The sequence below is a fragment of the Copadichromis virginalis genome, linkage group LG3 (genome assembly GCF_057382275.1).
Source record: "Copadichromis virginalis isolate Kocher_CV1m ecotype Utaka linkage group LG3, C_Virginalis_male_GT1.1, whole genome shotgun sequence".
NCBI lineage: Eukaryota > Metazoa > Chordata > Actinopteri > Cichliformes > Cichlidae > Copadichromis > Copadichromis virginalis.
The window spans coordinates 17,686,594-17,829,298 of NC_140620.1; the positions used below are offsets into that span (position 1 = coordinate 17,686,594).

The 142,705-nt window shown below is 40.3% G+C and overlaps 11 protein-coding genes, 2 long non-coding RNA genes and 2 pseudogenes across 17 annotated transcripts; 8 read left to right on the forward strand and 7 right to left on the reverse strand.

The window, feature by feature from the left end:
* Window positions 1-86: 86 nt before the first annotated feature.
* On the reverse strand, window positions 87-11,948 carry LOC146713140 (uncharacterized; annotated as a pseudogene). Its single transcript, XR_014919083.1, has 6 exons — window positions 11,768-11,948; window positions 11,425-11,601; window positions 11,143-11,235; window positions 4,032-4,078; window positions 849-1,018; window positions 87-685 (listed from the first exon to the last, which is right to left on the reverse strand). The product of XR_014919083.1 is annotated as an uncharacterized LOC146713140 (transcript).
* Window positions 7,325-10,915, reverse strand: LOC146713141 (uncharacterized). 4 transcript variants are annotated; one of them, XR_014919100.1, is made up of 6 exons: window positions 10,873-10,915; window positions 10,610-10,676; window positions 9,807-9,875; window positions 7,720-7,790; window positions 7,564-7,601; window positions 7,325-7,481 (listed from the first exon to the last, which is right to left on the reverse strand). It is a non-coding gene; the product is annotated as an uncharacterized LOC146713141 (long non-coding RNA). The 4 variants fall into 4 exon arrangements; XR_014919099.1 differs by having other exon boundaries at window positions 10,610-10,689; XR_014919098.1 differs by having other exon boundaries at window positions 10,610-10,909.
* Window positions 11,949-12,522: 574 nt separating the features above from the next.
* Window positions 12,523-16,520, forward strand: LOC146713142 (coiled-coil domain-containing protein 106-like). Its single transcript, XM_085437567.1, has 4 exons — window positions 12,523-12,665; window positions 13,064-13,118; window positions 13,258-13,361; window positions 15,911-16,520. The coding sequence occupies exons 1-4, from the start codon at window positions 12,575-12,577 to the stop codon at window positions 16,231-16,233; spliced, it is 573 nt and encodes a 190-aa protein (XP_085293693.1). The 5' UTR covers window positions 12,523-12,574; the 3' UTR covers window positions 16,234-16,520.
* An 11,871-nt stretch (window positions 16,521-28,391) lies between these two features.
* LOC146713143 (interferon-induced protein 44-like) lies at window positions 28,392-32,948 on the reverse strand. The gene is made up of 6 exons (XM_085437574.1): window positions 32,945-32,948; window positions 32,615-32,835; window positions 31,854-32,009; window positions 31,554-31,725; window positions 29,060-29,160; window positions 28,392-28,959 (listed from the first exon to the last, which is right to left on the reverse strand). Exons 1-6 carry the CDS (start codon window positions 32,946-32,948, stop codon window positions 28,783-28,785), a joined length of 831 nt encoding a protein of 276 aa, XP_085293700.1. The 3' UTR covers window positions 28,392-28,782.
* Window positions 32,949-37,195: 4,247 nt separating this feature from the next.
* On the reverse strand, window positions 37,196-38,992 carry LOC146713144 (uncharacterized). Its single transcript, XM_085452317.1, has 3 exons — window positions 38,793-38,992; window positions 38,375-38,648; window positions 37,196-38,247 (listed from the first exon to the last, which is right to left on the reverse strand). The coding sequence occupies exons 1-3, from the start codon at window positions 38,882-38,884 to the stop codon at window positions 37,576-37,578; spliced, it is 1,038 nt and encodes a 345-aa protein (XP_085308443.1). The 5' UTR covers window positions 38,885-38,992; the 3' UTR covers window positions 37,196-37,575.
* Window positions 38,993-56,606: 17,614 nt separating this feature from the next.
* Window positions 56,607-58,208, forward strand: LOC146713145 (nuclear factor 7, ovary-like). The gene has a single exon (XM_085452306.1). It carries the CDS (start codon window positions 56,618-56,620, stop codon window positions 58,007-58,009), a length of 1,392 nt encoding a protein of 463 aa, XP_085308432.1. The 5' UTR covers window positions 56,607-56,617; the 3' UTR covers window positions 58,010-58,208.
* Window positions 58,209-61,032: 2,824 nt separating this feature from the next.
* Window positions 61,033-63,172, forward strand: LOC146713146 (uncharacterized; annotated as a pseudogene).
* Window positions 63,173-64,930: 1,758 nt separating this feature from the next.
* LOC146713147 (uncharacterized) lies at window positions 64,931-71,877 on the reverse strand. The gene is made up of 8 exons (XM_085452324.1): window positions 71,830-71,877; window positions 71,110-71,145; window positions 70,566-70,829; window positions 70,241-70,486; window positions 69,978-70,154; window positions 69,769-69,855; window positions 66,620-66,706; window positions 64,931-65,259 (listed from the first exon to the last, which is right to left on the reverse strand). The coding sequence occupies exons 1-8, from the start codon at window positions 71,858-71,860 to the stop codon at window positions 65,219-65,221; spliced, it is 969 nt and encodes a 322-aa protein (XP_085308450.1). The 5' UTR covers window positions 71,861-71,877; the 3' UTR covers window positions 64,931-65,218.
* A 2,793-nt stretch (window positions 71,878-74,670) lies between these two features.
* LOC146713148 (uncharacterized) lies at window positions 74,671-78,042 on the forward strand. The gene is made up of 3 exons (XM_085452457.1): window positions 74,671-74,749; window positions 75,712-76,068; window positions 76,211-78,042. Exons 1-3 carry the CDS (start codon window positions 74,677-74,679, stop codon window positions 76,396-76,398), a joined length of 618 nt encoding a protein of 205 aa, XP_085308583.1. The 5' UTR covers window positions 74,671-74,676; the 3' UTR covers window positions 76,399-78,042.
* A 2,651-nt stretch (window positions 78,043-80,693) lies between these two features.
* On the forward strand, window positions 80,694-85,192 carry LOC146713149 (uncharacterized). The gene is made up of 3 exons (XM_085452382.1): window positions 80,694-80,766; window positions 81,492-81,848; window positions 82,234-85,192. The coding sequence occupies exons 1-3, from the start codon at window positions 80,694-80,696 to the stop codon at window positions 82,461-82,463; spliced, it is 660 nt and encodes a 219-aa protein (XP_085308508.1). The 3' UTR covers window positions 82,464-85,192.
* A 6,131-nt stretch (window positions 85,193-91,323) lies between these two features.
* On the reverse strand, window positions 91,324-93,297 carry LOC146713150 (uncharacterized). The gene is made up of 3 exons (XM_085452362.1): window positions 93,204-93,297; window positions 92,090-92,425; window positions 91,324-91,851 (listed from the first exon to the last, which is right to left on the reverse strand). Exons 1-3 carry the CDS (start codon window positions 93,265-93,267, stop codon window positions 91,523-91,525), a joined length of 729 nt encoding a protein of 242 aa, XP_085308488.1. The 5' UTR covers window positions 93,268-93,297; the 3' UTR covers window positions 91,324-91,522.
* Window positions 93,298-96,617: 3,320 nt separating this feature from the next.
* On the forward strand, window positions 96,618-98,829 carry LOC146713151 (uncharacterized). The gene has a single exon (XM_085437590.1). The coding sequence runs from the start codon at window positions 96,664-96,666 to the stop codon at window positions 98,827-98,829; it is 2,166 nt and encodes a 721-aa protein (XP_085293716.1). The 5' UTR covers window positions 96,618-96,663.
* Window positions 98,830-105,427: 6,598 nt separating this feature from the next.
* Window positions 105,428-107,425, forward strand: LOC146713152 (uncharacterized). Its single transcript, XR_014919115.1, has 2 exons — window positions 105,428-105,473; window positions 106,901-107,425. It is a non-coding gene; the product is annotated as an uncharacterized LOC146713152 (long non-coding RNA).
* A 10,458-nt stretch (window positions 107,426-117,883) lies between these two features.
* On the reverse strand, window positions 117,884-121,735 carry LOC146713153 (heat shock 70 kDa protein 12A-like). Its single transcript, XM_085452446.1, has 4 exons — window positions 121,454-121,735; window positions 120,396-120,620; window positions 120,154-120,325; window positions 117,884-119,169 (listed from the first exon to the last, which is right to left on the reverse strand). Exons 1-4 carry the CDS (start codon window positions 121,733-121,735, stop codon window positions 118,100-118,102), a joined length of 1,749 nt encoding a protein of 582 aa, XP_085308572.1. The 3' UTR covers window positions 117,884-118,099.
* Window positions 121,736-122,803: 1,068 nt separating this feature from the next.
* Window positions 122,804-138,350, forward strand: LOC146713154 (uncharacterized). The gene is made up of 12 exons (XM_085452335.1): window positions 122,804-122,844; window positions 130,738-130,773; window positions 130,901-130,948; window positions 131,070-131,114; window positions 131,975-132,022; window positions 132,271-132,318; window positions 136,418-136,465; window positions 136,547-136,724; window positions 136,808-136,906; window positions 136,992-137,069; window positions 137,280-137,560; window positions 137,978-138,350. The coding sequence occupies exons 2-11, from the start codon at window positions 130,748-130,750 to the stop codon at window positions 137,547-137,549; spliced, it is 888 nt and encodes a 295-aa protein (XP_085308461.1). The 5' UTR covers window positions 122,804-122,844; window positions 130,738-130,747; the 3' UTR covers window positions 137,550-137,560; window positions 137,978-138,350.
* Window positions 138,351-142,705: the final 4,355 nt, after the last annotated feature.

Here is a 142,705-nt window from a genome sequence, read left to right on the forward strand (position 1 = left end):
TCAGAGCCGCAGACCTGGCCAAGGTAACACACATGTTGTTGTTGGCTTTCCCGATACAGTGGTTAAAGAACACTGTGTGATGGCCACAACATGAAGCGATTTTATTGTTGAATTATCAGTGATACTTTCATGTGTTTTTGTTGAGAAATGTTAACGATGTCATTAAAAGAAAGCATTAAATTAGGGAGAAAAACCCGTTCGCGGAGAGGGTCCCCGGTTCTCCAGTTAGATTGTGCTTCACGACGTCATGTTTCGCCGTGACGGGGTTATTATTGGAGTAAATGGATGGCTGGAGCCTCTGCTCGAAGCGTCTCTGATCGCCGCGAGCGGGTTCATATTGGAATGAACTGACAACCCACAGCGTCGCATAAAAACGTGGAAGGGTACCTTAGGCGTCAGCATGAGAAGTTAAGGGACGTGACAAATCGTCATTATTTTACGCGTCGGGAGTGAGAACGGGTTGCAGTACCCTATGTTTGTCAAAACATTCTTGTAGGCTCTCCACTCATCACTGATAATGGCACTACCCAACTTAACATGCTGTCTGATCAGAGGAACAAGGTGGCGCCTTGATCGTTTTTTCAACAAGTTTTAACACGAGCCTTCGCCTTTTGTCTTTAATTTCAATCATTCCAAATACCCATTTCTTCCTTTTCCATGCATTTCCAAAGCATCCACGTGCATACTGAAAACAAAAAGAATAAAATTAAACAGAATATCTACAAAGAAACATTCAAAGAGATGGTTGCTTCTACTAATTTTTTTTACTTATGGTAAAGGTTTCCATGTTTAGAGGACACATTCAGATCTGCATTCATTCTAACAAACCTGTCTGAGAGTTTACCAACCTTTCGCTGATGACGGAGACAGCTTTCATCTATAACCACAAATTCTCTGTCACCACCAAGACGGTGTCCATTGTTTATTCTGTGTCTTTTAATTGCACGTATACAAACATGTCGAATGTGTCTTGCCATGCTACTTAGTGTTCTGGAGCTGCCAGCCACTTCATCATCGATCATAGATCATGAGAAGCATGAACAGAGACTTTGCCTCCTCCTGTGTCTTATGTTTTACGGAGTCGTGGCTCAGTGAGAACATCCCAGACTGCGCGCTCAAACTGGAGGGCTTCCATCTGCTGCGCGCGGACCGGCAGGCCGCTCTCTCCGGTAAGTCCAAAGGTGGAGGTCTCTGCTTCTACATCAATAGTGGCTGGTGCACAGATGTGACAGTTATTGCTCAGCACTGCTCTTCCTCTCTGGAATATCTTTTTATCCACTGCAAACCGTTTTATTCTCCACGGGAGTTTGCTTCATTCATCCTGGCCGCTGTTTACATCCCGCCAGACGCAGATGCGCAGGCAGCTCAGTGCGCACTCGCGGAGCAGATTCTCCACACGGAGCGGACATTCCCGGACTCTCTCATCATTGCTCTTGGGGACTTTAACAAAGCCAATCTGAGCCATGAGCTTCCAAAATACAAGCAGTATATTAAATGCCCGACCAGAGAGGAGAGGACATTGGACCACTGCTACAGCACGATCAGCGGGGCCTATCGCGCGGTGCCCCGCGCTTCACTCGGACTTTCTGACCACGTCATGATCCACCTAATCCCCGCGTACAGACAGAGGCTGAAGCTCTCCAAACCTGTCGTGAGGACTAAAAAACTGTGGAGCAACGAGGCTGTGGAGGAGCTTCGCACGTGTTTGGAGTCTACGGACTGGGACACAATGAAGGCTGCTTCTAACAGCTTGGACGAGTTTACAGACACTGTCACCTCCTATATCCACTTCTGTGAGGACAGCATTGTGCCATCACGCACCAGGGTGAGTTATAACAATGACAAACCCTGGTTTACTCCTAAACTCAAAAAGCTGTGGCTGGAAAAGAGAAAGGCGTTCAGAAGCGGAGACAGGGACTGCTACAGAGAGGCCAAGTACAGGTTCACTAAAGAAGTGGACATTGCTAAACATCAGCACTCTGAGAAGATGCAGCAGCAGATCTCAGAGAATGACTCGGCCTCTGTGTGGAAAGGTTTTAGGAATATCACAAACTACAAGCCTAAAACCCCCCACTCCACTGATGACTTGCTCTTGGCCAACACCCTTAACGACTTCTACTGTCGTTTTGACGAGCCATCAGGCAGCCTTCACACCTCCAACTGCCCCAACAATAGAGACACTTTGGACACTAATTCCCCCACCTCTCCCCCCTCCATAGAGCCATCACTACCTTCAAACCGTTCACCTACAACACCCCCCTCCTCACCCCACACAAAAGAGGATTTCACACCACCTCCTCCCACCACAACTCTTCATATTCATGAAGCAGATGTGAGGAAGCAGTTTAGGAGTCTGAATGCTCGGAAAGCTCCCGGCCCAGACGGCGTGTCTCCTGCCACCCTCAGACACTGTGCAAACGAGCTGGCCCCAGTGTTTTCTGGCATTTTCAACTCCTCACTGCAGGCATGTCATGTGCCTGCCTGCTTCAAGTCCTCCACCATAATCCCTGTCCCCAAGAAACCTAGGATCACTGGACTAAATGACTACAGACCCGTGGCTCTGACATCTGTGGTCATGAAGTCCTTTGAGCGCCTAGTTCTCTCCCATCTCAGGACCCTCACGGCCCCCCTCCTGGACCCCCTGCAGTTTGCATATAGAGCCAACAGGTCTGTAGACGACGCCATCAACATGGCCCTACACTTCATCCTGCAGCATCTGGACTCCCCAGGAACCTACGCCAGGATCCTGTTTGTGGACTTCAGCTCTGCCTTCAACACCATCCTTCCAGACCATCTCCGAGGCAAGCTTTCCCAGATGAATGTGCCTGATCCCATCTGCCGGTGGATCACTGACTTCCTGACGGACAGGAAGCAGCATGTGAGGCTGGGAAAGAATGTCTCGGACTCCCGGACCATCAGCACCGGCTCCCCTCAGGGCTGTGTTCTTTTTCCTCTGCTCTTCTCCCTGTACACCAACTGCTGCACCTCCACCCACCAGTCTGTCAAGCTAATCAAGTTTGCAGATGACACCACCGTTATTGGACTCATCTCGGACGGGGACGAGTCTGCCTACAGGAGGGAGGTTGAACGTCTGGTGTCCTGGTGCAGCCACAACAACCTGGTGCTGAATGCCCAGAAGACAGTGGAGATTATTGTGGACTTCAGGAAGCACACAGCCCCACTCCCCCCCATCATCCTGACTGACACCCCCATCACCTCTGTGGACTCATTCCGCTTCCTGGGTACCACCATCACCCAGGACCTGAAGTGGGAGCCCACCATCACCTCCGTCATCAAGAAAGCCCAGCAGAGGATGTACTTCCTGAGGCAGCTGAAGAAATTCAACCTGCCAACACGGACGATGATGCAGTTCTACACTGCAATCATCGAGTCCATCCTCACCTCCTCCATCACTGTGTGGTACGCTGGAGCCACTATCAGGGACAAACAGAGACTGCAGCACGTTGTGCGCTCTGCTGAGAAGGTGATTGGCTGCAGACTCCCATCTTTGCAGGACCTGTACACCTCCAGGACATTGCGGCGTGCAGCTCGGATCTCAGCTGACCCTTCTCACCCTGGACACAGTCTGTTTGAGCTGCTCCCCTCAGGCAGGAGGCTCCGGTCCATCCACACCAGAACCTCTCGCCATAAGAACAGTTTCTTCCCCTCTGCTGTTGGACACATGAACAATAACCATATGACTGTCCCCGCCACTAACACATGACCCTACGCTGTGTTCACTGTATCATTCCATGTTTGGCACTGATCACCACCTGCACTCATGTATATATCTTTCAACGTAGCACTCTTAATTCTTACTCTCATGTATATATCTCATGTATATCTCATGCACATATCTTTCCATGTAGCACTTTTAATTCTTATCCCTACTTTTATTTTTTCCATGTCTATTTAAGTGTTATTTATGACACCATGTTTGCACTGAAGCACCGCAGCAATTTCCTAATGTTGTAAACCTGCTCAACATTTGGCAATAAACCCCATTCTGATTCTGATATCTATTTGTCTGAGCCTGAGCCCTTGTGAAAATCTGTGATAGAAATTGAGGCAATTATTACTTACTGAGGCCCTAATTTTATTTCACAAGTCTTGTATTGGTGTTCAATTATGAAAGGTGCATTGCTATTTGATAGGTTTGTAGCTTGAACCTATTCGCTGGAACGTTGAAGACAATATAATTACATAGCAAAGCAAGACACGAAGTAGGCAAAGTTCTTCATGTTTCTCGTGCACGGGAGAGAACCGGACAAACGCTGTTCCTTCGCTTGACCCCAGTTGCTCTCGACCGCTCCCCCGTAACACTGCTCTTTTATTGAGGTTACATGAATATGCATAGGTTCATTAACATACGACGTCTACATACAAACAAAGAGTACCATGTGTGTGTGTGTGTGGGGTCAGAGTGTGACCCCATAAATGACTTCCCTAAACCTGCTGGTCTGGAAGTCCAGCAGTTCATCTAAACAAAAGGCACTTAGCCTAAAACAGATATAGCCACACTGTAAAACCTGACAAGTTAAGTTAACTCAAATGATTTGGGGAAACCGATTGCACCAATTGATTCAAGTTTTATAACTTAAACAGTTTGGGGTTATTTAAGTACTTTATTAGAGTCCCAAGAACCCAAAGCAAATATGATAATGTAACTCAAATGCATTATGTTTATTTACTCATTGTATTTAGTATGTTTCAACTTAAACCATTAAATTTCTTGTACTAAGATGCTGTATTTATTCAAACTTATTTAAAGTGTTACATGCTCATATTCAAATTAAGTTAAATTAACTTAAATAGTTGTATTTAAACAACTTAATCCAATTGGGGAAACCGATTGCACCAAATGGTTCAAGTACTATTAACGCAAAACCAAGCTATTATTCTTTCCATTCAGTTTTTATTAACTTTAACTGCAGAGAAAATACAGAATGAATACAACCATACTTTCAGTCATAACCTATGACTGCTAAAGCCATTATCAAATAACAAATAATTAGGCATTTTAAAACTTGCACTTTTAGGGAATTTTGAATGTTTTTTGTAGCATTTTGAAAATCGATTAAATGTACAAAACACAAATTTAGTCATGTAGACCTGATACATAGGTGTACATCATAAAAAAACAATAGTCTAGAGGCAATTAGAGCCATAACAATCACAATTTTAAGTAACATTTAGTATAATAATGAAATCACATGCACTACAGCAATGCAACTATAGAAAACAGCTGAACTAAGGATGTCACTAACAAAAAGTATTCTCAAAGGTATTTGTGGCTTCGCAACAGTTTTGCCCAGACCTCGAGTGAACTGGCACTCATCACACAATTAAAAAATAAAGCATGAAAGTATACTGTACATATTGACTAATTATCAGTTATCTCGCAAAAGATTTCCATGTAACTAAAATATGTTTTTAGAAATAAGCTTAAGATTACACACTATGTGAAGATTTTTTTCAATCACAAACAAAACGTCAAATATGGATTTTCTCCTTATTCTTAGCTTTCTCCACATTGCCTTTTAGAAAGCTAATTACCCAGAACAAATAAAACTATTGAAGCCATTCACAGATAACTGAAAAAGCACGAATATAGTGACCAGTGAAAAACAAACATCATCTGCACAAGCTCATTTTTTAGTGTCTACAATTTTGGTTTTAGTTGCTTTCTCTCATCGTCTAGCTTCAGCAACACTACTTGAATGAACTCAAAAAAGCCAGTATACTTCATAGGATAGCTCAGATGCAGAGCATAGATTAGCCCAAACAAAGACACCAGGGCATCAGTCCATGAGTGATGAGTCATAACAAACTGATCTTCAAGTTCTATGAACACTTGGCGTGGTGAGAAAGGAACTCCTCCAGGCACCTCCTCTTCATCGACATCAGCAACCAGAGCAATTCTATGGCTTCATAGAACTCAATTTCACCCTAAGATATAATACAGAGTGCACAATTATTCATCTGTAATATCTCTGTTAAAAGCATAAATACAAATGTTCAGGCACCTTTCTTCAGTTTTTCAAATTCTATATATCATAACATGTTTTAAGTTGACAGTGAAGGTTCATTTTTCATTCATCCAGGTAGTCAAATCAAGGATGAAAGAAGTTTATAAGTCATTCAACTTCACGTCTTCAACTTTCAACCCAAGTCCAGATGACTTATAAACTCCTTTCAACCTTTTTTAAATTCAAATGTGCAAATTATTGTAATACCAAAGTACCTTGCATGTTTTGAAAATCTCTGAGGTACATTGGTAGGCCGGCCAGAACTGCTGTTCTAGTTGCATAGATATATTAGGGCTGCCACGATTAGTCGACTAGTCACGATTACGTCGACTATCAAAATCGTCGACGACTGATTTAATAGTCGACGCGTCATTTGAAGCTTTGTAAGATCCCAAAAGCAGGAATAAGTAGCAGGATTTAAGAGTGTAATAACGGACTGAAACAGAAGATGGCAGTACTGCATGTACAAGGATGCCAGCTGCCGTTAAACCCCGAAGAAGAAGAAACTGTGTCCCAGAATTCATAGCGCGGCCCAGCGCAGTTGTCAACAATGGCGGCAGCTAGTTAGTTTTAATATTACTCTTATTATTCTTTCTGGGTCACAAAAGAAACGTTTAACATATTTTCAGGCGAGAATGTAGCTGTGTAAACCTCAAATATCTGCTCAGTTTATCAAGACACCACATATTTTCAAAAGCGCTCCGACGTTTTCGGAGGCGTCTGTTACCCACTAGCTCGATAGCTAGCCGGGGGCCATGAGAGCACCGGACTCCCGGCAGATCGTTTTCAAACCCACCGCCCTACTCAGGTTAAACATATACAAGTCACTTAGATAACTTAAAAATGTTATTGTTTGGCTTTTTTCAGTATTTTATTTGTTCCTGAGTAAATCGGCTGAGTTTATTAAACTCCACCGAAACAATCTGCACATTTAATTAGAATTCAATTAACTATCATCTTGTCTTTATTTTTAGTTAGCACAGACCTTAAACACTTAAAGCTGTAAGCTAATGATAGTTATATAAGAGCAGATGCTGCTGGTGCAATAAGCTGTACTTTTACGTTCAGTGGATGATGATCTGATTAGTCGACTAATCGCAAAAATAATCGGTGACTAGTCGACTATCAAAATAATCGTTTGTGGCAGCCCTAATATATATATATATATATATATATATATATATATATATATATATATATATATATATATATATATATATATAAATAAACAAACACATAACAATGGCAACTGCCAAGCAAGCAGAATAATAATTAGTATCTTTTAAATACCTGTTTTCCATATGCTGACAAAAGCTGCTCCATCCTTTCACCGACCCGTCCAGTTTTCCTCTTTTTGTAAAGTCCAGTCAGCTGAGGAGCATAATCATCCAGCGCAGCATAAAACACATGTGGCAGATTCTGATTGGTGATCCGATGAAATTCAAAGTAGAGCTGAAGAGAATTCCAAAAATATTATAAGCAAAACACAGCATACTATATGAGCAGCAAATGTTATATACATAGTTGTACTTACCTGTGTCTCATGAAAGAGTGCTGGCCATGGTCCCTCGCCTGGCAAAATTTGAGGTTATTGGATGAGGGCGATTAACTTTGTCAGAATGTTGGTATGGAAAGTGCAGAATTGCTCTGTTTAAGTCTTCTAAGTTAAAATATCTCTTAGAAATCAAACCTTTAAACAATGTGCCAACTCCACTGAAATGACACCTTCAAACAGGTCGTGTAGGAAGTCAGGTGGGAAGCCTGTGACAGGATGAAAGAAAGAGAGATGGTCAGAAGGAACACAGGTGTTTTTAACACCATAGTTTTCCTTAATGTCATCATTCTGAAGCTCTTGCACAATAATTATCATGAGCATCTTTTGTTCTCATTACATAATTCCCTGTAACAGCATTTTCTGTTTGCATTTCTGTTTGGGTGGCATGACAAAACCTACAGAAATATGTAGACCTGAAACTCTCATTGAAACCAGCAAGTCCATGGGCAGAAGGTTGTCTGCCACAACAGAGTAGACAGTGCCTTTAAGACATTCACCAAGAGTCTCAATGTAGGCACCTACTTCTTCAAGAGTTTTCAGATCATTTAAGAGTGGTGACAGCATTTCCTTACACCCAAACTGGCGTACATCATTGGAATTGCACAGCAGAGCAAGCTGGGTGCAGTGTAGAGCAGAACAAGATTTAACTGGAAAGTTTTCCAGTGTCCAATAAACTCCAAAGACTTTATGTATTTTCTTTGAGGTACCAAGTGGGTTTGTGATCAAAATCATCCACATAAAGTATCATTGACAATTTCTGTCCCTCTTGTGACAGTAGAACATTTTCCTGGTAGTAGGATCCATCACAAAATGACATGAAATGTCCAGGAATCTGTGTGGGTGCTTGTTTAATTTCTTCAAGCACATCATTTTTTTTCAGCAACAATTGCAAAGATGTGAGAATAGGCACATACATATAAGTGTGCTTTGACGATTCAATTAAATACTCCACAGGTTTGACATATGGAAAATTTTCTTCATAATATGATTTCCTCCTCTTTGCTGTAGATAGTGGTCCTTCAGATGTGACACATTTATGTAAAACATTACTATCAGAAACTGCCTGACAAATCTCATCCACCAGTTTGTCCGTATATGTACAGTTGTGCTTTTTCAGTATATCTACAACTGATTTTCTAACCAAAGGTTGTGATAACAAAAACAACTGATCAATATGCTCAATAATCTCCTGTGTTGCTCTCTGGGACACATGGAGAAGGGTCTGCATTTTCAAGAAAAATCCAGCCAGATTGTATTGCAACTGCTCTTCTAAACCCTCAATTCCACTGATTTCACTGGTGGATGCCACTTGATTGTCATCTGATGACTCTATTGAATCAAGCTGCATGTCATCTTTTTGTTCTACATTTATAACACTTTGCACAATGCCTTCATCGTAACTTGTTGAATTTTGGTGGTCTCTGCATTTGTGGGCATTGAAGGTTGAGTAGACATTGGTTTTAAAATTGCAGTTCTTGAAAGGACATGGAACAGTTTCTTTTCGTTTTAAATGCCCCCTCAGATGGATAAACATTTGGCTTTCAATAAATGGCTTTTTAAAATTACACATAGAGCAACAAAATCCATAATTATTCAAATCAAATCAAATCAAATCAAATCACTTTTATTGTCACATCACATGTGCAGGCACACTGGCACAGCACATGCGAGTGAAATTCTTGTGTGCGAGCCCCACAAGCAACAGAGATGTGCAAACACAACAACACAAACGAGCAAAATACAAGAATGGCCAACCTGAAACTAATAAATATATGTACAATATATAATAGTGTATGCATTTCTGGATGTGTATACTAAATATTTTCCTACGTGTGTGTGTGTGTGTGGTGTGTGTATGCACATTTTTACAAATTAAATAGTTAAAAAAAAAAATTAATAATAATAATAATAATAATAATAATAATAATAATAATAATAATAATAATAATAATAATAATCTATAATAATAATAAATCTGGATAAGAACCGTCTTTTCTTTGCGTGGGAGTGTGCATTGTTGACATGTGTATCTTTAATGAATTAAATGTATTAAATGTACACATGCATGTGTTGTAGAGACAGGGTATGGGTGAAATTGTGGAGTACTGACCATGGTTGAGCCGATAATGCTTCAACAACATGACTTTTATGGCAGTAGAAAAACTAGACAAACTACACAACTTGCAATTCCACATTTTGATACCAAATCGTTTTAAAATCACCTTTACTGGTTGTCTTTAGTGCAGTGCTGGATGATCTCTCGGCATGCTACTGCTCCTTCAATCGTCAGACTGTAATAACACAAAAGCCATGAGAACAGAAAGCTAGCAGAACAGTTTTTACTTTTACTTCACTTAAAAACAGTCAATCTGAATAACACAAGCTTGGAAAACAGTAAGATTTATTCTTGCACTACAGTTCATTTTCAATTCAGGTTGGTCAACTACTCTATACGTTATAAAATAATAAAGCAATTTTACACAAGTGAAGTACACAATAGGCTAACCCTTGGAAAGTACAGAGTCAGAAACGTTTAGGTTTGGTGCAGTGCAGCTTTGAAAAGGTAAATTATTTCGCGACTAAAATGCCACTAACCATCATATTCAAAATTTGTGAAGGCGAACTTGTCTGTTAAACTCTTAAAATTAACACTAAATAAATTTTCTACTATTTTCACTGTGCAAAAGTAGGCTACATTTGAACTTGATAAAGGTCAGAGTCAGAAAAGCGTAAACACTGATTTTACCAAAGGTTTTGTGGCATGCAGTTTGCAAAAATCAGACTACTTACCAACTATTGATTGAAACAAGCCACCAACCGTTAATTTTTTACATTGTGAAGGCAGACTCCATACAGCGCTAGGCGGGAATTGTGTGCTGGCAAGCTAAGTTACGAGCTACTACAGCAAAGTAGTCTGATAAATTACAACGAAGTACAACTAAAACAAAGCAGTCTGATAAATGTACGTTTTGTATGCTAGAAGTAAGCATTAACAAAAAAACATAAAAATAACTTTATCTTGTACTTTCCACTCTCTTGACCAGGATCCTGTCTCATGGCCGACAAGTCCAGGCAAAACACTGGGGGCGGGGCTGTGGATGATGACTAATACAAATGAATTAGCACAACTTAAACTGTTTAAAGCAACAGTACTTAAAACGTTACAAAAACATAATGTGTACTTATTACAATAAAGTTATTATATCATATGTATACTTTTGGGTCTACCTAACACACTTCATGAAAGTTACTTTAACTATTTTTCAGAACTGAGTAAGAACAACTTACTTCTTTTAGTAAGATGCACTGTTGGGTTTTACAGTGCACATTTATCCTACCATAAAACAATAAGACAAGGTACGACCTCTCTCATGCTCCCAGGATGTAGGTGTGCATTCCAGTGTGGAATACACACCAAGCCTTTACAGCCTGCTAAAGATCACACATCCTATCACTACACAATTGATTATACACCTCTAAGCATATATGGTTAAATATTTCTAAGCATAAATGACAATCAACAATACAAAACCTAACACTATTAATGTCTACATCTACTTCCAACTGAAAAGAGATGTTTTTGATTTCTCAAAGAGGGAGCCAGTTCTAATTGTTCTGGAAACTTTCCTATGACTTGCTCTTTTGCAGCACCTGAGAACATACCAATGAGTTAAGTAAAGAAATGGACCCTTAAACAAGAGCATTAATTGAAAAGATAATCACAAAATTAAGTATGAAGAAAATAATAATGAAAAGAGGTTAATGCTCCCTCTTGCATTGATAACCGAAATATTTTGCTATATTCACTACATGCACTACGTTATCATGCATTATACATACCACATATATTGGTCTTTCTTCACCACGGAAATCATTTTCATCTTATGGTGACAAACAGGACATCTAAGCTTCTTTTTTAACAGGTGTTTCTTCTGCAGTCATTTAATGAACCTTAGTGCCTTATATTTAGTTTGTTTTCCTTCTATTCTGGCGCGCAATCTCATTCCCAGAGACATTCTGGTGGAAAAAAATGAGTAATTTATTTTATTATCACCTCGAAACACCGTAAAATACTCTATGGGAGTCTAGTGCAAATCGGTTCAGAGTTAAAGAACTTCACATGCTATATAAAACAAGCCCTATAATCAAAAATAGTCCCACGCAAAAAAGAGGATTGTCTCACCTGTTATAATGTATCTCCGACTTTGTTATGTAGATCTAACCCGCTGGATTCATGCTAAAAAAATATGTTCTGCTGCCAAAGGGAGGGAAAACAAATTTAATTTAAACGCAGAGGAGCTTATACAACCATCCAATCACAGTTAACTTTATTAAGGAATGCCCCTCCTATCAGAGCGCGACAGGCAGTGGAGCGCTCTGGAAGGTGTTAGATTATAATATTATTTTATGCCATGTTATACCCCTAATTAAAGATTGTGAATTATTATGTAGTTTTAGTTTTCATTATTCTCCTGAATTAGAAGAAGCTGATAACTATTGCATTAGTTAAACTGATTTGCATTACATTAAACTGCTGACTTGTTGTGAATGAATGATATTGTTTTATGATGCATTATACTGCTGAGTTATAAGAAATCTAATTTGTCTGAGTAGAAGAGAACAGAGTGTGCTGGAGTTTTCTGCCCCATTTCAGCAGGAGCAGATAAACAGGGAGCCAAGGTCGTAGCTTAGGCGCTGTGTGAGAGAAAGCATGTGAATGTTTAGGCTTTGTATGATAAGGTGGAGGCACCAGAGGCTATAAAAGTTTGAGCAATGCTCCACCATTTTGAGATTTTGAGGCTGTCTGCATCAGTGTCCATCTCCCACGTGTGTGATCATTAAATCATCGTTTGACTCAACCCGACCGGACCAGTGTTGTTATTGTGGTTTTTCTCCTGTCTCCATCCCCAATATTTTTGAACCATAACAAAGGTCAAGCCAAAGGGGCACGAACAGACACACTGAAGGCGCTCGTTCAAGTTGCTGCGCCATGGTTGGAGCAGAAGATAAAAATTTGTGTGCGTCTGCGACTTACACAGTTAGCACACGTTCGAAGAGATACAAAAAGCAGAGACAACGACGTCAGCAGTTAGACATGAAGGTGAGTATAATGCTAGCTAGCTACCGAGCCATTTGCCTGCTAGCTACAGTGGCTAACTAACATCGCATAACATGTGAATAGCTCTATTACTATTGGTTATTCCAAACTATTGATATCACTTAGTTGTATATTTTTAGTTTTGTTTATGTGCATCATTAAATTTATATTAAACACCCCGGTAAGGCAGTACACATAAGAATTATTTGCCTTGTTTTAGAAATGTCTGAACCACCACAGGTGTATATAACATAATTTTTACAAAGTGGCTTTTTATAAATTCAAGTTGTAACCGTTTTTAATCAGTATTTTATTTGAGTTTCCCAAGTTTAGATTATAAATTATTTTAGTATTGTAATTTAATAATTGTTTGTTCTTTAGATTCTTCTTCTAATCCTGCCCCTACTGCAACTGCCCTTCTTAACAAGGAGCGAGAGAAACTGACTTTTCTTTTTTTTTTTTTTTTTTTGCCTGTCCCGTTTGGCTCTTTTGCCATCAGAATTATTGTCTAAAGGCAAAGAAAGATGCCCAATGGATTTACTTTACCAAATTGACCATCCCAGCCTTGCCGTAATGAAACTGACTTTTCTGAAGGAGAAACTGGAGTGGCAAAAGAAGAGAATTGAAGAACTGGAAGGAGAGAGAGATTTTTTCCGAAGTCAGCTATCATCCCTTACAAGTATGAAACTAGACTTGTTCCATGAACGTTGTTTTTATTTTACAGTCTTCAAATAAACATTAGATAATTTATCAATCCCAGTGAAGTTCCCTTATTGTCATTGTGTTGATTAACCCTCCTCTCGTGTTAGGGTCGGCACCGACCCATTTTAAATTTCAAATGCATAAAAAAACCACATAGATTTGTTTATTGTATCAAGGCTTTTTGACTTTGTCAGGAACCTCTATTTCTACAAAATAAAACCAAAAAAAAAATATTTTCACTAAATTATAAAATGCCCTAGTTAAAATTATGACCTTTGTGTTGTTAGGGTCGGTTTCGACCCAGGTATAATATTATGAGTATAAAGCAATAATTAAAGCCAAAACTGAAATCATAAGTGCACTGTCAGCTAAAACACTTACAGCAAGCACCTCTCCTAATCATATGAGCTTTAGGGGATTCTTATTTTGCATGTTTTTTGCAGTATACCTGCACAAAAACAAAACAAAATAAACACGGGCATGTGAGGTGAATTCACTATTTGAGTGGCCATTTGACTTCCAGAGTGCACATTTACAATTTGCAGCATACAAAAAATGAGAAGAAGATTCACAGTGAGCCAAGTTCAGGATCATATTTTTGGTGAAAATGAAGGAGAGGACACAGAGCAGCATAGCGATTCAGATGGGCAGGTTTCTAAGGAGGAAGACAATGTGGACTATCATCCAGAAGACACAGACACATCTGATCAGAGGTGGAGGTCGCTAGTGCTGAAGCTACTCCTGCTGAAAGATTCAAGTCCAAAAATGGTAAGATCTTTTGGAGCTCAGTACCTCATGATGTACATGGCAGGGCAGCTGCTGCAAATGTCATCAAAATGACCCCTGGAATCACAAGGTTTGCTCTGACCAAAGTCAGTGACATCAAGAGATGTTTTGAGATATTTATGCCATTGTCACTAGAAAGAATCATCATTACTATGATAAACCTTGAAGGAAAAAAAAGTCCATGGCGACATGATGAGGAATACCTGGATGCTTTCATTGTTCTTGCTGGAGTGTACAGATGCTGCAATGAGGCCACTGATCGTCTATGGGATGCATCGACAGGCAGAAACATTTTCTGGGCAACGATGTCACTTCACACATTTGATATCATTTTGATTCAAGAGTCCTCAGATTTGACAACAGAGAGATCAGACCGAGGTCTGACAAGCTTGCTCCCATCAGGGATGTCTGGGAGAGATGGGTGCAGTTTCTTCCACTGATGTTCATCCCAGGGCCAGTGACAGTGGATGAACGTCTTGTCCACTTTTTGAGGAAAATGCCCCTTCCGGCAATATATACCCAGTAAGCCAGGGAAAAACGGCAGAAAAATCTGGGAAGCCTGTGATGCAAAAACCAACTATGCCTGGAATGTACAGATTTTCACAGTCAAAGCTGCGAGTGGCACTCCTGAGAAGAAACAATGAAAATGTGTGGTCCTCCATATGACCACTGGACTGCAGGATCAGCTGTGATATTTTATTTTATTTTATTTTTTACCAGATATGACCACGGACAAGAACTTCACAAACTGAGGTGAAGCTGTATCATTGGGAAGTGATAAAAAGCCCACAATTACCCACGGCTATAACCAAAACAAAGGAGGAGTGGACTTTTTCTTTTTTTCAGTTTATATTAAAGGTCTACTGCTAAAAAAACAAACTTTTTTTGTCTTTTCTTGATGTAAATGTCTATGGGTCGAAATTGACCCGTAACACCATAGATGTCATTTTAGTTATTAATCTTAAAATGAAAAAAATCAATAAAACAGATTTATTTAAGAGATGTGTCCTATACCCCTCAGTAATACTCAGGTAACACAGAAACCTTTTATTTATTAATATGATTCTCTTGAGGTTAATTTTACAATTTTTTTAAAATTGAAATCGAGGGGTACAGTGACAAAAAAAGACCCAGAGGCCCACGCCAAAAGTATTAAAACCAACATTTTCATGGATAAGGAAGCCTAACAAGGTAACCAAGAGATGAGAAACAAATTGGATGATAACTTATTGTTTTTAGTATATTTTATAGCTGATTTAATTCACGGGTCAAAACCGACCCGCTAACATAAGAGATGATAACAGAAAGCTAACATGAGAGGAAGGTTAAAAGATTTTAGTCAGTTAACTTTAAGTGTTGTGCTAGTTCATTCCTAAAGAGATCTGGTTCCAAATTCAGTTCAGCCAGGTCTAACTTGATTGATTCAATTTCATAGTTCATAAGATCATAACTCCAACTTGAACTAGTAATGTAACAGCCTTACAATCAGAATTAATATAGGTTTTACATATATATACATATATATGTGTATATATGTATATATATATGTGTGTGTATATATATATATATATACATATATATATATATATATATATATATATATATATATATATATATATATATATATATATATATATATATATATATACCATTATACCATTCAATGATCCATATATATGTATAGATTAGTATGCTTTGAGCATTTGCTTTTCTAATTATTTGCTTTGTTTTCATTTTCAGTTCAAACGCCAAATGACATTGTGCAGCGATACAAATCCCTCCTCAAGACATTTCCAAAGACGAAGACCATGACCAAAGCTTTTCAGAAGCATGGGCTCGACAGGAACACTGTTGTGTCCACTTCATCAGTTGGGGAGCTTGCTATGGCGGTCCCCAATGTGTACCAGGAGCTACTGTCCAACAGGCCTAGTGGAGAGACGGTACTAGCTTTTGCTAAGCGATGTGAGGCTGCAATTCAAGGCAGTGATGAAGTAAAAAACAAAATAGAAAGCATGAAGGCCGCTGGTACTTTGCTTCCAATTCGAAGAGGGAAATCTGTCTGAAACCCTAATTTGTTCTAAGTGGTTTTGTTTTTTTGAGCATATTGAACTGAAGAAAAGATCTGCAAAACCAATCATTTTTCAAAGATCTGTTCACATATGTGTTGAGTTTCCACACAACTAAGAGATTTACCTGTTAGTTTATTTTATTGTTTTCTTTTAATGTTTTGATTTGTATAAATGTGTGTAGAGTAAATAATACAGCTGTGCAGTTTCAGTTAAGGTATAATAATTTATTATATTATAATTATTATAATTTTCCTTTGTTTTATGCCAGTGGTGAATTTAGGGATGGGATTTGTTTCCCTAATATAGTTTTAGCTATCTTTAAAAGGCTTGTATATAAGTTTAGCAATGCTAAATAACTGTTGGTGCTTTATACTTTTTATCTTAATGCCCAGTAATACTTAGAAATGTTTGTTGATCATAAATAAATGTTGACATGTTTTAAACTTTACAACGAGGCTCTCTTTTGTCATTTATAAATGTTTAGTAGTCATAAATAAATGGTGTCATGCTTTACACTTTACAATAAGGCTCCCATTTGGCATTTATAAATGTTTATTTGTCATTAATAAATGGTGTTATGCTTTACACTTTACAACAAAACTCCAATTGATAGTTGTGGATATTTATAATGCATTTCTGAAGTACAATTTTATATGATAAAAAATATGTTTACAAATGCTGATTGTGCTTACAGGACAGTAACTGAGTCTGAAATGTTTAATATAGCAACTCTAGATGAAATATATAGGTGAACACATTTGGCTCACTATTTGGCAAGAAACCGGTCAGTTTTTTTCTCTTTCTCACCCTTAACTAATGCATAATAAACCATTAATAATGGTTTATAAAGCATTTACAGATTAATTAATAATATAGCTATAAACTATTTATTACCATCTATAAGGGGAGTCTTATTGTAAAGTGGTACCGACTTTTCTTAAGGCTGGCACCACTCAGCCATTCCTCCTGTGTGTTGGAGAAAGAAAGAACATCATCCAGAGTTTCTAAATTGTCCTAGATCAAAAGGTCATTCCCTGTGTGACGCAGACAGGAGTGGCAGCTTTTGATGAGCTTTTCAAGGCACATTTTGTATTTGCTGTGTCCTATGACGAGGCATTGCACAACTTCTCCAGACCACTGTGTATGGCATTGATGTTGGCAGCGTGAAGGAGAGTCCTCGGGTCAGGGAAATCAGAGCAAGAATTCTTCACAGTACAGTCTAAAGACATCAACTAGAGGGAAGCGAGCCGGCGCACTCGTGCGTTTGAGGAGACGCGGACTGCGAACTGCTCTTCCTGGGATCTTCCTTTCTAATGTACGCTCACTCGGGAATAAGATTGACGAACTGGCCCTGATGAGAAGCATGAACAGAGACTTTGCCTCCTCCTGTGTCTTATGTTTTACGGAGTCGTGGCTCAGTGAGGACATCCCGGACTGCGCGCTCAAGCTGGAGGGCTTTCATCTGCTGCGCGCGGACCGGCAGGCCGCTCTCTCCGGTAAGTCCAAAGGTGGAGGCGTCTGCTTCTACATCAATAGTGGCTGGTGCACAGATGTGACAGTGATTGCTCAGCACTGCTCTTCCTCTCTGGAATATCTTTTTATCCACTGCAAACCGTTTTATTCTCCGCGGGAGTTTGCTTCATTCATCCTGGCCGCTGTTTACATCCCGCCAGACGCAGATGCGCAGGCAGCTCAGTGCGCACTCGCGGAGCAGATTCTCCACATGGAGCGGACATTCCCGGACTCTCTCATCATTGCTCTTGGGGACTTTAACAAAGCCAATCTGAGCCATGAGCTTCCGAAATATAAGCAGTATATTAAATGCCCGACCAGAGAGGAGAGGACATTAGACCACTGCTACAGCACGATCAGCGGGGCCTATCGCGCGGTGCCCCGCGCTTCACTCGGACTTTCTGACCACGTCATGATCCACCTGATCCCCGCATACAGACAGAGGCTGAAGCTCTCCAAACCTGTAGTGAGGACTAAAAAACGGTGGAGCAACGAGGCTGTGGAGGAGCTTCGCACGTGTTTGGAGACCACAGACTGGGACACATTGAAGGCTGCTTCTAACAGCTTGGACGAGTTTACGGACACTGTCACCTCCTATATCCACTTCTGTGAGGACAGCATTGTGCCATCACGCACCAGGGTGAGTTATAACAATAACAAACCCTGGTTTACTCCTAAACTCAAAAAGCTGTGGCTGGAAAAGAGAAAGGCGTTCAGAAGCGGAGACAGGGACTGCTACAGAGAGGCCAAGTACAGGTTCACTAAAGAAGTGGACATTGCTAAACATCAGCACTCTGAGAAGATGCAGCAGCAGATCTCAGAGAATGACTCGGCCTCTGTGTGGAAAGGTTTTAGGAATATCACCAACTACAAGCCTAAAACCCCCCACTCCACTGATGACTTGCTCTTAGCCAACACCCTTAACGACTTCTACTGCCGTTTTGACGAGCCATCAGGCAGCCTTCACACCTCCAACGGCCCCAACAATAGAGGCACTTTGGACACTAATTCCCCCACCTCTCCCCCCTCCATAGAGCCATCACCACCTTCAAACTGTTCACCTACAACACCCCACACAAAAGAGGATTTCACACCACCTCCTCCCACCACAACTCTTCATATTCATGAAGCAGATGTGAGGAAGCAGTTTAGGAGTCTGAATGCTCGGAAAGCTCCCGGCCCAGACGGCGTGTCTCCTGCCACCCTCAGACACTGTGCAAACGAGCTGGCCCCAGTGTTTTCTGGCATTTTCAACTCCTCACTGCAGGCATGTCATGTGCCTGCCTGCTTCAAGTCCTCTACCATAATCCCTGTCCCCAAGAAACCTAGGATCACTGGACTAAATGACTACAGACCCGTGGCTCTGACATCTGTGGTCATGAAGTCATTTGAGCGCCTAGTTCTCTCCCATCTCAAGACCCTCACGGCCCCCCTCCTGGACCCCCTGCAGTTTGCATATAGAGCCAACAGGTCTGTAGACGACGCCATCAACATGGCCCTACACTTCATCCTGCAGCATCTGGACTCCCCAGGAACCTACGCCAGGATCCTGTTTGTGGACTTCAGCTCTGCCTTCAACACCATCCTTCCAGACCATCTCCGAGGCAAGCTTTCCCAGATGAATGTGCCTGATCCCATCTGTCGGTGGATCACTGACTTCCTGACGGACAGGAAGCAGCATGTGAGGCTGGGAAAGAATGTCTCGGACTCCCGGACCATCAGCACCGGCTCCCCTCAGGGCTGTGTTCTTTCTCCTCTGCTCTTCTCCCTGTACACCAACTGCTGCACCTCCACCCACCAGTCTGTCAAGCTAATCAAGTTTGCAGATGACACCACCGTTATTGGGCTCATCTCGGACGAGGATGAGTCTGCCTACAGGAGGGAGGTTGAACGTCTGGTGTCCTGGTGCAGCCACAACAACCTGGTGCCGAATGCCCAGAAGACAGTGGAGATTATTGTGGACTTCAGGAAGCACACAGCCCCACTCCCCCCCATCATCCTGACTGACACCCCCATCACCTCTGTGGACTCATTCCGCTTCCTGGGTACCACCATCACCCAGGACCTGAAGTGGGAGCCCACCATCACCTCCGTCATCAAGAAAGCCCAGCAGAGGATGTACTTCCTGAGGCAGCTGAAGAAATTCAACCTGCCAACATGGACGATGATGCAATTCTACACTGCAATCATCGAGTCCATCCTCACCTCCTCCATCACCGTGTGGTACGCTGGAGCCACTATCAGGGACAAACAGAGACTGCAGCGTGTTGTGCGCTCTGCTGAGAAGGTGATTGGCTGCAGACTCCCATCTCTGCAGGACCTGTACACCTCCAGGACATTGCGGCGTGCAGCTCGGATCTCAGCTGACCCTTCTCACCCTGGACACAGTCTATTTGACCTGCTCCCCTCAGGCAGGAGGCTCCGGTCCATTCGCACCAGAACCTCTCGCCATAAGAACAGTTTCTTCCCCTCTGCTGTTGGACACATGAACAATAACCATATGACTGTCCCCGCCACTAACACATGACCCTACGCTGTGTCACTGCATCATTCCATGTTTGGCACTGATCACCACCTGCACTCATGTATATATCTTTCCACGTAGCACTCTTAATTCTTATTCTCATGTATATATCTCATGTATATCTCATGCACATATCTTTCTACGTAGCACTTTTAATTCTTATTCCTACTTTTATTTTTTCATGTCTATTTAAGTGCTATTTATGACACTATGTTTTGCACTGAAGCACCGCAGCAATTTCCTAATGTTGTAAACCTGCTCAACATTTGGCAATAAACCCCATTCTGATTCTGATTCTATGACCGAAAAGGACCGGAAATGTTCATCTGTTACTTTTGCAAGATACACCACACAAGTTGCTCAGTGTTATTTAGACATGTCAAGTTCCAGCATGGTTTGTACGCAGGGAAGTTTTTACGTTTGACCTGTGTAGAGCCTAGATGTTCATCTCTTTGACAAGCAGCACCTCTCCCAAGCTCATGGAGACTTTGTTGACTCAGAGGTCATCAGTAATTTTTATTTTGAGCCTGCACCTTATGATGGAACCTCTGTTTCACAGCCTGTAAATGTAGCTAATCTCAAGACAGGCAAATACTAGACATGTACAGGACTGTTATTTCTCAACTACAATCCTCAGGAGTTCTCTAAGTCCTTAAAGCTGTATTAACAACACAATAATATAATAAATCAAATACAATGAATTATTTTAAAATATTAACTTCAGCTCTCAAAAACAAAACAACAAAAAGCATAAAATAAACAATACATCACTGAAAAATCATCAAAGACAACATAAGAACAATAAACAAAAATAATTTGAAAATAAATAAACAATCAGACAAACAAATACAACTTGAAAACCAGGACCCAACATTTTGGTTGAACATAATTCAAATGTAAAACTCAAACACAAGTACATACAATACTGTACCACAAAGGCAATCCCAGCAAAAGCACATCCCCAAAACATAAAAAACAAAAACAAAAAACATCTCCATACCTGCAACACATAGAAATAAAGGCCTGTGATCTGTTCGTGTCTCGTGCCTGCAAGGAAGCAGAGTGAAGTGACCTTTCTCCTGACAAAAGAAAACAGTGCATGCTGTTAAAAAAATACTACAGATTCCTTTCACCTGCCGCTAGCAACCAGGCTAAATCGGCATGCTAACGTTACAGCTGTGTCCTCGGGCTAAAGCTCATTAAAAAACTTAAATTAGGAAACTCCGCCCTCTACCAAACTTATCCTGAACGACTCAGTTAACAACAGACAAAAACGCGGCGGTTCAGCTATATTCAAATTGCAGCTTGTAGCCTTAGTAAACTTTTATTAGCTTAGCGCAACATGACAGTGACCAGTGTTGGGGAGTAACGGAATACATGTACCGCCGTTACGTATTTAGAATACAAAATATGAGTAACTGTATTCCGTTACAGTTACCGTTTAAAGAGGTGGTATTCAGAATACAGTTACTTTGTTGAAATAAACGGATTACACTGCGGTACTTTCCTGTTTCATATTGTCGCGACTCGCGGGTCAGGACTGTTTGGGTTTTGTTTGACAGCTACGTTCTGTTGTTCCAGGCGGCAGCGTTACGGTTGCCATGGTTACAGGGCGACGCTCTTTCTCTTTTTCTGCGACTGTGTGTTTCCTGGGTGAGAGAGCGCCTTTTCGTTGTTGTTGTTGTTGTGCTAAGCTAACAGGCAGAATGCTACAAGCATAGCTCTAAAGAATGTAGCATCATGGGCAGTGTAGTCCGTGTTGCAGGGAGAATGGACTGCCATACATGTTATGGGTCTGTAAGCGCGAGGAGGGAGAAAAAGGGGAGTGGAAAGGTACGAGTTATCGTCGAGGAAAAACGGGAGCTGGAAGCATGTAAATATAATAATAACCACTGCAGCCATGAAGAGTCCCTGACGAGCCCAGTTGTAGGCAAGCTATTAAGACTCGACTGTACACCGTGTTCGTGTTTTCCTCCGAAAACAATAAGTTCCGTTGGAGCAGGCTTTCAACGCCTCTCTCTGTCTCTCGCAAGAAAAGTTGACCCACACAACAAAGTAAAGCTATTTTTTGGCTACGAGCCGACAGGGACCCCGTCGTATTAGTCAGAGGTCCCTTTACTACAGTTCGGAGTTGCGGACCTTCAGTAATAGTAATAAATCACACAGCAACAGTACATTCACGTTGTTGTAAAAAGCATGATAATATATTAAGTAATCCAAAGTATTCAGAATACGTTACTCTCATTGAGTAACGTAACGGAATACGTTACAGAATACATTTTGGGGCATGTATTCTGAATACATTTTAAAAGTAACCTTCCCAACACTGACAGTGACTTACCTCCAGCCATGCTGAAAGGAGCTGTATTTTGCAAAACAAAAATTGAGTAAAAAGCCAACAGTTGAGCTAAAATGCTGCAGCAAGAGTACTGATGGGCATTAGAAGAGAGAACATATTTATCCTGTATTGGCTTCTCTTCATTGGCAAATTGTTATATCTAGCCTTAAATTCAAAATCCTTCTCTTCACATACATGTTGGATAATCAGGCCATCTTATTCTAAAGACCTCTACCATATCACCCCAATACAGCACTTCACTGTCAGAGTGCTGGTTTCTTTGTTGTTCCTAGAGTATTTGAAAGCAGAATGGGAGGCAGAGCCTTCAGTTTTCAGGCCCCTCTTCTTTGGAACCAGCTTTCAGTTTAGATTTGGTGGACAGACACTATCTCTACTTTGAAAATTAAAGGTCCAATTTTATTTTTTGACAAAAAGCTTATATTTAGGGCTGGTGACTTTGGGCTTTCCAAGATGGCAACACTGTGTTCGGCAGGCCGTCTTCACCTCCGTTTTCACCTCCATCTCTACCTCCGCCATATGGGTTTTTTTTGGGTTTTTTTTAAAAAAAAATCTTTTTGCTTATATGCTATCCAGGTGGCTCTGCATTAATTACCTATGACCGGTTTTCTCTTTTAAGTCTTCGCCCACTCCCTATTTACTAGTGATCAGTGTTGGTCAAGTTACTTGAAAAAAGTAATCAGTAACTAATTACTGATTACTTCCCAAAAAAGTAATCCCGTTACTTTACTGATTACTTATTTTCAAAAGTAATTAATTACTTAGTTACTTAGTTACTTTTTAAAAACACGATTTACAACCTGAAGAGGTGATAAAGCTATAGATCTTTCAGCCCAATTCTACTTTTTCTACATAATCCATCATATAAAATGTAATCAAATGGAAAAGTCTCTTTTTTTTAACTTGTTTTATCAGTTTTAATCTTTATGCATCAAGCAAAAATTTAATTATATGCAACATTCTGACTTGAATAAATTAGTTTAACATTGAAACCTATTTTCTACACATTCCAGCACATAAAATAAAATATTTTTTGTGTTTACACTCAGTCTTTCAAATAGATGCAAGTAAAACACAGCAGAAAATAAATAAAGTCAAAGACTCAGCGGTCCTGTTGCTCTATTTTCACCTGTAAAGCAGGACTGGGGTAGGCGGAGGTTTACCCTGGAGCAGGTGTGCCGCGGTCAGTTGAAGAATCCGCGAGTTTCTCTGTGAATTTCCCATTATGTCGTTGCACACGGTGCTTGCTTGGAAGTTTAGGGGTTTTTTTCCGCTGTAAAAAGAAGTTTTCTTCCCACGCACGATGGACGCTAATGTTTTTGTCACTTTTTATGGAATCAAACTCAAAGTAAGGTCAGTACTTCCACGCTTTAAACGCTGCACGCTCATACTCTCTCCCGCACTCGATATGTGATCCGTTGTTGATCTGCACACAGCTGTTGTCACTAACGGCGCACTCGCTTACGTCACTGTCGTGAGACATTCTCGCAAAAAATCACGGTTTTAGTAACGCAGTAACGCAGCGTTCCTACGGGAAAGTAACGGTAATCTAATTACCGTTTTTGCAATAGTAATCCCTTACTTTACTCGTTACTTGAAAAAAGTAATCAGATTACAGTAACGCGTTACAAGTAATGCGTTACTGCCCATCTCTGCTAGTGATGTGTCGGCCTGGTCTTTGATGTGAATGACCCGAGCTGGCTCCTTATTACGAGCTGTGTTTTCTTTTTCTTTCTCTCACCCTCTCTCTCTCTCTCTGACTTTCTTTTCACTTCACTCCACACGTGAGCCTTGTGTTTGCGCTGAGCAGAGGGGGGAGTAGCAGTAGTTACACTCGCAGTAGCACTAATCTAGCTTTTAGCATAGTCCCTTTAATCTAGCTAAGTGTAAACAGCAGTAAATACTAAATAGGACTGACAGTGCACATTGTGCTTTGAAATAGCAGCCAATAAAGGTGTAGTTTATGTCTATGAACAGTGAACACCCGTGTGCACACCTGTGTGGATCAGTGCTTGTATTCAAAAGGTTTCCCCATGTAATGGTCTGCTAGAGGATGTAGGGAGCCATAGCCCTGTCCCCCAAGGCATGAAGCAGGCATGGAGGAGATCCAGGCCGCAGACATCCAGAGGCTCCAGAGTGCGGGAGCCCAAGGAGGACCACCGGAGGGGCATCCGTGTCACCCTCCTGGGAAGAGCTGAGGAGACCCCCAGATGAGGGGTCACCCAGTAGCCACGGAGCAGAAGCCAGAGGGGGCTGCAGTGGCGTGCCCACCGGCTCTGCCGGCAGCCAGCTGTGCCAGAGTGAACCAAGCCACAGGCCCATCACCTCCTCTGCAACAGGATGTCCAGCGCCCTCAAGAGGAAAATGAGTCTGCTGTGAAGGTGCAATAAAACTTGGCCCCACTTATGATCACATTCCACATGCATACAAACTAGTGACAGAAGCTTCTCGGATGAGAGGTGAAACGTCTTCAAGCAACTTAAAGAAGTCCAGCCGCTTTTTAACTCATTCAAACGTAGAAAGCTGTTTGAGGTTGAAGGTGTTGTTGTAGAAGATGAAAAAAAAATGGATTGAAAAACTCTGTGATGTTGTCATTGTACAAACCAGACCTACATCATACAGGGATCCTAGAACTGTGCTCATCATCTGTGAGACCATCAAACAAGCAAAGATGATAGATCATGAGCTAGGAGACAGAGAAGAAGAGTCCAGAACAAAAAACTTTACGTTAACAACAATATGGACACAAACTTTGTCCAAAAACCTCTCATGTTTAACTGTTTTTCACTTTTTCTTTGGTCATTTTAGCCTTTTTGGCCAGGGTGAAGGGAGTATCTGCCATCAAACAAGAAGACAGCCGCATGTACCTATGATGATGTTTGCTAGTTCACCTTACATACATTAATGTAATAACGTGGTTAGCCTACTCAATATAAATTACACACCAACAACATTAAGCTACTCACGCAGAGAAGAACGGCAGCTGCTGCCATCATCATCCGTCATCATTTCTGCTATACTGGCAGGGCTACGGGCCAGGACTCTCCTCTTCGGGTTTTTGGGGGATGTTGCTAACTCCAGGTCCGATAACAGGCACCACACCCGCAGTAGATGCGCTCGGTGTGAGGTCTCGCAGCAAGCTATCAAATACGGTGCATTTCTCAGCTTTTAAAAAAAAACGCCAGGTGTTTCATCAGATTCGAGGTGTTACCTCCTTTACACAGTATCACAGTATCAGCTTAAAGCACTTGTTGCAGGCTGCTGAGTTTGCATATTTTGCTGTGAAGTACAGCCAGACTTTTGACCACTTCGCCTTGGGCATTTTTCATCTGTAGCTCTGCTCTAAAAGAACGGACGTACCTGGGCCCGCCTACTATCCTCGGAAACGTAAAATGATTGGCTAGAATCTAAAGTGTATCACAGCTCAGGAAAAAAAAGCACCGAAATGTGCGCTGCTTTTCAGTCTGGTTACTACCGTTTATGTCAGAACCGGTGCCATCATGGCACCGGATACCGGTACGCATCCCTACTCACATCTATACCTTGGACACACAGTTTTCACTGGTAGGCTTTATCTCAACTATTGGTAGAGCCATAATGTCATTCCTGAAACTTGTTCGGTATTATGTCAGGTGATTTTAACATTTTTTATTCTCACCATTCTATTTATCTTAAGATATGTGATATTATTAGATACAGTATACACTGAGCAAAATCATTCCTTTTTGTAAGCTCATTTTTAATATTTTTGTCAGAATTCTCAGTATTTTTGTATAAATTAACTGAACATCAGCGTATAAATCTCCTGATGAATTGTCATTTAATGCAAAAATAAGAATTGGTATGTTTAGTGTTTGACTTTTATTTGTATTGCTTTATTTTGATATTTAATTCAATATAGCTGTATTCTTTGTTATGTTTCTTGGCACTTAGTTTTATTATTATTATTTAATCAACTGTATTATAAACACCAACTGTTTTTTCTAACTTTTGGAGGTGTACTAGAAAAAAAATAATATCTGACTGAAATCTGTGTACACACTCATGATCTTAATTAAAAACATGGCATTTGTTAATAATGTCACTCGGTCCGCATATTTTCAATTGCAACATTAATTGTCTCTGTCCTTTTCCCACATGCCACTGCCATTCTTGTCCATAGCCGTGTTACTTCCCGGATTGATTATTGTAATTCACTTCTTTTTGGTCTTACTCAAAAATCCATCCACAAGCTCCAACGCGTCCAGAACTCTGCTGCCTGTATCATCGCAGGACCCCTTCTATCCATCACATCAATCCTGTCCTGCAGCAGCTTCATTGGCTCCTGGTCAAATATCGTATCAATTTCAAAATACTCTTGTACACATTTAAGGCTATTCATCATCTCTCCCCTCCATATCTCTCTGATCTGGTTAAGATCACCGCCCCATCTCGTTGTCTCAGATCTACTTCTTCCCTTTCACTCTCCGTCCCCTCCCCCCATCTTGCCACCATGGGGAGCAGGGCTTTCAGCTGCTCTGCTCCACGACTCTGGAATTCCCTACCTCCTCGCTCTTTAAGTCCCAACTCAAAACTCACTTGTTCAAAATAGCTTATCCCACATAACCTCTTCATTCTGCTATTTTAAATTTGTTTACGTCTTGTGCTTTTATGATTGTGTAAACTGCTTGCTTTTATGTTGCTTTTTATTCTGTGTACAGTGACCTTGAGTGTTTTGAAAGGCGTTTTCAAATAAAATGTATTATTAATTCAACTACAACAGCAAAAAGCAAGACGCAAGTCACCAGAGTTCTTTGTGTTACTCGTGCACCAGGGAGAGAACCGCGACAGTGCCGTTCCTTCGCTTGACCCCAGTTGCTCTTGTCTGCTCCCTCGTAACACTGCTCTTTTATTGAGGTTACATGAATATGCATAAGTTATGTACATAAGTTTTGTAAAATATGACATTTTACATTGGCGTACACGTGTCTGTGTGTCGTGTAGGTGTGTGTGTGTGTGTGTGTGTGTGTGGGGGGGGGGGGGGGGGGGGGTTTAGTCCAGCAGTTCATTTAAAAAAAAGGCACTTATACTAAAACAGACATAGATGTGTTTATCCTACCACAAAACAATAAAATAAGGTACGACCTTAGGATCTGTGTGTGCATGCCAGTACACTCTGGAAGGCACACAGAGTCTTTACAGACTGCTAAGGATCAAACCTCTATCATTATGCAATCAAACTCTATGCATATATGTGTAAATATTTCTAAGCATAAATGACAATCCAACAATATGAACCTGACAGTGATTTGACATGAACTGAAACAGAATAGTTTTAATTATATTTGGTGGTGGTTTAAAAGTCTTCCTTCTTATTCCCGCTCTGCGAACTCTCAGCCTCATTCTGTCTCTGCGCTTCCTCCTAGCCTACAACAGCTAGAGCTTCAAGTCTTTTATGTTCCTTGCAACATTCTCCTTTTCTTTACGGGTCTGGCTCTAATACTGATAATAATCACTGCCGAGATGGGCCATCGGAGTCTGCCAAATATCTCTATAAAAATTGTGTACATCAACAAATCATGTTCATTCTTTGTAATGATCTCTCTTTATTTAAGTAGCCTCTAGGCCACTTTTGACAAGCTCAAGCTTTTTGGAAGCTTTGTGTGTTTTCCAGACTTACCTCAAACACCCATATTGTATGGAGTTATGGAGATCTCAGTTATTTACTTTATAAATTTCTCATTTTTATGTAGTGTATTACAATTATGGGGTTTTTTGTTAACCTTTTTTTTTCTTTTGTTCCTTCTGTTTTGTTTCCTTGATTATAGTCAGGATAATTTTTGTTCACCCAGGGCTTCCATGTCTCCCTAATTGCCTCATGTATGTATTTATGGGCTCTGTCTCCCTTTGGCCTTTGACAGAGCATCTGGTAATACAGGAAACTAAAACAACTTTAATAATAAACATTTACAAAACAAATTTAGAGGATTCATATTTTTCCACTAGTCTTAAAACACATCTTGGAAATTTTCAGGGAAATATAGCAATTAAATTTCTTGATTTCAGACTTTTGATGGAACCATGCTTTTCACTCACACACAATGTAACACATACAATGATTGTGATGGTTTTAACACTTGAACCAAAACCACACTTTCAGTACAGTGGATGTCTAGGTCTGGGGTCTTAACTTTCTGTTGAGGGAGTCATTTCCAATGTCAATGATGTTTCTCATGGCATTCATTATTACAGCATCAATGTCAGGATTCAGTTCTCTTTCTGAGTGGTAGTTCTTCACTGGAAAAATAAAGTTAATAGGGGTGCCCACACGTTTGCTGAACTGCTCAATCTAAATTAAAAAACAAACAAGAAATATAAAAAATATGAGAATTATTTTGACAGTTTAATTATAATGCATTCCTGTATACAGTTCTATTAAAATAATGTACCCTTTTCTCCAGAGATTTGCTCCTGTAGACATTTGTCACATCATGTTTTATCTCAGGAAAAGCCTCGTCAATTTTGGTGAAAATTGCCACTTGTGGAATCTCTGACAAAATAAAATACAAATATTGAGTGAATGGATTGTGATGTCAGATAAGTTTTTCCTAACACTTCTAGTTGTACATAAAAGATGGTGGTCCAATTTCTGTCTGTAGTGATGTGCGATACCACTGATTTCCTTTCCAATCCGATACCAAGTAATATTCAGGGTGGTATCGACGATACTGATCTGATACCGATGCTTTGTACAAAAACTTATTTTATTTATTGTATCTCAAATTATAGCATCATAATGATTGCAGGATATCAGATTACTTGTTCTTATCACTTAATAATGCAGGGTTCATCATATAGAAATAAAAAAACATGAAGTTGCGCGCTATTTGAACACCTTGCCTGCCTGCAGCACTAAAGGACTCCGTGAGAGACATCTGTCTCACCCAGCAGCATCTGTCCCTCTCCTCCTCTTCAGTTCGCCTCAACATAGCTCGTCATATTCTGTGATATGATTTACTCTGAGGTGTTTGACAAGGTTAGTGATGTTGCCACAACCATACATGCCAACCCTCCCGATTTTTCTGACAATCCCGAATTTCAGTGTCCCTCCCAAACATCTCCCAGAGCCACCATTCTCCCGAATTTCATTTCTCCCGATTTTCCACCCGGACAACAAAATTGAAAAACCATATCGCAGAATTCAAAGCGCGGCCCAGCCAATTACAGTTTCCAACAATGACGGCAGCTACTTAGTTTTAATATTACTCTTATTTCTCTTTCTGGGTTGCAATTTTTTTAAACATATTTTCAGGTAGCTGTGTAAACTTCAAATATCTGAGCCGATCGACACACCGTCTTCAAACCCCCACGGTCTTTCACTACTCGGATTAAACATGATATATAAGTCACTTTGATAACTTAAAAATGTTATTGTTTGGCTTTTTCCGTGTTTTATTTGTTCGTGAGTAAATCGGTTTAGCTGAGATTAAAGTTAAATTAGATTACATTAAATTTAACTTTATTAATCCCTCGGGTGGGTTCCTCTGGGGTTTTCACACAGCTGAATAAACGTCAAACAGAAAATGATTAAACAGAAGAGTGAGGCGGTCGAGAATTTACGTCAGTGCCTGGTTATATTTTAGATAGCAAGGAGCAGACGGCAGAGTTTCACTCCACCGAGGGAGTTCGTGACGTACTAACCGGCTTTCTTTAGACCGCGAAGGCCGGTCCTCAGGTGGAAGCAGCCTCTGAATTTGGACCCCCCTGCTGTTTCCGGGACGAACAATAATAACGCCTTTTGAATGTCTCCCTATTATGTCCACAACACCTCACTCTTGGAGCACTTTTTTGCCACATGTATCGCAAACCACGTCTCAGCTGTTTGTGGAGGTAAAATAAGTCCGCGCATGACTCCAATTACGCTCAGCCATTGTTGTGAGCCGTATTTCGTACGTGACTATGAAAGGCGGAAGAGGAAGTAGTTCCTTTGAATGTAGACAATCCGAATGTTATAGTTTCTTTCTACTGTGTTCCTGTTAATGATAAACTACAAATTTACTCTAAATTACTAAAATATCGATATTTTAATGTGAGGAGACTCGTGAAAATTTGATAAATTCCAAATGACTGTGATTTGTGAACTGTGATTATAACTGTGAATCCAAACACCAGGTACTTGGAGCTGCTGCGTGGCACATACGAGTCTGACGTTGGTGGAATAGTATTGACAGCTGAGATAATGTACAGGATATACATGGGGAAACTGTGGGTGTTTTAGCAAAGAAACGGATGCGCTGTGGCTCCAATTGCTCAGTGTAGCTCTCTCTTAAACCTATCTTACAAACTCTGGTTTAGACTCTGATCCTACCTACATTCTTCAAATATCAGGTGGGTTAGGTTTGTATACTGTTTGTATATTCTTTATGTCTTTGTGCTGTGTGCCATTTTGCTCTTGTGAAGATAGCTCTTATTTGTTCAATTTTTCCAGGTACTTTCATTTTCACTTATGAATGCTGTATAAGGCAAAAATAATCCTCTATTTTGACGAGCTCACGCAAGATACTTACTTAAAATATTTCTAAACTCTCTATTAACACACTCGCATACAATGAGCTCATGGCGTAGTCATTATATATGTAAATTTGTATCTAATTACTTTGTTAATCACATATTTTGACTTCAGAAATTATACCATGAATATTTTATGTATGAGCCTTCTAATTAATACATTTCTATCTGTATTTACAAATTATATACTAAGAGTAACGCTTTATAAGAAAGGAATTAAGGACTGACTAATAGCTTAACAATGTGAATAAGTGTTATTCTTTGTTGATGGGTGTTTACACTGAAATGGCAACAAACAATAACAACTGATGGCTTACATTAGATTTTTTAAGGCAATTGGTCCCATTGTAAAAAGAAGGAGTGATTTTTGCTCACCCAGCTCAGTGGCTTCATCTCTGACGTCCTGTATTGCTTCCACAGTGGCATCACTCATCAGAGATGCAGTGTTGGCATCAACAACACAAACCAAAACGTGCACTTTGTCGTTCTCAGTTGGAATTCTGTTGTAGTATCTATCGCCTTTTGACAGTTTATTTTCAGGGTTGAACTAAAAGATAAAGCGTAAACATAAAACAAATAATGTAAAATGATGAATTACCGAAAAATAACCAAAAATAATGTGAAAATCTTTTCTTTTAACTGAACGTCAGAATTTTAAAAATGCAGTAACTCTACCGCGTAACCATCTTTTATGTGGCCCTTCAGCGCCTGTTTGACATCTTTCACATGAATCCTTCTGTTTCTTCTGCTGGTTGAGTCTTTCAACCCTACCATGTCATTTAGGACAAAAGGGTAAAAGGCATTTCCATTTTTGATCTTGTAGGTTGTATACTGTGGATCACATATGGAGAATGCATTTATTTATTTTAACATTCAAACACTCTCAGAAACAGGTCCCATAATGATTAGAAATTCAGACGAAATTTACAATCTACTAAGCTCTTGTTATTTTTATAACTTGTTGCCACCACAGCATCCACTGCTGGGTTAGTGGAATTCCATACCGAAACTTCAAGGTGAAGACTTTTTAAGTTATTATTTTGGCCTTTTGAAACCAGAAGTGGTGAGCAAGGGGTGAATCTGATAGAGAAACTAAAGTGCCACTACTACTAGAAAGCGGCATTGGTACCACGAGCTGGTGAGGCAGGAGGGGCTAACAAAATTAGACAACAATAGCTATTGTATCTAGAAATAGCTAGTGCTATCTATTTCCAGGTTAGCTCATTGACGCTACTGATAGGATAGGAACATGGTGCATTCATTTATCTAATTCCAGTTCTCACCACATGTTAATTGGCATACATAACAGTAAAAGATAGATAATAGCCTTCACAAAATTGCACATTCATGGATAAAGCCAGATCACTGATCTGCCTACAAGTTATTTAGTGAGTCACATATTAACTGTTACTGGCATAGTTGTACTCTGTCCATACCTTTTTGGTGAAACAGTCACAAGAGTTAGCCACCAAAGCCTCGCAACATACTCTCTTTTGTAAGACGCTGTTTACAGAATTGATGAAACTAGATTTTCCAGCTCCAACTGGACCATGAAGAAGGATCCTAAGATTTTGTTCTTCAACCTCAGGTTTGTAGTTCTCCACAAAATGCTGATCAGTTGGGTTCTCTCTGCTCAGAAAAAGAAATATTACATTATCTCACACCTTACATGGAAAAAATGAATAGACATAGAAAATCTGGGTAGTTTACTGACTAAACAGAGGAAATAATTCAAATGTATTTTTTTTTCTGTGAGCTTCACTCACCCATTGTTAATATTCCTCCATGGTTCTTCAAGAACTGACAAGAAACAATTTAATGAGAAAATAACATCAATGTATAGTGTATTTTTTTATTGGATGACAACTCGTATCATTATAGCTTTTGAATAAACTTACGTAGAGATGGAGCAACTGGTTTTGAAGACCAAGAACCCATAACTGAAACATGAAGTATTTATTCTATTTAATTCAAAGTTTACAGAAACGATTTCATTTTTGCTTTGGATTAAAATGAACCTACCTTTGCTGGACAAAGCCAATGCCAGAATGTGAACCTATCTACAGTTTTAAAGTCTTCCAAATCCGTTTTTACTTTCAATTTAACAGAACATGTGACTTCTGAGAATTCCCCTTGATCACAGTTTACTTTCATTTTCATCTTGTTTATAGATAACATCAAAACAGCAACATCTTGATGTTTCCACTGTCATGTTGAGTTTGATATACTTCCATTATATAAAGTCATGTATACCCACAAGGGGTTCTGCAAAATTATTAGTTTTTTATCTTATAAGTAACATTTTTTATATAGTACTTTCTAGATAAAAGATCACAAAGTGCTTCTCACAAGGATAACAAATCATAATTACTTTGCTAATAGTTGAGCTTGTCATGGGTGACTAGGCTTATTCAGGGTTAGGATTTAAATGCAGACATAGACAGAACAACCATTCAAACTTTAAAATGTTCTGAAAGTATTCAGGGCTATTCATGTACAATTCAGATTTTTCATATCTGTTACCATTTTCATCCTATCCCTCTTTAAGTTTTCAGTTTCATCTTTGTGATTTTTTAGATACAAATACATGCATTGTTATGGTTGCTATGCACTTGGCTTTGAGTGGGCCTTTCGCAATATTCTCTTCATGTCCGAACAACTTCTTGTTCAGCTGACACTTGCGAGACTTTATCAAAGGTGTAAGAATCACAGCAGATGCCTTTGTGTCAAAGTAACTAAGAATAAAACACAGGAAAAAGATTAATTTTTAGATGGGAAACTGTTCTTGAAGTATACTGTGTGTGTGTGTGTGTGTGTGTGTGTGTGTGTGTGTGTGTGTGTGTGTGTGTGTGTGTGTGTGTGTGTGTGTGTGTGTGAGAGAGAGAGAATGAGAAGTGTGCATGAAGTGTGATTTTATCGTTATGCTAAGTACAAGTCTGCCACTGTTTTCTTCCTTTTACTTACTTCCGAAAAGAAAACCTAATTTCTGCCGTTAAATAGGCTTCTGAACAAATTTAAACTTTTTAAAATCATGCAAAATGCAAATAGCCGTGTCTCTAATAAAACCGCTGTAACTTCAGAGGTAATGTTCATATGTTGATTAATGGTTTTCTTTTGTTTTTGATGTAGTGCAGAATATTTGTATAAAATCCCACTTAATAAATACATGTTTTAAGAGTAAATGCCGGACAGAGGTCCGAGGTGTTGATATATGATTGAAGAGAAACTCAGGCAAAGCTGTGAGCCTGAGGTCGTGTAGTGAAGTGTGCTGATTATTGAAAGTGAGAAGTCTGCTATTACCTGTGCATTTTTGGGCCCGCCGTGGTCCATGAAAAGCTGTGTTTCTGTTGATTATTCCTATTGGCGTCTGAAAGACGAGCGGCAGTGGTTCATATCCGGCTGGAGCTGAACTAAGGTTGTGACGTAGGAAACTGTCTGAAATAATTTAAAGTGCCAGGTGCCTGCAGGCTGGCTGTGTGAGGCTTTTCAAAAGTCTCTTTTCCTTTCTCTTTTCAGGTTGAGAAAGTGCGTAGTTAACATTTGGGTGCGGCCTACTTCCCCTTTTTACAGGAGAAGAAACCAGCACTGTAGGCCTCTTTAAGATTAAAAGAATAACGTTGCTTGTCTCCTGGTGATTTAAAATAACAGGCCTTGCTGAACGGTGTGAGTTTGACTTTAACAGAAAGAGCAGAGAAGTGTTTTTATGTTGTGCATGTTTAAAACGGCTGAAATTGAGACCAACGCAGTATTTGACTGCACTTCCTCTTTCTCACTGAGGCCTAGACTGTAAGCTGCACGAACCAAAATATCCGACACAGAGAAAGGCTGTGAGTAAGGGGGTTTGGTTGTTCAAAAAAAACCCCCAAAAAAACAAAAGAAGACTTGCAGCTGGTTTGGTGCGTTGATTTTCAAGATTTTAAAATTGTGTCTGTTTCAATAAGTTGGTGAAATAAAAGCTGTGTTGTCTGGCCCCGTGCTGGTCAGTGTTTTATATTAACTAGGTACAAAAAGAGGAAGCGTCTGTGTGGCCGACTACAGTACTTCTGACGGAAAGGAGGAAGTGTCTGCTCTCTGGCTAACAGAGCTTCTGATAAAAATAGGAAGTCACGCCAAAGACCTTGCAAGGGCGGAGATATATAGCACCATCTCGTAAAAAGTTTAAAAGAAATAAAAATAAAAATAGAAAATAAAATATGGCGGAAATTTCAACTATGACATCTAGTAAACCAAGGCTATATAAGCCACTAAATGATCAGCTGGAGGAGGTGACCAAAGCCATCCACATGTCTTGTTCAAGAACAACTAAAGCAGCAGATAAAGAATTCAAAGCTGTAAGGAAATATGTGGAGAAATTATGTGCTGCCCAACAAAAACTTTGCAGGACAGACACCCTCTATACTTGATCTTCAAAGAGGAAGTCCGACAGAAAACACCTGGTGCCGTCAGGATGTTTAAGTGACACAGAAGTTCAGAAAATCGAGTCAGAAATGGTTTTGTGGCTCTTGGTAAACTGATTTTGAAGGAAAATCAGTGTTTATTGTGCTGAAGTAACAGATCCGGCGCGGTCTGATGGGAAGAATCAGCTGTACAATTCTGAGTGTGCAGCTTTGTTGATATTAACAGATCCGGCGTGGTCTGTGCGTTGTTCAGTAACAACATGCGCAGTTAAAGTTGGGCGCTGTTCCTTACTCTTTTAGTTTCAAAACACAAAGGGTGTTTGTTTCACTTTAAGGTTGGATTAAGAATTACTGTGTGAGGAACGGTTTCACTTTTGACTAGGGAGATAATATGCTTACTTTTTGGTCTATGAGAATAGAATTACAGTGAGAAGGGGATCTTCTGAATGCGCAGGCTGTTTGCTACTGTGAGACAGTGGAGAGAACTTACGAAGTTACCTTCTTTCACCAAGTAAGAGTGGAAGATCTCGTAACATTCTGGTGGAGATGCCGGGGTAAAAAGAGTGAGCTCGGACGAGGAAGCCCGAGAAAAGGACACCTTGAGTTGAGCAAGGTGTTTAACTGACTCAGGATTCAGAGAATCGAGTCAGATGTGATCTTGAGTTCTAATGGTAAATTGATTTTAAAGGAAAATCAATGTTTACTATGATGAAGTAATTCTGAAGATATTACTAGATTTGGTGTGATACAAGTGAAGATTAAGTTGTGTACATGAGGATACACAATTGTGTTGATATTGCTGGATAAGTACTTTGATAAGTAAATGCTGACAAGAAACTGTTTTAAATCCTCACTGGCGGCGATGAGATACATGTGCTGAAGATTACTGGACCCGGCGAGGTCCATTTGATGAAGTTCTTGGGCAGATAAATGACAAACAGTTCTTCAAGTGTGTGGAGAATTTAACAAAGAAAAAACTGAACTTGCAGGTTCTCTGTACTGTGTGGACTCATATCAGAGTTATAAGTCCAAAGGTTATGCCCTGGAGGCCAAGAGTTGTGTATAGAGAAGAACATAACTTAGAAAAGGACATTTAAGGTCACATTTTGTCTAAGATGGGGAGAATTGTCCCATATGTGTTTATTTCTCTTCTCTTTTAAGAGGACGGACACAGTTACTGAGTGTTGTCTACTTCCTCTTTCTGATTCTTGAAAGCACGTTTGATAAAATACTCTTAGGAAAGCGTATTTTGAAGTGATTCTAAGTGTGTGAATGCTGTGAGTACTCGATTTGAATGATTCTGTGTGATTTGTACAAAATAATAAATAACTAATAATAACTCATAGGCGAGTGTGTGAACAGAGGAAGTCTGAGAGAGAAGTGTGTGTGTAGGCAAATTGCAGAGTGTGTGTACGTGATAGAGGGGGTATTGTTTTTACATCAAGATTTAGTAGAACTAAAGTAGAACGTCACAAACAAACAGATAAAAAAAAAAAGTAAAATAAAGAGAGAAAATAACTGACAATTACATTAATGAATAGAAAACACACATACACAAAGTGCCATATGTGAAATTATTCTAGGAAAGAATCAGAAGTGAGAAAGTTTACAGTTTTTCTCGATTGCTAAAACACATTTCTTGAAACTACGCCTCATATCCTCACAACAGTAAACACAAATCCATAACATCTCACTCAATTTCCGAAACATCCTATTTCCAGGTCAAAATGAAGCTCTACACCCAAAACTATTCACTCCTGCTGAAAAACCAAACTTTGCCCTCAGACATCAAACACAAGCCCTCAAAAACACACACACTACAACAGAGTTTTGCACACTGGTACAATTAATTCAAAACAATAGTTCCAAAACAAATAGGTTGCTTATGGTTCTCCCCTTCAAAACCCTTGTCACATGATAAACACTAAAGACGCAACCAATGTATGTACAGTGGCACATTGTCATTCATGTACTATACAGTACAACACACACCAGAAACATTATCCCACCTCAGCATCTTGTCTTTGGTCTGGGTCAGGCCAGAGAATCTCATCCACATCACAGGCTATATTGGCCCCAGCCAGGCAGCGGGGGTAAAATCCTCTTGCATGCCTGATCCACCCCTGGCATGCATCTACTGATATGTCTAGGCAGGCCTCTTCCATGGCCTGAAGGAGGTGAACATGGACATAAGGTTCTCGGTCATACACTTTCCACCGCCATGCCGAAAATAACTCCTCTATCGGGTTTAGAAAGGGAGAGTATGCAGGCAGAAAGATATTAGAAAACCTTGGGTTATTGGTAAACCAGTCACGAACCAGAGCAGCGCGATGGAAGCTGACGTTATCCCACACAACAACGTAGTGAGGCTGCTCTGGCTGTGCTGGTTCCCTGTAGTCCAGCTGGAACATATGTTGTCTTAAACCATCAAGAAAAGCAAGGAGAAGCATAGTGTTATAGGGTCCTAGTACGCCATGGCGGTGGAGTACCCCTCGTTGGCTGATGGCTGCGCACATAGTGACATTCCCCCCACGCTGACCAGGGACATTTACAATAGCCCGATGGCCAATTATGTTCCTCCCCCTTTTCCTTCTTTTGGTCAGGTTAAAACCTGCCTCATCCACAAAGATTATTTCATGGGGAACAGGCCGTCCTTCAATCTCAAAGATTCTCTGCAAAACACATAACACAGTAGAGTCAATCTGTACCCTGAACCACAGTTCAAGAGTGCTGAAATGGCAGCATAAACTGCCATGCTGTGATGGTACACAATACTTTATACAGTATCAAAACTCATACCTGAACATATTCCACACGTTGGTTTTTCACTCTGTCAGAGTTTCGTTCGAAAGGGACTCGGTATGCCTGTTTCATCCGGAATTGATTCTTTCGGTCAATTGTGGAGAGGCTGATGGCATTTATGCCTCGAAAAAGATGATCATCCTCAATCACTCTCCTTTGAATCTCTTGCAGGCGGATTACATTATTTGCAATTACCATGTTTACAAGTTCCCTCTCTTGCTCCTCCGACAAAAGCCTTAACCTGCCTCCACCAGGTGGTCGTCTCTGTGTCCTACAAAAATAGAAGCACTCATTACTGTAACTGTCACACATTCATTTTACAGGCAAATAATGGAAACATACTGAAACTCAAGACACATAAGTTCAGTAACTTAAACGTTACTGTACAAAGCAGTCTTACTGCAAGTACACCTACCTGTTTTCCTCCCTGAAGGTTCTGATGATGGAGGCAACAGTGAAGCGACTCAAATTTGGTTGTACTCGTTGCCCAGCCTCCCTCATAGTCATCCCATGGACAAGGACATGGTGAACTAAAGTGGCTCGAATTTCATCCGAGACTGACTGTCTTCTTGCCCTTGCTCTTCCCCTTCCTTGTCGCCGTCGTTCTCCACCTCCTTCACCACATCCTCTTTCTCCACCACGTCCTCTTCCTTTGCATCTCTTTGGATCCATTGTTTCAAACCTGAATGAGCTGACTTTGGCCCTTTTATCTATCTATCGCAGGTTCTGATTGGTGTGTGCTAAATTTTGACTCCTAGTGTTTCCACCTGGTTAATTGTGTGCTAATTGAGCTCAAGCTATGCTGACTTAAGTTAACATTATTGCATGCTAGTGCTTTCTAAATGACTACATGGTGTAAGCACTGTAAAATGTAGGGATTTGTGTGTAGAGTTTTGCAGTAACAGTTCACCAAATTTGAGTCATGTGTCAAAGCAGGGAATAGTGTTTATAGTTCAGGGAAATGGGTGAGCTTTTTGAACAGTAGCGTTACGGTTTTGAAATTTTAGTTTAGAGGCCTGGTTATAGTGTTTAAGCAATCGAGAAAAACTGTAATATAAGATGCAATGAAGGAAGCAGCTAACACTCCTTTAATTTCCAGAGCCAGTGTGTCCCCTCCCCTCATAGCACCCCTGCCCACTTGGCCCCCGGATCAGGCGAGTATGGAAGGCTGGATAGCCCATGACGGGTAAGATCCCACCTCGAAACCCTGGGACAACCTAAGGCAGGCACAGTCACGATTACTCGGCCTGAGTCAAGACGGGACCTCAAGGGTAAAGCCGCTGGGCTGAGGCAGAGGGGGAAAGTGGCAAGTGGAGCCCTACCTTCTGGCTGAGGACAAGGAATGCTGTTATTCAAGGTGGGAAATCAAAATTTGGGTTAGCAAATTTGGGAAGGAGAAAATTGACTGGTTAAAGGCAAAATTGTGAAGGAGTCTGAAACACTGCAAAGCAACACATGCAAAATCACACACACACAAACAGAAAATGCATTAACCTTAAAATTTCCATCAGTACATGCACCATTCTCACAACTGCTCCTGTCAGTCAACTCTCTGGGTTTGTTAACCCTCCGGTTATGTTGCGGGTCAGATTGACCCAGAACAGAAGAGATGTCATCTGCATCACTACAGAAAATGAAAAAAAAAAATCAAAGTTATATAAGAAAATTGTAAAATAATCAATGCCAGTGTTTCTGACAAGTAAATTTGCCCCGGGTCAAATTAACCCAGGAGCATAATTGGTGTTCCTGGAAACCAACATAACAGGTTAAATAGTAAAAGAGCAGAACAAACGTTAGAACAAAAATCATTCAGAACTGAATTCAATTCAATTCAATTTTATTTATATATCGCCAAATCACAACAAAAGTCGCCTTCAAGGTGCTTTACATTATACAATACACATCTTTTTTTTTTTCTTTTTTTCTTTTTTTTTTTTTTTGGAAGTGACATCAGAAACAGCAGCATGTGACATCACGTGATGGCGGAGCTTCAGTTCATCCTTTGTCATCCTTTTTTTTTTTTTCTTTTAAGGACAGGGGGAAAGAATGAAAGAAAGAGGGGGAGAGGAAGAAAGAAAACCAAAGGGGAGAAGAGACGGTGAGAAGGGGGGGAAGAGAGAGAAAAAAAAAAAAAAAAAAAAACTCCTGGTGTCAGGATGAGGTCGTGGACGAAAGAAGGAGGACCCAAACGCTGGACTCACAGGTAGGTGAAGATTGGTGTTTTATTGTCAACGGAGTGAACAAACAGAACAGAGGTAGGAAACGGCTGGCCGGCTGGACGACTGACTGAAAGGATGAATGAGAGACTGACTGACAACTGACCGGCTGACCTGACGGAACTGAACAGAGGACAACCTAACAGCGGCAAGAACAACATCACAATAACATCACCAAAACTCCATCAACACATCCTTTTCAACACACGTGGAAACCGGCAACTCGACCACTGTTACACCTCTTTCCGGGATGCGTACAAAGCCCTCCCCCGCGCCCCATTCGGCCAATCAGATCACTGCTCCATCCTGCTCCTGCCCGCCTACAGGCAGAAGCTGAAACAGGAAGCTCCAACCCGGAGGGCGGTGCACTGTTGGACGGACCAATCGGAGTCTGCGCTGCGGGACTGTTTTGATCACGCGGACTGGGAAATGTTTCACGTGGCCGCCAGAGACATTGATGAATACACAGACTCAGTCTGTGGATTTATCAGGAAATGCGTGGAAGATGTCGTCCCATCCAGAACAGTCAAATCCTTCCCAAATCAAAAACCCTGGATTAACGGAGATGTTCGCGCGGCACTGGCGGCACGGAACACCGCCTTTGCCTCCGCGAACACATCGGACTACAAACACGCACATTACCAACTCCGGAAGACGATCAAAGCAGCCAAACGTGAGTACAGGGACAGGGTGGAACAACAGTTTGACAACCCTCGGAGTATGTGGCAGGGACTAAACACGATCACAGACTTTGGAGGGAAAACCAGCACACCGCAGACCACGGCCTCTCTGTGTGAGGATCTAAACGTATTCTACGCTAGATTCGACACAGCGAACACCATGAGACCAGACAGTGTGCGCACCGCGGATGACGTCAGTGCACACACTGTGTCTGAGGAGGATGTGCGGAAGTGCTTCAGGAAGGTGAACGCACGCAAAGCTACTGGTCCGGACGGGATTCCCGGCCGCGTCCTCAGGTCATGCGCGGCTCAGCTGGCTGGAGTGTTCACGCACATCTTCAACCTTTCCCTCTCTCTGTCTGTAGTCCCAGCCTGCTTCAAAATGGCCACCATCGTCCCTGTACCCAAATCCTCCACCATCTCCTCATTGAACGACTGGCGACCTGTAGCCCTGACCCCCATCGTGAGCAAATGCTTCGAGAAGCTGGTCAGGGACTTCATCTGCTCTGCACTACCCGACTCACTGGACCCTCTACAGTTTGCATACCGCCACAACAGGTCCACTGATGATGCCATAGCCCTGACACTACACACTGCCCTGTCACACCTGGAGAAGAGAGACACGTATGTGAGGATGCTGTTTGTAGATTACAGCTCAGCATTCAATACCATCGTTCCCTCGAAGCTGGACAGGAAACTGCAGGATCTAGGACTGAGCAGCTCCCTCTGCAGCTGGATCCTTAGCTTCCTGTCTGACAGACGCCAGGTGGTCAGACTGGGCAGCATCACCTCATCCCCCATCACACTGAACACTGGTGCTCCACAGGGGTGTGTACTGAGCCCTCTCCTGTACTCACTCTACACCTACGACTGCACAGCCACTAACAGCTCCAACATCATTGTGAAGTTTGCGGACGACACTACAGTGGTGGGTCTTATCACCAACGGTGATGAGACGGCTTACAGGGAGGAGGTCAGCGCCCTGACCCACTGGTGTCAAGACAACCATCTCACCCTCAACGTCGCAAAGACAAAGGAGTTGATAGTGGACTTCCGGAGGTGCAGAGAAGTACACACCCCCATCACCATCAACGGCGCTGCTGTGGAGAGAGTGAGCAGCTTCCGGTTCCTTGGCGTACACCTGGCTGAGGATCTTACGTGGTCAGTACACACAAACAAAACAGTGAAGAAGGCGCAGCAGCGCCTCTTCTTTCTCAGGAGACTGAAAAGATTCGGCATGAGCCCCCGCATCCTCAGGACCTTCTATCACTGTGCCATTGAGAGCATCCTCACTGGATGCATCACCACCTGGTATGGCAACAGCACCGCCTACAACTGCAAAGCTCTCCAGCGAGTAGTGCGGTGCTCTGAATGGATAATTGGAGGTGAGCTTCCCTCCCTCCAAGACATCTACAGGAAGCGGTGCCTGAGGAAAGCGGGGAGGATCATCAAGGACTCCAGTCACCCCAGCCATAAACTGTTCAGACTGCTTCCATCAGGAAGGAGGTTCTGCAGCATCCAGTCCCGTACCAGCAGACTGAGAGACAGCTTCTTCCATCAGGCCATCAGACTGCTGAACACGTCATAGACACCTCAGCTTCACTACTGGAACTTCAACATTATGCACTCCACACTGTATATAAATGCCACTTGTTTTGCACATATTCAACTCTGTATATTTTATAATTATTATTATTATTTTATTTTATTTTTTTACTATTTAATTTGTAAAAATGTGTATACACACACACACACACACACACACACACACACACACACACACGTAGGAAAATATTTAGTATACACATCCAGAAATGCATACACTATTATATATTGTACATATATTTATTAGTTTCAGGTTGGCCATTCTTGTATTTTGCTCGTTTGTGTTGTTGTGTTTGCACATCTCTGTTGCTTGTGGGGCTCGCACACAAGAATTTCACTCGCATGTGCTGTGCCAGTGTGCCTGCACATGTGATGTGACAATAAAAAGTGATTTGATTTGATTTGATTTGATTTGATTTGATGACACGACATTGGACTGGTTGAACTGAGGGACATAAATACACAGGCTGAGTGATGAGAGATTAGAACCTGGTGAGTACACAGCTGAACATAATGAACTAATGATAGACGGGAAGAGGACGGAACATAATGCACATGGACCAAGGCTAACACAATAAAACAGGAGGTGAAGCAGACAGAATATAAACAGTGAACATGAACTAAGAATACTGGGTCTAAGACCCAGAAACCGTGACACCTGGGTCACCTGTATGGAGAGAAAGAAAAACAAAAAAAACAGGGGAGACAGCAAACAACAAAAGAGCAACATAATAATAGAAAAAAAAAAAAGCACCATCACAATAAACTAGCTAGTCATAGATATCAATAGTTACTAAATAATAAACGATATTGTGCAGCACGCAAGATAGACAGCGCACAGTGTGCTTTGAGGCAGCAGCCAAGAAAGCTGTAGTCCGCATCTGTGAATACCCATGTGTACACCTGTGTGCATACCTGTGTGGATCAGCATGCTTGCATTCCAAAGGTTTCTCCATGTAATGATCTGCTAGAGAGTGTGGGGAGCCACAGCCCTGTCCTCTATGGTATCAAGCAGGTATGGAGGAGATCAAAACTCCAGACATCCAGAGGCCCCCAGAACACAAGAGACCAAGGAAGACCCACAGAGGGGCAGCTGCGCCACTGTCCCAGTAAGAGCTAAGGAGAGTCCCAGATGAGGGCTCATTCAGCAGCCGCGGAGCAGAAGCCAGGGGGAGTTGCAGTGACGCGCCCGTGAGCTCCGCCGGCAGCCAGCTGTGCCTGAGTGACCGAGCCCCAGGCCGAGAGGCCGGGGGCACCCCACCTCCGAAGTGGCCCGAGCGAGCCCCAATAAGCAGCCGCCAAGGAGTGAGCCGGTGTGTACCCGGACGCCCACCCCCAGATACAAAGAACCACCAACGCACCGATACCTGAGGGAGTCCGCCACCGGCAGGGGAAGTGGTGGTGGGTGGAGATAGGCCTCCAAACCTTGGAGGGCCCGAGATGTCCCCAGAGAGGTGGCGTCTGATACCCAACCTGACATATAGACACAGACATACAGGCACACACAGACACAAACATCCATTCCCACCCTCATGCTCTCATATGTACTTCACACTCAACCGACGTGGAGACAGACATAAAGGGACGCTGTATACACGATCACACTCCCCAAGCATACTCTACTAACCGGGTCTAGGTACCCTTGCCCCTGGAGGGGGGAACTGCACCCAGACCCAGGTGGTGTTACCCTTTTCCCTGCGGTGGGGAGAGGCAGACCGCCCCGACTCCGCAGCAGCAGGGAGGCCCCAGACCGCAGTCGGACGGCCCACTCCTCCTAGCCCCCCCGCTCCAGTAGGCCGCAGAGAATGGGGGTGAGAGAAGACTCCAAACCTCCCTCCACCCGCTCATTGTAGTGTTGATGCATGTGTGTTCTAAGGTGCATTTAAAACCCAGGAGGGCATGGAGCTACCTGCCAGAGAGCAGCAGGTAAGCGCATAGTCCCTCCTGCTAGCCCTCAATGTCTACATGTATTTAAAATTGAGAGGTGGGCAACGATGCCAGGGGTGAGGTGTACACCCCGATGGTAACTTGGACTCCGTGTATCGTGCCCACCTCCAAGATCCTATATGTATGTGTAATGAGGGTGTGAGTAATGTGAATGTCTAAGTTGTGGGATAAAATTGAGGCAGAGGCAGCCAGAAGGGGACAGGGGGGGGGGGGGGGTAGCCTCCTCTGCATCCTGGTGACATACCCCTACTCCAAGGCCCTGCATGTGTGGGTGGTTGTGGTGGAGCAGGAGGAGGGAGGCAGCTGGAGATGGGGAGGGAAGGAAGGGAGGGGCAGGTGACCCCTCCCTGGGGCCAGCTCCCCCGCTGACCCCAGTAGGCACTCCCACACTCCGCGACCCGCCAGGGAAAGGGGGGCCCAGGCCCATCCAGACCGGGGCCCAGCGCAGCAGCGCCCCCCGGCCCCACAGAGCCCGGGACAGTCCACCCAACCCCACCACAGAGAAAACTGCACCCACCCCACCATCCACTCGTCTTCCAGACTACATGAGACAATAGACGCCCAGGCTGAGATCTTCCTCCACCTCTCCTGTATCTCCCCCTCCTGCAGAGAGTTCCTGAGGGGAAGAAAGCTCCTGCAAGGTGTAACAATCTCCCACACCGGTTGAAGAGCCCCAAAGGCTACTCGACACACCGGCGGCACCCTGCGCCAGGGATGGGCTCCCATGCACCCACCCGCCCACAACCCCGGCAACACACAAACCAGGACCCAAGGCCCCGAGGCCCAGCCAGGGCCCCGGCCCAGAGATGGAGCGCCCCCAGACCCTCACGCCCATCCCGGACCCACCCAGGGGCAGACAGGCTACCAGGTCAGTAACCCACGTCCATCAGCACAGACCCTCCCCTAGCCCCGCTGCACGCAGCCACGAGGAAATGGTCAGAAAAAGGCCCCCAACCGGACATGACCGCTACCCCGGGTTGAGCCCCCCAAGGAAGATGCCTCCGGGGAACCCCCCGACGCCCTAAGCCTGTCCCTGCCCCCACACCAATCACAACATTGAAGGCGGGACCAAACTATGACCCCCCACCCCCACTAGGTGATGGAGCCGATCAAAGGAGCCCAGAGCAATTGATCTGATGTGGTGGCAGAGGCTGTATCAAAACTAATGTAATCTAATAGATAATTTCTATATTGGTTAGAATTAAGATTGTTTTTATTTTTCCAGTTCATGAGGACAGTTTTCTTGGCTATGCATAGGGCAGTGAAAACCATATGGGCTAAATTGTTTTCTGAGGTGACATTATCTAAGCTGCCCAACAAACACACTAAGGGGGAAGTTGGAATGTTACATTTCAGACACTTTGATAAGTCTTCACATATCTCGTGCCAAAACTTCTGCACTGGTGGACAGAACCAAAGAGCGTGGATGTAATTGTCTGGTGTATTGTTTTGACAGTGTGAGCAGTTGTTGGAAGATGTAAAGCCCATCTTGAACATCCGATGACCTGTATAGTGCACTCTATGTAGTATTTTGTATTGTATTAATTGCAGACTGGGATTTTTAATCAATTTAAAAGTTTTTAAGCATACCTGAGACCAGAAGTTTTGGTCTAAACTGACTGATAAATCTGCTTCCCACTTTGCAATAGGAAGGGATATTGATTCATCTAATTTAGAGAATGTTCTATATATTTTAAATAATAATTTGGGGGATTTAAGAGTAAGGAAATGTGCCGCACTTGGTGGTATTTGTAATTCAACTTGACTGAGGTTAAATTTCTTTTTTATTATGGATTTAATTTGTTGATATTCTAAAAAAATTTTCTTGTTGATCCCATATTGTGCAACTAGTCTGTCAAATGGGATCAATTCTGTTCCCTCCAATATATGTTCTAAGTATTTAATTCCTTTACAACTCCATTCTGGGAAGTTAATCATATTATTGTTTTGTAATATGTCAGGGTTATTCCAGATAGGAGTACGTTTGCATGGGATTAGTGAAGACTCCGTTATTTTTAGATACTCCCACCATGCTGTCAGAGAGAAGCTGATGTTGATACTTTTAAAGCATTCATGTTTTTTGATGTTTGAGCTAATAAATGGTAGGTCTGAAATCTCTAGATCCTTGCATAGTGCGTGTTCAACATCTAGCCAGGGCTCATCTAGGAAGGTATGTTTTGACCATTCTGAGATGAACTGAAGCCTGTTGGCTAAGAAGTATTGGTGAAAATTAGGCAGATCTAATCCTCCTCTATCCTTGGTTCTTTGTAGCGTTTTTAAGCTGATGCGCGGGGGTTTATCTTTCCAAAGGAATTTGGAAATATATGAATCCAGAGATCTGAACCAATCTTGTGATGGTTTGTTAGGGATCATCAAAAATAAGTAATTTATTTTTGGCAAGATCATCATTTTTATAGTGGCGACCCTTCCCATGAGTGATATGGGTAAAGATTTCCATCTAGTCAGATCGCCTTCTACTTTCTTTAGAAGTGGGATGTGATTTAATTTAGTTAAGTCTGAAAGCTTAGGAGAAACATTAATACCTAAATATTTAATATTTCCGGATTGCAGTGAGGCAGAGGAAGAATTATGGAAGGAGCAGTTAATGAGGAGAACTGTAGATTTTGGCCAGTTAATTGAATAATCTGAAACTCTTGAAAACCAGTTTATTAAAGTAATTACCTCAGAGAGGTTGGTTTGTGTGTTTTGCAGAAAAAGCAACACATCATCCGCATAGAGACTGATTTTATGTTCTATGTTCTTACATTTTATGCCCTTAATTGTTGTAGCCTGTCTAAATGCTGCTGCTAGAGGTTCGATAAAAATTGCAAAAAGTGAAGGGGAGAGTGGGCATCCCTGCCTGGTGCCCCTCAGGAGACAGAAGCTGGGGGATGTCTGGTCATTTGTTCTGATACGAGCTGTTGGGGAATTGTATAATATTCTTATCCAGTTTATAAAAGAGTTTCCGAAACCAAATTTGTGTAAAGTTGCGAATAAAAATTTCCAGTTAACTCTGTCAAATGCTTTTTCTGCATCTAGAGATAATATTATGGTTTCAATGTTTTTATCGTATGAGTAGTCTATTAAATTAAGTAATCTACGAGTGTTTGTTGAGGAGTGCCGACCTTTTATGAAACCAGTTTGGTCAGGGTGAATTAAGAGGGGGGTTATTTTCTCTAATCTCTTTGAGAGAGCTTTGCAGATTATTTTAAGGTCTACATTTAAAAGAGAAATTGGACGATAGCTTGAGGGAAATAAAGGGTCTTTGCCTGGTTTTAGCAGGAGACTAATGTTGGCAGAGTTCATATTTGGTGGTAATCTGCCATTTTCCTCGATTTCCTGCAACATGCCGTGGAATACTGGTGCCAGAATTGTCCAGAATTCTTTGTAGAATTCTGCAGGGAAGCCGTCTGGACCTGGAGCCTTATTATTGGGCATACTTATCAGGGCTTCCTGGAATTCACTTGGTGTCAGTGGCGAATCCAGTTCCATTGCTTGACTGTCTAGTAATTTTTGGAGATTTACGTTGTCAAGAAACCGATCAATTTCATTTTTAGATGGGTTTATTTGTGGTGAGTATAAAGTTTCATAGAAATCCCTAAAAATGTTGTTTATTCTTCCAGGGTCATATATTGTGTTCCCCGATAAATCTTTAGCAGCACATATAGTTGTTTTTTCTTTATTTATTTTTAACTGGCTAGCTAGAAATCGACCTGATTTGTTACTGTGTTCAAAATTCTGCAAGCGAAGTCTTTGTATAAGGAATTGTGTTTTTTTATTAATAGTTTCATTTAATTCTAGTTTTGTCTTGCATATACAATACACATCTGAAGAGCCCGTTTTATTCAGAAATCCTGTGGTGAAGCTTGAGAGTCTCTTCTATCATCTTTCACAGTAAGAAGCTGTGAAAGGGAAAAAAGTACTTATTTATATTTAATAAGATCAGGCGCCACGTTTCACTCAGTCTTTATTTGCAGCATGTTTTAAGTAGTGATATGATGGGCAATATGTGTTTTAAATGAGCAGCCTGCTATACTGAAATCACTGAATGAAGAGCATGCAGCTGCATTGTCTCGGGAACATGAATATTTGAATATGAACATAAATCTGGTGATTTATTAAATATATACATTTAATTATACGTGATTCTAATGTGCTGCTCTTAAGCTGATGGAAATGCAGATAACACAGAACACACAGGAATGAATGAATGAATTTGCAATGAAAGAAAGGCAATACAGGAGAAATCTGAAATGAAACCCAAGCTAATTTGTTTCCACAGTTATGGGCTGTGACAGGCGTTAGCAAACTGCAGCTTTCAGTTTGTGCATTTTGCCCTGTAATTTAATATTCAGCAGCACGATGGGATATTTGTGAACGTTCCCATGAAAACACTTGACCTCCACCCTCTCTGCCTCCAACTATGCCCCCGGTTGAACCAGGCTTTGGTGGACCAGGGTCTGCGTGCAGCCCGTCAAGCAGCTTCCAGGCTCACAGGAACGGCCAACCCTCCGCTGTCACCCTGCTGCCCTGGAATTACCGGCGATGGTCTTCTGCAGAGAGCAGCAAGCAGTCCAGGATGGCTCGAGAGATGTCCCCTCGAAGTTCCCCCATCCGGCTAGCAGCAGGCTCAGGACGACTGTCCGAGCCTCCCCAACAGCAGCTGCAACACTCATTCTGCTGTGGCCAGGGCTGGACTGGGACAAAAAATCGGCCCGGGCATTTTGACTAGAGACCGGCCCACCAGGATAAAGATTGAAAATGTGACGTCATTCAGGGGTAAAACCGCAAAGGATTCTGGGAACTTGTGGCAAGAGGTACTAGCGCACGCAGGCGTTCAATTGAACTCAGTTACACAGCGATAAAAAGAAACCCAAAAAATGGCAAGAAGCTGTTGTATTATTAACTGCAATAGCCGGTCGCATGACAGCCACGGGAAGCCAACGGGTAAAGAGATCGTTTTTTTTTAATCGGATTACGTCGTTGAAGAGAAATTTTTTAAGCCATGTTTCCGAAGTAAGAGCCAACGGATGATCTGGATATACCAAATGTAACGTCTCAGAACACTCCAGCTCACATGTTAGTCTGCTCCAAGCATTCCCACAAAGGTCAGAGTTTTGTAGTATTAATACGTCATTTTTCTTAACATAATTGGTGATATAGGTTACAAGCAAGTCTGGCGCTGAACAGAAATTGTCGCGCTATGCTCCTTTATTTATTGTGCATAAATAGTGAATTGTCCTGACACAATATTGTTGTTTCGCTTCTGTTATTACCATGGTACATTGACAAAAACATATACTTTTATTCACAGGATAAAACAGTTGTTTTGTATCACTAATTGTCCAGTGCGATTACAGCATACAATATTGTAACGACCGTGGGTTAGTGGAGCTGAACTGGCTAAACTGCTCACTAGCTAAAACGGCTAGCGGGGCGCTAGCAGCCATCGCTAAACTTCGCAACAAATGGAGAGCGCTCACGCCTCATACACCGCACGACCCCGAGCGTCTCAGCAGCAGACTGATAATCCCCAAATGATCCAGCAGGAGGCTGTAGTGGTTCACACCAGTTGTTTATTTACCATCTTTTTCTACAACAACATAACGCTGCTGACACCGAACCCCTATCACGCTCCCACCACATAGAGTCGCGGTGTCAGCCAACCATGCCAATTCAACCCACTCCACAGAACACACATCAACTTCACTGTGGCTTACATTAACATAACACTAACACAACATGCGAATCAAACACATAGGAACTAGCAGAACGATAGAAAACACAGACAACACAATACCCAGAATGCACCTGGCTAACAACCCCAGCCAGGTCATTACAATATTATTGTCACTGCTACATTTCTGTAATGCTAACAGAAATTATTTCCACTACTAATTAATTACCGTTGAGCTCAAAGGTTATATATTAATAAACGGTTAACGAATGTGTATTTATGACGACGATTTGTGAGACTGGTAAACTTACCTTTGTTCGTACGATGGTCTTTCGTTCTACACGGTGCATTTCAAGGTCCTCTACCCATCCGTCGGTAAACTGTACCTGGGCTTGTTGCAGTGACCTGAAGTTACTAAACTTCACGAGTGTATGCACTCACTCCCAGAACCGTATAATTATAAATCTGAGCGTGGTGAAAGTTGGGCAGCACACTGACGTTTCTTGTCCACTCTGTGCGCTCATAAGGGTCTGACCCTTTCACTCCTTTGATTTTTTCCTCGTATCTTTTCTTTGTCTTTTCGTCGAGTCTGTCTTTGTACGGACCGGCATTGTTCTCCTTTTGTTTTGTACATTCCTTTTTTCTGCGGCAAAGAAAAATGCAAGAAAGAAAAAAGAAAAAACAAGAAGGTATTGGAACTGGAGAATGAACGTTTTGCGGTGCTGCAAATGCTTGCATTTGATGCGGTACTTGGATTGTTTTGCCATGAGTTCCCGGCATGCAATGCGCGAAAATCACGTGATTGCTAAACAAGTGGGCGGGTGCATCTAGCCTCCTCGGCTGTAATTGGTCCAGCCCAGAGTCGATCATGACCAATTGGCCAATCCAACACCTTTCATTATATATACCCTTCCTAAAAAAAAAAAAAATCCATTGGCCCATAAAAACAAAAAATCGCCAGCGGCCCACCGGGCAAATGCCCGGTATGCCCAATGGCCAGTCCAGCTATGGCTGTGGCCACTGGCATGCCTCCGCTGCAGGACTGTCACCCTCCGCCATCTGGTGCATCGTCACCGCCAGCAGACGAGGGGGCGGCAGTGCAGTGACCCTAACCAGCCTCTCCAGCGCTCAGCCTGGTCCTGCAGTCTCTACAGTTGTTCCCTCTGCCGCTACTTGCTCACTATGGATGGCTGCCAATCCTGCTAGCATCTGCGCCAGTAGATAAACCAGCTGCGCGGGCCAATTGTCACGCATGACAAGCCTGGGTTTTGGCACCACTGTGAACCCAAGTCAGGACTTGCGACACTCCATGTGCTTTTAGTGAGCTTTAATTTGCAAGAACAGAGTTTGGGTTTTCACGTCCCACGTTTCCAGTCTATGACCTGCCTGCTTCCAACTGTCTCCATGACACTGATCTGTGTTAGTTCCCCTGGTCTCTCTGTCAGCCATGTCTTCTTGTTTATTAACCTTTTTGTCTTTTTCAAGTTTGTGTGTCTCAGTGTTCATGCTTCCTGTTTTATTTTGGTGGTGGAGAACACAGGAGAGCACAGCTGGGCGAAATCACACACAACGAAGCCGCGGGAAGCAAAACATTATAGAGCAAGAGAGGATTTTTGTCATCATGCTCAGGACGGCTTCAGGCTGTAGCTGAGTCCTGTAAGGACACATGAAGCAACAGAGCTGCTGCAGCTCATGCTGATGTCATTTTCTAACATGTTAAAGCTTTTTATAGAGTGCATTTTAAATCTGCTTCAGTACTTCTGTGAAAATTAGAAAATCCTAAAAACATCCCAAACGCCATGGTAACTGATGTTTGCGATGAAAAACGAGTACGTATGAAAGCTGTCGGTGCTAATGTCCCCATGTGTGTCAGTGCTGTAATCTGATGGATTCTCTTTCTTTTTTAAATGGCTGTGTTGCGCTGAAGTGGAGAAATCCTTTGATTCCAGGTTTATCCATGTGGTATATTCGTGCATTTAACATTTTAACCTATGTAGCAGCATTACATGGAAAATTTAAATGTAATTACATGAGTCAACCTTCTGGGTAGAAAATGTTTTTCAAGGTAGCTGCGCACACTCTGACAAATGTTTCTATGATTTACTAAATCACTCAGAATATCCTCGGGGCCATCACAGTGCTAAATATAACAGAACATGGCCTTAGGGATATCCCATCATTGCAAATAATTTAATCTGATGCATTTTACAGTTTTTTCTGAATGCTTAAACCCTAACTGTGATTCCTGTAGCACAATCTCTAAAACTATTCAGACTTATAGCAAAACCACTCACTGAGTTTGCAAAACTAAAAGCACAAAAACTGCTTTGCACTCAGTTTGCAATTTTGTAACACACACTTTGCAAAACTGTAGGCACAATTCACTGCACAACACTCAATTACCAAATTTCCAACACACTCCTAGCAAAAGTATACACATGTATGGCTATCATTAACACTAATTTGCCAACTGTCTGGCACACTTTCACATGTGAAAACTTTCTTAGATAATTAGTTCACTTTGCAATCAGCCTAAGCACTATAATACAGGTAAGCTGTGTGTGCGGAGTACAATGGAGGGAGCAGAAAGAGTGAGAAGTAGAGGAGGCCGAGGAAGAGGACGTGGAGGTGAAGAAGTAGGATGAAGAGGACGACAAGGACAAGGAGGAGCAAGAGGAAGACGAGGAGGGGGGAGAGGAAGATGAGGAGGGGGGAGAGGAAGGGTAGGAAGAGTAAGAAATAGAATTGCTGATGACATCAGAGCTACAATAGTGGACCATGTCATCAACCGTGGAATGACCCTGAGGGTAGCTGGCCAACGGGTCCAGCCTAACTCGAGCCGCTACACTGTAGCAAGTACCATAAGGACATCTTGAAATGAGAATCGGTTAGCACAGTCACTTCGCACAAAGATTTGTAGCACTGCCATATGCCAATGAGAAACACACCAATACCAGTGATGTAAAAATACTGAAATTGTTACTTTACAGAATTGCTAGATGACCAGATGCTGGGGGCAGAGGAAGCATGTTCACTGCAGACCAAGTAACCCATATAGTCATTATGGCGATTGCAAATAATCCTATACTTGGAAATAAACACTTGTGTTTGTTTTGATGTGTTTGAATAAACACCAGTACTTGAAGTTTGGATCCCTCTATGCTTATGGATCTATGACAGAAGTATGAGCTCAAACTGACATAGCCTACCTTGTGCACAGAGAAAGCAAAAGCCAGATGTGTTTTGTATTCATACCATCAGTGTGCAGTTGGCGCATTGTGTGCTTAGGAGATGATGGCTTGTGTGTACTGTTTGATACGGAAACACCATTTTTACGAAGGTGTGAAGAGTTAATCTAGCTGTGTTTGCTTTTGCAAGAGAACTACAATGTTTTGATTATTGGGTGACAGGTTTTCTTATTTGTGTGAAGAGTTTTGCAAAATTAGCCAATGGTTACAAAAAATGTGCTTAAGCAATCAGAAAAAACTGTAACAGACTGCTGTTAGACCTGCTCAGCCAAGGTGCTGTCATGTTACTCTCACAGTCTGATAAACAATAAAGACCAAAAAAATCAGGCTGTTTCTAGTTTTCCTGGTGAGACTGATGTTTTTCTCTGACCTCTGAGAGACTTCTGTGCTACGGCCCTGGATCTGAGGCTGCACAGTCATCAACATCCTTTAAATCACTGCATGCATGGCTTTAATCTCAGGTTTCCCTGCAACACTGTGTGATATCAATATCTTAAAATTTGGTTGTTTTTTTCTTTCTTATAATTTTATCTGGAGGTGACTAGCACACTGGTGCTATTTCTTACTTCCTGTATTGTCTGTCTTTGTTACTGTTTGCACTGGAGCACTGTAGCCCACATAATTTCCCCTAGGGATCAATAAAGTATTCTGACTCTGATTCTAAAGCATCACAGCTTAGTCTGAAAAGAACCTCAGTTTGTCATGTTGAACTACAAACAATGATACCAAATTTATATTTCCACAACCATGTCATGTTGGGAAAACTGCAACTCCTGTGCTGCCATCTGCTGGAAGCAATTGTACAATGCATTCAGCACAAGTCAGTGTGCATCTGATTCACACTGACTCAGCAATCTCTGTGAACCTGGGCTGTGCTGGTAATCTGATAACCTTAAATCTACCTGCACCCTCTGTTGTTTGCAGCACGGGAGGTTCCCCAGGCCCCCATAATTGTGTTTAACTGAAAGTGAAAATTAAAGGAAGTTTCTAGAACTATCTGGCTTTTTTTATTTTGTTTGTTTTTTATTTATATTCTTCAAAATAACATGACACTTGGGAGGATACATGCATTTGACCTTGACCTACCAATGTCAAAGTTTACTTTACTTGAACTTCTTCACAAACCTTTAACGTCTTCATTAAGGAAATCATTTTAAGAAACCATCCATGCTCTTCCACTTATCCTTGGCAGGGTCATGGGGGGCCAAAGCACATCCCATAGCGTGAGAAGGTGGGTAATCTCTGGACGAGTCTGTTGCAAGGCTAACACAGAGAAACGGACAATTATTCACACTCACATTCACACCTATGGGGAATTAAGAATTACCAAGAACCTAACCCCACTAACTGCATGGTCTTGCAAAATTACCCACTGCACGGATATAGCTTAAAATCTCAAGGTTTAACAGTTTATAGAAGCCAAAAATGTCAGCCACTTTTGGTCATGTCATATGGATAAGGTAAGATAATGAGTTGGGGAATGGCTGCAATCACAGCATTGTAAGATGGTGAAAGATGCACTCAAACAACTTGTTTTGTATGAGTTGATATGTATGTAATCCTTTTTGTTATTTATTCCAAATGTCTACTATTTATATATTTTGGGTGTGGCGCACCTATATTCTGTTGTACATGTACAATAATAATAAAGGGCTGTTCACTTCTGTTCTACCATGGGTCAAAACCTGAGCAGGAGGATGAGTTTCTGTAGTTATTAGTGTAGAAGTTATGGAGACAGAACAGTTATAAAAATAGCATATGAATTTTATTTATGTATTTATTTTAAATACCATGTACTCAGTTTTGTTTTAGATTTATATCTTTCAAACAATGATCTGCTTGTAACTTTACATAGACAGTTACAGCAAAGCACACATAAATAAGAGTAATTCAAACACACACTGCAATGTGTACTTAAAATAAGCTAAATACATAATCATGGTACTTAATCAAACCCTGCCCTATTTACACAAGTACACCCTACCGTCTCAGCACATCCTGTTTCTGCAAGTAGACTGTCTTCAAACTATATTGCATATCTTCACAAAATCAATTAAACAGTCAATCCAGCCTACCAAAGTTGTATTAATATTATTCACACAAACCCTAGTTACCCAGTAACTAGGGTTTGTGTGAATAAACCCTAATTTATTCACACACACCATTGTTCAGACATTGTTTTGCTGTCTCCTATTCTGTCACTGACTCAAAGCTTTGAATCAGTAAAGCCATTTTCAATAAAACTGATGTAGTGGTTTAATACTGGTTCCTTTGGACACTGCTATCTAGCCTCTTAGAAACCAGGGAGTAGCTCCTTTTGTAACAATTCCTGGTGAGTGATTCTTGCACACATCAGCCAACAGGTTGATGGCTGTTTTTGCCGGTCAACAGTTAAAATCACCTGTGTTTGTGTCACTGCATTACACACCCATTTCTACTGAACCTGATAAATAACACAAAAAAACATTAACATTTTTAATGTAAGACTATTGCAACACTTTTCTAAGATCTGTGAGTTTTCCTGTCCTGACACATGATAACAGAAAAGCCTTCGAGCCGTGCTGTGATACACACCCATCTTACATGACCACGCCTCATGACTCATGTGAGACAAACCAGGAACCAGGATGCTATTGTTCCGTAGTAAACAGAGATGCACAGACGATCAGACCGAACTAGCAGCTTCCACTGAGAAAGTCCAGCTACAGGGAAAAAAAGTGGAAAACTCCAACACTGCTGCTGACACTGCACACACTGAATGTGAGTATGAACAAAATCCAAAAGAAGTCTCAATGAAGGTAGTAGAGGAGGGAGGGGAGCCAGGACTAACTGTACTTCTATTGTTTTCAGCATCACTCACAAACTCAATGGCTTCCAGATCAGAGGAGGATCTCTGCTGTCCGGTCTGTCAGGAGGTCTTCACGGATCCTGTTCTTCTGTCATGTAGCCACAGCTTCTGTAAAGACTGTCTGAAGAGATGGTGGAGGGAGAGAGTAAAACATGAATGTCCAGTGTGTAAGAGGAGATCTTCAAGGGATGAACCAACATTAAATCTGGCTTTAAAGAATCTGTGTGAGTTGTTCTTACAGGAGAGAGATCAAAGAGCGTCAAAGGCTCTCTGCAGTCTGCACTCTGAGAAACTCAAACTCTTCTGTCTGGACCATCAGCAGCCAGTCTGTGTCGTCTGCAGAGACTCAGAAAAACACACCAACCACAGATTCAGACCCATCGATGAAGCTGCACAACAACACAAGAAGGAACTACAGGAAACTCTGCAGCCCTTAAAGGAGAAGTTAAAGATTTGTGAAGACGTTCAAGTGAAGTTTGATCAAACAGCAAAACACATTAAGGTCCAGGCCCGACACACAGAGAGGCAGATTAAGGAGCAGTTTAAGAAGCTTCACCAGTTTCTAGCAGAGGAGGAGGAGGCCAGGCTGGCTGCACTGAGGGAGGAAGAGGAGCAGAAGAGTGGGATGATGAAGGAGAAGATGGAGGCTCTGAGCAGAGAGATAGCAGCTCTTTCAGACACAGTCAGAGCCACAGAGGAGGAGCTGAGAGCTGAAGACGTCTCATTCCTGCACAACTACAAGGCTGCAGTGGAAAGAGTCCAGCGCTGTTCACTGCTGGATGATCCACAGCTGCCCTCAGGAGCTCTGATAGACCAGGCCAAACACCTGGGCAACCTGACCTTCAACATCTGGAACAACATGAAGGACATGGTCTCGTACACTCCTCTCATTCTGGACCCAAACACTGCTCATCCACAACTCATCCTGTCTGAAGATCTGACCAGTGTGAGAGGAGGAGAAAGGCAGAATCTTCCTGATAATCCAGAGAGGTTTGATTTTTTCTGGTCTGTCCTGGGCACTGAGGGCTTCAACTCAGGGACTCACAGCTGGGATGTCGAGGTTGGAGACAATACGTACTGGGGACTGGGCGTGTTAGCAGAATCTGATGAGAGGAAAGGAACCACACTGTCTGGATTATGGAGAATAAGGTTCAATTCAGGTGAATACTCAGCACTGTCACCATCAGCTCCATCCACTGTTCTCTCAGAAAAGAAGAAGTTCCAGAGGATCAGAGTGAATCTGGACTGGAACAAAGGGAAGCTGTCGTTCTCTGATCCTGATACTAACACACACATACACACCTTCACACACACTTTTACTCATAAGATGTTTCCTTATATTGGCACTCTGGATGATAAATTGAAGGTGTTGCCTTTGAAAGTGTCAGTGGAGCAGATAAGTTCAGGATGATTATATTTCTAATGCTTGCTGTTAGTGAATTGAAACTTTTAAACAGCAGCTGTCCTCCTGCTGCCTCGTTGTTCCAAAGCTCTTTGTTTGTCTTGGTTCTCACCATTTCAGTTTCTGCTGTCTACCCTTTCACAATCATTTCACTGTTTCTCAGTGACTCCCAAAAACTTGATTTGAAATTCTATCATATTTCAGATCATTACAAATGTCACGGTGGGCACACCCAAAAAACAACAACAACAACAACAAAAAAAACAGTCTAGAAGAAAACATAAGTAACTTTTCTAAAATAAAGATCCAAAAAAAATATAAATCTTTTAACTGTGCCCTTATCTTAAGCAGGAGAATGTTTTTAAGGCTTCCCATCTCAACAGCTCAATTAATGAGACCATTTACAAAATATGAGACCCGCAGGAGGTACTAGTTAAATAGGAGAGCTGTAGACATGCAGACAGCTCATAAGGTTTAATATTAATACAAGAAATATATTTTTATTTTATTTTATTTTTAATTTAATTTTATTTTATTTTTTGTTTCACACATGGTACAGCATATATTTCCATATATGTAAAAATAGCACCATAAGGTAGGCAGTTACAAGAAAAAGTATGATTAAACAAACTGTGCTGCATAACAGTACGCAAAAGAGCAAGCTGTCTTTTAGGAAGATTTTAAAAATGGCCAAATGTCACTGCTTGCACCAGGCAATCACATGGCCTCACACAAGGTTACTCTTCTTCGTCTTGGATTTTATTGGTGGTTGGCAAACAACAAATTGGTGCATTACCACCAACAACTGGAGCGTGTACCAGAATGTCACTTAAGCATTAGAGCCTATCATACAAATGGGTTTATTTAAGAAAACTAAATACTGCCTAATTTTACTTTTTGAGTTTTTTCAAAGGAGATCAATTAAGTCTAGTTTCAGTTTAATTCTATTTAGGTTTTGAATGAGATGTCTTTGTTTTTCCTCATAATCCTGACAGTGTAATATGACATGCTGTACTGTGTCATCATCTCCACAGTACTCACTTTTCCCATTACAGTGTTTCCATAAAATGAACAGTTTGCTATTTAGCCCAGTGTGCCCAAATCTGAGACGTTAAGAGAAGAAACAATCACTTAAGACCAGTTTTCCATTAGATTTTACAAAACCATCATCCTTGTCTTTCTTTCTCCCATTGTTTTTGCCATCTTTCCTTCATTTTCTGTATTTTTTAAATTTCTGTTTTAGTAAAGCTGATCCTTAATTCCATTAATCTTCCCCCAGTGCCTCATTTGCAAAATTTGCCATTCTGCCATTTCCTTTCCCTTGACACCGTAATGTGCTGAATAAATATATAATAAAGAATAAAGTTACGTTGAAACCAAGCTCACCATTGTTTTTCTTGTGAGATTACCAATAAGTTTGATGTGTCACATGGCCCTCTTCCTATTGAAAAACAAAAGTTGTATCCAAGATGGTCACCACCCATCTTGAGGAGTTTGCCCCCTCACATATACTAATGAGCCACAAACAGGACTTTAATATCACCAACCATTCCCATGTTATTACGGTGTATCCATATAAATGGCCCACCGTGTAGAAATTAGTGACTATACCCAGCCGTAGTGCTGCCATCTGCTGACAGCAATTATCCAGTACTTTAAACAGATTCAAAGTCAGTTGATTCACATCTGATTCACCCACTCTGGGCTGTGCTGGGAATCTTGCATACAGTGGGCTGGTGTAAGCACTGACGGTTAAATGTTTATTTCTCTGTAGCATGTTGCATCAATCCAAGTCTGTTTTCCGTATAAGTTTGGTATGTCCTACATTATTGAACTGATTACTTTAACTGACGCACCCTTGAACGCACCACAGGTGTGTGGAATGGCATGCACTGAATGTTAGTCTACTACTACTCCCGACACGTGTATCTGTTCCCCTTGATCATTTTACTCTCAACCTGCTGTGTGCGAATGCCACAGCAGAATAATTCAATCCTAACTGGAAATCTGCATCCGTGTCCTTGACTTGAATGCAACGTTAAAGGTGCAAAATAAATTGTCTTCAGAAGCTGCAGGGAGAGCAAGCAAGGAGGATGCATTTTGGCTTTCAGGGCCCCACAATTATCAAACTTTTTGAAAGTGTACTTTCTACTGCAATTAAAGGTTTATGAGCGTCCGGTTAAAGTTTATTTGGAAAATATCAGATTGAGATAGATTGCCTTTGTGTTGAGGTGGATCAGGGATTTTGTCCGTCCATGTAGAAAGACATGACAGTGAGTAGAATGCACTTGAATCTATAAAGAGATCCAAACTCTAGTTTCTAAATTCTAGTATTCATTCACACCCCCAGTATCAATACAGTTCATTTAAAATTATTTATTATTGTGTCAAATTATAAATATCTGGACCTCCTGGATCTGGCCCTGGTCCAGTCTCAAGCTGTAATTTTATTCACTTTGGATACATTCTGCTGTTTAAGTGGATTCGGATGAAGACCCAGTTTGTTGAATCTGTTCAGATTCAATTGTGTATAAATGCCCACAGCCTTTGGAACACTGAGGTTACTTCATTGATATGAATATGATGCCAGGCATATGTGGCACTATGATAAATATGCCAGTCACTTTAAATCTCAATTGTAAATTTTAGGTTGTTATTAACCCTTTTGCCCTTAAAGTGTACATTTGCTCCTCAGTCTCAAAGTGTCTATATATTTTATTCTTACTCTTCCTATATTTATTGTGGTTCTTTTGCACCGATATCACTAATCTGCATCATTCTGGACAAACCAGTCAATGCTTTTCATCAGCACCATGAAAAAAGAGATACAAGGTTTTTACTATTTTTTTCATTTGCAAGTGTGTATCATTTACTTACTGACTTTGACAGAAAGACCTCTTTTATAAATATGTATAAAAGCTTCCTAAAAATAATCCAGATGACTTGTAAGTGGATTTTTCTAACAGACTATTAGATTCTGTAAATCATTCATAATAATTTGCACGTGAGTTGAAAATTTAAAATGCATTTAAAATGATCACGACAGTGTGGTGAGCGCTGTAGAAGAGGAAGTAAAGAGATCAATTCATTTTACACCATGTGAACTGAACCAAGCTAAAAGCAGCTGCTACATCCCAGGCTTCTTTTCAGAGCTGGTCAAATCTAAACTAAAGGTCTGGATTGAAAATGCATTTAAAGCTCAAGTCATGACAGAGGACCATGAATATGTGATGGAGAAACATGGAATCGTGCCTGTGGACTACAGCTGCACAGGGGTTGTTGAAAACTACATGAAGTGGTCAGATGGACTTCAACAGTTTATTGAAATGAAACACGAGTCAAAGATTAGTGACATGACAGCCATCACAAACTACATGTCTAATGTGGGCTTGCTTCAAAAGTATAAAAACCAGTTTGGAAGTCAGATCTATGGGATGTCTGGAACTCTTGGTCAAGAAAAAGAGACTGAGACTTTGCAAAAGATTTATGACGGTATCAAAACCTGTCAGATACCTTCATTCAAATGTAGAAAGCTGTTTGAGGTTGAAGGTGTTGTTGTAGAAGATGAAAAAGAATGGATTAAAAAAATCTGTGATGTTGTCATTGTACAAATCAAACCTACATCATACAGGGATCCCAGAGCTGTACTCATCATCTGTGAGACCATCAAACGAGCAAAGATGATCCATCGCAGTCTACGAGACAGAGTCCAGAACAAAAATCTTTATATAAACAACAACATGGACAACAGTGTGATCATTTCCAAGGAGTTTAAAGCAGGAGAAGTCATCATAGCAACAAACCTTGCTGGCCGTGGAACAGACCTTCAGGTTTCTGACACAGTAAAGGAAGCTGGAGGTTTGTTTGTTGTGCAGACCTTCCTGCCCAAGAATGCTCGTGTGGAGGCGCAGGCATTCGGCCGCACTGCTAGACAAGGATCTCCAGGATCTGCTCAGCTCATTGTCTGTTTGAGTCATCTGGCAGAATCCCTTCAATTACTGCTTTCAACAAGGAAACTTTATTCTTTATTGAGAAGTCTAACAGATGTCAGGCCACTTAAACAATTTAGGTTTGTGATGCAATTAAGGTTGTATAAACAAAGCAACAGTAACAAAGCATCTGCAGAAATGTCTTCAATGCTGAAGGATATTTTGTCTGGAGCATCACAGCAGGAAGTAAAGATAATTAAACAGCTCAGAGACAGCACAGTGGCTGATGAACTATCAAGCTACTTGGAGTCTCAGATCCCAGACATGAAGAAGAAGGAAGAACTCTTCAATAATTATTTGGATGTACTGGATGATCTGTATACAAGCAGCAACAACAAACCAGGAGCTTCAGATTTGTCTGCTCTGAATGAGTTTTGGGGTGTGTGGCTACTTACAAGCTTCAGTGCAAAAGATTCTACTGAAGAGTTGAAAAGTCGACTGAAAACAGACCTGGACACAGCGAGGCAGAAACTCAGACAGAGAGAATCACCATCATCAAACCTCTACCACTACATTAGCTTTGGTAATGACCTGCGTGAAAACAGGAAGTTTACAGAGAGCATCAACATGTACACTAAAGCCATTCAGAAGGATCACTGTTGGGGAGCTATTGCATATTACAACCGTGCTCTTACATCTTTGAAGCACCAAGACAGGAGTCAGAGTCCAGACTGCATCAATCGAGCTCTAGAAGATTTGCAAAACGCACTCAAGTCCGTTCAGCTTCACTGTGAGTGACCAACTTGAAGTCACTCACAGGTTCTTAACACAGCACACCAAAAACAACAACAGTGCTTCACTCACAAGACTTGACAAACACTTCATGGCTAGATGCACAGTGTTGGAGTCATTCAAGATAAACATTACAGAGGCCATAAAGAAAGTGGACAGAGGCAGAGATACAGGTGGAAATGTAAAAGTGGAGGAGAGTCTAGTTTTCTTCATGGTTCCACTGGTGCATTTTTTGCCTTTTATGATCCATTTAAGGGAATCAGTGCCTGTTATCCGCTCTAGAGATCCTCTGATGTGCCACCAGCTAATCAGCCACCCCTCCTTTGATATTCTAAATGAACTTGAGTCTCTTAAATCTCTGGGCCTCACTCATGTCTATACATTAGACACACTGTTTTCACTAGGAGGCTTTTTCTCAAAGATTACTAGAAAAATAATGAAGACAATTTAGGAGGCAGGTGTTTAAGTAAACAAGAGCTGCTCTAAAGAATATTTGTTAGGTTTTGAAGAATGGGAGTAAGATAATGGCAGCAACCAATTATACCCATCAGCCTCCTAGTAGATACAACTATGGCATAAGTTTTAAAATCTTATGTTGCCATCTCATGTTGTTAACTCACATAATGTCACATCCATAGCTATACTGTTAAGTAAGTCACAGTTGGTCCAACTAGATTTAGTTATGTTTCTTTGTACAATGTCACTGCAATTCTGACAATTAATCATTAAAATTAAGTGATGTATAATATGTGTCTGGGCTCATGAATAAAGTAAAGGCAATAACACAGTCAAACGTTAACAAGTGAATGTACTCTGGTCTGATCGGTGGATGAGACCTGAAGAACCATCATACACCTGCTACTATGGTCAGACTTGCAGTTCTATAGAAGGTTTTGGTAGCATCAGTGACCTGAGCACTATCTGGGTGACTTTATTGGCAGGTTTGTGGTCATATTAAGTAAAACACTAAGTCCAGCATATGAGTTATGGTTATTCTAAGAGATGGAAATGAATCAGGGTGAAAAAGCGCAGCTGTTTGAGCACTTCTGAGTCAGTAGATGGCAGCACCAGACTGTGTTTCTATCAAAGCACGGTAAGACGATTATGGTTGGTAATTCATCATCATATCAGATAATTTAGGAGAAACAATCTGCATTTTTCTGTCTTCTGATTTCTTAGATTATGCGTGAGAGCTTAGTGTATAAACACCTTACTGTATACTGAGCCATATCTATTCCTTTTGAATGGATGAAGGGACGTGAAAGATTATGATGAAGTTTTTTACACAAAATCAGCTCGTTCCTGTTTATAGACAGAAAGGTGGAAAACAGAACAGAAGATTTTATCAAACTGTGGGAAAACTTGGCAAAATTCATCACTTAAAAACCCCCGAAACACAACTTGTGTGAGCATTTGTTTGGCAGAATTGACTTTAGTAGAAATAATTTTTGACTGAACCAAAAAGGAGTTCAAATTTAGAACTACTGACAGAACTGAGGAACCATGTGGATCCAAACTAATGACTCAAATAAGTTTAGAATAAAATCTGTGAAAAGCCCGAGTTTGTCTACATTTGTCTGCATGAAACAGCAAATTAATGTTTGGGTAAAATATTCATTTTTAGTCATTAATTTTTTTTATAATTTTTTTGTTTCCACATATACCCTGAAACATCATGAAGTAGTGTATAAACCCATGTGAATGTGAATCCTGTTGATGAGGAAGAGGCTGAGCTCATTATTGGAGCTTTAGTTTACCTGATCAAGTCCATACAGAGTGTTTCTATTACAATTAGAATTGTATCTAATATGCAGATGACACTGAGATAAGAGATCCCACTTACAATTTAACTCAATAACTTTGTGAAAATAATGAGATGTTAAATGTCTCCAACTCATCTCTGACTGAATGACGACAAATGTCAAACATGTCCTCATTTCATTATGAGGACATCAACACAGCCTGAACCATGGAGGTAAAACCATCACCTGATGGAGGAACATCATTCGTTCAAACAGCGCCTGTAATAAATTATCTGAAGCTTTCCTGCGAAGTTTTAAGCCCCTGAGTAATGTTCCTGCTGCTTCTATTCTGCGGCTGCGGGTTTATGTGTTTGTTGTTGTTACTGCTCAGCAGTCGGTTAGCCACATTTCACATTTGTCCCCAGCCCCCAGCGCTCTTTCTGAAACCCAAAGAACCTCACGAGAAGAACAAGAAGTGAGAACAAACTTTATTGTTCCTGCGAGAAAGTAGGCGACAACAGTCTTACACTTGGAAATAAAATATAACCGGAAACAGTAAAATATTAAAGACAGTGCATTATGCATTATTTATAAAATACATAGTATCATTTCTATATTGTGGAAGAGATATTGCCAATATGGCCATAATAAGACAGTTAAGAGCAGGTTGAGGACAACATGCTTTTGAACATACAAAATAATGATTTTTAAAACGTTTGAGACCAGCAGCTGGTTCCAGTGGTTGGACTGGTGGGTTACTTCAGTAAGGAGTAAACATCTGGCTCTTGTACAAAGTCTGAAAACACAAAATACACAAAGTTCAAACAGCATAACAAAAGTATAAAACTAAGCCTGTCTGTTATATTCATAGGAAGCAAATTGACAGAATTGTATCAAATCAATCATAGTGAAAATAACTTATCCAAAAAACATTTTCATTAAGGAAACATTTCTCAGTGGGTTCAAACTCATGTAATTCTGAAATTTGACTACACTAATGACTTAAATCCACAACCACTTTAGCTAAAAGCGTTTCAGCCAGGCTGTCACAAATAAGGTTTTGATGTGAAAGAAACCCAGCAGGAAGTTGCTGGTGCAGTAGTTTATGTCAAAGGAGAGAGTGTCAGCAGAGCGGTTCGCTGAGCTGCACTCATACACTAAAAGCAAAAGGGTTGTTTCCAAAAGGTAACATGTTCGCGTCTCTTATTTTCTTTGTGGAGTCAAAATCAAAAGATATTAAAGTAAAGAATCTGAAAAGACTGAGCTGCTCAAAATGTTCTTCAGCAGCTGATCAAAAAGAAGCAGCAACAAACAGGAAGGCAGTGGCCTCCCTCATGGCAGTCACAGTTCTTCACACCACTTCCTGTGCTCACACTGAAGGTTAACATAGGACTCATAAGTCCTTATCATAACCAATGTGATGAATTGGTTATGTCATGCGGCAAGTGTGACACCACAGCTCAACGTCTGCTAGACACACTGCAGTCATCTCCTGAACAACACTGCCATTAGGAAAAAATAAATAAAATAAAATAAAAATGTAGCATAGGAGTTAAAGAAGTCAAATGAAATCGTGGAGACTTTTTCAAATTTTTCTCCAGAATGTCTCATCTTTTCCGTCTTGTCCTCAGTACAATCTCTCCACTGATATGACTGGAAACACTGATATAATCCTGTACTCGTGTCTTCAACCCAGGTGCACCACGCTGTCAAATGCAACAAGCTAAAAAAAAGATTCGAGAGGTCACAGAGAAGCCGAAACAACATCAAAGCTCGTGGTGCACCAACAGCTGTGACATCACTTCTGGTCTGTGTTGCTGTGTTAGACGGTGATAATGGCGAGCATGAACAGGATCAGATATCTGTGGGAACCATCATAACTTTCATCTTGATAATTCTGTTGATTTCCGTTGACCTTTACCGATGATGGAGGAGGCCAAAAATTGTTATTGATACTTTTAGTCTAGTAACAGATGTAAGTACAATTTTCACTGCTGGTGAAATCTATTGACTTTTAGTGTGTCTATTTGAACGAGAGGGCTTTGCTTCTTCATGCTTTCCTGGCTCATGCTGCTTACACACTTTATATTTTACAAAGAGAAAACTTTTCAGGAAGTAACCTTGTTTTCTTTGTACTGAACAAAGAGCATGTTTACCTCCAGATCTGTTTGATCGCATTTCTGTTTGTTCATAATTGATGTCTTCAGTTCTCACTGCTGTGTAGACTACAGCTGAATCACTCCCTGCACAACAAAACACACACAGGTCATCAGTGCAAGTAGTAAAGCTTATAAAAATATTGTCAGTATGCAGGGTGCATGTTAAAGAAAGAGTTATGATTTCCTATATAAAAATAGTTCTTAGAGACCGTTGGGGGTTTCAGAACCTCTGTGGCTGGATTTCCTGTTTCACTCAAAACACCCCAGTGACATTTCGACTTTTGGCATTAAGTCCAGTTGAAATCCCACAAAGACACCCACACTTTGTCACACCATGTACACAATATCATCAACGGTGTGATGAGAACTCACCTTTTGTAGTACACTACTGGTTTGGTATGTTTTAAACTTTAATGCTCTCAACTGCAGCAGTTACTTCCTTCTCTTGTTGTTTCATCTGAACATATTTTAGGGGATACTTTGCGATACAGAATTGGAATTTCACAGATTTTCACGTAGAGCTTTACTGGCATGTTGTGTAATTAATAAAGAGCCATTAAGTTTTGTATAAATATTGATCATCCAGTGGTTGCTGATTTAAGGTAAAGTAGTCCAGCTGAGAAGTAATACATGCAGAAGCTAGTTTTTCAAGGTCACTCTGAGACAGTCCATTTAGATAGATAGCATATTTCTAAGATTTTCAGGGCCAAGTACAATAACATCAGTTTTATCTGAATTTAGAAGCAGAGAGTTCATCCAGGTTTTTATGTCTTTATTCCTGCAGTTTAACTAATTGGTTTGTGTTACCTGGCTTCATGGATAAAATTTCAGGTTGTTTTTTGTGTGTTTGGGAGCTGACACACATCTGGTCCCAACTCTGGATAGTCATATTTTGGGAGGTTTAATAAATTTGTCCAAATTTCTAGAAATGAGAGTTGCTCAGCAGTTTTAAATTTCCCTCAAAGTCACCTGCTCGGGCTCCTGGAAGACAATTGACTATGGTTGCCGGTGTCTCTAGCTTCACATATCTCAGAACAGAATTGCCAATTACCAGAGTTTGACCCTCAGTGGGTGTGGCCGAGTGGGGAAAAACGGGTACTAAGTAACTAAACATCTGACACAATGAGCAGGAAAGTGCAGGAGGGACAGGTGAAGAGGCCATGCTGCTAGCGAGTCAGCTAATAGCTAAGCTAAGCTATTAAACCCTAAAGACACATTGAGTGAAAACTTTAAATATAAATTAGCGAGTTAATAAACAGAGCGTGTGCTTTGGATGAAATATGTGAAGATTATACAATGCAATAAGAAGTTATCTATATTGTTTTATTAAATTGTTGTGTGTTATAACAGGAAGTGACACTCTACCGCAGAGATAACGCACATAACAACAGACACCATTTAAACTAGTTTACCTTCCTGTTAGTGTTGAATTCAACTGTGAGCTGCAGATGAGTCATTTAATCTCTTCATCTCCATTAACAGCTTTATCAAAACACATCAGTGTGAACACTGCTAAGCAGCTTTGCAGGTTTCTGGAGCTCCAACTATACTGCAACGCGTGAGCAAAGTGCAAACAAGACCGACCACAGATAATCGAACAGCATCCTAGTATTTACAACACATATAAACCCAATGAACTACATAAAAACTTGAGAGATATGAAAAAAGACCCAAAGTCTTTTGGACAAACGGCCTCACATTTGACTCTAGAATATGTTGGAACAAAGAGGACTACACTGCCATGTCTAAAGCTGGTATGAGGTGTTGATGTGCACATTCTGCCCAATAATCTCCAATGCGTCCCTGTCCTATGTAAAAAAAAAAGACATTGTTCCTGAAGTCTGTGCTATGCTCAGACGCAACTTAGCAAACTGCCCAAATGTCTGCCTCGAAAGGTTCTAGTTTGTTTTGCATAGGATTGCATAGAGCCCTGTAAAAACTCTCTTTATCACATGACAGTCATGTGAAACACTGAGACCCTCAACAGTTTTATTTCTTCTATTGGTACTGCTGCGAAAAACAAAAACAGAACTGATACAGAAGGTTATATGTGAACTGACGGACTGTGGTTACTCTATTCACATGTTAACTACAGGGAAATGTGTTATCTGGTCAAAAGGTCAGTATATCACACAAACTATAAAATGATTAACTACATAAAACTAAAACTCAGAATTTGGATACAGGTGACAATTACTATGAGGAGATTTAATTTACTGTTTGTACAAACTGTTCATCTACATGTTTCCTCTTTTCTTAACAGCCCTGCAGTAAAACCTGAGCAGAGACATCAAACCACAGGCTGTTAACCTCTGTTAACACATTAGACACAGTATGACCCTGGTTTTATTGTTTTAATCTAATATGCTAATTTTATTATTTTAAATGTCATTCCAATTATCATTTTATTTTTTAATTTTATCTGTATTTTTCTTTTTGTTACCTGCATGTCAGGTGCACAGCTCTTTGTTTTCAGCTGGGAGTTGTTCTGAAAGTTCTATATAAATAAATTGCTTGCTTGCCTACTAACAAACCAACTTTGAGCTAATAAAGACACAGACCAGCAATAAGAGAACAAAATTCACCAATCGTCATCTACAAACACAGAACAACTATAGTCTGATCATTTTTAGAATTGAACTGATTTAAGTGAATAGTTTAAGGTGCATGTTAATGTAAGGTGCAAAGCATAAAAGCTCAAAGCCCCTATGAGCAAGCAAAAAATTGCATTTAACAGGAAGAAATGTCTGTCAGAACCAGCCGCAGATTCTACTGGAACCTGAGCCTTTTTCTGCATTACTTTCCCAGAAGGTACCAATAATGGTCCAGCTGTTAACAGCAATAGCTGTTAAATTTGCAAAACCTTCTCTTCTAAATATAGTTACTTCTGTACTTCTGGCTCCAAACAAACGAGACAACAAAGGCTAAAACAATAACAATAACACTTGAAAATGCCTTCAGATGTATATGGAAAAGAATGTTGTGCGACATTACACATTTTTTAACACAATCTATAGTCTCAGCCCAGCTGAAGATTTAACCATTATGGATATAAGCAAGGCTTAGATGAAAATACTAGAAAGCAAATTCTGAAAATGTTGTTTGTGAAATTGAAGAACACAAACACAAAGTACATAAAAAGCTACCTGTGCTGAGTTTAACTGACTGTTGTTGGTGATGTAATTCTTTGAGATCACTGTATGTGAGGCCATCTTCAGCTTTTTCCAGATCAACTGAAACAAACCAACACGAACATCAAATTAATTTAGCACAGTGATCTTAACGAATACTTGTTAGTAGATAACATGTAACAAATGGTTTACATAACTCTCTACGTCATATTTCTGAGTCTCACCTGCAGACTTCCTACAAACACGTTGTCTCACCAATAGAACCACTAACACCAGCAGAACCACAACACACACTGATCCAACAGGCAACAACACAGGGAGAAGCAATGAATCAGGAGGAGAGGTAATAATGGAGACTGGTGTCGGTGTGGATGTAGGTGGAGGTGTGGTGGTGTGTTTGTCTGAGATAAAGCAAACACAGTCATTAAGTTGTCGTCACATTGTGAATGTTGAAAGCTGCAGAAACACAGACAGGTGAGTGTGTCACCTGTGACAGTGATCCAGCTGGATGGAGACTCTCCATGACCGCTGATGTCACACTTGTAGAGGCCTTCATCAGACCTGGAAACATGCTGGATGGTCATGTGACCTGTTGACTCATTCCCAATGAAGATGCCATCTTTATAGAAAGCAGCTGGGAGGTTGGAGGGAGTGGTCTTTGTTTTACAGAGCAGAGTGACGTCATCTCCCTCCATCACAGGGAGGACAGGACTCTGCAGGATCACTGATCCACCTCAACACAGAGACAAACTACAGCATTTCATCCATTTACACACAGCTTCATCAACACTAACTCCACACACTCAGCTTACCAGTGACTGTCAGGTTAACCATGTTACTGATGGGACCCTCTCTGGACTCACACCAGTAAACTCCACTGTCTGATTCATATAGTTTGCTGATTTCACAGGAAGAACCAGCTAGTTTTCCCCACCCATCTCCACACTGAGTGATGTTCGGTTTGCTTGTGTTTCTCCTCAGAGTCCATCCAGCAGAGCTGTCGTCCTCCTCACAGCTCAGAGACACAAAGTTTCTTTTAAAGAACTGAGAGCTGCTGGGACTCACAGTCAGACGAGCTGTGAGGGTTACAATGAAATAATGTTGAGACTTTTGTTATTGTAAAAAAAAATACATGATATATCATTTCATAAAACAACTAAATCTAAATACATGAAACTTTGTGTGGCTGTAACTAAATCTCAACAGATTAAGAGCAGGTTATTTGATTCTGTGGTGTACAGTATCTAACCAGTTACTGAGTTCCTGAGAAGAGAAAAACATTTCTTTTGTGTTGATAACACAACTTCATTCTGAGCATTTAACAGATGTAAGCAGACACAGAGGAAGGTTACTGACCTTGGTGTGTTGCACAGCTCAGCAGTGAGATCACAGCTGGAAACAGATGGTTATAAGTTTAACACAATAACCCTGAAGAAAAACATGACAAACTCGGGTCGTACTGTATGCCTCACTGCTGATTTTGTCTCTACTGCTGTGCAAAATAGAGAACAGTGGATGCTGTAGTTCATCTCCATACCATTAGAGCTTCTGTGGTAGGTAATGTTAAATATTAGATTAGCAACTTTGGATTTGATTTCTGGGTTTATTTCAAAATAAAACAACGACTCAAGAAACTAATCAGGGAAAACAAAAACTACATGACTGAGAAACATAACACAGAATGCAGTTCATATTTATGCAGGTGTTACTGACACGAACAGGCTGTCCTGCTCTCAAGCATTGTTTTAGAAGAAAGATAAAAATGACAGTGGTGTTACTTAGACGGTGATGGTATTTATGCTTTATTAATAAATTTATTGGAAAGCAAAACATATGATCATTTTTACTTTTTGTTGTGATTTTGGATGTTACCAATGTAAACATTGCAAACTAGTCACGACTCAATGCCTAATCAGTTATACAAAGTTTCCAGGTAATATTGCTGTTAACTCATTTTTTAATTTCCCTTCCCTTTTTTCTGTGGAAATGTCTGTCATCTGTTATCACTTAGCAACAAAGAAGACTTTAAACATTCAAGCAAAATAAACATTGTTTAAACTGAGAGATTTTACTCACAGAGCAGACAGCGCAAACACGTTTCCTCCATTGTCCTTCGCACTAACTTCAAGTTTTTTTTCTTTTATTGATTTTTGTCAGTTGCACCAATTTAAGCCCTCCCTCTTCCTCCCCAGCAAACCTGGTGGAAACCTTAGCGTCATTTCCCCTGTTAAAACCGATAAAAAGAAAGAAAAAAAAAGAACAGAAAAATGTACATGTACAGTTAAATGTTAACCGGATTTGTTCATAGAAACGAGGTCAAGCCACACAGAAAGTTGTTTTTGTTGTCTCAGCTGTTCTTCTTGTCAATTTGTTTTCTTGTGTGTGGGTGGTTTGCAGTATGGATTTTAAATTGGAGCACTTTACTTAAGGTCAGACTAAGAAGTTTAACAGGATAATAGAAGACGATGTGATAAATTTATGTAATATTTAATAATATGTGAAGAAAAAATAAATATTTGGACCGTTTCCCAGCTACCATTTGTCCCGTTGCTGTAAACATACGTTTAAATAAGATCAGGATACAAGCAGACAGAAATATTGTGCAGTCCCAGAATACTGCACTTTAAAAACTAGAGCATGTAACGTTTACGAGTTTGTAAATGCGCACAATAAGCACTTCATTCTAACGCCATCACCAGTAGATGGAGACATTTGCTTGGCTGTGGTTTATAAAGAGTGTGGCTGTAACTGCTGAGGTCATGATCTCAGGGTTTTTGTGCTTTTTCTATTATTAGGATTTTAAGAAATTGTGATTATTTACAGCTTTGCTGTTAGATCTTTTTATAGTTTAGTATATTTTCTTTTTATACTTCTTGTTAAAGTTCCCTCATCTTACTGTGTGCCCTTAATGATGATTACTATCACATTAAATATGGACAAAGGTTGCATCTGGTCACAAAGTAACATCCACACCTCTTGTGTTGACGTGTAGTTGCACATCCTCATCATCGTAATTGCTTTCTGATGTGCTGACATGTGGCACCCTGAATATTTTAAGTGTGTAATAAAACCTGGCCACCTTTTTTTGCTTTTGTTGTTACAATAGTTTACATCAGGGGTGGGCAACTCCAGGCCTCGAGTGCCGGTGTCCTGCAGGTTTTAGATGTCCTTGATCCAACACAGCTGATTTAAATGGCTAAATTACCTCTTCAACATGCCTGGAAGTTCTCCAGAGGCCTGGTAATGAACTTATCATGTGATTCAGGTGTGTTGACCCAGAGTGAGATCTAAAACCTGCAGGATACCGGCACTCGAGGCCTGGAGTTGCTTACCCCTGGTTTACATCATTGAACAGAGCGAAATTTGCTCCCATCTGATGTGGTGTTAGGGTGATATTAAGTTTCGCCAGTAGGTGCCAGTGGCGGCTCAGACAAATGAGTGACTGGCAAAGTAATCCCTTACAAAAGTAATGCAGGCCAGTCATTGTAATGGAAGCCGTCAGTGACACAGAGCTGCTGTTTTGCCGTGTTTCAGAAAAATAAACCTCAACATGCACTTGGATGAGCCTTGGCTTCCTTCAGCTGTGTCTGCAGTGTGTTCAGCTGTAGCTCATTATACAAAACAAACCTGAATCAGGCCCGTTCCAGCACAACAGGTCAACCAGGAAGCTTTGTTTAAATGTTATAACGACAAAGCTGCCACATGGAAGAAATTCAAGAAGATCAAGTTGTATTGCCTAAGTTAAAATTAATGTGAGGTGAAACACATTTAGCTTGTATTTGAGACCACAGGCCTTGGTTTACAATAGAGACAGACAAGGCTGTAGGTCCACTTTATTCTGATACTGGTTGAGGGTTCTGAGAGGGAAACATACACATGAGGAATATGTAATGCCGGCAAATCACAACCTCAAAGCCATCTTCACTGAGACTGTAACTATTTTCCCTGATTCCCTTCTTAGCTCACCTGCTCAGTCTGACCACAGTGACCTTTTCTCACACCTGTGCTGTGTTTTCAAGGATGTTTTCCACAAATGAAGCCACTTCTATGTCACTGAAAACACCTCATTAAATAAAATTAGTCAATTATGAAGTAAGTCGTGCACACTTGTTAAGCTACTCATCTTTTTGATTTCCATCCACTATCACAATCCTCATATAAGAAGTACAAGTACAAGCCCTGCTCTACATACTTCTTCTCCCTTCATAACAGCGAATTAGCCCTAAAAATCAGCTTATTGGATAAAATAGTATCTGCTGTTTCCTGAGACTGCATAATAAAGGGAGTGTTTGTACTGAATTAATTAAAAAACCTTCCACATAAAACAACTCTATTAACTCATTCACTGCCATTGACATCTATGGCCGTCAATTGCAGTGCATGAGTCAATGGGTTTAACTCATTCACTGCCAATGGCTGGCAGTGAATGAGTTAACAGCCTTTTTAACTTTATTTGGTCTACAGATACAAGAGCTCTGTATTTTTGTATTTCCTTGAAATCTTCCAAAGAAAAAACTCAGGTCACTTTATCTTAGTTTTGGTTGTGAAATGAAGCCTTTAATAAAAAATAAGGATTTTTTTTTAAAGGAGGACAGTGTAACCAGATGTGTGTGCAAATGTTTTCTAATCAGTCTTTTTTTCTTTTGCTAGATATGTTGATGCCAGGTCTCTCCTGAAAATGAGATTTTTAATCTCAATGAGATTTTTTACCTGGATAAATAAAAGACAAATAAAAATAAAAAGTGTTCTTTAGTTGAGAGATGAGAAAGTGATCTGTTTTCAAAGAGATTATTTTTCATCTTTAATGTTTGTTCAGAATTATAACCTCCCTTTCCTGTTAAACGTGTTCAGTGAGGAAGAGTTCCTCCCCTCCTGTTGACCTGAAGCCAGAACCGTTGAGCTTCAAATCAACAACTTGAGAGCATGGAGCGAGGACGGCTGCTGTCGCACTGCTGGGCTTTGTTGTTTCTCCACTCCTCCCTGACTGCTGCTGCAGGTGAGTGTTTCTGAGTGTGCAGAGGCAAGAAGTGAGCTTCAAATACTTTTTTACTTAAGTAGAATTTTCATGTAGCTGTACCAACAGAGCTTATTGCATGCAAAGAGAGTAAAGAGGCTAAAGCATTACATTTATGTATCATTTATATAGTTGTACTCAGAGGTTAAGTATCTGTACTTTTACATAGTAAATCATTTCTGCACTGTTGCTATCTGTGTGTGTGTGTCATTTCAGTTGTTGTCAGTAATTGACTGATTAATGTGTATGTCACTTAAGCTTGAAGCTGCAGCTTATTTCATTCACTGAGTTAAGACTTTCCAGAATAATATGAAATCATTCATTGGTAGAGTGACTAATAATTATATTTTTAAGTGACACATATTTGTTTGTTTCATGAATATAAAATCTTGAAGCAAATGTATCACCTTAACAAACACAAAAAAACACACACACACACACACACACACACACACACACACACACACACACACACACACACACGCACACACACACATACACACGCACACACACACATACACACGCACACACCCACACACACACACACACGCACACACACACGCACACGCACACGCACACACACACACACACACACACACACACACACACACACACACACACACACATTTACTATAAAGGAACATAGCTTCATTACTGAAAGAGGATACAGGAAGAGGATCTGTGTGTTTTCTCAGCAGAGACCTTTAGCAGGAACAGGTTATTCAAGGTGCCTGTGACTACGTGTTTGTCTTCGGAGCTCCCCAAGGGATTTCCCAAATGGGTTTTTCCTTTTTTAACTCTAACAATTAGGGAGATCCTAACTATGTGACCTCATAGATTGTTGTATCCATACCTGTATCACATATTACATGTGGTGATCTCTAATTGCAGGATAACAGAATTTGTCTGCTTAATACACACCAGTTGTCTCTTTTGTCCTGTAGACCTCGTAAACATCACAGCTGAATCTGGACAGAACGTCACTTTGTCATGCAGAGCCAACAACAACAACCTCGTCACATTTCTTGAGTGGAGCAAACATGGTCTTAGGAAAGGATATTTACTTTTGTACCGGGATGAGCGGTTTGATCTAGAGAACCAGCATCCATCGTTTAAGAACCGAGTGGAGCTACAGGACAGACAGATGAAGGATGGAGACGTGGCGTTGATACTGAAGGATGTGACGCTTGATGACCGTGGAAGTTACGAGTGTCGTGTTGAGACAAAAATGAACCGCAAAAAGAGAGCGAATCAGGATGACGACCCCATCATCATCATCAGCCTGAATGTTGTTCCTCCAGGTGAGTGAGCAGAGTTGAGTGTGTGTGTGATCAGAGGTGAAGCTGCTTCCTGGTTGTTGATGTTTGTTTCTAAATATGTTGTTGATCAGACTTTGTAGAAAGCAGCTGGTGTGAATGTCTGACACCTGTTTATAACCTACAGGGCAGCCGGGATGTGACGAGGAGGATGGAGAGAGGACGGGACAAAGAAGTCGTAACAGTATTCTCATTGTGGCAGTTCCCACTGTTCTTGTCTTTGGTGTTCTTGCTGTACAGATCTACACAAAACGCAAAAGACAAATTCAGGGTCCAGATGACTACCAGCCTCCTTCTGAAGTGATGACTATTTGAAATATCTCAGATTCTACAGCTTCTACAGTGTCCTGATGATGCTTCAAATCCTCTCATCAACTGTGTGTAGAAAATCAGCCCGACTCAGTAAACATGTTCAATGGACTGTACAGTCCATTGAACATGTCCCGTGGTACATATTGCAACTCCCTTATTCACCAAGGGTCGCTAAAAATGTCATTTCTACACCAGCTTCTCTTCCTGACACCACCCATAAGGGACCTTTGTTTGGGCTCGCCCTTTTGGGCCATGGAGACCCTGAAGGGGAATTCTGCGGACACATGTGAGCACATATGTTTGCTTTGAAATGAGATGCATCTGATACAGGGATAGTGGGAGGTCTTTGTGCTCACAGTGGGGTTTATGGTTTGAAGAGAGGTGTAAGCAATGGAAACAGCTGCTGTGCAGACACCGTCACAAAGTGCTAACTGACACGTTTATCTCTTACTGACTGACATGAAAGTCCAGAGCAAACCCTAGTGTGGGAGTCAAATGTCCACCTGAAATTATTTTGTTAAACGACAAATAACAATACGGCCGCATAATAGTGTTTGTTCTGAGCCATGTACACATGTCAATAATGCAACTGTGTCCTGCCCATTAAACACTCTGTTTATAGTTACAGTGAAAACATTGGTTGCTAGGGTGAGGTGGATAATCTGCTGTTGTTCCTGTTACTCTACCTCTGTCACATGAGGTAAAAACTCAAGACAGATAAACAGATTTTCTCAGTAAGATTTCCTGCTGAGAAAAACTACAGCAATATGACTTATTTGAAGTCTTTAAACGCAAACTAAATGAGCTTCAGTGTTTCCTCCCTCATGAATTAAAAGTGATCACGTTGTCGCTTAATTCATAGTGACCAAATAGTCAGCATGGCTGAGGAGCTCATTATGTAAATTAATATTACATGTGTACATGTGGGGCGATCGTGGCTCAAGAGTTGGGAGTTCGCCTTGTAATCGGAAGGTTGCCGGTTCGAGCCCCGGCTTGGACAGTTTCGGTCGTTGTGTCCTTGGGCAAGACACTTCACCCGTTGCCTACTGGTGGTGGTCAGAGGGCCCGGTGGCGCCAGTGTCCGGCAGCCTCGCCTCTGTCAGTGCGCCCCAGGGTGGCTGTGGCTACAATGTAGCTTGCCATCACCAGTGTGTGAAAGTAAAGTAAACTAGTAAAGCGCTATATAAATGCAGGCCATTTACCATGTGTACTGTATCTTACAGCAGAACTGGATAATATGCTGATATGTTTTAAACTTGAAACTGTTTGCAAAGCTCACAGGTGAACTCTCACTGCAGTGTAGCTCCATCTGTCTTCAGTTTGGCTGGTCTAATATTTCTGTTAGCTTAACTGGCATCAGATATGCTGAAGGCTTTTAAACAGGAAGGAGTAAAGTTGATCATGAGGAAGAGAAAAAAATTGTACTTATTCTTTTTTTTAAAACATTGTGATGAATTTTATTTGTTTGAAATACCCTGGAAGAACTACATCCACCATCACAATCTTAATCAACACAGAGTCAGAAGAGTGTGTTTTGTTTTGTTTTAAATCAGACATGTTAAACTCATATATTACTGATCTGAGAGATGACAAAAAACTTGCACAATTTAATAAAAAAAAATTAAACATTGCAAATCCATCCACTCACTTAAAAAAACATGTTCCATCTCTACATACATGTTGTGTTGTGATTGTCCTGTGGTGCTCTGGAAGAGAACCAAATACATATTTAAATGAGGTAAACTGGGGAAAAAATAGTCCATGAGTCCATGGGATTTAAGAAAAGAGACGTGATGTTAGTTCTAGACCTCAAACATGTCCGTTTATAAAAATGTGTTCATTTCTATCTAGAGTGTAAAAAATGTGGAGATAAATATAAATCTGAAACTAAACAGAAATCCTGTGTCCTGTGTGAAACATCAAAATGTACTATTTATATGAATTAAAAAAGAAAACCATATTTTCCATGTACATGAGCATAATTAAAATTAACAGCTGCAGATGATCTCAGAAATGCATCCTGAATGAAAATAAGAAAATAAAGTAGGAAGAGCTTCGTGAAGAACGTCCTGTACTCTGCAGCTTTAAGAATGCAGTGAACCATTCAGGTTTGGATGTTTCTCTGTAATGTAAACAAGCAGGAAGTTCTTATTACTCATAATTCCTTTTTAATCGTATGATCTGTGATTGCAGTTCAACCACAGAACCCTGCCCTGTTTCTTTTTTTTTTTCCTTTTTGTTTTTGCTTCTTGATAACAAAAGGAGAAAAAACTTGCCTATGTAGAATTTTTAAACCATTTAAAATCACAATTCATAGTTTTATATGTGAATTATATAATGTTAAATTACTATTAAACAAATGACTGACTAAGTATTTTAGACTTCAGCCATATTCCATTTAAATCAGGTATCATACAAAAATAAAAATAGAGTCATGACAATAAAAGAATATGACTTTAAGGACTTAACAACATTACTTCAGATATAGTGCACCAACATCTCTGATACATTAGTGCTAAGGGAACACTGAATGACCTGCTGGTTTTCTTTTTTTTATGAAGAAGCAGAACATTTGCACAAAATCACCAACACACCACATGAATCCTGCCAATTCTTCACTTCCTTATAACCCACTGAATCAGGTACTGAAGCAGTGATGCACTGAATGAAGCTTCGGACCTCTGTGATCATGTTGCTCTGTTTAAACAAACCAGGGCTTCTGAAGCAATGCACTGATTTTTTAGACGCATGCGCTGGAGATTCAGCTTCAAACAGACAATCATTAGCTATTAGTGTACTTCTCGTGTTTCTGAGTTCTTTATTTGGGTCCCACCTGTCATGGTCCTGGGTTATGTGACCCAGTGCTTTGCATTTCAATGTATTTTATTATTCATTTGTTTTCCAGTTTCATTTTAGCTTATCTCGTTAATTTCTATCAGGCCCCGGTGGCTGTTTTAGTGATTTGTTTATTGGATCCTCTCGTGTCATCAGCCCCTGTGTTTTAGTCTCCCTTGTTGGTTCATGTTATTAAGTTCATGTCATGTCTGTGTCTCGTCAGGTTTACTGTTTATTTTGAAAGTCTCGTTTCCATGTTTTGTTTTACTTCCCCTGTGGCATCACTATGTTCATTCTAGTCAGCTGTCTCCTCGTGGGTTTCCACTTCCCTTGATCACCTCTTAGTCTGTGTGTTTTCTTTCAGTCTTCGTCGGATCGTCTGTGTTGCCTCCCTCCATGTGTATATAGTCATTGCCATAGTTGTTTAGTGTTACATTTAACTCTTGCCCCTGTTTGCCTTCGTTTCAGTTGTGTATTCGTGTTATCAGCCACAATAAAGGCTCGTTTTTTTGTAGCTCAGTTTCATCTCCCTCCCTGGCTGCCTTTGAGTCCCTAGCTAAAACACACGGGCATACGTCGCCATGACACTACCTCTGCCAGCCACGCAACCACCGTGACAAGTTGTGCGTTGTCAGGACTCATCATTGTTGATGGTGGGAGCATTCTGTCTTCTGCTGTGAGAGCATTGGAGATATTTGTTTCTCTGGTAGTGATGGCCAAATGAAGCCTTGCGATTCCTGGAAGCTTTACATCCAATTGGTTCAAAAAATGGTTAGTTTCTTGAGGCTTCATATGCACATAAACCCCCTCTGCTGGTCAAAGTCTTTACTGTTATTTCAACTGTTTGTCATTCCGGACACATTGAGCCCTCTGCAATTTGCATATCAAAAGAATCCACTGAAGATGCCGTTACTGCAGCCATCCACACAGCCTTCTCACACCTCGAATATGAGGACACCTATGTTTGAATGCTGTTTATAGACTACAGATTCATTCAACACCGTCATCCTAAACAGACTGATGGGTCATATCAAAATTTTTTTAGTTTTTAGTTCACAAATTATTTGGATTATGAAAGGAGCGAGCTGAAAGATTTCCATATTTCCTTAAACTCTCCCAGAGAAAACACACAGATCGCTTAATATATGTTGTAAAAACCTGATTATTAAAACAACATATGAGATAATTTTTAAAAGTACAACAGTGTCACCCGATGTGACTACTGTAATCAGTAGTGCGTCTTTTTTTGGCTAGAAATATACTTTATTTAAGAAAGATGGGGGTTAACCTGGCTGTTTTCAAAGCCTGGATTATATTTTCATATCTAATGTTTTTTTGTTTTTTTTTAATGGGCTGTAATTATGATGCCTCTAATCTCTATTTGGAAACTAACGTCATAAGAGCTCCTCCCATTTGATGTCAACAAAGAGCCGTTGAAATTCTAATCTACTCAGCTTGAGAGCATGGAGAGAGCTGGGCAGCTGTCGCACTGCTGGACGCTATTGTTTCTTCACTTCTGCCTGTCAGCAGCTGCATGTGAGTGTGTGTGTGTGACTTTTTGGACAATGTGGGGAATCTCCAACACATATGTACATACATACATATATGTATATTTGTCCCTTTAATGTGTATGTCATAATCTTAAATCTGGAGCTGATTTCATTCCCCTTGTTAAGATTGGTGAGATTTAATTCAAAATAATATGACATCATTTAATAGATTTATTAGTAGACTGACATTTTATGTTGGGCAGCAAGTCTTTCTGTGTGAAGTTTGCATGTTCTCTCCATGTTTGCATGGCTTCTCTCCACTTGTTTTGGCTTCCTCAATCATTGAACCAAATTTATCTCATAACCAAATGTATCTCATTAACAAGCATGTTTCCTGTATAGGAGCACAGTATCTTAATATCAAAAAACCATGTGGGAAGAGTTGTGTGGGTTTCAGTTACTGGTTTTTGCCTCAGAACTGTTTTGCAGCCTTTAGCATGTGGGTGTGGAACCTATAACCATATCCTGTTTATAAGAGTTTTATATCTGATGGATGTCATTGGGGAATCACCCTCATGTCACCAAGAAATGTCCAAAGAGTCTTTTTCTTTCTTTCTTTTTAGCTCTAATAATTATGGGAGAGCCCAAACATGTGACCTCACAGATTGTTATATCAATACCTGTATCACATATTACATGTGGTGATCTCTAATTGCAGAATAACAGAATTTGTCAGCTTAATACACACCGGTTGTCTCTTTTGTCCTGTAGACCTCGTAAACATCACAGCTGAATCTGGACAGAACGTCACTTTGTCATGCAGATCCAACAACAACAACCTCGTCACATTTCTGGAGTGGAGCAAACATGGTCTTAGGAAAGGATATTTACTTTTGTACCGGGATGAGCGGTTTGATCTAGAGAACCAGCATCCATCGTTTAAGAACCGAGTGGAGCTACAGGACAGACAGATGAAGGATGGAGACGTGTCTCTGATTCTGAAGAATGTGACGCTTGATGACCGTGGAAGATACGAGTGTCGTGTTGAGACAAAAATAAATCGCAGGAAGAGAGCGAATCAGGATGACGACCCCGTCATCATCATCAGCCTGAATGTTGTTCCTCCAGGTGAGTGAGTAGAGTTGAGTGTGTGTGTGATCAGAGGTGAAGCTGCTTCCTGGTTGTTGATGTTTGTTTCTAAAGATGTTGTTGATCAGACTTTGTAGAAAGCAGCTGGTCTGAGTGATGTGATCAGAGTGCAGTAGATAATGTCTGACAGCAGTTTGAATGGTAAATGGCCTGTATTTGTATAGCGCTTTACTAGTCCCTAAGGACCGCAAAGCGCTTTACACATCCAGTCATCCACACACACATTCACACACTGGTGATGGCAAGCTACATTGTAGCCACAGCCACCCTGGGGCACACTGACAGAGGCAAAATGGATTCTGTTCTGTTCTTCACTCATCACCTACCTGACAGCTGACACCTCACACCTGTTTCTCACCTGCAGGTCAGACAGGAGGAGACACAGAGGATGGAGGGAAGGAGGATGGAGGGAACAAGGATGGAGGGAAGGAGGAATGGGGAAGTGAGAAGATAGGGAGGCATAGCTCTGTCGGTGTGGCAGTTTCTGCTGTCCTTCTTTTGGGTGGTATTGTTGTGTTTTTGATCTACAGAAAACATAAAACAACACATAATCTGGACTCATACCAGCGTCCTGCTGAACTACAAACTGTTTAAAATGTGTCACATGTTTCTACAGCTGAACTGTCAGTGCCTCTGCTGCTGTTTCCTCAAACCTTATTTATTTGTTTTTTATACTGTTTTGCATATTAGAAGTTTTCAGCTCTATTTGTGGTTCTATCTCTGTTCTGCCGCTACAGGAAGCTGAGAAAGGCATAATGTGGTAACTTTATCTCTGACTGACTGATGTGAAAGTCCCTAGCATTACATTTTCCCTCCAGTGTTACGAGTCAAACTTCCAAGATTAAATTTGAATAAGATTATCAATATGTGTTTTTTAAGCTTTAAACAGTTTCCAAAGCTCATGATTGAACTATGGATCTTACGTCTGTTGAGTTTGTGTGGTTTTATATTTACGTAATGATGAGCTTAACTGACATTGGAGATACTGAAAGCTTTTAAACAGGAAAGATTAAATTGCATTAACAGGGAGAGAAAACATGAATGTTTCTTTATTTTAGCCTTTGTAATGATTGTTGAATAAATCTGCCTGTAAATGTTAATATGAACTGCACTGTAAGAACTCATGGGGTGAAGTAGAGAGGAAGAGCTTGCTGTGCGAGTAGTTACAGCATGGTTTAACTACATTTATAACATCCACCGTCACATTAAGGAGCAGCCCAGTGTCAGAGCAGTCAGATTTTAATGATATACAATAATACATATAAATACATACCATACATAAAATTTTTCCTTCACCCTGTGATTTATTTTCTTTAAAAGAAAGGCAAAATGACTAACAAAAGAAAGCAAAGATGAGCTTTTTGATAACTATCTTAGTCTGTTGTCTATTATCTCATGCCTCGACCTTCTTAATGTCAGTCACTTCTCATTTGTCTTTCAGTTTCAAACAATGAAGTGTATTCATCCCACAGAGGTCTTTATATAACATACTGTCCATATAAGAAGGGAAACCTGCTGCTGTTAGAGGAACTGAAGTCTTAAAACACAATGACTATGAGTCCACAGACCAAATCCTGAGAACACAGGAGGTGAAGGACTAGTTAAAAACAGGCCACGTACCTCAAACTGATTTGAATTGATTTGAATTTCAAATGTCTGCTCGTCATCTGTGTACACTCTCCTCTGTGTTTGCTCTGTTTTATATACTCTGTGCTTCAAGATTCAGTATCGAGATAAACACAGAGCAACAAGAACCAAAGAAGCCGAACTGAAACTGTTTGGGATTCTGGATAATTCGTTGTTATATTACAAGTCCAAGTTATAAGTAACTTGAACTTTAAAAAGAGAGAGAGAGAGTTTTGTTTGAAGAAGGATCGTAGCCAAAATAAAGATCCCCAAACAGATTTGAATAAATGGAAAATAATCCATACAAAAAAGTGTACAGAGAGAGAGAGAGAGAGAGAGAGAAGAGAGCAAGCAAACAGAAACACGCAGGTGAAACCCCCGAGCTGACAAACAGCACTATGCAGCAACTCATCAAGGAAAACTGAGGCCTTAAATACACATGTAACCAGGGAGATGGAAACCACCAAGGACACACCTGAACGAAAACAGGGAAAAAATAAGATGGTAAACAAGACTATATAAAATGCACAAGGACAAGAGAAGCCACTACACAGGGGCTTTCTCATACAGCGATGGGGACTTTACATGATACCTGGATAAAAGGAAAAAAAGAAACTCAGGGGAATAACAAGAAACGATAACTACAGTTACAGAACATGAAAGAAAACTCAATCTTACCTGAAAATAACTCAAATAGGAACAAAAGTTAGAATATGAAACTCTAACTAACCAAGAACAGAGCAAGTAAAGGTCAAAGCATCCAAAACTGAAATGTGAAAACCAAAAATAAAGGGTCAGTGAGAGCACCCTAACCATGTACAGGTTTCCAACATTTATTTTGTGAGTTTAATTCTTTAAAACGAGTTCATGATGTCGAGATCTGTGTGTGGGTGTTAACAACAGCCGTTATAGGAACCAGAATCCCATCTCCACGAGTTTGAAGGCATTTTTGAGTCTCAAAATGTGGTTTTATTGTCAGGGTTACAATTAGGTTAGGGTTAGGTTCAGAGTAAGTGTCACGGTTAGGCATTCATTTCATGATGGGTAGGGTTTGGGTAAGCGGGTAAGGAAAGCATTATGTCAATGAGATGTCCCCACAAGGAAATGAATAAACACGTGTGACTATGAGAAACATCTCTGCAGAGTTTTCTATGTTAATTATGTAGAAAAAAAAGTGACTCAGATGCAACAAATGAATTCAGTACAAGTGAAACAGCCGAAGCTTTGAGGCCCTCAGACTCTCATTTATGTGTTTCTAGCACATATTTATTCTCCAACATTTTTAATTGTTATTTGTTTTCATTTATTATTTAATTATTGTTAAAAGCGTTCTTCGATATGTAAGCATGCAATATTGTGGGCAAAATCTTTAACACCAGCTCTAATTTAGACCCTCCCTTTACCAAAGAAAAAGTTGTACTGTATTGTATCGTCCCCAGTACAATCGTAAAAATTTTATTGGGCACTGCCAAGTTTTGTGGACAGTGTGGTCCCAGTTGTTTCCTGATTTTCACATGAAATACTGAGGGTTTGCCCACAATGACTGCACGAGTCCCAGTCAGGCATGTTTGCTGGGAAACTCTCCTAATGTTTATGTCACTGTTATCTGAACTTAGCTGTGCAGTGAGGCTGCTTATTAAATCATTAAAAGAGTCATAAAAACACAAAGAGGCTTCATTTCCAGCTATGATGGAGTTTAAAATGAACGCTGCAGTGTGTCCTCTGCTAAAGGAGGTAATGGAGGAATCATTGCACCTGTTTCTTAAGCACTTGGAGAATCCAAACAAGTGTTCATGTATAACATGGTCTGATATGTGTGTATGCTGTATGTACATTTTTTTTTTCAAAAATGTATCTTTCTGTCTATGTCATTTAATGCTCTGTATTTAATAAAGTAAATATTATGATTCAGACAGCAGCATAAGACACTTTCAGTTTTTGAGTGTTTTTAATTGTTGCATTTTTGGCATCACCTATTTCACCTATTTCAATGTTGTAAATGAGTCTTGTATAAAACATCAAAATAAACTGTTTACTTAAACAATGTGTCACGGTCCTGGGTCCCCTGACCCAGCGTTTTAGTTCTTTGTGATGTTTGTATTATTGTACTTGTGTGAGTTATTCTATGGTTTCTAGTTTCGATCCCTTGCCCTTCATGTTTCTCTGTGTCCCCTCTGTTCTGTGTAGTCTGTGTCTGCATGTTTGAGTTCCCCTCTGTGTCTCTCGATTCTTAGAGACACAGAGTTTGTCTCTGTGTTTCTTAGTTGCTGTCTCCACTGTGTCAAGTTCGCTGTGTGATCCTTCCTGTTTTACTTTGAAGGTCCATGTCTTATGTGAATGTGTCCTGCTTTGCTTGTCTCGTCAGTCCTGATTTCTCCCAGCTGTGCCCTCCTTCTGTGTCTCGTTCCCCTCGTTACTCCCCAGTGTATTTAAACCCTGTGTTTCTCTGAGTCAGTGTTGTGTCGTCCCTCATGCTGTGTGGATCTCCCAGTGTCTCTCTGTGAGTTTAGTTTGTGAGTTTCCAGTTTAGTTTGCTTTGTATGACTTTCTCCTGCCAGCGAATAAAGCTGCCGCACAGCGATTCATGACTCAATGTATTTGTCATGGACATAAGTATAAATGAAATCAGCAGTTTCTTGTAATTGCTCTTGTACACAGAGCTCTTCATAAGTATTGGAAAATCATTCTTTTTTGTGCCTTAAAGAGATTTATGTGTACTAATATGAGCACATGGCAGCAAACTGTTTTTCTTTTTACTATGCATACAGTAAAACTTACCCTACTCTTTGGTGGGAAAAAAGTATGAAGATTTTTAATGTGTAATGAAAGGCGGAAAGGAGGAGGAGATTTTTAATTAGAATGACCTGAAATTTCTTTTTTTTTTTTGGTAAGTAATTTATCTGCTATTGAATGTGAGCACTCCTGCTTGAGCCACGGTTATTTTCAGTTTTGCAGAAGTGATTATAAAAGCTGTTTGCTGCTTTTGCTTGGCTCATATAACCCATAATCACTCAGGTATCCTGCTGAACCAGAGATAAGAATACGCAGCTCGCCCTCCTGAGCTTTGCTCCAAGCAACCGATGGTGACAAATCAAACAGTCGCTGATCATCTTACTAATAATAACCTTAACTAACCTTTAAAGCACATTTTGAGAACAGTCTTACCTTTGGTAAGCCTTTACTATTATCAGGTAGGATAAATCAGTAACACAATGAATAAAACAGGCTTCAAGTGTACTACATAAAATTATATAGAGATTTTGTTTGTTTTTACTTTTGACTCTGACTGACCAAGTGAATTTTAAACCTAGCACCCTAAAATGTAATTGGAGCACAAAGTCCAGTGTATGCTATTCCAGCTAGCATCTCCCCCTCCCACTGTATGTGCTACACAGTCTCAGTCAGGCTTTTTGTAAATGGGCACCTGTTTATGATGTCATGTTGGCTGTGGTATACCCTCTTTGGATCTGGTGCCTGTTCCTGTCACGATCAAAGCCTCTGTGCTGACCTGTCCAACATTAATCAGCATCAGCCAGGCTCAGAAACCTTTTGAGCCTGGCTGATAGAGGTGTGCTGTCCGAGATGACGTCTGCCTTCATCTAAACTGTTTCTAAACTTTATCTAGATGTTTCCTTGCTGCGTTGAGCTTATGAGGCACAGATTTAGAAACACTGCTCCACGGTGTGGTTGAAGCACATCACCTGACCATGAATGATTGAGGTTTTGGACAGGTGCCAGGATTGCCATTTTGACGCACCAGTCATTTGTGCTGGAGCTTCTAATCAGTGAATTACTGTTTGAATACTACTGCTTCAATGGCTGACTATAACTGGCCCAGAGATCAACACGTCACCCTTTGCTCTGTTTCTTTTTTTAGCACAGACAACAAAGTTTAAAGTTAAAACAGCAGTGGAGGTGTTGTTGCCGTTCTGTTTTAGTCTGTGCTTCACAATAGCTATAACAACTCTGTGGTTGTCATGGCTCCCATTTCTGGTGAAACTAAGTCAACAGAAACCGAAACATTTAATACATGACAAAAATCTAAACCTGCAGGCAGCTCCAGGTCCTGCACAGTATCTTATATCTTATATAGATAACAAATAGATCGATCGATGTGCTCCAGCACAGCGGGCTGATCACTTCACTGCCATACACAAAAAAATACTTTGGTTCAGCACAGCTCCCGTCTAAATGTAAGATCTGTAAGTATCTGAATACATCTTTAATCCTTAAAGTGCACTTTCATTGTTAATGTAGCGACTTCCACAGTCGCTAGAGGCCGGGGATGGAGCCTGCCTATTTGCCTGACACGCTGTGAACTTTACTCAATAATGCGAGAGGTGGAATTGCTTGTATATTAAAGTGCTTTGAGAGTTTACAGAGTAATGTGATGAGCTCCCGATTCAGACTCTTAAAACATCACAGGCTCTAAGGCAACAAGAGAAAACTCGTCGTGCAGCGGTCAACAAAAACTACAACAGACAGAGCTGTGAGAGTGAAGATATGAAGATATTACACAAATTAAACATATTTACATGTAGAATGAAAAGAACCTTGTAGCTTGTCTGTCTAAATTAGTACAAGTACAATGAGACTCATGAAGGAGGCTGAGATTACATAGTTGTTGTTGGAGCTGAAAAAGAAGAAAACTGTTAGAAAATGCATCAGATCCACATCTATTTGTGTTTGACCGCCCTCTAGTGGAATTTGGTTTGATATGACAGACTTTAAATCAACAATAAAAATCAACTTTCTGTGGACAGATTTACAGTTTTTTCTGATTGCTTAAGCACATTTTTTGTAACTATTGGCTAATTTTGCAAAACTCTTCACACAAATAAGAAAACCTGTCACCCAATAATCAAAACATTGTAGTTCTCTTGCAAAAGCAAACACAGCTGGATTAACTCTTCACACCTTCGTAAAAATGGTGTTTCCGTATCAAACAGTACACACAAGCCATCATCTACTAAGCACACAATGCGCCAACTGCACACTGATGGTATGAATACAAAACACATCTGGCTTTTGCTTTCTCTGCGCACAAGGTAGGCTATGTCAGTTTGAGCTCATACTTCTGTCATAGATCCATAAGCATAGAGGGATCCAAACTTCAAGTACTGGTGTTTATTCAAACACATCAAAACAAACACAAGTGTTTATTTCCAAGTCAAAACAAAATAGTAATTTCACTGAGGAAAAAAAAGAAATCAGTCTACATCGCGTTGTCTCTCTCGATCTGGCCACAAAAGTTTGTCTACATCACATGCAATGTGCAATCCTCCTTGTCCTTGTCGTCCTCTTCATCCTACTTCTTCACCTCCACGTCCTCTTCCTCGGCCTCCTCTACTTCTCACTCTTCCTGCTCCCTCCATTGTACTCCGCACACACAGCTTACCTGTATTATAGTGCTTAGGCTGATTGCAAAGTGAACTAATTATCTAAAAAAGTTTTCACATGTGGCAGTGTGCCAGACAGTTGGCAAATTAGTGTTAATGATAGCCATACATACTTTTGCTAGGAGTGTGTTGGAAATTTGGTAATTGAGTGTTGTGCAGTGAATTGTGCCTACAGTTTTGCAAAGTGTGTGTTACAGAATTGCAAACTGAGTGCAAAGCAGTTTTTGTGCTTTTAGTTTTGCAAAGTCAGTGAGTGGTTTTTGCTATAAGTCTGAATGGTTTTAGCAATTGTGCTACAGGAATCACAGTTAGGGTTTAAGCATTCAGAAAAAACTTTAAAACTCAATTACTTATGTGGTACCCTGGAAAAACCCCAATCTTTGAGGAAAGGTTGATATTAAATCAAAATATTCTGAAAATAAATCAATAATTGTGATTTGTGTTTTTAAAATGTCTCAGACGGTGACATTTTTCATTTTCAATCTGCTCACAATTTATGGGGAATTCTTTATTCATAAATTTAAACTTAGTAACAAGAAACTTCAGTTTAAAATTTTCATAAACCAGCTTTGAGCACAACTCCAAATCTGCAACAGACAACAGTTTTCCATTTATATACAATCTTCTGTGGATTTAGAAAATACATGTCTTGTCAATAATATTGTTGTCTTAATGTTAACCTTTTTGTTTCTGTCTCCCTTTTTTATATTGTGCAAATATTATTTCTGCTGTTTGAGCCTCTGGTTAATATTGTAAATGTTATTTGTCTTATTGTTTTTGTTGTAAACAAACAAATAAAGAGAAATAAGTAAATAAAAATAAACATTTGCAAACGTTTGCTGTTGAACTTAGCAGCTGTGATAAATGTAGTATTGCAGGAAAACCTAATGCATGAGTGCTCTGTGGTTCTGTGCGTGAAACATCTTATTTTACACTGACAGCATTAAAAATAGTCAAAATAAATCTGCATCACAGGTGAGCTCTGAGCTGGAGGATTATCTCTAACTACTTGAACGTAGTGAAGATGATGCAGTGAGGAAGTGTGCAGTAGTTTGAATGAGACTTTTAACTACCTTTTCTGTATACATGCTGTATTGAAACAGTTGAATTACAATCCCACCAACCGCAGTGTGGTTGATGAGAATCAGCGTTAGTTCAAGCATTGCAGCTGCATTCTCTTAATAAAGACTCCATAATAAAGACTTTAACTGATCAAGCACACACATCCATACATATGCAATAATCCTTTCTGTCATCGTTGTATTTTACTCAGTTGTATATAGTATTTGTATTTGTATTCTATTTTTATCTTATTGTATATTTATTTTATTGTATTCTACTGTATATAGTATTTTATTCTATTCTGTACAGCTGTGTACTGTATTTATTCTTATTGTATTCTAATTTTTGCCTCATAACTTTTGCACTGTCCACTTCCTGCTGTGACAAAACAAATTTCCCACGTGTGGGACTAATAAAGGTTATCTTATCTTATCTTATCTTATCTTAAATTGACCAGCAGAGGGCAACTCGTGATTGTGAAAAGGCCTCTGAAGTGTACAGGAAGCAGCTCCCTCACTCATGGTGGTCATTAAAAGAGTCAGAGATGAAGATTAACCAGGATTAAACAAGATAACGTGAAAAAAGTTTAAGTGTTTATTAAAAAAATGTTTAGCTCTATGCTCTATGTGGGAAACAACATCTTTATTTAAATAGAAGACCAGAAAACATCAAACTGTAAACATGCTGAGCTCCTCCATGCTGCTCCCTCTGCTGTCTGACAGGCTCAAACAGGATCCAGCCTTTAAGATCCAAACATACTTCACCTTTCATCTTCAGTTTTACACTTAAAGATAATGAACTCTCAGCTCCTGATGAATGTTTTATTTTCTGTTCTGTAATTTAACAAATTATTCATCTCCAGCCTGAGATTTTCTTCATCTGTGTCTTTAACACAGAAAACCTAAAGCTTTGTTTCTAATTCACCTTTATATGTCACAGAGAAAAAACTTCTCTACAGAGAATGAAATCTGTCCTCACAACATTATTTTTATGCTGTCCCTTAACATGCGGCCCAGAGGCTACAGGACAGTTAGAAGGACTTTAAATCACTGAAATAAGCAGGAATATTTGAATGTGACTCACACTGACACACCACTTTGACATTTACAATTTAAAACAGTCTGATTGGGTGTGTTAATTATTGTTGCCTGACCTCCAGGTTTATCTCCGTCCTAACGTCACATCTTTTTTGGGTATTTTAAACATTTTCAGGCCAAAAGGACGTACAACCAGCATTTGTCTTTGTTTCACTGTAGTTAACAGAACATCCAAGTAGTTAATTGGATTTTTTACATTTTTTACATTTTTACATACATAATTTGCATGTATCCCCCCCCCATTTTAAGTAAGAATACACAAAACAAGTATTTAAGAATAATTGTTGGCAGTTTTATTAGAGTAACAGACAGCTCTGAGAGAGTCCAAACATTTCATGTGGAGGCTGGTGTTAACTGTGGATCTCTTAGTTTTGTGCAGATAAGATGAACAAACAAAAAACAACCAGAACAGAACAGAATCCATTTCCTCTTCAGACTGCTGTCAGACATTATCTACTACACTCTGATGTCACTCTGGAAGCTGTCCTGCTGTTTGCTGAGGAGGAGGAGGATGAAGTAGTTCATTCTCAACTGTCAGAGTGACATCAGGGATCCTTGTGGAGTGTTGGTGACTGTTGTTGGCTTCCGGGTCATTTCTGTCTCTGTGTTCATCAGCAGGAGATTCAGAGTTCAGAAATCTCTCAGACATTTCAGTCTGTGGTTCAGTGGGAGGATGATCTGAGTCCTGACAACATTTTTTATATGTTATGTAGATCGAAACAACAACAACAGCAGTAAAAACAACCACAGCAGCAACTGAAAGACCGATGATGAGTCCAACAGATCCTCCTGTCTGACCTGCAGGTGAGAAACAGGTGTGAGGTGTCAGCTGTCAGGTAGGTGATGAGTGAAGAACAGAACAGAATCCATTTCCTCTTCAAACTGCTGTCAGACATTATCTACTGCACTCTGATCACATCACTCAGACCAGCTGCTTTCTACAAAGTCTCATCAACAACATCTTTAGAAACAAACATCAACAACCAGGAAGCAGCTTCACCTCTGATCACACACACACTCAACTCTACTCACTCACCTGGAGGAACAAGACTCAGTGTGATATTGCAGACAGATATCCATGAGCGTGTTTTTTCCATGAACACACGACACTCGTATGTTCCAGTGTCATTAATCGTCACATTCTTCAGATTCAAAGACACGTCTCCATCCTTCATCTGTCTGTCCTGCAGATCCACCCGGTTCTTAAAAGATGGATGCTGGCTGTCATTAAGACTCCGGTCATCTCGGTACAAAAAGACATATTCGTCTCCCAGGTCAGCTCTGCTCCACTCTACCACTATGATGCTGCTGTTTGGAGCTTGACAAGATAAAGTGGTGCTCTGTCCAGTGTCAGCTGTGATGGTTTTCTGGCCTGACAGAAGAAACAACACAGAGCAGCGAGTTCACAAACGTCAGAGACAAAAGGCAATGAAAAAATCCTTAGTTGAAATCCCCACCGCCCCTCCCATTTAACGTCACTTTGCATATGCGCAGTAGAAGAACAAACTCAACTGTGAGTGCTGACGTGTCAGTAGTGTCAGATGTTAAATAATCATAATTACAGTATTCACCAAAATAATTATGATTATAACTTGCTCTAATTGAGCGGCTTCTCTGCTCAGTTTACTTCTGTTCAACTATTCGTTTTTACCAAGATTATCTTTGAAACTTAACCAAGAAATTATCGGTAATACTGTTTTTAACAAAGTGCCAAAATTGGGCGCTGAATGCTTTCCAACACCGACCCCCTCCAGCTAAGAAATGAACAAAAAAGTTCAGTGTTTAAAAGAAGAAAACGTTGATTTCCTGTACAGTTCAACATGAAACCGGTTAGATCAAGATTGTCTTTAGAGAAACAAAAATTCTGGCAGCACATTTATGTCAAAAAACAGGGAGAAAAGAAGTTAAAAAAGAATCTTGTTTCCAGAAACAAGAATCACAACAATCTATACTTGTGACTATTTCCCAAACTTTCACCAAACTGTGTCGCAGCCTTATAAATCCTAACCACCAAAAACATGTTTGCTACATTATGAAAGTTTGGTAAACTAAAAGTCTTCTTTAATCTGATTTTAGTTTTTTACTTGCATTTTTTGTTGATTTCGAGCTGTTTATAAGCATTTGTCAGAGTGGAAAAATTCAGAGCTCACCTTCAGCGGCAGCAGCTCCGACACAGATGCACAGCAGAATGAACAGTGATGCACTTCCAGGCATTTTCGCTCCTCCTCCTCTCCAGCCTTTGGTTCGCCATCTTTATCTCACAAATGTCGCCGAGGAGCGACTTTTCCTCTTGTGCTTTCCGCTTCTACCTTTAGGAGTCACCGCAGAGGATCATCAGCCTGCACTTTACCCGACATCGTCTCCTGTCGCACCAACACTCAGCATCTCCTTCACTACATCCAGAAATCTACTCTGTGGTCTCCTTCTTCAGCATACTTTGTTTAATATAATATAATGTAAATGATATTTTTTTTGTTGTTTTCTTGTTTGATTGATTTTGTGTAACATAAATATATAAGAAATATATATAAAAATTCTACTTTGTTACGTGTTTTAATTTTCTGGTTAACTGACCAAAGTTACTACGTAAACATGGTTTAAGTGGCTATTAACAGCTCTGTATGGGGGATGGATGTTTTCCCGACTGTTTTATATTTATTTATATGACCAAAACTAGAACTACAGTGTGACAGTGGAACACCAAAGCTGACCTAACATCTGGAATCTAACACAGAAATCTGAGGTGTGTAACATGCTGTACTGTTCTCAGTATTTTTCCACTGGTGATGCACAGGGAGTGACTCTGCAGCCAGTTTGAACCAGCTCACTGTGCACACACACTGTGTTGTTGGTTCACACTGCTTTGTACATTAGGCTGCTCTGAATGCAAATGTGGTTAACAAGTCTGTTTCCAGTGGTGTCTCATGTTTCACAGTCAGTTTGCCTGAAGTTTCTGTCAGAGCTGGCTGATTTCTCTAAATGCTAGATCTTTAAGGGCCTCCTTTATTGCCTCCTTTATCAGAGGATACAGTTGAGGATCCTTTGGAAAAGAAAAGGAGATTTGCCATCCTGCAGTTTACAACGAGTCACTATCAGTCAGGCCTGCTGTTTTCTACAGTCTGGTAAACTTAAAGGTGAACTCTGAATGTTACTCGGTGAAAAAGATGATTAAAATGATCAAACTGAAGGTTGGAGTCTAACCTAGTTTAACTCAGGGGAATTTCAATTTTTCTTTCTCTAATGAAACTCATGCAAACCATTTGATGACATAGATTTAAATAAAAAAGGGCTTTGGTGCCCTCTGGAGGTCAGTGTCTGATTTAACAACTAAGTGAGACTGGTACACACAGGGCAGTCATTACTTTATATATTTGCATATGCTGAACATGCTAACTTACAGTTAACACGTATGGATGATGACAGAAATTCAGTCATCTAGTCTGTAGAAATGCCGAGTATATATATATTTAACAAAAGAATTAATTTACTTTTGAAATTATTTTTGATTCCTGTTGATCTGCTCTTTAGTACCATATTAAAACAACTTCTTCAAAGTAAGAAACCCAAAGTACAGTAAAAGGCATAGAAGGAAATCCCCTTGTAGCGGTGCCTGTCCAGGGTTAGTGAAAGAGAAACTGAAACAAAGGAATAAAAACACAGGGTGAAATCCAGAGCCAGCAGATCTCCTGAGGTGCTTCAGTAAGAGATAAATCGTCTGCGATCTTTCTCGTCACTTAACAGGTTGGTGTCAAACTAAAACTTAATTGCATGAAATATGAAACACTTACAACAATTTTCATGGATATGTTAGATTGTGGATGTTAGTCTAATAATACTGAGTAGTGTAGTGTGCACTGTGTAATACAGTGTGCTTGAAAATTTGTATAAATTGTGCCTTACCTCAAAGAAAGAATATAAAAATATTTTTACTCTATTTTAACCAGAATATTGAAATTCATTTAAAGTAAGAAAAGTAAGATACAGTAAAGGCATGGCAGGAAATCCCCTAGTGGTGCCTGTAGAAGGTTGGAAAAAGCGAAACTGAAACAAAGCAATTTTCAAATATCGTTAGATGGTGTTTGTCAGTGTAACAATACAGTGGAGAGAAAAAATGCAGCTTGCTTGGAAATCTTTATAAATTGTGTCTTACTCAAAGAACCAATCTCTAAATAATGTTTAAATCTGCTTTGAACAGAGTTTTCTTATCTGATTAAGAAAATGGATGATGATGAAGAAATTCTCCTCAAGAAGCTGAAAGGACTGGTTACAAATATCAAATGGAGCCCAAAGGAGGTCACTGACTTGTTTGATGCTCTTTTGAAGAGATTTGAGTCATCAGTAAATGACAAATCACATCTCCTCACATGGATGATAAAAATGTTGCACTGCATAGAGATTCACTTTATTACTTCAGACTGGAAAAATGAAGATGGAAAAACACTTCTGGAACTGCTCCAAGACAAAGCTGTAACAGATGAAACCTTGAAGGAATATTTAGACAATGACAGAGAGAAGACTCTGGACAAAATCATTGACGAAATCCGCCAAGAAAAGTTGAACCAGGTTGATGAAAAGCTTTTAAATGATATCAAAGATATTGTATCAACAGTTAATGAAGGGCGTGATATTCCTGAGGACGGCTCACAGAAGAGTGAACTGAAAACCATCTTAAATGATCTCTGTTTGGCAGTGGAAAAAACAAAAATTAAAGATACCAAAAAGCCATTTCGGCCACGACTGACACAAATGGTGAGCTGGTGTCTGATGGCTCTTTCAGAAACAGGGCGATTGATTCAGGTTGGCACAGGAGAGGGGAAGTCCTGCATAGTGGCCATGTTTGCAGCTTTTAGAGCTCTGAGAGGAGAAAAAGTCGACATCATGTCAAGTTCATCAGTTCTTGCAGAGAGAGATTGTAAAGAATGGGAAGGATTTTATAAAGAGTTGAATATCACTTCAAATTATAACTGCAAAAGAACAGGAAATGAACTAAAAAAGTGCTATGAGTGTCAAGTTGTTTATGGCACTGCAGAAAACTTTGCTGGTGACTGGCTTCGGCACCACTTTCAGAGGTTGGACATATTAGGGCAGAGGAAATTCCAGTGTGCAGTAGTGGATGAAGTGGATTCCCTGATGCTAGACAAGGGTGATCATGTAGTCTATTTAAGCAGTGACATACCTGCTTTACAGCATCTCAACCCACTCTTGGCATGTATATGGGCCACTGCTAATCAGTACAAGAAAACTGGCACAGATACAACTGTAGGACCAAAATATCCTTTTTATCAAGTGCTGGAAAACATGATGGACAAAGATGGTGATGAGTCCATCATTCGTCAGATAGCAGAGGACACAGGTATACTGTCAAAAGGATCAGTCAAGGACCTGAGAAAGAACCCCAGTCTCTTAAATGAAATGACTAAAAGTGCGACTGCTGAAGAGCTGGCTGAGTTCTTTAAAATGATGGAAAGCAAATTTCTATCTTCCCAGTTTGCTCTCCACCTCATAAACAGCAATGGTGAAATAGACAAACTCAACAAAGAGCTGCAGAGTGAAAATGTGGAAAGCAGAAGAGTGTCTCTGCTTTTACTTGATGGTGGCTTCTGTCAGTACATGTACTCTGATCACAATAGCGTGGTGAGAGCTGTAGAAGAGGAAGTAAAGAGATCAATTCATTTTACACCATGTGAACTGAACCAAGCTAAAAGCAGCTGCTACATCCCAGGCTTCCTTTCAGAGCTGGTCAAATCTAAACTAAAAGTCTGGATTGAAAATGCATTTGAAGCTCAAGTCATGACAGAGGACCATGAATATGTGATGGAGAAACATGGAATCGTGCCTGTGGACTACAGCTGCACAGGGGTTGTTGAAAACAACATGAAGTGGTCAGATGGACTTCAACAGTTTATTGAAATGAAACACGAGTCAAAGATTAGTGACATGACAGCCATCACAAACTACATGTCTAATGTGGGATTGCTTCAAAAGTATAAAAACCAGTTTGGAAGTCAGATCTACGGGATGTCTGGAACTCTTGGTCAAGAAAAAGAGACTGAGACTTTGCAAAAGATTTATGACGGTATCAAAACCTGTCAGATACCTTCATTCAAACGTAGAAAGCTGTTTGAGGTTGAAGGTGTTGTTGTAGAAGATGAAAAAGAATGGATTAAAAAAATCTGTGATGTTGTCATTGTACAAATCAAACCTACATCATACAGGGATCCTAGAGCTGTACTCATCATCCTTGAGACCATCAAACGAGCAAAGATGATTCATCGCAGTCTAGGAGACAGAGTCCAGAACAAAAAACTTTATGTAAACAACAACATGGACAACAGTCTGGTTATTTCTAAGGAGCTTGAAGCAGGAAGAGTCATCATAGCAACAAACCTCGCTGGCCGTGGAACAGACCTTCAAGTTTCTGACACAGTAAAGGAAGCTGGAGGTTTGTTTGTTGTGCAGACCTTCCTGCCAAAGAATGCTCGTGTGGAGGCGCAGGCATTCGGCCGAACTGCCAGACAAGGATCTCCAGGATCTGCTCAGCTCATTGTCTGTTTGAGTCATCTGGCAGAGCCAATTCAGTTACTGCTTTTAACAAGGAAACTTCACTCTTTATATAGAAATCTAACAGATGTAACTCCGCTTAAACAACATCTGTTTGCAATGCAGTTAAGGTCATATCAGCAAAGGAACAGTAATAAAGCATCTGCAGAAATGTCTTCAACACTGAAGGATACTTTGACTAAAAAGTCACAGACGGAAATAAACATAGTTAAAGAGGTCAGAGACAGCACAGTGGCTAATGAACTATCAAGCTACTTGGAGTCTCAGATTCCATTCATGAAGAAGAAGGAAGAGCTCTTCAATGATTATCTGGATGTACTAGATGTCGTGTACAAAACTAGCAACAACAAGCCAGAAGCTTCAGATTTATCTGCTCTGAATGAGTTTTGGGGTATGTGGCTACTCACAAGCTTCAGTGCAAAAGACTCTACTGAAGAGTTGAAAAGTCGACTGAAAACAGACCTGGGCACAGCGAGGCAGAAACTCAGACAGAGAGAATCACCATCATCAACCCTCTACCACTACATTAGCTTTGGTAATGACCTGCGTGAAAACAGGAAGTTTACAGAGAGCATCAACATGTACACTAAAGCCATTCAGAAGGATCATTGTTGGGGAGCTATTGCATATTACAACCGTGCTTTTACATCTTTGAAGCAGCAAGACAGGAGTCAGAGTCCAGACTGTATCAATCGAGCTCTAGAAGATTTGCAAAATGCACTCAAGTCTGTTCAGCTTCACTGTGATCAACTTGAAGTCACTCACATGTTTTCAAAACAGCACATTAACAAAGACAACAGAGATTCACTCACAAGACTTGACGAACAATTCATGGCCAGATACAGAGTGTTGGTGTCATTTAAGGAACACATTACAGAAGCCATAAAGAAAGTGGTAAAGGCCAGAGATGTGGGTGGGAAAATAAAAGTGGAAAAGACCACAGTCTATGCACTGGTTTCATTGGTGCACTCTGTGCCATTGAAGATGTTTTCAATGGAATCACTGCATGCACTCCTCTCTAGAGACCCTCTGAAGTGCCTCCAACTCATCAGCAACCCCTCCTTTGATATTCCAAATGAGCTTAAGTCTCTTAAATCTCTGGGCCTGACTCACATCTATACCTTAGACACACTGTTTACAGTGGTAGGCTTTATCTCAAAGATTGGTAGATCCATAATGTCATTCCTTAAATTTGTTCGGTTCCATGGCAGGTAATCAGCTTGAGCAAATAAACAAATAAATACATATCAGGAAACATGTTAGCAGAGATTTTACAGCAGGGGAACGGTGCTTCCTTACAGTGTAGATTTTCTTCATTTATTTTATGACTACATGTAAAAGAAATCATTCATATATGTATGAAGAGTGTGGATTTGCAAAATATCTCAGAATATACATATATATACCTTTTATATATCTAAAGATATGTGATATAAATATATACTGTATGCAGTGAGCAAAACCAGTCATTTTTTGATTTGCTTCACTTGAACTACTTTAGTCAGAATTCCCAGTATTTTGTTAAAATTATTTGAACAATAGTTTATAAAGCTCATGATGAGTTGTCATCTAATGCAAAATAGGAATTGATGTTTAGTGTTTGATCGTTATTTTGTTATTGATGTATTTAGATAAATAATTAAATATAACTGTATTCTTTGCTATGTTTCTTGACACTCAATGCTGCTTTTAGTTTGAGATATTCTGCTAATTATATTTGTTAACTTCATATGCATATACTTTAAGTTCAAAGAGATCATTGTCAAAGTAGTATTTTCTCATAAGATCCAGCCCTAACTGTATGCTTTATATACTATATGCTTTGTAAGCTAGACCAGACAATATTACATGCAGAGAAAAAACCCAAAATCATATGACCCCCTATTAGCAAGTTAAGTTAGTTATTCCTTATTTAACACAACAGCACAGTAATACAACCACAGGCTTACAGGTTTGGCATACAAGAACTCGTAGGGATGGGAGGGTGTGTATGGTCTGTAAACAAAACATGTACAAAGGGCTGAGTATAATCAACATTCAAGTCATGAATTATGCTTCATTAACTGTCTTCCAGTATAACCAGAAATACAAATGAAAATTCCTATATGATCATCTTTGCATGGAAGTTTCCTACACTATTCAACAAACCAAACAGTGGCTTTTATTAATTTTAAATACACCCAATAATGACAAATCACAGAACACAAATATCACTTTAGCTTACAGCTTACAAGTGTGTAGCATAACAGCTAGCCTTAGCAGCACGCACCACATAGTGAGCAGATTAATGAACATTGCAATTCTACACAAGCCGATTCCCTATATGAAATAAAAGGCACAGGGCTGTCCTCTCCTATCAATGTCTACTCACAGTTCTTTAGTGACACACACAACTCCCACCACGCATAGAAGTCCACTGTTGAGTGAGTTTGCAAGGTGCCTCTTACTAAATGTTAGCAAGAGGCACATGGTCTGTGCTCTGGACCATGTGCCCGATATCGCAATTGCGTTTTCTCACCACAAGGGGGCTCTCACACACAGTCAACATCTTTTCCAACACAGACAGACCCACACCCCAGCCCACTGTCACAGTCCTTTCACAGAGGAAAAGAATTACCACATTGCTCTTTACAGCGGTGAAGGCATTTTTTGGCACAGAGATAGTAAGGGTAGGAATACCAATTTAATAAATTTATTTCAATGATTAATAATAACGCATGCATACACCATTACAACATCAAACGGTGCCACTTTATTATGCAACACATGCAAACTACCACATCACATAGGTCAAAGTGTAGGATCGCACGCCCAAAAACTTACCCCAAAATACGGGTAATATTTCTAACAAGAAATAAGCTGTGAGCATTTAGGATGAATAGGGGCCAAAGTTTTAGCTGTGCACTCACAGGTTTGAGACATCCAGTCATTGAACCATTCCATTGTTTGGCATCATCAGCTGCCACAAAACCCACACCACACAGACACAGCCAGAGGGGGGAGGGGGAGTTGAGTTTTCCAGACTTCAATTGAACTAAATTTGTATAAAAATTTGGTTTATAGAGGAAAAAACATTTTTTGTACTTGTAAATTTCCAGATTTTTCTTTCTTCTTGAGGTGAACCTATTCTACTTCCTGTTCAAGTGTTTGTATCATTTAGGCTTTTCACATGTTCCTTTCTGTGTCGATGACAAAGTGTTGATGATCCAGATGTTTAGAAGAATTTTAACTTGTCAGTTTTAGACTCTGACACTAAAGGTCCAGTTTTTGTAGTGCTCAGCAGCTCAGAGAAATAATGCAACTGAAAGCAGAACCTCTGAGAAGTCTCTGAATGGATCTTCATCAGGAGATGAGGAGTATGATTTCTCTTCAAATGTCAGTTTGTTAAAATGGTGAAAAATTGATTTGTTAGCGTAATAACAAATCAATTTAGTAATAAAAAAGCCATCCGTGGTAAGGCTCAGGGTGAGTGTGATGTCTTATTTTTTAGTATCATTATTAAATCTACAGAGGTCAGAATCACTAGTTCATCTGTTTACTGCTTAATAGGAGATTTTACACACATACAGCAGTGGTGAAGGCAAGGCAGACCTGAACTTCACAGTCTGACCCAGCTAATGACCAGCAGAAGACGATCCATGATTGTATAGAAATCAATGAAGGTGTAGGGAGCTGAGCACTGTCCTGGTGATACAGTGATGAGTTGTTGACCACAGGACATGCAAGAAAGACAAAGTGCCAACCACCTCAGCCCTGTGGTGTATTAATTTGTTTTGTGTATTTATTTATGTCTTCATATGGTTGCATCTGTGACCTCAGCGAACATTTTCATTGTAACTTTATGGGGTAGCTTGTGATCATAAGCAAATGTAAAAATAATAATAATCAGATTTTTTTAAAAAGGAAATCTGAAGTATGGATAAAGATCTAAATATTTTAAAAATATTTATGTTTCCATACTTTATATGAAACTGTCACAAAGTGTTTGTTATGACCTTAGTATATGAGTTAAAGTGAGACCAAACATGATTCTCATGGTCCAGTTAAAACAACACAGTCACTTTATTACAACAAGTGATCAGTGTTGGACACAGCAGAGTGTTCTATGCTCTAATTCAAGGATTCAAGGATTCAAGGATTCAAGCTTTATGGTCATTCGCATCACATCTTAACATGAGGTGGAACGAAATTATGTACATTATGTCCCGGAACAAAAAGAAACAGAATAATGAGGATTTTTTATTTATTTATTTATTTTTATGAATAAATAGTTGTGTGTGTTTTTTTTTTAAACAAAGAAGATATACAAGTAATAAAATTATACGACAAGTGGAGTGCAACAACCTGAGTACCAGTATGGAGTATGGGTATAAATATAGGTGTAAAGAAATACTTTATCAATGCTGGTCATCATCGTGCCCTTTGCTGCTAAAGTGACAGTGTCTGTAAGTGTCCATAGTGAATTTAAGGTGCTACAATAACAGTTGTTGTCCATTTATGCATTGAGAAGTCTCACAGCTTCTGGAATGAAGCTGCTTCTCAGTCTGGTGGTGTTGCATTTAATGCTCCTAAATAGTTGGGGTTTTTTTGGGGTTTTTTTTGAACAAACAGAAATGACAAGTAATAAAACAATACAATAAATAATACTATAAGTAGAGTGTAACAACCTGAGTACCAGTGTGGAGTATGGGTATAGACTGTAGGTATAAATATAGGTGTAAAGAAAGACTTTAGCAGCAAAGGGCATGATGACCTGCATTGATAAAGTGATAATAAGTGTCAGTAATGGTTAAGATGCTACAATATCAGTTCTTGTCCATTTATGCATTGAGAAGTGGTGGGTTTGCATTTAATGCTCCTCAGCCTCCTGCCTGAGGGGAGTGGGATAAAGAGTGTGTGTGCTGGGTGAGTGGGGTCCTTCATGATACAGGCGGCCCTCTTTCTGCATCCGGAGGTGTATATGTATGTGACGGTTGGGAGGCTGCCTCCGACAACTCTCTGAGCAGCCTTCACCACCCTGTAGAGCTTTCCTCTCTGCCACGGTGCAGTTTCCGTGCCACATGTTGATGCCAGAGCACAGAACACTCTCCACCGCACAGCTGTAAAAGGAGATGAGGACTGAGCTCCTCAGTCCCACATGCCTCAGCCTCCTCAGGAAGTAGAGCCTCTGGTGAGCTTTCCTGATCAGGCTGGAAGTGTTATTTTTCCAGGTGAGGTTGCCATCCAGGTACGTACCAAGGTACTTGTAGCTGGGTACTACTTTGACTGCAGATCCTCCGACGTGCAGGGGTGTGTGTGCGTGTCTTCCCCTCCTGAAGTCCACAATCATCTCCTTCGTCTTCTTCTCATTTAAACAGAGATCGTTTTGGTTGCACCAGTCCTCCAAGAGTTCCACCTCCTTCCTGTAGCCGTCTCATCATTGTTTGTGATGCATCCCACCACAGCTGTGTCGCCTGCAAACTTTACAATATGACAGCCTGGAGGGTTGGGTGAGCAGTCACATGTAAGCAGCGTAAACAGGAGGGGACTTGGCACACAGCCCTGAGGGGAGCCAGCCAGTGCTGAGGACTCTGGAAGATGAGGAGACATTTGTCGACTTCGGAGAACAGAAGGAACCGTAATGAAAAATTGAAATATGGACAGTTGGGCTGTGATCACTCTGATCTCATGCACTCTGAATCAGAAGCAGAAATTACTTCTAAAAAATAGAAGTAACTGTTTCTTATTTCCACATCAAATACGCATCAAAGGCCATCAAATGCTGAACATTCACAATCCAATGCTGTCACTCTCTGGATGTAGTCCTCCTGTTTGCTGAGGCTGAGCATGATGAAGTAGTTCATCCTCAAGTGTCAGAGTGACATCAGGGATCGTTGTGGGGTGTTGGTGACAGTTGTTTGCTTCCAGGTCATATCTGTCTCTTTGTTCAGCAGCAGGAGATTCAGAGTTCAGAAAGCTCTCAGACATTTCAGTCTTTGCTTCAGCAGGGGGACGATGTGAATCCTGACTGTTTTGTTTATGTATTATGTAGACCAAAAAAACAACAATGGCAGCAACAAGAAGCACCACAAAAACAGTCAGACCGACGATCAGTCCAACAGGTCCATCCTGTGTGTCTCCTCCTGTCTGACCTGCAGGTGAGAAACAGGTGTGAGGTGTCAGCTGTCAGGTAGGTGATGAGTGAAGAACAGAACAGAATCCATTTCCTCTTCAAACTGCTGTCAGACATTATCTACTGCACTCTGATCACATCACTCAGACCAGCTGCTTTCTACAAAGTCTCATCAACAACATCTTTAGAAACAAACATCAACAAGCAGGAAGCAGCTTCACCTCTGATCACACACACACTCAACTCTACTCACTCACCTGGAGGATCAACATGAAGGTAGATGATGCTGATGGGGTCACCACTCAGATTAGCTCTCTTTCTCCGGTTTGTTTCTGGCTTGACACGACACTCGTATATTCCAGCATCATTAATCGTCACATTCTTCAGAATCAAAGACACGTCTCCATCCTTCATCTGTCTGTCCTGCAGATCCACCCGGTTTTTAAAAAATGGATGCTGGTTGTGTGAATTAAAGTGACCGTCCCGATACAAAAGCACATATTGATCCCCCAGGTCAAGTCTGCTCCACTCTACAGTCATATGAGGATGTCCGTTGTTTGGAGCTCGGCATAGAAGAGTGATGTTCTTCTGTCCAGATTCAGCTGTGATGTTTTTCTGACCTGAAAGTGGAAACAACACAGAACAGAGAGGTTAAAGGTCTACGGTCGACTTCCAAAGTTCACTAACTGTATAATGTTTAGTAATACTGACCAAAATAATCCTGATTATGGTTTTGGCTGTTCTGTGCTCAACTTCTGTTTAAATCATGTTAGGGTGAATTTTTTTCCCTCTTTAAAATTGCAACATTTCACTCAGTGCAGTTAAATGGCCTCCCCTAGAGCCTGATAACCACTGAAACCTTTACATTCAGTTCCTGTCACCCCACTGAGCATCATTACTCAGTTGTACTTGTTTGTGTCAGGTTTAGTTGGTAGTTTGGAGAGTGCCATCTGGCCAGTGCCAAAGATTAAACAAAATCTGTATTTATTTGCCAATAGAAGTATCTCATAGTGATAAAATCCCTGTGGTTGTTCTTCACTTTATCCAAGAAATGTGAAAACAAAAAACAAAAAACAATACAAATATCAAAAAAAACTACATTTGTACCACCGCCAAAACATTTGGCCACAACTATACAGGAAATATTTATGCTTCAAAAAGTTCTCAACTTTAACTATCACTGATGTAAAAGTTGTATAAAGACAGGATGAGTGATAAAACAGCTGATGCATTAACATGTCATTTCAAAATCTGCTTAAAACCTCAGATTTGACTCTATTACAGATCACTCTGTTCACATAAAACACACATCCAAGTTTTTTTGGTGGTTGTCTACCCCAACTGTGTAGGGTGAGAGGCAGGGTACACCCCGGACAGACCACAAGTCTATCTCCAACACACAGAGCCACACCCGCCTGTGGGAGATTAATCAGGTTTGAACGGGCTCTGCCGTCGACCTGTTCAGATCGTTGCTCAAAATGACTGTAGAATAAAGACCTATAAACTCCGGCGCCGAGGCACATAGGCGTCTACGCGCCTGCGCTCACTAACCATGGGCGGGGCTTTAACTCGTGGGCGGGGCATTTTCACACTACGCTTAGCAACAAATGACTGTAGAAAAGTTTATCGGTCGGGATTGGTCGTCGCGGTGGCGGACTATATATATAAGAATGTGCGCAGCAGAACATTTACAAACCTTTCTCGGCTTCAGTGTGGATAGAGTGTGGTTAGAGTTCAGCTTGTGACGGTAAGCAGAGACTATTTATACACATGACTGAGCCTCTTACACGCACTTGTTTTATTTTATGCACTTTTTTGAGATATGATTTTTAAACTGTAGTTTCCTTTCAAACAGTTTCCACACCGAGTTTGCTCGGTTCTCTTTGTTTACCATTTTATTTAGGAACGATTTTCAACATTATTTTAGACATACTTGGCCGTTTGTGAGCTCACACCACGAACATAAAAAGGATTTTGGTTTTTGTTTTCGCTCCATTGTTGTCTTGAGAGAACTTTAAATTTCTATATTTTTGGACACTTTCTCACGTTTTTTGTGTTTGTGGACGCGTTGCGAGGCTTTTTTTGCGTTGAATTTGATAATCTCAAAAGGTTTAGTTACAGAATGAATGTGAGAACAGGGCGTGTGTTGGTGTGAAGGGTAACAAGAAGCATTCAAACACTGGTAAACCCTGGCACGCAAACACGCACTAATGGCTTCTTTGAAAACCAGTTTGACGATGTCTCCGTTTGAAAGGCTTGCCTGAATGTCAGCTCACCTTTAGCTGTTTTATAGTCTAAGCGGAATAAAGTCCAAGAACATCTGACAGGCACACCTAGTTTCATCGAAACTACTTTGTAGACGACTCACTTTTGTAAGGAGTGCCTGATAAATCACGTTGAATGGAATCAAGTCCAAGAAAAGGAAGGATGATATTTTTTTAATCAGTTTTTTGTTGTCAGTTTTGTTGTGATTTTAAATCGTGCTTTCGTGGCTCACTTTAGAGACATAAGCACGAATTCAACCTTTTTTTTTTTTGCTCCTTTCTTTCTCCCCCTTTTGTTGTGGCTAAATATATAATTTGAATAAAGCCCAAGAAAAGGACACATTTTAAGGTATTGTGTGATTTAATGTTCATTTTCTGTGATAATAATTATTAGCACAGTTATCCTCTGTGCCATTTGTAATTTTTAAAACAGAATAGCTGTCCATAAATTTAAATGTTGAGCTTACCCTCTGCAGAAATCTCAGCGCAGAAACCCATGAGAGACCAGAAGAGAATCATTGTGGTCATTTTTCTCGAGAGGAAACTAAATCGAGGAGCAACACAGCTCATTACTCTACTAACTACTAACTACTAATGATCATGGCGTAACACCTTACGCCATGATGATTTGGGCAGTGAGGTACTTTGTCCCCACCCACAAAATTGCAGAACGTCACAGAACGTCTTGTTGGAAAGGACCCACATCAGGAAAAACACTTAAACCTCTGAAATGATTATGACCCACTTTTTTTGTTTTTTTTTTTTTTTTTTTTTTTTCATTGTAAAGCGACGAGTAACTATTTAAACAGAATGAAACCTGCACCTCAGCTGCTGAAAAATTCCAGCTTTGAATTTGAAATGTGGAAGCAAAGTTTCTGCTCTCATGTTGGCTCTGTTTTTTGTCTTGCAGAAACGGATCAGAAGTTTCTGGCACCACTTCAGCTCCTTCCACGATTCACAGAGCCAAGCAAAAGATCTAATGATGGTGATGATGGTCCTGATGAAGGCCACAAACCTAAATGTGTCACTCAAGCAGTAAAGTTTCTAAATCATTCAAATTATTGCTTCAGGACTCTGTGTGTTGATTTCAATGACGGCTTATTTATTAATAAGTAATTATTAATATTATTGTTAAACAACTCCAAATTTAAGAAAGAGGTAAGTTTAGTTTTACAGAAGAGAGCAGTCTCTCTGTCAGGTGAATATCTACAAATATACTAACAAATTAAATCTGCATCTGACGATGACAGTCAGCAATGCAGCTCGATTTGAAAACATTAATATGAAAATAAAAGAATGAATGAATGATTGCCTGTCTGAACTTTTAATGTGACTCTTTCCTTCCTTGTTTAAAATGTCTGAATGATCAGTCATTATTGCTTTTTGTGAAACCTCAACACAGAAAAAGAATAAAAACTAAATTATGTGAAATTCATCACTTTATTGCTCTAAGTCTCTTTTTTTTTGTCTTTCTTTAGTACAGTGTTCATTGATTGCTTTATTTTTTGTAATGTGAGGGTGTGTATTACAAAAACAAAGTATCCAACCACTGACAAACGGACACACCATGCAGTTATTTGGAAAATAGTTCCTGGATGTGTCAGTCTCCATGGAGCACCTGAATGGGAACTGACATTCACCTGTTTGAAAGTGGAAAACATCCAAGAAAAGGGCACTTTCTAGAATATAATACATAATGTTTCAACGAGTTAATGTTGTAATTTTGATGTACTTGGTGCATTTTTTTTCTAATATTGTCACTAATAAAATATCAATATAATTTAAGATGTTTTAAATGAAGTGAAACTGCTGCCAGCCTTTGAATTTACCCAGCCATTCAGTGTGTTCTCCCTGTGTCTCTGTGGACGGTCTCTGGCAACAAAGTTTCTTCCCAAAGTCCAAAGACAGACATGTTAGTTGCTGCAGGTGCTAATGGTCTGTTGGTCCTGCATCAGACTGGTGACCTGTCCAGGGTCTGGGCTCCTGTCAGTCAACTCTCTGGGTTTATTAAATAGTGAAAGGGCAGAATAAACGTTAGAATCAAAAACATTCAGAGCTGAAGAGCCTGTTTTATTCAGAAATCTGTTGTCCAGATAAAGTCATTGATCATCAAGTTCAAGAGTCTCTTCCGTCATGTTTTTAAGTCTTTCAAAGCAAAAAGCCAATAACAAAAAATTAAAATAAAATCATGAGATAAAAGGGGTTTCATGAAGAATCAAATGAAGAGTGTTGTGTTACACATTGCTCTTTAACAAGGTGACACTGGAGTCTGTTTATGTGGGTCTACTCTTATTAACTAGTCCAGAAGATAGATACGGTCATCTTTGTTATCTCAGCTGATTTTCAATTGTAAATCCACACTTCTGCTAATACTTTCAAAAATAAAATAAAATAACCTTGATCTGTTGATTTTACTCTTACACTTCTGCTAATACTTTCAACTGTTGTAATTTATTGTGATAATTTAATCATCAAAAACAATCCAAAATAAGTACTGAAGAGGTTTACAGCTGACAGTCAAGAGAAACATGTGTAATTTGAGACTTAAACAGGAACCTTTTTACTTCCATAAAGGACATAGTTTTATTTCACTCATACCAAAAAAACCAAAAACCAAAAAAACAGTGAGCGGCACACAATGTCTGTCATCTGTCTCTCATCTGTAGGGTGGAACTCGCTCTGAGAAAGCACTCAGCCATAGTGACTGTGCGTGTTTTTGTTTTATCTGTCATCATCCCCAATCACAGCTCATGAGAAAAGTCTTGTTGTATAACTGTGTTTATGTACATTAGCATAATTTAGAAATACACTATTTGCCTGTTAAACATTATTTTAAGCAACTCTGAAGATAGGAAATAGTCCAATGAGGAGAGACTATGAATTAGTAAAGTTCAAAATTTGAGTAAGAAGGTATCTAATTTGGTGTAGAAGACGAAGCACCCCCTCCAAAGAAAACAAAAACAAACAAAAAAAATGTCAGGAGTTGAAGTTGTTTCTCATCACTGCTAATTGCTAATGTGAGACCTATGTTGGACTGTGTTTGTGAGAAATCAGCCAACAGAGATTCACTGTTCTGCCTAATACGTTGCAAAGTAGTCGTTATGCAGAGCTATCACATGTACACCTCTGTCCACTCAAGTGTCATTCATTCCTATTGGCTCACCACAACGAGGTGCAGAAGACACCATGGACAAAAAGACACAAAACAAACTAAAGTGGGATTTATGTCTTAGAAGAGTTTTTCAGCCTTGGTTTTAATATGAACTGTGTATAATTGGGAGTAGAGGAAGCTACTTAGTGGGATGTGAGTGTGTTACTCTGTCAGAAGGATAAACTGAAGCTCTCACCCTAAACACAGACTGAGGGGCTCAGACCACAGAGGGAGCAGCTGGAAACAGACCAGGTGGAAGATCAACAGCATGCTTAACACCATAAGACAAAGGTGATGAGTTGTCCTTGTGAAAAGTAGATAGAAAAAACCCTTGAGGGATGAGGCCCTGTGGAATGTAGAGAAACATGAACCCACAGCTGGGGGTGTATAGGTGCACAGAACATAGTAAACATTGCAAACAATAGAGTCTGTTTGCAAGAAGTGTGAAATGTTCCCAGTGGCTCTCACGTGTCAGTCTGCTGTTTTCCTATAACTCAGAGTAACAAACTGCAACCACATAAGTAACAAATTCAACACAGATAAAGATTATATATTTAGTTATTCTCAGGAATGTTTCTGCAAAACAAAAGTGACTTAATCAGAGCAGAAGAGTCATGAAAGGAGAGGCCATAAGAAACCATCGCACCATCAGAACAGACAGTCAGCATGACTAATGCGTGACACATCATCATGTGAATGAATGTTGCAGTCATAATGTATCTTACAGCAGAGCTTGATGCTGTGTGATATGTTTTAAACAGTCAGCAGTTTGTTAAACTCACAGGAGAACTCAGTTAAACATGGTTTAACAAGGACAATGAACTGAGTGAGATAAAATGGCCCAAGTGGAGTGTGTGGTTTAGTAACACAGTCTGTCCACAGGTTGGGTGTTGTTATATTAGAGATTAACTTAACTTTTAACCAGCAAAGATTAAATAGCATCAAAAATCGAAGAGAAAACTGCTGTATGTAAGTGGAACTGAATAGAAAACACAAGTGTTTATTCTGCTTTTGAAGTTAAATGCACTTAAGTCAAATAAACATTTTGACCACGACTAATCAGACACTACAAATTGGGAGTAGAGGAGTCCGGTCAGGCAAATCTGTACCACATATTTTAGTAAAACATGAAAGATTTGAATTTCAAATTTGAGGAAAGTTTGTTCTCATGTCAACAAGTCTCTTCTTTGTGTTGTGTGGAGCTTCAGTGCCAAGATTACCTCAGAACAACAACAACAACAAAATTCTACTGGAGCTTTTTGCAGTTCATGGATAGTGTATTTATAAGTCATGGAGTATGAAAAAAAAAAACTCACAGAGGAAACGAAAGTTAAGCAGTAAGTTTTGTTTTACAAGAAATGAGAGAGATGGGGCTCCACCCACAGCCTGCAGCAACTGTTGGTCACATGGAAAGTTTCCAACATTTATTCTCCTATTTTAATCCATAAAAAACATGTTAATGAAATATAACTCATTGTGCATTACCCAGATGGATTATCATAGGTTTTGCTGCAGGTTTTACTCTGTTAAATACACAGAAAAAAAGTGCACAGGTTATAAAGTTGCCGTCGCAGTGTGCTGAAGCAGACTGTATGAATTTGTGAAGAGTGGACCCAAAATGCGAACACAAAGGAACTTGATATTAACAAAAGGTGAGCTGTTTAATAAGGCTGATGAAAAAGGTACAAAAACAAAAGGCAAATGCAGAATGGAAAGAAACTAACTAGAACTAAACTGGGAGACCCAAAACAGAAAGAACAAAACCCTGAACGTGATAAAAAACCTGAACATGGAAAATCCTGGCAACATATAGGCACGGAAACATGCCGAGGAACAACAGACAACCTGACACTGAACAAAGGAAGACAGAGGACATAAGTACACAGCAAGATAATGGGAGGATGGGGAACAGGTGGGAACACCAATCAGACCTGACGAGACAAGGGGAAGCAAAACTAGACACACTGCACACAGGACAGGGACTTTGACAATAAAACAGGATTGGTTGCAGATATGACAACATGAACTTGATAATATAAGGCACGCAAATATGAAATACCTAAAGGGTGAGGGAAACTTAAACACAGGACTTAAATATGAACCAAAAACACTAAAATAATCTAAAACTCAAAACACTGGGTCAACAGACTCAGGATCTTGACAGTTGCAACAATTGAGCTACTGGAGCTTTTTGCAGTTCATGGGATTTCATAGTTTATTTATAAGTCACTGAGTATGAAAAAAAAAAACCCACAGAGGAAACGAAAGTTAAGCAGTAAGTTTTGTTTTACAAGAAATGAGAGAGATGGGGCTCCACCCACAGCCTGCAGCAACTGTTGGTCACATGGAAAGTTTCCAACATTTATTCTCCAATTTTAATCCATAAAAAGGAATATTTTAATGAAATGTAACTCATTGTGCATTACTCAGATGGATTATCATAGGTTTTGCTGCAGGTTTTACTCTGTTAAATACACAGAAAAAGTGAACAAGTTATAAAGTTGTCTCTGGAGGTCAGTTATAAACACTATGAGCTGTACCTATAAACAGGACAGACATTTGTTTATGGATTTCTAACATTTATTCTGCTCTTTAAGCATATTTATCAAACCCTGAGTATTGACTGACAGGAGGAATGTGTGAAGGTGATGAAAAGTAAAGAGCCACAAACAAAATCTGTCTTGACACACACACACACACACACACAGTAATCTGAACTTGACTGGAATGCATTCAGCTGCTAGCTGGTAAGAAATCACACGTTCAGTGGTTTGTAAAATACACTGTTGAGTCTGATCAATTTAGTTAACTTCAACTATTTAGATCTAAGTCTCTACTTATGCTGCTCCCCTCTTGTCTTCTCTCTACACTGGGTATTTTTGTGAGTAGCTTCTTTTAATCATAAATCACTGTGAACAAGTATCCTCAAGAAAACACGTCTCACTTTCTGAGAGCTGTGAAGGTTTACAGCAGCTGTTTTTAAAGATGGGCTCTGCAGGCACAGACAAGAACACTGAAGTCTGTTTTCTTCTTTATGTTCTGACCATGAATATGCACTGACCCAAGTGTATCAGAGTGGGGAAACTTTTAGTCTCTCTAACATAAATCCTCACAAAGATCAAGAAAAATCACTGGCTTTTAAGTATTTCATTTAATTTGAAGCCAATGCTTTAGAAGGAACTTGGCTCTGTTTTGTTCCCCCATTGCTTCATGACTCTGTGCCAAGTTAAACTGAAAACACACACAAAAAAAGATATCCAAAAGAATAAAAGAATCCAGGGGATTCCATTGGCTATTCAAATAGGTTATTATGAATTGGTGATTTAAGTCATTTGAAACCCTTTTAATGCCATAAAGATCACTGTGTGTGTCTGAGATGGACCAACAGAAGCTTCACTGCTGATTTTCTCTTAATATGCAGATAGAAACAAATCAATTTTAACAAATTAGTTCATTACAAGATAAACAGCTGCTGGAGCTTTGGGAACCTCTATAGGTCAGAGCTCAGGAATGCCATTTATGTGGACTTCTGACATTTATGACGCGTGCACTGGTCTTAACAGACATCTATGCAGATGGCTTAGTATGAAAGGCATCTGTGTTTCAGTCATACAAAATGCAGTTTATCTGGAAGCTTCTGGAGGTGCTTTATCAGAAATGACTCCAGGTGAAATCACACAAAGCTACCATCAAGTTTATGTTCATCTGTCTTTGGACTCTTCCGCCTCTATAAGAAGAGATATACATGAGTAAAAACTGTGATCAATACAACTTTCATGCTTATCTCTGCGTGTAGAGTCTGGATGCGATCAGAGCTGCTTGGAGTGTTGTAATGATCATATTTCTTGATCTATGCATGTGTATAACCAGCTTATAGCGTTTAAAGAGGACACATTTAGTTGAACGGTAAGTACAGAATTTAACAAGCTCCTAAAATATGTTGAAATTATTTCACTTTTCATTCATTTTTTTAAAAACATAAACACTGATAAGTCAAGGACTATGAGCACTTTTCACTTGTCTTCTCACTTCTCACTTGTTGTATGATCTGTGGGGCTCAGGCCTTAAATGCAGTAAAATGTAGGCCTGCTCCTGCTGCCTCTCTCTTACTAGGTCAGTAAATATCAGCAGTTATATATACTAGCAGTAAAGTAACAAAGAGATTCATATTTTACTATACAGTATACGAATATGTCACTGATGGGACATGAGGCCTGTTGAAGGCAACCAAGCTGGGGACAGACTCAAGGTCAGATGAAAACCATGGGTTGAGCAAATTGAAGCCCCTCTGCTGCCACCTTTGACTTTTATTACTGTGTAACATTTTACAAAGTGCATAGACACATTGGCCACATTTTAGGGAAACCTTGCTATGTGAACCTCAGAGAACATAAAAATAATTCCACAGACATCCTCCTCGTCCAGTGAGGCAGGGGCAGATGAAGAGCAGGTGTGCATGAAACATCACTTAATGCAATAAAATAGGAATCTGGAGTTCTGCAGTGGATGGAAGATTATTTATTATTATTTCTTCTTCTTTGTTAAAGTGAACCTGAGAAGTTAGCAGCAGCTTTTTTGTGACTTTTTGAGCTTTTTTGTCTATTTGTCCATTTGTGTTCAAAAAAGGTCTTCCTTTGAGCAGAAACCTTTTAGTTTTGTTCTAATACCTCTTGCTAACTCCTTCCAGGATTTATATGCCTTGCTAAATGACCTTTCATTTTTCTTGGCTTCTTGTTCGTGCATCTCCTGCCCTTTTGCTGTTAGTCTTCGTAATTCAACACATAATAATACCGATGATGCCCTGAAATCAGACAATGTGCCATTTCAACTTTTACAGGAGTACAACTGATAGCATAAAGTCCACATTCAGTCTTAGGCATTTTGATGCAATACATGTGGCCCATTTAACATCACAAGGTTGCATGCTACTGTGTTAAATGCAGAACAGGTCTTTCTTTCTTGCATTACTTTAGACTTCCAGGTTGAAGATCATTTCCTCACAGAGCTTACAAGATGCACATGTGCATGACATTGTATTTATAATGCCCTTATTATAAGTCCTTTACTGATGCAGCAGTCTCAATTTTATTTATATAGCACCAAATCACAACAAAAGTCACCTCACAGCACAACGAGTAGGTCCTGAGTTCAATTCCACCATCAGGCCGGAGTCTTTCTGTGTGGAGTTTGCATGTTCTCCCCGTGTTTGCTTGGGTTCCCTCCAGTTACTCCGGCTTCCTCCCACCGTCCAAAGACATGCAACTTGTGGGGATAGGTTAATTAGATAATCCAAATTGCCACTAGGTGGGAATGTGCAAGTGAATGTGAGTGCAAATGGTTGTCTGTCCCTGTGTGTTGGCCCTGCGACAGACTGGCGACCCGTCCAGGGTATGCCCTGCCTCTTGCCCTATGACAGCTGACAGCCGCGACTCTGAAAAGGATAAGCGGAAGTGAATGGATGGATATACAACCATCTCTGGTTGAAGTGATACGCTACTTTACTCACAGTTCAAAGAAAGAATACAATGAATGTAGATGGCTGTAAAGCAGCATTGAGTTTTCACTGTAGTATGTGTGTCCTCCTGGCTGACCTGCAGGTGAGAAACAGGTGTGAGGTGTCAGGTAGGTGATGAGTGAAGAACAGAACAGAATCCATTTCCTCTTCAAACTGCTGTCAGACATTATCTACTGCACTCTGATCACATCACTCAGACCAGCTGCTTTCTACAAAGTCTCATCAACAACATCTTTAGAAACAAACATCAACAACCAGGAAGCAGTTTCACAGTTTGTGGCATTTACGGTCCATAGAAGTATTGCTGCCGTGCCATGCAGTGATGCAGCTGATCAGGGTGCTTGCACGGTGCAGCTGTAGAACCTGCTGAGGATCTTGGCCATCATACCAGATTTCCTCAGCCTCCTCAGAAAATACAGCCCCTGTTGAGCCTTCTTGACCAGCTGTGTGGTGTTCAGTGTCCACCTGAGGTCCTCAGAGATGTAGACGACCAGGTATCTAAAGCTGCTCACCCTCTCCACTTCAAGGCCCCGGATAAACAGCAGCTGGTGAGTCCTCCGGTTCTTCGTCGTGTCCACTCTCATCTCCTTTGTCTTGTTAGTATTGAGGGTGGGGTTGTTGTCCTCAAGAGGTTTCATGAATCTGGGATGCCTCTGTTTGTTGTTTTGTGATTGTGTGCTACTAGGATAAGACACTGATGGAATTGTTTCCGCTTTGCTTTACACTGTTTTGCAGTGCTGCTCTGCCCTCTGTTGGACATTGACTAACAATACAGCTGTTAGAAATCAGCTAAGAAACTTATTCAGTAATAAATTTTATTCTAATCAATCAATGTTTATACGTTTTTAAACTGATATAACTTAAGTTTTTATTGTAATGAAATATAATAAAGTGCCAGAGTTCCTGTTTATGAGTTTTATATCGAAATCAATTAAAAACAAACAAAAACGACAGTTTGGACTTTTTTTTGAGTCTTTGAAAATTTATTTCTGTACATTTTTACACACCAAATTGGCATAACATTATGACCATCTGCCTACCACCGTGTTGGTCCCCATTTTGCTGGCCAAACAGTCCTGTCCTGTTAAGGCGTGGACTCCTCTAGACCCCTGAAGGTACTGTGGCATCTATACCAAGATGTTAGCAAAAGTCCTGTAAGCCGTGAGGTGAGCCTCCATGGATCAGACATGTCTCTCCAGGACATCCCACAAGTGTCACATTCACATACTTCCTGTAGGTCATCCTGGTGCCACCTGTTCCACAGTTAAGCAACACACAACCAGGCATCCACTGCAGTGAACATATCTGAAAAGTAAGAAAGAAATTTAACATTAAAGGGTTGAGAGCTTGCATTTGTTTTTAGGTCCAGCTGTTAATTTACATCCGATGATCTCATTAAATGTGTCTGTTAGCAGTTCAGCAGATCGGGAGGTCAGATCAGGAGAGTGGAGGTCAGTCTCCACTGGATCTCAAGCCTGGAACTGCTTCTGGCAGTCGGTAAACAGGTAACTTTACCACTATTAAATTTCACTTCCAGAGTCATAAAGATTGTAAAATAAAGCAATTTAGTTTTTTTTACAATAATTTCATGATAATATTCTTAAATAATTTTCTGTTTACCTGTTGTTTACAGCATAGTTTAACACTGATAATAAGGGTAATGTGGTTTTGACAGTTTTCTAGTTGGTTTAAACTGGAAAGGATTTGTTACCAAATGTCATGATCGTTTAGACAATGTGATTGGTCATTTTGGTGAGTTACAAAACTAACCAAGAAATTAGTTTGTTATTGTTACTGGAAGTGGACGAAGACCCTCCTACTCCACCTCATATATAAGGGAATGCGATGAGTCCACAGGTTATAAAGACAACTAATTTCCTTACAGGAAGAAACATGTTCATAACTTAAAAAAATAAAATATTTTATTGAACAATGACTTTAAAACAACACATTAAAGCCCTTTATTGTGGTCAAACAAGCAATAATGGGTGTTGTACAGGGTCATTATGATACAGGGTCTAGTTATTATTAGGTATTAGCAATGAGCACTGATAGCAGTAACTGTGACCTTCCAAGGGGGAAAAACATTTTCACACTTATTTTGGAAGAAAAAACATCAACATTTTTCCCCCAGATTGGATAAATGTAACTTTTTATGTCCCAATTATCATTCAAATTAAAGTAATAGAAGTAATTCTTCAAAATAACTTCTCAATAACATTATTTAAATTTTGTTCTATGTAATTTTGGTTAAATTATTTAAGAATTGTTGACTCACTAGGTAGATTGTAAAACATATATACAGGAACCATACGCTAATAAAAATATTAAAAATTATACATTTTGAAGGATTTAAAATAAGCAAAGTCTTTGGACTTTAAGGTACAGTTTAGCATTTTTATGAAGAAAAGAAAAAGAGAAATCAAAATTCCAGGTGTGTCAAGGTGGATTGAATTATACACAAGTTTTATTTATACAGTTTGATGTCTTGGGGAAGTCTGTGTCTGCTTTAAATGGCTGTAAGAATGATCTGTACTTTTTTAATGGTAATAATTTAATGGTAATAAAGCAAAAATGCTTCCAGACTTTACGACCTTTATCACTCACTGGTGAATACACAGAACTATACACAAGTGTGTAAGGACACCAGCACCAAACTCATGTTTTCTTAGTTTAACTTCCCTGTATTTGATTCTCTAAATTTTGGGAGCAATATCAATTTAGTTATCTGGTATCAACTAACACTGGTCGATTTAATGTTTTAACTGTGAGACCTGCATGATTTTAGTTTCATCCTCTCAGGCTAACATAAATAAATATCCAAAACACAACATTATGTGGGAGATGTGTTCTGACTAAATTATCTTCATTGTATTAATAATACATTGATAAACTTAAATTATCTGAACTCCTGTAAACTTTGGCATAAAACATCATTGTATGAGTAGAATGTAAATGGAAAGAAAAGCGTCTGGACTTCTCTAAGTTTCAAGAAACTTCGTCAGATCTAGAGTCAAATGGTGGAGAGTCCCAGATTTAAACCCTATGGGAGTGTCCCCCCAAGAGGGACACGGACCCCCTATTGTTTATTACCAAAGGCCATAACCACCCTTAACTCACACATGCACTGATAAAGACAATTCCATGCAGCGGATGCAGAACTGTGCATCCCCCCCCCCCCCCCCCCCCCACACACACACACACACACACACTTGTTGGCTGTAAGAATGATCTGTACATTTTTAATGGTAATAAAACAAAAATGCTTTAATAAACTTCAGTGTAACTGCACACAGGTTCTCATTAGATCTCATAAAAAGAAAGATGTTTTCACTACTTGTGTGATACAGAAAAGAAACTGTTAGAGTACCTATTATAGCTTAAGTACAGCAGTGACTCTAACATCAATATATTTATTTGTTTGTCCATAATGTTTCATGAATTCACTTCTGCCACACGTTGTTTCTGATTGATCTCATTGATTTAGCCATGAAGTCGAGCTCAGTTTTAACGGTTGAACCTGAATCTACATCTATGGCTGTGACCGTCATTTCTGTGGCACCAAACTTGATTTGTAGTTTGATTTCACGATTCATGCCGCGTGCTGTGACAGGTGACTCAAGAATAATAGAACCAATTTTCTCTACTCCCCACTCATCCACATACATTAGTCCTTGGATTTTTCTCTCTGTGCGATAAAATGCAAAGGTAATCGCTGTCTGATCTCTTTCTATTGGAGTGCAGCTGTACTCACTGGTTTTATCCCAGCCCACTTCCTCATTTTCCTTCACCAGTACACAGAAAATACCATCACACCACTCGCCCTCTTTGTTTGTGTATCTCTTGTCTGCCCTATGCTTGGATGCATCAAACCTAAGAGACAAAGAAACCCCGTAAGTAAAGGCACTTATTCGAGATGCCACCAATGCTGGGTTTCTTCCAAACAGCACAGCTCCCTTCATGATTGCTTCTTGAGGATGAGAAGGACACAGAACTTTACACTGATCACTAAACTGATTGGTAATATGCTGACGCAGAATCAGGCTTCTAGCGTAGCCTCCAACTAACAGAATGTACTCAATGGTGAAACCTTTCTTCAGGATTTCTCTGAGACTCTTGGTGATGCCATTCAGACTCTCAGCAAAGAAAGATCGTACTTTCTCTTTTGAGATTTTGATGGATCCTTGATTCCAGGAAACACCTCTCACTGATTCAAAAAACTTTTCCATTTTCTGCTTTTCTTTTGCCATTTCACCCAGGTTATATGGGCAGCTGATGTCCACATCATCATCATTCTCTTTTAAAACTGAGATATCATACATCATCTTCTGCAGCTCTCCTGGATGCTCTTTTTCATATTCATCCCACAAACTATCACTGAAGATTTCTCTGAGAAACTCTTTGAATTTTTTATCCACAGTTTGTCCCCCCAAATCATTTCCTGAGGCCTTGTGCAGCTCTTTCAGGGCTCCTCCCTCCAGGACTTCATGAACAGTGATGTCAATGGTTCCACCTGCAACACACAGGAAGTAATTAAAAATAAAAGTGACAAGTGATAGCATCTTTACAAATCCTTCTCTCCTCCACCCTCCTAATGCAGAGTTTGGGGCCTTTATCACTCACTGGTGAATACACAGAACTATACACAAGTGTGTATATTGCCGCATACAATCATAAAGTGTTGATACAAATATATTTTAACAGCGCTAGCTGTATAACTGGAAACAAACTAATCTTTAAACCTGGAGCTCCTCTGTTTACTCACTGTACATCAGTCTAGAAACCCATAACAGTCTGGTTTCATGCTTCAATGGACAAATAATTTATCTAAATACAAACATACATAATAACATAGTAAGTGTATATAAATATGATACAGGAAATTTGTATGAAACTGTATATCTCAAAAAGTTGATTCTGTTCATCTGGACGTAGCGGTTTCAGTGGGAGAAACGTTTCATCACTCATCCAAGTGACTTCTTCAGTCTCAGCTGACTGCAGGTTTCCCCGATCTTATAAACAGTATATTTGCCTCGAGTTCAATGGACCCCCTAATGATCCTCTACCTAATCACATGAGCCATTGTCCCCCCCCACACACACATTATGTGGGAGATGCTCTGCCTAAATTATCTTCATTGTATTAATAATACATTGATAAACTTAAATTCTATTCTACCTAATCACATGAGCCAAGGCATGAAAATGGGTGTGGGTCACAATCAGCCAGGGTTTCGGGTGAGCTTATTGTGGAACCTGACCCCACCCTATCGTGTGATTTCCTGAGGTCAGATGGCCCAGGTTGTGAGTGGGCGTTAAGGCATCTGGAAAGGGATGTCAAAACTGGATTATAGCTGGCAGACAGTTGGTGTCGTAAACCACCACCGCTGTTCAATGATGGCCGCTCACAGTGGACATAAATGGCTTCTTTCACTCCTCTTTCAAACCATGAAAAACATAAAAAGTAAGAAAAACTGCACTATGAAAACATAGAGTACCTCCACAGTCCACCACAATGTATTGTGTTCCTGAAGCCTGTTCGAATGTGACTCCACTGTTATTTTCTGTTTCAAAACCATCAGCTGGCAGCTTCTTACACCAGACTGAGGCTGCTTCTGGTTCCAGTGCAATGACCAGTCTGTCTTCCTTTCCTGCGGTCACAATACCTGCCTATAAATCAAAGGTAAATAAGTCCTTTTTCATTTTAAAACAGCTGTACAGTACATATTGTCTTTGTTACCTGTGTCGCAGCTTCTCTCATGAACTGTTTTGCTGAAGGATCCCAGATGGCCGGTACAGTCACCACCCAGGTGAAGTCAGAGGCTATGAACTGCTTCCCACCAGCATTTTCTGAGATGAACTTCAGAGCGTCCTCCTTCAGGTGTCTCAGAGCTTCTGTGAACACCTTCAGTGCCTTCATTGACCGTCCATTTGCAGCTTCAATTGTCACATCACTGTTAAGCTTCTATGATGGCAGACTGGATATTAGTTAATAGGTTTGTAATAGAAGTGGGTTTTGATAATCAATTCATCGATTAAAATCAATTCTTACTTGGATAACGTGATATCGATTCATTAAAATCCCGAATCGATTTTTAATATAAATGCATTTCGCCCGAAACGTCAGAATCTCAGGTTAAACTTCACAAAACCATTTCAACAACCACACAAAGAGCGGATCTGTCAATGCATCAGAGTCAGTGACCGACGGCACGTACACCGTATGCCATCGGGGCTGAAAGCCGACAGCTCACAGATCCTGATGCGTCGGTGGGAACGCGCTCTGCATTTACGCCTTTTTTGCGTCTTTCTGAGCTGCAGGTTTTGTCTGTCCCAACAAAATTCACTGAACCAGCAGCAAAAGAAGATCCAAACTACGCTTTGCATTTCGCTTTACATAACCATCGTCATGAATCATGAATACTTTTGCTATTTTGCTTCCACCACGATAAAATCTGACTTCATGCAGAGCTCTCTCTCTCCCTCCCTCTCTCTCAGTGCACTTAAAGAACAGTTTCCCATCTTAAAATCTGTTTTCTGCATTATTCTGCTTATTGCCCACCAGTCTACCGTTGTTTACAGCGCTGTTATTTTACTTACTTCCGACAAGAAAGACTGATTTCTGCTGTTCAATACTGAACAAATTTACACTTTTTAAAATTATTTAAATTTTAAAAAGTATGTGTGTGTGTGTGTATTGAGAGATAGAGAGAGAGAGGGAGTGAGAGAGAGAGAGAGAGAGAGAGAGAGAGAAAGGGAGATATCAGAATATTGATATAATCAGATCGTTACACTTACTTTGCCATAGAGGGACATCTTGAAGCATTCAAAGAAGAATTTCTTTCTGGCTTCATCACCTCGTGTTCTAAAATAAGCTGACTGGGCTTCATAACCAAAGCTGAGAAATTTTTCATGCTCATCAAAAAGGATGCAGGTCGGAGTCTTTGGGGTCCTCAGTGAAACCTGTTGACCCCAGTATTTTAAACGAGGTTCTGTTTCTGCTTCTCTTTTTTTCAGACTGAAAGCATATCCACTGTACGCAGTGCCAAAGTCTATCGCTATGATGTATGAGTTATCCATTGTGGAAACAGTGCTGCAGAGCAGCAGTTACAGAGTATTTATGGACAAACCAGGGGGCGGACCTCACTGAACTCCACCCCTTGGTCTGTGGAGTTCAGTGTAACAGTCGTACTTGTGTCAGACTGGAAAAAGACTTTCACTAAACAAGACAGGAGACACCACGATGAGTACTCAAAGCAGGTAAGTGCATTATATCAACATTTATCATCTGCATAAACTGGCAGATTTAAAGGTTACACTAGTTAAAATTATTTAAACGTGAAAATGCCTGAATGTAATTTAAAGTTTTGTTCATCAGTTTTCCTTAGTTTGAAATGATATGACAGAGTATGAAGTACACAGCTAAGTTTTTGTTATTTTCCTCTCTGGACATTTATCATCTGGCTAAATATCTGTGATATCAGTTTTTCATTTTTACCTTGAAAATAGAGATTGCAATCAAGCAGCAGCTCCACAGGAGCTGAGGAAAGGATTCATTGATGTTTCTGATCAGAAATGTTTAAAATTGCTTCATTTACATGGTTTTCACAGCTGAACACAGCATAGATTGCATGAATTATACTCTATTTTGCTATATGATCTTCATATCATAAGCTTCTACATTTTAAAAAAGCTCGATAAACATTGCTCTGAAACTAATACTACTAAATTTTTGTGTGTACTGTGAATAACCTCTCTATGATGTTTTTGAACAGTTTGGCTGAGATGGAAAAAAAAATTCAGGAGGCAAAGTAAACATTTTTTCTTATCTTTCATAAAAGCCTGAAGTTTCTCATTTCTTCTTCTTTTCATCCTTTTTTAATCTGTTCACTGAGACTTTTGTTTTACATGCTGTATATTTGCCTCACAGTATGGTGGTGAACCATCAAAAGGAGGAACTGAATTCAGTCAAAGAGAGGTACTGTTGGCATAATTTGGGGAAACATCAAAGTCTGCTGTCCAAACTCACATAATTACATTTACATTGTTAAAGTATTATTTTAAACAGTGAAATGTTGCAGTCTTTTGCAGAGTGGTATGATTGATTTTATGCTTAATTAAACTAAAAACATGAGTTTTGCAAGGTCTGTGAAACATCTAGAGGAGGAACTGAATCCAGTCAAAGAGAGGTACTGTTGGCATATTCTGGTGAAACATCAGAGTCTACTGTACAAACTCACATAATTACAATAACATTGTTAAAGCATTATTTTAAACAGGGAAATTTTAGTCTTTTGCAGAGTGGTATGATTGATAATACGCATCAACTTAAAACCTGACAAGAGGAAATTTTCAAAATATTTTTTCTCAATTTCAATGAGTAATTTATAAGAAACGGTCAAAAAATCCTATGCAACACTGGTCGCAGACCTGTGTTATTGATCATCAGCAAGTGTGAGCATCTCTATAACCTCACTAAGGGACGTTTTAGCAGTTTGTTGGTCATGAAATTTAGGTTTTTTCTAACCCACACCCACCCCCTTCATAGACCTGAGCATAGGGCAGCCTGGCACTGAGCCGCCTCCTGGTCCAGGCTCTTAGTGGAAGCTGTCTGTAGCTCAGTGGACTGGAACAGGTGAAATTTGGACAAGGCCTTCGGCAGGATCGCTGGATTGAGCCAGATGAACATCCTTTTTCCATCCAGAAACTACCTGCAGCAATTCCTGTGGACCACCCTTATCCCTGTAAACCAACAAAGCATGAAGTTCACTAATCCTTCAGTGGCTCACCACCATGCCATGTAGGATCACTTCCTCCATCTGGGACTGAAGGAACTGCAGGATGTGAGAGCGCAAAACAAGGCACCAGCAAATACTATCACTGCAGCTTCTGAGCTTTTCTTTTTTCTTTTTTTTTTTGGAGGGGGGGGGGGGGGGGGGGGGGACTGGGAACAACAGAATCCTGGGAGGCTGCCAAGACAGGCTCCCACACCACAAAGGTAAACGGATACACACCACCACGACATATGGTACCAAACAAAGAACAAGGTGCAATCAAGTGGTGAACAATTGCTGGGGTTTTTTTTGCACAGCTGTTTTATATGTACGCTTTTGGGCATGGCTGGGCTAGCCAGAGTGTCTTAAAGAAATATCCAGGAGCCATAACCAAGGGGTGGGGGATCATTAAATATGGACAGATAATGTCAATATGCTGGAGAACACGACAGTCTTCCTAGGAGTGGGCATTGAAGCAAATTCATCACAAGGTTGTGAAACAAACCCAGGAACTCTACAGGCCTCAGTGAGCAGGTTAAAGGTTAATAATAATAATGACATCACAATTAGAAAATAACTGATCAAGCACGGCTGTTTGGACAGGTTGCGAAAGAAATCTTCTTCCATGTAAAACACGGCTGTCCAAACTCCGGCCCGCGGGCGTCCATTTTTAATTGGCCTGCAAGTAATTTTATAAATAGAATAGAATATGGCCCACACTTCAACTTTTGCTTGAGTGTATTGCACTTCTTAGTTTTAATTAGAGATGGACCGATCCGATATTAGGTATCGGTATCGGTCCGATACTGAGGTAAATTACTGGATCGGATATCGGAGAGAAATAAAAAAATGTAATCCGATCCATTAAATATCAAAAAAGCACCTCACAAAACTTGCTACACGGCATAACTCGGCTGATAACCGTAGCACGTCGGAGCAGTGTGCTCACGTGATAGAGCGGCTGTGTGTATTTGTATGTTCCCTACCAAACCAGCATTTCATCTCCGAGAAAGTTATCCCAGAGAGAAGTAAAGCAAGTGTGTAAGTTCATCTCTGAATGTTTGTGAAGCATTCCCACGTTAAGCTTAACAACCAATACCTGGAGCGACTGCCTCTTCTTGCTGCTACTTCAATCGTGAAACTGCTTAATGATCAGCTGATCGGCTTTTCTGTCGCGAGTCCGTCTCTCTTGTTTGTTTATCGCCCACTTCGTGCCAGAAAGAGCGGATGAACAAGAGCAGCACGTTTAAGCTTGATAAGCTGTTGTTAGAATTTATTTAATATTACTTTCTAGACCAGGATCTTTTTCTACGCAGCTGACGGCTGGTAACTGTGCAGGGGCAGATCTAGCAAAGTTTAGCCAGGGGGGCCGATAGGGCATTAACAGGGAGAAGGGGGCACAAAGACATACTTTTCTTTCTTATTCTCATGGGCCATCTGACCTCAGGAATTCCCATGACAAGGTGGGGCCAGGTTTCACAATGAACTCACCCGAAACTCTGGCTGATTGGGGCCCACACCCAGTTTCACACCTTGGCTCAGGTGATTAGAGGATCATCAGGGGGTCCTTTTGTCCCTCTGTGGGGGGTTACTCCCACTAGGTTTATATCTGGGACTCTCCACCATTTGACCTTAGAACTGAAGAAACTTCTCGGATGAGAGGTGAAACGTCTTCAAGCAACTTAAAGAAGTCCAGACGCTTTTCTTTGCAAGCTCCTTTGACAATTCAAGGGGAAGTGTGTTTGTTTGATCTGCACTGAAACTGTGGCAGTTATGAAAGAGTATAATATACGACGTCATTATGAAACCAAACATCAGGCCTATGCATCCTACACTGGTGCTGGGCGAGAGCAGAAATTAAAGCAAAGGGTAGCTATCCTGCAGGGTCAGCAACAGTATTTTATTCGTGCTCAAAAGGTCCAGGAAAAGGCTACAATAGCCAGCTATGAGGTCGCCCAACTAATCGCAAGACATGGCAAGCCATTTTCAGAGGGAGACCTCATAAAACATTGCCTCGTTAAAGTCACCGAAATAATGTGCCCGGAAAAAGTGCAGGACTTCAACAACGTCAGCATGTCCAGAAATACAGTTGTGCACTGAAGACTCGTCAGCCAATATTAAACTGCAACTGTCTGATAAAGCTGTGCTTTTGATTTTTACTCCGTCGTGATGAGAGCACTGATGCCGCAGACGCCGCACAGCTACTAATTGTTTTGTGGGGAGTGGACGAGAGCACGAGCACTTTAGGCGAGTAAAAATCTATTCCACAGTACATGTGTGTTAATAAGCATTGTTACGGATTCAAATATTGGGGATGGAGACAAGAGGAAAAACCACAATAACAACACTGGTCCGGCCGGGTTGAGTCAAACAATGATTTTAATAGTCACACACGTGGGAGATGGACACCGTCCGCAGACAGCATCAGATCTCAAAATGGTGGAGCATTGATCAAACTCTTATAGCCTCTGGTGCCCCCACCTTATCATAAAAGCCTAAACATTCACATGTTTTCTCTCACACGGCGCCTAAGCTACGACCCTGTTTATCTGCCCCTGCTGAGATGGGGCAGAAAACTCCAGCATGTTCTGTTCTCTTCTAATCAGACAAATAAGGCGATGACTTTCTACGAACAGTATTTCTTATAACTCAGCAGTATAATGCATCATAAAACAATATCATTCATTCACAATAAATCAGCAGTCTAATGTAATGCAAATCAGTTTAACAAATGCAACAGTTATCAGCTTCTTCTAATTCAGGAGAATAATGCAAACTAAAACTACATAATAATTCACAATCTTTAATTAGGGGTCTAACATGGCATAAAATAATATTATAATCTCACAGCATGGATGTGCAGGTACACATGCTTCAAATATCAATAATGCGCATCAATTATGTCACTACCCTGCTTTTGCGCGCCACTTTCTTATATGTGTTTTTCTTGTTAACATACAGAGTACACACCGCTGTGCACAGCACATGCACACGCAAAGTCAGCTGATCTTATCTGGTGCAGATTTGCTCCTTGATCGAGTGACATTTGTCTGGATTTTTGGCACAAGTGGCGATCAGCACCGCAGCTGGATGGCCCGATTTACATACCCAGTGCAGCTGATACTCACCAGAATAATTTACCAAAATTATATGGACTCATGTTATTAAGTCCAGTTCAATTTGTTAATGTTGATAACGGTTTCAAACGAACGTTAATAGGTGTGTTGCTAAGCCTAATAACTTAAATAACAAACTTGAAATGTACCCGTACCATTTTCCCCTTTATTGTTTTTTCTCTGTGCTGTAAATCTTCTGTCTAAGAAGAAATCTGAGGCTGCTGTTCTGAGAATGAGCTACCAAAGCTTTTTCTGAATAAATCAATAAAGATCCATTTATGTAAAGCTGTGATGAAGGCAGTTTTGTCTTTAATTATATTCAACAATATAACATATTTGACCACTTTTAAGTGATTTTTCTAACTTTAATACACTAAAGATAAGGTTATATGCCTAATTTTAGTAAGTGGCCCAGCCCCTCCTATATTTTTATGTATAATGATAATAACATTTATATAGCACTTTTCAAGGCACCCAAAGCACTTTACAATGCCACTATTCATTCACACATTGGTGGAGGCAAGCTACGTTTGTAGCCACAGCTGCCCTGGGGCAGACTGACAGAAGCGAGGCTGCCATATCGCGCCATCGGCCCCGCTGGCCACGACCAGTAGGCGGTAGGGTAAAGTGTCTTGCCCAAGGACACAACGGCCAGGACAGAAAGCCCGGGGATCGAACCGGCACTTACAGATATGCTTCCCAACCCCCTGAGCCACGGTCGCCCCAGTTTGGCCCTCAGTGAAAAAAGTTTGGACACCCCTGATGTAAAAGAACATAGTTAAATGGTTTACGCTTGCAAAGCTGCAGGTGAACAAAGCACAAAACTTCTGGCTGAAAAAGTCACACAGAAAACCACCACTGCAGGTTACTGCTGCTAAAGGATGTTCTACAAGATGCTGAATCAGGTGGTGGACTAGTACACATAACACTAGATAGAGATTTATTTCTAATCATGGAGCTTACTGAATATATTGTGTATTGTGAACAGAGATGGGCAGTAATGCGTTACTGTAATCTGATTACTTTTTAAAGTAACGAGTAAAGTAAGGGATTACTATTGCAAAAAAAGGTAATTAGATTACCGTTACGAACGCTGTGTTACTGCGTTACTAAAACTGTGATTTTTTTTGCGAGGGTGTCTCATGACAGTGACGTAAGCGAGTGCGATGTTCGTGACAACAGCTGTGTGCAGATCAACAATGGATAACATATTGAGTACTGGAGAGAGTATGAGCGTGCAGCGTTTAAAGCGTGGAAGTACTGACCTTACTTTGAGTTTGATTCCATAAAAAGTGCTAAAAACATTAGCGTCCGTTGTGCGTGGGAAGAAAACTTCTTTTTACAGCTAAAAAACCTCTAAACAAGCACCGAGTGCGCTACGACGTAATGGGAAATTCACAGACAGCATTGTGCCATCACGCACCAGGGTGAGTTATAACAATGACAAACCCTGGTTTACTCCTAAACTCAAAAAGCTGTGGCTGGAAAAGAGAAAGGCGTTCAGAAGCGGAGACAGGGACTGCTACAGAGAGGCCAAGTACAGGTTCACTAAAGAAGTGGACATTGCCAAACATCAGCACTCTGAGAAGATGCAGCAGCAGATCTCAGAGAATGACTCGGCCTCTGTGTGGAAAGGTTTTAGGAATATCACCAACTACAAGCCTAAAACCCCCCACTCCACTGATGACTTGCTCTTAGCCAACACCCTTAACGACTTCTACTGCCGTTTTGACGAGCCATCAGGCAGCCTTCACACCTCCAACGGCCCCAACAATAGAGACACTCTGGACACTCATTCCCCCACCTCTCCCCCCTCCATAGAGCCATCACCACCTTCAATCACTTCACCTGCAACACCCTCCTCCTCACCCCACACAAAAGAGGATTTCACACCACCTCCTCCGACCACAACTCTTCATATTCATGAAGCAGATGTGAGGAAGCAGTTTAGGAGTCTGAATGCTCGGAAAGCTCCCGGCCCAGACGGTGTGTCTCCTGCCACCCTCAGACACTGTGCAAACGAGCTGGCCCCAGTGTTTTCTGGCATCTTCAACTCCTCACTGCAGGCATGTCATGTGCCTGCCTGCTTCAAGTCCTCTACCATAATCCCTGTCCCCAAGAAACCTAGGATCACTGGACTAAATGACTACAGACCCGTGGCTCTGACATCTGTGGTCATGAAGTCATTCGAGCGCCTGGTTCTCTCCCATCTCAAGACCCTCACGGCCCCCCTCCTGGACCCCCTGCAGTTTGCATATAGAGCCAACAGGTCTGTAGACGACGCCATCAACATGGCCCTACACTTCATCCTGCAGCATCTGGACTCCCCAGGAACCTACGCCAGGATCCTGTTTGTGGACTTCAGCTCTGCCTTCAACACCATCCTTCCAGACCATCTCCGAGGCAAGCTTTCCCAGATGAATGTGCCTGATCCCATCTGCCGGTGGATCACTGACTTCCTGACGGACAGGAAGCAGCATGTGAGGCTGGGAAAGAATGTCTCGGACTCCCGGACCATCAGCACCGGCTCCCCTCAGGGCTGTGTTCTTTCTCCTCTGCTCTTCTCCCTGTACACCAACTGCTGCACCTCCACCCACCAGTCTGTCAAGCTAATCAAGTTCGCAGATGACACCACCGTTATTGGGCTCATCTCGGACGGGGATGAGTCTGCCTACAGGAGGGAGGTTGAACGTCTGGTGACCTGGTGCAGCCACAACAACCTGGTGCTGAATGCCCAGAAGACAGTGGAGATTATTGTGGACTTCAGGAAGCGCACAGCCCCACTCCCCCCCATCATCCTGACTGACACCCCCATCACCTCTGTGGACTCATTCCGCTTCCTGGGTACCACCATCACCCAGGACCTGAAGTGGGAGCCCACCATCACCTCCGTCATCAAGAAAGCCCAGCAGAGGATGTACTTCCTGAGGCAGCTGAAGAAATTCAACCTGCCAACACGGACGATGATGCAATTCTACACTGCAATCATCGAGTCCATCCTCACCTCCTCCATCACCGTGTGGTACGCTGGAGCCACTATCAGGGACAAACAGAGACTGCAGCGTGTTGTGCGCTCTGCTGAGAAGGTGATTGGCTGCAGACTCCCATCTCTGCAGGACCTGTACACCTCCAGGACACTGGGGCGTGCAGCTCGGATCTCAGCTGACCCTTCTCACGCTGGACACAGTCTGTTTGACCTGCTCCCCTCAGGCAGGAGGCTCCGGTCCATTCGCACCAGAACCTCTCGCCATAAGAACAGTTTCTTCCCCTCTGCTGTTGGACACATGAACAATAACCACATGACTGTACCCGCCACTAACACATGACCCTACGCTGTGTCACTGCATCATTTCATGTTTGGCACTGATCACCACCTGCACTCATGTATATATGTTTCTACGTAGCACTCATAATTCTTATTCTCATGTATATATCTCATGTATATCTCATGCACATATCTTTCTTTCTACATAGCACTTTAATTCTTATTGTTTGCACTGAAGCACCGCAGCAATTTCCTAATGTTGTAAACCTCAACATCTGGCAATAAACCCCATTCTGATTCTGATTCTGATTCTGATTCTGATTCTGAAACTCGTGGATTCTTCCACTGACCGCTGCAGCTCACCTACACCATGGCAAACCTCCACCTGTTATACAGGTGAAAATAGAGCAACAGGACCGCTAATCTTTGATTTTATTTATTTTCTGGTGTGTTTTACCTGCATCTATTTGAAAGACTGAGAGTAAACACACAAAAAAAAGATTTTATGTGCTGGAATGTGCAGAAAATAGGTTTAAATGTTAAACAAATTTCTTCCAGTCAGTGAATGTTGCATATAATTTATTTTTTGCTTGATGCATAAAGTTAACAGATTAAAACTAATAAAACAAGTTTTAAAAAGAGAGTTTCCCATTTGATTACATTTTGTATGATGGATTATGTAGAAAAAGCAGAATTGGGCTGAAAGATCTATTGCTTTATCACCTATTCAGGTTGTAAATCGTGTTTATAAAAAGTAACTAATTAACTAAGTAACTAAGTAATTAATTACTTTTCAAAATAAGTAATCAGTCAAGTAACTGAATTACTTTTTGGGGGAAGTAATCAGTAATTAGTTACTGACTACTTTTTTCAAGTAACTTGACCACCACTGATTGTGAATAACCTCTCTATTATGTTTTCAAACAGTTTGGCTAAGATGGAAAAAACACTTCAGGAGGCCAAGTAAACATTTTTTCATCTTTCTCATCTTTCATAAAAGCCTCAAGTTTCTCATTCCTTCTTGTTATTTCATTTTTTGAAATCTGTTCACCGAGACTTTTGTTTTACAAGCTGTATATTTGTCGCCAAGGTCTGTGGTGAAAGATCAAGTGGGGGAACTGAATTCAGTCATAGAGAGGTACTGTTGGCATATTCTGGTGAAACATCAAAGTCTACTGTACAAACTCACATAAAGTATTATTTTAAACAGGGAAATGTAGCAGTGTTTTGCAACTAAAAACATGAATTTTCTCTCACAGGTCTGTGAAACATCTAGAGGAGGAACTGAATCCAGTCAAAGAGAGGTACTGTTGGCATATTCTGGTGAAACATCAGAGTCTACTGTACAAACTCACATAATTACAATAACATTGTTAAAGCATTATTTTAAACAGGGAAATTTTAGTCTTTTGCAGAGTGGTATGATTGATAATACGCATCAACTTAAAACCTGCTGGGATTAAATTTTCAAAATATTTTTTCTCGGTTTCAGTGAGTAAAAATCTCTCAAAAACGGTCAAAAAATCCTATGCAACACTGGTCGCAGACCTGTGTTATTGATCATCAGCAAGTGTGAGCATATCTATAACCTGAATAAGGGAGGTTTTAGCAGTTTGTTGGTCATGAAATGTAGGTTTCTCTAACCCACACCTACCGCCTGCAATGACCTGAGCACAGAGTAGCCTGCTGAGCCGCCTCCTGGTCAAGGCTCTTAGTGGAATCTGTCGGTAGCTCAGTGGACTGGAATAGGTGAAATTTGGACAAGGCCTTCAGCAGAATCGCTGGATTGAGCCAGATGACCACCCTTTTCCCATCCAGAAACTACCTTCAGTAATCCCTTTGGACCACCCTTATCCCTGTAAACCAACTGAGCATGAAGTTCACTAATCCTTCAGTGGCTCAAAAGAAGGATGCCGAAGTGTGCCATGGAACAGATCACCAACTTCATAATAACTTAATAACAGTGATTTACAATATCAAAGAAAACTGATTTTTTTTTTGTTTAAAAAACAAATTGGAATTTAAACGGTTAAGATTGGTTTCTATCTGTTTGGTATTATGTTTAAAAATCATCTTTCGGATATTGTTCACAGAATCTGCGTTTAACAATGAATGTATGAACTGATGCGTTTTAACAGATGAATCTGTTTATGTTTTTAAATAGTTTGGGTGAAATGGAAGAAGTTTACAAAGTGAGTCTCCACCAAGCAGGGTAATTATATTTCTACATTTTTTTATTGACACTCATGAACCAGTATTTATATCCACTGTTGCTCAATATACACGTCCATGATTATTTAGATCATTCTGTTCCTAATATTAGTTCATTTTAGACTTGAACTTTTATCCTTTTTTGAATTAATTGTTAAACTTCGTCCAAAAAGGCACAGACCATTTTACACACTACTATTTTACTAAAAGATTGGTATCGGAATAACTTCTTTCTTTATGTTTTAACAGTTTGGGTGGAATGGAAAAGTTTTACAAACAGAAAATCGAAAAAGAAAGGTAAGCACATTTCAATACATAAAATACTTAAAATGCTTCAAATCCACATTATGGTCCTGGGTCACCCAATTTTTTGTGTTATTTGTGCCTCACTTATGTTTGGTCTCTATGGCTACGTTCACACTGCAGGTCTTAATGCTCAATTCTGATTTTTTGATCAAATCCGATTTTTTGTCTGCTCGTTCACACAACAAATAAAACGCGACAGCAAACGCGCTCTAGTGTGAACGCTCAAAGCGGCCCGCATGCGCAAAAGAAGACTTCACACACAACGCGCTCTGTTTAGACCCAGAGCATACAATATTGTTTGACAGATGGCCCTTAAGATAAAGACTTCGGACTTTACGTTTCCCAATTTTTGCTTTAAGTTATTTTGTTATTTACATAATAATGTAGATAACCTAATAATGATCCTTATTGCTGTTTTAGAGGAGCGGTGCTTGAAAGGATAGTTGCAGATTTCTGTCAGACTCTGCAGATTATGCAGTACAAATAAAATGTTCACGTTTCTCCAACGTTGTCTTCCCAACAGTTTCACTGGATGGCCAGGAAACGTTCACGATGTCTTCTCCGGTGTTGATAATTGGCGTCTGTCTTGTGTCAGTGACGTAAAAGACAGATTTAATGTGACTTGACCGTTCACACAGCAGTCGCTTTCTGAAACATCGGATATGTATTGGATTCAGTACCACATACTTTAAGTGTAAAGTAAAGTAAAGTGTGTAAAGTAAAGTGTGCGTGTTAGTCCCCATAGGGAACAAGTTCCTCTGCATTTAACCCATTCACCCAGTGAAGCAGTGGGCAGCCACCAATGCAGCGCCCGGGGAGCAGTGTGTAGGGACGGTACCTTGCTCAGGGGTACCTCAGGGTAGCCGTTCAGTGGAGTCGAACCCCCGACCTTCCGATCATGGGGCCACCACTCTACCTACTGAGCTATCCCTGCCTTAAACATACGAAACTGACCCAGATCGGATTTGAAAATATTGGATTTGTGCCGTTCACACTGTCATACCATCATCGGATATGGGTCACATAGGGTCCAAAAAATCAGATTTGATGCGCTTTCGCCTGCAGTGTGAACGTAGCCTTTGTTTCTTAGTTGCTCTGTCTCTCCTGGATCACAGGAGACAACAACTGGATCACCTAGTTAAGTCTGCATCTCAGTGTTACGTTTCCTGTTTTACTTTGAAGTTCTGTGTCCTACGTGAATGTATTGAGTTTTGCTTCCCTTTGGTCTCGTCATGTCTGCTTTGTCCCAGCTGTGCGGTCTTTCTGTGTCTCTTTCCCCTCGTTACTCCCCAGTGTATTTAAGCCCTGTGTTTCTCTGTATCAGTGTTGTGTCCTCCCTCATGCTGTGTTCCTCTTGGTGCATTTTGCACACAGTCTGTAAATGTCAACAACAAAAGGAGTGTGTAAAACATCTATATTGTAGTGATGCAGTATACTGTGTATATTTATACTGGCAGTATGGAAAATGATCATTTGGAAATGCTTAAAATGGAAATGATCCTTTACTGTGAGGTGAGGTGTGGTTGGGGTGTGGACAGTAGTTGTGCTTTTGTAACGTTGAGGTATGGACAGCTACACACTGAGGCTTTGAGCCTCAGTCCTGCCTGTTCACATTTTATTCTGTAAAAACTAAATTTCCACTGCTTTTATAACCTTTAGTGGGGAGAACATAGCTAGGATTTAATGATTTAACAAATCTTTTAAATCCTTTGTCCTCCACAATGCTAAATGGCTGGGAGTCCTCAATCACCATGCTGACCAGGTCTTCATCTATTTGAGATTGTTCTCCTGAGGAAAGACAATAAAGACAAAGCACAAATATAAATATCACATACGTAACTTATTGCATTGTATAATATTGTTATATCATTTAGTAACATTACTGCATGCTATATTATCATGGCATTTGATGGCTCACCTGGTCTTGCTCCACAATCGCTGTTCCCTTATTCTCATGCAAAGCTCTGTAGTGCCTAAGCATGGATGAGGTGTTGTTGTTATATCCCAGCTCCCTGGCACATAGCAAACACTTCACCTTGTACAAAAGTACAGACAGCTTAACATAAGTTTTATTGCACCATCAGTATTATGAAAATACATCTTCTGTAGAAATTTACATACTTTGTTGGGACGAATAAAATCAAAATGTTCCCACACAGGGGAGGACATCCTCCTCTTCTTAGCTGGCTCCATTCTCTCCTGACTTTCTCTCCTCACTCTCATAAACCTCCAAACTCTCTCCAAACTCTCACTAACCGCAACTCTCCATCAAACACCCACATTTTGAATGAAGTCTGAGGGGTTTATATCGCTGTCATATCTCGCGGCAAAGTTCGAACCACTTCATGAACCAGTCACGTGGTACAGCCGGGCAGCGAGGCTTCGGACGTCATCATTTTCAGCTCCTCCCATAAATGAAGCAAGCCTCGATACGCGCATCGCGGAAACGCCCCATTCATTACTCAACACAAGCTTCGAAGCCTCGATACAGAACGTCACATCACTACTGTACACAGCCGAATCATGACAGTAGTGACAGCCTACTTTTATAATTTGATTTTTTTTTAATTTATTATTTCATTAACCCTTTAAAGCTGGTCGGAGCGGGCACGCTCTGTTTTGCGTAACTATTTTTAAATCCCGGTAGCTCTGCAACCACGTAAGCTAGCACAATAATTTTTTTTGCATATGAAACTGGAGGAGTTGTACTTACATCTTATACCATCAGCTTGTCCTAGGTCACAGTTTCCTTCCACATACAGCTTTGCAAAAACTGCATAAAAAGCTCTTGCAGCAACAAAAACATAATATTCCAGAAACACGTGTTGCCGCTGTTCATAACATTTCTTACATTGGAATAGACGTCAGCGTGAACTTTTGCGTGTCCGCCATTACCTGCCCGAAACCGGAAGTGACATCATTTTCGCAGAAATGGAGGTTTTTTTGTTTTTTTTTTTTTTACCATCAGGGCCTCATGACAACTGGTGTTTTTAAAAGTTATCTTTGACTTTATGACTTTCTATGTTGTTTCTGGGATGCTTAGGACTCATATTGCACTGCTGGAAATAGTTTATTTTGATGCATATGCTGCTTTTTTGCAAATTTGCAGTATAATATTTATTTTCGTTTTTCCTGCAGTATATAAAGATTGGTGTATTTCAAAAATAAAACTATGAAGACACTCAAAATAAATTTCCTGTGGTGGGAAACTATTTTGTGCAACTTTTTTTTATTTACATTTTTGAGGGATAAGCCTCTTAAATTAAATTTTAAATTTAAATTTCTCTAACTAGAAATATATGTTAAAAAACAAAAACGATTTTCAAAATTTTTTTTGTACTTTTTTGCAATTTATGTAATTACTATGCACCTAATGCAGACATATTATTACAATATGAGCTATAATGGTTGTATTGATGTATAGCAACTTGAAATGCTCCCAAAAATGGCACTACAGCATGTAAAAATATAATATAAGCTATGGCGGACTTGGTTCTATGCTAGGTCTTAAAGGGTTAACAGAAACATGTTTCCTCAATCACAGTGACCTTCATAATATTTGGAACAGAGAAACATTTTCCCTTTTTCTACCCTGTACTCACGATTCAAAAATATATGTAATATGTGACATACAATAATGAAAGTGCAGATTGCAGACTTTTTAGGTATTAGCTGTTTACATTTTGCAGAAGTTACAGAAGTATTTTATACCTTAATGTTAGAGCATGACAATGTGTCAAACACAGCGATGATATTTATATCAAGGTATTCATGTTCATAACTTTTAATTAAATGACTACTTGTTGTCTTTAAATGTGATTTTTCTCCAGTTTTCATCTTTGAGGAACTCCTCTGTTGGTATGGCTGTATGCTTGTGACAAAAGAATTAGTTTGGTGGATGTATTCTTATTTTTAGATTCAAAATAGCTGCTTTGGCAACTAAAGACTCCAAAGGTCATGACAAATTATTAATTTAAAATTTTTTCAGATAAAGGAAATTGAAACCACTGAAACGATATCTTATCTATAGTCATGTGAACTGTGGAGCACAGAAACAAATCATTTATTTGTACCTAACACTATTCCACAGATCTGCACATGAAAAAACTAAAGAAGAGTATAAATCATTCAAAGACAGGTAATGTACAGAAACACTGATTGTGTTTGATTCTCCAGACATTGCCATCTGTTTTGTTTTTTCACTTTCAATATTATCCAGAGTGGCAGGAGATGTTGATCTTGCACTAAAGACGGGGAACTCTGAAGACATGAACAACCCAGTGAATGAAACCAGACTGAAAGAGATGTATAAAGAGCTGAGGAAGGACTGGCCTAAAATCAAGCCTGATCTGCAGAAAACTCAGAGCGACCCAGAGATATTGAAAGCTTGGATTAAGGTACATTATACAGTCTAAAGAGGTGAGATTGGAGTGTAATATGAACTTTGTTCTTAGAAAAAAAATCCCTCTCATGATTATAGCACAGCTTTCAACATGGGGCAGACGCAATAGAGCAGAAGAAGAAACTGATAGAGTCAGCATTTAAACTACATGCGGACAACACTCTAGCATCTCCGAAGGTACTGATGTGTTTTGGATGTGTTAAACATGATCACTGAAGCTTCTGTGATAAAGATCAATGACAGGTTTCATTATTTGTTTTAGGTTCATGAATACACAAAGTTAACCATTCAGAACCTTCAGCTTGCTGTTTACTACAGATTCAAAGACACTGTTGTTCAGGTTTGTGGGAATTACAGACACAACATTACACACATTGTAAATACACAACACTGTGCATTTGTGGGACAGGGAACCAATCGCAAGATGTTAAATTGTGTGTTTAATAAGAAACAGTAACTTAAACAGGACATCGGGGTTTTTTTTTTTTTTGGACTAAATGTTGTTTGTAGTCATATAAACTTGAATCATTTCTCAATGGGTCATGGACAGGAAGGTGAACCTTGTGATGATAGCTGGAATAATCTCCTCTCGAAGTGCCACTGGCTGAGCAGCTTATTGGTGCTGAACAATCCCCCTCTTCAGCCTGACTGGAAAAATCATCATCCAGGGCAAGATGCTTGGAACTTTTTCCCACAAGAAATCAGAGCTGATTCTGCCACGTCACCCTGCCAGGACAACTCTGAACATGTCCGTAAATGTTCTTGGACATTCCAGCATCTAGACTTGAACCAGACTGAAGATAATATGATGAGTCCTTGAGGCCACATGAGGTAAGGGGTGAGTGGAGGTTGAAACAGCCGAGTAGGGATCTCAAGACTGCACTGTCGGTGAATGATAGGATGTTATAAGTCACCACCTGTGTTCATCCCTGAACAAAGTAAAGGTCTACAGAATCTCACCACTGTGAGGAACCTTGGAGTCATTTTTGACCAGGATATGTCCTTCAATGTACATATTAAACAAATGTGTATGACTGCTTTCTGCCATTTGCACAATATCTCTAAAATGAGAAATATCCAGTCTCAGAGTGACGCTTAGTTATTTATGCTGCAATAGACGTAGGCTGCTGGGGATTCCCATGATGTATTGAGTAATTCTTCGTCAGTCACCTTTCTCACTCATTATGTGTTAATAGACCTCTCTGTATTGAAACATACTTTTTATTAGTCTCTGTCTCTCTTCCACAGCTTGTCTTTATCCTGTTTTCCTTCTCTCAGCCCAACTGGTCGCAGCAGATGGCCGCCCCTCCCTGAGCCTGGTTCTGCCGGAGGTTTCTTCCTGTTAAAAGATAGTGGGTTTTGTTTTTTTTTCCCTTCCCACTGTCACCAAAGTGCTTGCTATATGGGGTCATATGATTGTTGGGTTTTTCTTTGTATGTATTATTGGGTCTACCTCACAATATAAGGCAAAGGCTGCTGTGATTTGTATAGTAGTATAAATAAAACTGAATTGAACATAAATACCTGTCCCCCTCTGTTGACATTGCCCCATGAGCTCCTGCACCACCTCTCCACTGCAGCCGGCCAGAGGCCACAACCCTGCCACAAGTTCAAAAAATATTTTCCCTTAACTGACAGTAATGTGTTTGAAAGTACTGCTCTGGCAGTGTTACGGGAAAAAAATTATCTTGATCTATTTATTATTTAAATTGACTTCTGTTAATACTTTCAACTTTTGTTATATTGTTTTGTTATTCTGATAATTTAAACATCAAAAACAATCCGAAATAATTACAGAAGAGGTTTACAGCTGACAGTCCATGCTGCATGCTTTATTGCCTTGGCTTATATACAATTAACATGTTTGACTTGTAGTAAACAGACCGTTCTTAGTGTCCTGCATTTTTGAAAACTTGGGATGTCCTTTAGAGAAAACATAGGAAAATCAGGAAAAACACACCTTTGTTCGTGGTAACCTCAGCCACTGTTGTGTATGTATGTAATTTGACTTTAGAACAAATTTAGTAGAAGATGCTAATTAGTGGGATGTGAGTGTGTTTGTATCTGTCAGAAGGATAAACTGGAGCTCCCACACTAAACACAGACTCTGAGGGGCTCAGACCACAGAGGGAGCAGCTCAACAGTATATGTAACGTCATAAGTCAAAGTTGTCCTTTATAGCAGGTAGACTTGATGCTGGTATAATATTGTTTTACAGCTTAGGGCGGAAATTTTATCCCATGTCATTCTGTTATTTAGCAAACACAACATGCCATCCGGTCCTCAGCTGGTTTTGTTTGAGTTCATTCATTCTGTTCATTGGGCGAACAATAGAGTCTGTTTGCAAGGTGAAGTGTTCCCATTGGCTCTCACATGCCAGTCTGCTGTTTTGTTTGCTCTGAGTCACAAAATGTAGGAATGAGGAACAAATTAAACACAGAATCGAGATCAAATATTTAATTTTTCACAGGATTTTTTTTTTAAGTTCAATAATCAGAGCTGAGGAGACACATGAGCATCATGAAAGGAGAGGCAATAAGAAACCATCTCACCATCACACTAGACAGTCAGCATGACTGATGAGTGTCACACCATCATCTAAATAAATGCTGCAGTCACAATGCATCTTACAGCAGATCTTGATAATACGCTGATATCTTTGAAACAGTAAGCAGTTTGTTAAACTCACAAGGCAACTTAGTTAAACAACTTTGTCAAAGTGGAGGGTGTAGTTTGGTAACACAATCTGTCCTCAGGTTGGGTGTTGTTATAGTAGAGATTATCTTTTGCTCACCATTTCCTCAACTTTTAAACAGCAAGGATTAAAGTGCTTCAAAAACTGAAGAGAAAACTGCTGTATATGAATAAAGTTGAATAGAAAACAAGTGTTTATTCTGCTTTTGCTGTTAAAGGAACTTAAGTCAAATAAACATTATGACTACAACTAGTCAGGGACTCAAAATGGAGAGCAGAGGAGAGTCAGGTCATGATAAGTTAGGCAAATCAGTCCCACATATCTTAGTAAAATACAAATGATTTGAATTTCAAATTTGATGCAAACTTTGTGCTCATGTAAAATTTACCAGTCTCTTCTTTGTGTTGTGTGCTGCTTCAGTGCCAAGATAACCTCAGAGCAAATAAATAAAACCAGATTCTACTGAAGCTTTCTGCACTTCATGGGATTTCATAGTTTATTTAGAAGTCTTTATAATGTGTCTGAAACGGCTGCAGGGCGCTCACCTGCAGCCTGCAGCCACTGTTGGTCACACAGGAAGTTTCCAACATTCATTCTCTGATTTTAATCCCAAAACATGTTAATGACATAAAACTCGTTATACTCATATGGATTAAGCTTTGCTGCAGGTTTTACTCAGTTAAATACACAGAAAAAAGTGCACATGTTACAAAGTTCCAACAACTGAGCTTAATACAAGTGATGAAACAGCTGAAGCTTTGAGGCCATATGGAGGTCAGATATAAACACTATGAGCTGTACTTATAAACAGGACAGACATTTATTTATGGATTTATGACATTTATTCTGCCCTTTAAGCATATTTGTAGTTTATACTTTATATAAGCATGATGACTGACAGAAGATTGTGCGAATGTGGTGAAGAGTAAAGAGGCGCACACACCTTTCAGTCTCGATGTACACATACACACACCCTGTAAACAAGTCTGAACTTGACTGAACTTGACTTCTCATCAGCTGCTGGCTGATGAGAAGTCACATGTTCAGTGGTTTGTAAAATACACTGCTCGTCTGATTAGGTTAAAACTTGAATGACCATAACAAAACAGTGGAAGCAAAACTGAACAGAACGCACACTGATATACAAGACGTCCACAATAAAATAAGAAACATGATGCAGGAGTGGAGGAGAAGCAGGCAAGAGGGACCGAGGGAACCAGAGGGAGAGCACAGACATGATGGGATGGAAAAAGATGGAATAAAACACAAAGCTGGGGAAACAAGGCACAAGGACTCACAAAACTATATAAACAAAGACACACAGAGGGAGACTCAAAGGGCCGAAACACAGGGAAAAAAACAATAAGCAAAACTAAAAAGAACAACCCAGGCACGACAGAATAAACCTTTAGAAAATCAAAGTGACTTAAACATAATCCAAAATGCCAAAAAAACACACAAAAACTCACTGGGTCAAAAGACCCAGAACCATGACAGCAACATTTTTATTATTGTAGAAATGACTATAGATAACCTTTATTTTAACTCAAATCTGTCTGTAAATGAACTCACATTTGTGTCTAAACTACATAATAAACAGGTGTTTCCATTAAAGAAAATCAATAGCTGCTCTGTTGAGAGTTTCAATAGGTACATTGCTAAAACATCCACAGACAAAAAAAGTACAAATCTCTAAAATGTCAGAACCAACAACCTTAAAAATCTTTTTCAAGAAATGTGTTGGCATGGCATTTTTTGGGGCCAGATGATGTCTTTATACCATTACAAAGTTCTTCTACCTGATTAAAACACACGGGCTCAAACTGGTCAAAGGCAGTAGAGCAGCTGAATTTTGTAAAAACTTCATGTGAAGGGTTAGTTAGCAGGGGAAATATTCAGGGCCGAGTCAGTTACTGAGAAAAGAAGCATGGACCCTCCAGAAAAGGGTTGTTTGAGCTGTTCTCAATAATATTGGCAAAGGATTGTGTGGGAACATTCGTTCCATAAGGAGTACTTTAGTCTCAGTTCTCAAAGAACAAGCTTTGGTTGATGAAAGACTCCAAACAGTCTTCTGTGAAGTTGAAGCTATATTGAACGACAGACCCATCACCAGAGTTTCAGATGACTCATGAAGCATTGATATGAATGATCTTCATATCAGGAAAAAGTGTAAACAGGTACAGTACATGGCAGAGTTGTTTGCAAGATGCAAGAAAGACAAAAACGAGGAGTAAAAGATTTCTTATACCTGGAGATAGTGTCTTGATTACAGACGCTACAGCTCCAAGAGGATCATGGATGATGACAAAAGTCTTAAATGTAAACCAAGATGCAAAAGGCTTGGTGCGTTCTGTGAGACTACAAACAACGACGTGTGTTTTGGAGAGGCCAGTTGCAAAACTTCTTTTGCTACTGGAAGAGAAATAACATCATGAACAGAGATTAAGGACTTGCCTGAGGGAATAGCTCCTTTTTTTATAACTTTAAAGTAATTGTGATTGTATGCACAATCAGGGGCCAGAGTGTTGGAGCTATTTATTCTTTATTTTTGTTATTTTGAGATTTGTTAAAGTTTGTTGTTGAGTTTATTTGTAGGTTAATATTGGTTTCATTTTGTTTTGGTCTGTTGTTTATCTTGTTAAGTCAGCCAGGAAGAACTGTAGGCAAATTTAGTATAAATAAAGGGACTGGTATATGACCAGCATGCACTTAGGTGGGCCTATGGTTTTTTACCAGAGCAGGAGAAGCAGCAGGAAGGAACAAAGATGGGTATGTGTTATTGCTTGCCAAAATGGATAAATAAACCATAAAGTACATTTGGATCTTTAGTTTTAATATTAGTAAAGAGATTTGTATTTAGGAGAACTTGAAATGTTGCTGGGGTAGACTTTATCTCCCCGTGAACCTGATCTGGACGTGCAGAAGAAAATGGATGGAGGACTTGTAATGTCTCTTCAGTAAAGTGACGCTGAATATGAGGGGTACTTGAGCCACAGCTAGTTTCTGTTGCGCAGACGTGATTATAAAAGCTGTTGTTCTGCTCCGTATTCTCTCTGGATTCCTGTTGAATTGTCAAACAGCACACAGCTCCCCCTCCTGAGCTTTGCTCCAAGCAACCGTCAGTGGAAACTAGAGGGATCACTGATCCTCCTCCTAATTAACCTTTAGTGCACTTTATGAAAACAGTCTTAAATCTTCCTTACACTCTTTGGCTGTGTGTTCACTTTTAAATCACACATATTAAACATAAAACAAGCAAGCTCTTTACTGTTATTGTTAAC

Coding starts and splice junctions, on each gene's coding strand:
- LOC146713142 (XM_085437567.1), top strand. CDS start 12,575: ATGGTTGGAGCAGAAGATAAAAATTTGTGTGCGTCTGCGACTTACACA. Junction 12,666..13,063: donor CAAAAAGCAGAGACAACGAC/GTCAGCAGTTAG, acceptor TTTGTTCTTTAG/ATTCTTCTTCTAATCCTGCC. Junction 13,362..15,910: donor TCAGCTATCATCCCTTACAA/GTATGAAACTAG, acceptor TTTCATTTTCAG/TTCAAACGCCAAATGACATT.
- LOC146713143 (XM_085437574.1), bottom strand. Junction 32,010..32,614: donor GTGACTGTTTCACCAAAAAG/GTATGGACAGAG, acceptor TGTGATCCACAG/TATACAACCTACAAGATCAA. Junction 31,726..31,853: donor ACATAAAAGATGGTTACGCG/GTAGAGTTACTG, acceptor TTTATCTTTTAG/TTCAACCCTGAAAATAAACT.
- LOC146713144 (XM_085452317.1), bottom strand. CDS start 38,884: ATGACTATGAGGGAGGCTGGGCAACGAGTACAACCAAATTTGAGTCGC. Junction 38,649..38,792: donor ACCTTCAGGGAGGAAAACAG/GTAGGTGTACTT, acceptor CTATTTTTGTAG/GACACAGAGACGACCACCTG. Junction 38,248..38,374: donor AACGTGTGGAATATGTTCAG/GTATGAGTTTTG, acceptor TGTGTTTTGCAG/AGAATCTTTGAGATTGAAGG.
- LOC146713145 (XM_085452306.1), top strand. CDS start 56,618: ATGGCTTCCAGATCAGAGGAGGATCTCTGCTGTCCGGTCTGTCAGGAG.
- LOC146713147 (XM_085452324.1), bottom strand. CDS start 71,860: ATGGAGGAAACGTGTTTGCGCTGTCTGCTCT. Junction 71,146..71,829: donor GTGTTTGCGCTGTCTGCTCT/GTGAGTAAAATC, acceptor ATCTGTTTCCAG/CTGTGATCTCACTGCTGAGC. Junction 65,260..66,619: donor GCGATCAAACAGATCTGGAG/GTAAACATGCTC, acceptor TTGTGTTTTCAG/ACTTTGTACAAGAGCCAGAT.
- LOC146713148 (XM_085452457.1), top strand. CDS start 74,677: ATGGAGCGAGGACGGCTGCTGTCGCACTGCTGGGCTTTGTTGTTTCTC. Junction 74,750..75,711: donor CTCCCTGACTGCTGCTGCAG/GTGAGTGTTTCT, acceptor TTTGTCCTGTAG/ACCTCGTAAACATCACAGCT. Junction 76,069..76,210: donor CCTGAATGTTGTTCCTCCAG/GTGAGTGAGCAG, acceptor TATAACCTACAG/GGCAGCCGGGATGTGACGAG.
- LOC146713149 (XM_085452382.1), top strand. CDS start 80,694: ATGGAGAGAGCTGGGCAGCTGTCGCACTGCTGGACGCTATTGTTTCTT. Junction 80,767..81,491: donor CTGCCTGTCAGCAGCTGCAT/GTGAGTGTGTGT, acceptor TTTGTCCTGTAG/ACCTCGTAAACATCACAGCT. Junction 81,849..82,233: donor CCTGAATGTTGTTCCTCCAG/GTGAGTGAGTAG, acceptor TCTCACCTGCAG/GTCAGACAGGAGGAGACACA.
- LOC146713150 (XM_085452362.1), bottom strand. CDS start 93,267: ATGCCTGGAAGTGCATCACTGTTCATTCTGCTGTGCATCTGTGTCGGA. Junction 92,426..93,203: donor CGGAGCTGCTGCCGCTGAAG/GTGAGCTCTGAA, acceptor TTCTTCTGTCAG/GCCAGAAAACCATCACAGCT. Junction 91,852..92,089: donor ACTGAGTCTTGTTCCTCCAG/GTGAGTGAGTAG, acceptor TCTCACCTGCAG/GTCAGACAGGAGGATCTGTT.
- LOC146713151 (XM_085437590.1), top strand. CDS start 96,664: ATGTACTCTGATCACAATAGCGTGGTGAGAGCTGTAGAAGAGGAAGTA.
- LOC146713153 (XM_085452446.1), bottom strand. CDS start 121,735: ATGGATAACTCATACATCATAGCGATAGACTTTGGCACTGCGTACAGT. Junction 120,621..121,453: donor AGATGTCCCTCTATGGCAAA/GTAAGTGTAACG, acceptor CTGCCATCATAG/AAGCTTAACAGTGATGTGAC. Junction 120,326..120,395: donor TGAGAGAAGCTGCGACACAG/GTAACAAAGACA, acceptor TTTGATTTATAG/GCAGGTATTGTGACCGCAGG.
- LOC146713154 (XM_085452335.1), top strand. CDS start 130,748: ATGGAAAAAACACTTCAGGAGGCCAA. Junction 132,023..132,270: donor GTGAGTCTCCACCAAGCAGG/GTAATTATATTT, acceptor ATGTTTTAACAG/TTTGGGTGGAATGGAAAAGT. Junction 136,725..136,807: donor TATTGAAAGCTTGGATTAAG/GTACATTATACA, acceptor TCATGATTATAG/CACAGCTTTCAACATGGGGC.